The 101811-nt window shown below is 45.7% G+C and overlaps 3 protein-coding genes across 3 annotated transcripts; 2 read left to right on the top strand and 1 right to left on the bottom strand.

Annotated features, from left to right (window-relative positions):
* The first annotated feature begins 15146 nt into the window (after positions 1-15146).
* On the top strand, positions 15147-21269 carry LOC144584586 (uncharacterized). Its single transcript, XM_078380921.1, has 3 exons — positions 15147-15503; positions 18854-19071; positions 20981-21269. Exons 1-3 carry the CDS (start codon positions 15359-15361, stop codon positions 21020-21022), a joined length of 405 nt encoding a protein of 134 aa, XP_078237047.1. The 5' UTR covers positions 15147-15358; the 3' UTR covers positions 21023-21269.
* Positions 21270-22146: 877 nt separating this feature from the next.
* On the bottom strand, positions 22147-29688 carry DUOXA2 (dual oxidase maturation factor 2). Its single transcript, XM_072981727.2, has 6 exons — positions 29519-29688; positions 29000-29057; positions 28224-28358; positions 27445-27658; positions 26114-26328; positions 22147-24869 (listed from the first exon to the last, which is right to left on the bottom strand). Exons 1-6 carry the CDS (start codon positions 29663-29665, stop codon positions 24667-24669), a joined length of 972 nt encoding a protein of 323 aa, XP_072837828.2. The 5' UTR covers positions 29666-29688; the 3' UTR covers positions 22147-24666.
* A 2375-nt stretch (positions 29689-32063) lies between these two features.
* DUOX2 (dual oxidase 2) lies at positions 32064-92515 on the top strand. The gene is made up of 34 exons (XM_072981730.2): positions 32064-32506; positions 43642-43752; positions 45986-46069; positions 47223-47387; positions 51868-52055; positions 52881-53082; positions 54236-54396; positions 54810-54873; positions 56572-56668; positions 57655-57742; positions 58144-58246; positions 59125-59285; positions 61461-61627; positions 62580-62698; positions 65548-65685; positions 66335-66448; positions 67225-67427; positions 68431-68616; positions 70021-70246; positions 70652-70745; positions 71331-71506; positions 72013-72082; positions 75103-75189; positions 80003-80181; positions 81670-81900; positions 83238-83337; positions 84506-84555; positions 84666-84793; positions 85642-85795; positions 86019-86251; positions 86925-87083; positions 88145-88300; positions 88774-88902; positions 91964-92515. Exons 2-34 carry the CDS (start codon positions 43692-43694, stop codon positions 92084-92086), a joined length of 4596 nt encoding a protein of 1531 aa, XP_072837831.2. The 5' UTR covers positions 32064-32506; positions 43642-43691; the 3' UTR covers positions 92087-92515.
* Positions 92516-101811: the final 9296 nt, after the last annotated feature.

Below are 101811 nucleotides of genomic sequence, written 5' to 3'. Positions count from 1 at the left end.
CATTTGCTATTAAAATAGCATTGGCTATAATCCATGTTTTGGATCATCTTCCAAGGGAGGTGTGCAACTGATCCCCTGCGAATTTGGGGGTCCTGCTATCCTTGGGGCACACGAGAAATTGAGCCTTGCTTAGAGATTCCTGAGGAACTGACATGGTAAGATTTGAAAACTGAAAGTGGGCAGAGACACCTTTCCCCATATGGCATCCTCCCTAGATTTGGGACTACAAGGTTCATCGTCCTTGCCTGTGGTGTGCCTTGGTTGGGCATGAGGGGTGGGTGTGTGCCAACTAGGGAATGGCTGGGTTATAGTATTTTATTAGGAGCAAAGAGGCTGAAGTTGAAAAATCCTACTCTGTTTCAATGGTCCTTCAGCTCTTTCCCGCTTTTACCCCAATCAGTCCCAGGGAGGGGCTGTGAAAATAAAATGGGGAGGCAGCTGCATATCCCGCTCTGCCCTCCTTGATGACAGCCCATGTTCCGCCATTCTTAACCTTCTACATCAATGAGTTTGGTTCATATGTTAGCTTGTGTTTGTGCTATAAAAAGATAAAGGTTCCCCTTGACAATTTTTGTCCAGTCGTGTTCGACTCTAGGGGGCGGTGCTCATCCCCGTTTCCAAGCCATAGAGCCAGCGTTTTGTCCGAAGACAATCTTCCGTGGTCACATGGCCAGCGTGACTTAAACATGGAACGCCGTTACCTTCCCACCAAGGTGGTCCCTATTGATCTACTCACATTTGCATGCTTTCGAACCGCTAGGTTGGCAGGAGCTGGGACAAGCGACGGGAGCTCACTCCGTTGCGTGGATTCGATCTTATAGCTGAAGATCTACAGACCTTACAGCACAGGCTTCTGCGGTTTAGCCCACAGCGCCACCATATCCCTATATATGTATGTTTAAAAGGCAAAGTCCCTTGATTTTGAATAGAAAGAGGGTTCACCTGATTCAAAGTCGGGCATATGCAAAATCTAAGCTGATTAGAGATTAATCCTGATACGTCTTTTCCTAAATCCAACCTTTCTATGGGTTTAGATGCACTTCCCTCCTACCTTTAAACACTAGAGATGTGAACCAACCTCACATCTGTTTCTTACACCCTTTCCTTTTGTCATTTGAAGCAAACATTGCTAATTAATGCATCTGTTGCACTTTATGCAAATACCCGAATTCTATGCACAGCTCATGGCCGTGAAGAGAGGTGTTAGACGTACAAACGGCTTAAAAATAATTAGACTTTCTTTTTTAAGCAAGAAGAGTGTCTGCTCCACCTTTGTTTTCAATTTATGATGAGAAGACTGGAGCAGACTCTCCAGGCGTAGAGGCTGGTTTTTGGGAAAGGACAGAGTAAATATTCTGGCCTACCTGTCCAGCTGTCTTCATGACCTCCAGTTTCTGCCAAGCAACTTTCTATACGCTCTCCCTTGAAAGCGTTTCTCGTTGTTACGGCCATCAAGTCAGAACTGATTTAGAGAGATCCTCATAGGGCTTTCAAGGTAAGTAGAGTATTTAAGGAGTTGTTTTACCAGTTCCACCCCCAAGACGCTTCCATGGCTGAGCAGGGATTCGAACCCAGGCCTCTTCAGTCCTAGTTCATCACTCTGTCCACTACACCTTAACCGTAGGAGAGCTTGTTGTTGTGCGCCATCCAGTCACTCCCAATTTATGGTGACCCCCATGAATGAGTGATCCCTCAAATGGCCTGTCCTTACCTGCCTTGCTCAGCCCACGGCTTCCTTTAGGAATTCAATCCATTTTGTATTTGGTCTTCCTCTTTTCCTGCTGCCTTCAACCTTTCCCAGCATAATTGTCTTTTCCAGAGAATCCTGTCTTCTCATGATTGCCCCAAATAGGACAGCTTCCGTTTCAACATTAGTTCAGTTTAGCAACATTATATTCCATATTTTGCAAGGTTGAAAAATTCTATATAACACAAGTTCCATATTTCATAAGCTCCTCTTTTGGAGAGGAAATGCAGAGTGAAGTCTGTATCTCATGAGGTATTTCTATGGTGTTATTATCAGAACTAGCCACTATAGGGAGCCAGAGACTATGGGATGTATAGCATTTGCTATAATCCATGTTTTTCAGCATCCGCTTGGAACTGGTCCCTCACAGATATTGGGGTGGGGGGAGAGGATCCTCTTGTATATCAGTAAGGCACTAAACACCTGAGAGGAGTAGGATGATGTGATCAGAGGGAAATTAAATGCAGAAGTACTGATGGTAACAGATGCATTAACAAACCTACCACAGCAAATATACTGTGTACACATATCTGAAGACTATATGCCTTTGTGCAAGACTGTGGGCATGGACATTTTCTGCCATAATTCATGTGCTCGTCTTTAATGTGCCAAGGGCCCTGTTTCTGAATAAGTCATTTCCAGCAGTAGGCGGTTGCCTTCCTTTCTCCTTTCCACCCTGGAGAACTGTCTGCTGATCACTTACAACGCATTCGATCCATAACTTTGGCCCCTGGTGTTCTTTGCTAACGACACAACCAGGTTCTGTGATAAGCACGGATTAATGCACACACACACACAAAAAAAAAGTCATTGTGTTATTCTGCTTCAAGAGGCAGGGGCTCTGTCTAACTAGCTGGTTTTCTGGCTTTGCAAATCAATTTCCTGAGGGAAATCATCCAGCAAGATATGAATACCACTGTACCCTCTCAGAATCCCCATCCAGAGGATACACTGATTCTGCTACCAGACAGGACATATAACCCAGGATTTGCCAAATTGTCTAAAGCCCATTTAAGTTATGGGTTATCATCAACTTCTATTCCAGGAGAGGAAACTATCCAGTTCTCCCCACCATGTATACAGTCATTAGAATCACAGAATCATGGAGTTGGAAGGGGTCTAGATGGCCATCAACTCCAACCTGCTGCCCGATTGCAGAAATATAAATCAAAGCAGATGTGACAGGGGGTTGTCCAATTTTCTTATGAAGGCCTCCGGCGTTGGAGTGTTCCCCTCCCATAATCATTACTTCCATTGTTGTACTACTCTAAGACAGTGGTGTTACATAACAGCACTGATGTTACCTGTCTGTCATGGGTTTGGAGGGAAAGTTCCATCCTATGGAGAGTGGAAGGCGGGACATCAGGAGGAGGGGCTGTACTGTATAAATATGTGATGCCTGTGTGGTGAGAGAGAGACGCTGGGAGACTCTGGGTTGTGACGAAGCAGCAGCTGGGAAGAAGAAGCTGTTGTGGTAGTCTGTGTGTCAGACAGGGTACTACTGTGTGTCAGAGTACCAACCTGATAGGTTCAGGTGTCTGTTGGTTAGCCAGAACTGATAGGTTCAGGGTCTGTGCTTCAAGTTAAGGGTTCTGGGTGAACCAAACTGTATGCTTGTATGAGTGAGAATAAGCCACGTTACTTTATCCTATTCACCTGATTGTTTATTTTTCCCTGTGTGTATTTAAAATAAACTTTATTCTTTTTATTGTTTAAAAATCCATCCCTGGTCTGTGTGACTTCTTAAAGGGAATGGTTGGTGGCAGCTTAGTGTAACTGTGTGACATATCCCAGTAGGTCTGGGTTTGTCACATTGATTGGTGTCCAGCGTGTGGGATACGACTGGTCCAGTTGTCCAGTGGTCCAGCAAAGCCTTGGCAAGTGTGCCCAGAGCAAGGGGGGTCTAGTCAGGGACAGTCTGAGGCGCGTAGGTAATCTTCTAGGTGTACCTCACGGGGAGGTGCGCTAGTAGAAGAACGTGCCAACTGGGGAGACTTAGATTAAGGTGCTCTGAGGCAGCCTAGTTTTGGCGGGAAAAAGCTGAGGAAAAACTGCGTAGTAACAGTGAGCTAGCTTGCCAGCTGAGAGGCCCAGCAGAGGGGGGTAGGCTCTGACTCGATACTGTTGCAAGTTAGTGCTGAAGAACAGCAGCAATCTCTAGGGAGAGCTGGTTCTGAGGCAAAAAGGAAAAAAGTGGTCGTTTTATTTTGAGGCTTGACTTTTTAAAGCAGCCTGTTCTGAGGGGGGATTATGCCCTTGACTCGAAGCCAGATGGCAGAAATGAGTGATGTGAAAGACCCCCAGATTGACCAAGGTTCTGAGGATGAATTTGGCTCAGTGCAAGGTGACAGCACAGGAGAGCAGAACCCAGAACTTAGAAAATTGCTCATAGCCCAACAGCATGAACTGAGGATGAGGCAATTTGAAGTGGAGGAAAGGTTAGAGAGAGAAAAAATGGAGGAAAGGGAAAGAGAGAAACAGCGGCAATTTGAATTAGAGAGAGAGAGAGATAAAATTGCTCTGGAAAAAGAAAGAATGGCGTTTGAATTAAGAAAACTGGAACTGATGAACCAGAACAATAATAATAATAGGGATTCTGAGGGAGGCCAATTGTCTAAGGCTGACCTGAAGAAATTCCCTGTGTACCACAAGGGAGATTGTCCTGAGGTGTTCTTTTCCTTAGTGGAAAGAGCGTTTGTGGACTTCTCAGTGAGGGAAACTGAGAAGATGACCATCATGCGATCTTTAATCAGTGGTAGCCTGGCTGAGGTCTATGCCGAGATGCCTGAGGAACTGATGAAAGATTTTGCAGAGTTTAAAAAACTGGTGTTTGCCAGACATGGGATAAATGCAGAGCAGCTGAGACAAAGATTCAGGTCCCTCACAAAAAAACCAGAACAGACTTTTACCCAAGTGGGGGCCCAATTGGTGAGGCTGCTTGAGAAATGGCTATCGCAGGAAGGGACAGAGACCTATGAGCAGCTTAAAGATTTGATAGCGCTGGAACAGTTCTATTCAGTCCTGCATGGGGAATTGAAATTCCAGGTGAGGGAAAGGAAACCGAAATCTGTGGCAGCAGCCGCAGAGATCGCAGATTTTATTTCCCAAATAAGAAAGCCCTTGGGTGAGGGGAAATCTGTAGGTAAACCCAAAGAAACCTACAGCAAGTACTCTCAGGGACCAGGGAAAAGCCAGCAAGGGGGAGGGGCCCATGGTGAAGGGAAGCCCTCAGACATGAAACTAAGACCTCAGATTTTGGAGGGAAAACCAAAACAAGATGAGAGAGAATCAAAATACACCAGAAAATGTTATTTCTGTCAGGGAAAGGGTCATCTAATCTCAGATTGTGAGAAATTAAAGCAGCTAAAAGGAATGGTGCCTCAGAATTCTAGTGGGACCAAGCCAAAAGCTGTGTTCTGTGTCCAGAAAGAGCAAGGCTCAGTGTCACAGAGGGAGCCTGTTGCCATGGCTACTCAGTCTGGAACAGCTACCTCTGCTGATCAGGCTGAGGAAAATGGTCCTCTTGTGGAAGTAAAGCGCTGCTTGCTGGTGAAAACAGATTCTCAGTTGTTTGAGACAGCCGGGGTGGACGTAGGAATACTTGACCGTCAGTATAGGGGGCTGCGGGACACTTGTTCCCAGGTAACCCTGTGCCATCCAGATATAATTCCTAGGGAGTTTATAATCCCAAATGAGAGCATAAAGGTGGCAGGGATTGAGGGGCAGGTAATCTCTCTGCCAGTAGCAGAGGTACCTGTCAACTTTCAAGGCTGGAGGGGAGTTTGGAGGCTAGCGATTTCATCGACTCTGCCAGCAGCCGTGCTCGTGGGAAATGACCTGGCTGAACATGTGAAACGGGTGCTAGTGATTACACGCTCACAAGCCACCACAGGGACAGTTCAAGGGGGTAATGATGAGCCAGAGACGGAAGCAGAGGGGAGTTCAGAAGCTGTGGTGGAAACCTTAACCACAGACAGCAGATTTGGACAGGAGCAAAAGGCAGACGCCACTCTCCAAAAGTGTTTTGAACAGGTGACTGACGCCCAGCTAACACCTGAAACCCCAGTGAGATTTCTGGAGAAAAAGGGGATTTTATATAGAGAAACCCTGAGGAAGATCTCAAAAGGGGGAGATGGGATCAGAAGTCAGCTGGTGGTACCTGAAAAGTATCGCCCCATGATCTTACAAAGGGGGCACTCTGACATGTTTGCTGCGCACTTAGGAGTGAACAAAACACAGCAGAGAATCACACAGAATTTCTACTGGCCTGACATAGGGAAGCAGATCAGGGAGTTCTGTAAACAATGTGATGTGTGTCAAAGGCAGGGGAATAACCGCGACAGGACCAAAGCAAAGTTGTGCCCTTTGCCTGTGATTGACACTCCGTTCAAATGCATAGGGGTGGATATTGTGGGACCTTTGCCCAAGGCCACAAAGAGGGGGAACAGGTTCATTCTAACAATTGTGGACCATGCCACAAGGTATCCTGAAGCCATACCCTTGACTAATATTGAAACTAACACAGTGGCCGATGCTTTGGTGGGGTATATGTCCAGGATGGGATTTGCCTCAGAGATAATCACAGATTTGGGCGCATCGTTCACATCAAAGCTCATGAAACGCTTATGGCAAATCTGTGGAATTAAGCACAAGGAAACCACTGCCTATCATCCGGAAAGTAATGGGTTAACTGAGAAGTTCAATGGGACTCTAATGCGCATGATTAGGGCTTACTTGGCAGAGAATCCAAACAATTGGGACCAGAAGCTGCAATCCCTTTTGTTTGCTTATCGATCAGTGCCACAAGCCAGTACCGGGTTCAGTCCATTTGAACTTTTATTTGGGAGAAGGGTGAAAGGGCCCCTTGATTTGATCAAACAAAATTGGGAGCAGATCACCCAGGATGACCCACAAGACGTTGTGACTTACATAGACACCTTGATGAATGACCTAAGGAGAAATCTAGAGCTGGCAGCAGAAAACCTGCAAGCTCAGAAGGTCAGACAGAAAACATGGTATGACCACAAAGCTAGAGAGAGGCACTTTGACCCAGGGGAGGAAGTGCTTTGGCTTAGGCCCTGCAGAGAGAACAAACTGCAGCTCAAATGGGCAGGACCATATAGGGTCATTTCCAAGATGTCAGACCTGAACTACCTAATAGAGCAGGAGGAGAACCAAGCAAGGAGGGTGGTTCATGTGAATGCCCTAAAACCCTACTACAGAGGGGAACAGAGGGTTTTATTCGCGATAAAGGCAGCTGAGAGTGAGGAAGCTGAATTACCCTTCTGGGAGGGTAGAGGGGAAGTAAAATACAACCCAGAGGAGGTAAAGATCAGTCCGGCACTCACCCAAGAGCAGCAGCAAGAACTAAAAATGCTGCTTAGTAAATATCAACAGGTGTTTTCCAACAGGCCGGGGATAGTGAAGGGAGTGATGCATCGGATCCACACAGGGGATGCACCCCCGCAGGCAGTATCCCCATACCGAGTAACGGGACCCTATAGGGACAAGGTGCGGAAGGAGCTGGACGAGATGCTGAGGGAGAATATAATCGTCCCCTCTTCTAGTCCTTGGTCCTCTCCGATAGTCCTTGTGGACAAGCCTGATGGGAGCATTAGGTTTTGTGTTGATTACAGGAAATTAAACCGTGTAACCACTCCTGATGCCTACCCAATGCCCAGGCTAGACAACCTGATTGAAACCATAGGGGGTTGTCGATTCATCTCATCATTGGACCTGGTAAAGGGATATTGGCAATTAAGAATTGATCCCAGGGATCAAGAAAAGACTGCCTTTTGCAGCCCTTTTGGTCTCTATGAGTTTCGAGTCCTGAGCTTTGGTCTCAGAAATGCACCAGCCACATTCCAAAGGCTGATGGACCAGACCTTGGCAGGGCTCAGTGACTTTACAGTGGCCTACATTGACGACATAGGGATCTTCAGTAATACCTGGGAAGATCACCTGTTACACCTGGAGTTAGTGCTGCAGAGGTTAAGTGCAGCAGGGCTAACAGTAAAGGCCAGCAAGTGTCAGCTGGGTAGCCCAGAAATAAAATACTTGGGTCACATGGTAGGGGGAGGAGTGATAAAACCCCTGGAGGCCAAAATAGAAGCTGTTCGTGATTGGCCTAGACCCAACACCAAGAAAAAAGTCAAATCATTTCTTGGGTTGGTGGGCTACTACAGAAAGTTCATCCCGAGGTTTAGCGAGATTGCGGCTCCGCTGACCGATCTGACGAGGAAGAAGGCTGATGACCGCATCCCGTGGACCAGCGACTGTGAGGCGGCGTTCCAGAGGTTGAAGGAGGCGTTAATCAACTATCCAGTCCTGCGGGCTCCAGACTTCGACCGGGAGTTCATCATCTACACCGATGCGTCTAACAGCGGGGTAGGAGCAGTTCTGTGCCAGGAGGATGAGAATGGTGACCAACATCCAGTGTCCTACCTGAGTAGGAAACTTCAAAAAGGTGAGAGACATTTGGCAACCGTGGAGAAGGAGTGTTTGGCCATAGTCTACGCGATCCAGAAGGCCAAGCCTTACATCTGGGGAAGACATTTTATTCTGTGTACTGACCATTCACCATTGCAATGGTTAAAGACAATGAAAACCCACAATAGCAAACTTATGAGGTGGGCTTTAAACCTACAGGACTATGACTTTGAAGTGAAGGTGGTCAGAGGGTCAGTGAACTGTGTTGCTGACGCCTTATCAAGAAGACCTGAAGATTGAAGACGGCGAAAGAACATGGACTATGTGTATATAATGGTGAACAAAAAAAGTTAAAATGTACCTGTGGTTTTTTGAATTTGGTTTGTATGAATAAAGGTAAATTGATGTATTGTATATGGTAAATGTTTAAATGCCTAATTGCTATGGTTAACTTAGAGTAAGTAAGTAAGTATGGTATGTATAACTGTTGTTGTGTATTTTATTCAGGTTGTTTTTTGGTGAAAAGCACGTTAGCTTTCCCCCTACAAAACAACTTATAAAGAGGGGAGGTGTTACATAACAGCACTGATGTTACCTGTCTGTCATGGGTTTGGAGGGAAAGTTCCATCCTATGGAGAGTGGAAGGCGGGACATCAGGAGGAGGGGCTGTACTGTATAAATATGTGATGCCTGTGTGGTGAGAGAGAGACGCTGGGAGACTCTGGGTTGTGACGAAGCAGCAGCTGGGAAGAAGAAGCTGTTGTGGTAGTCTGTGTGTCAGACAGGGTACTACTGTGTGTCAGAGTACCAACCTGATAGGTTCAGGTGTCTGTTGGTTAGCCAGAACTGATAGGTTCAGGGTCTGTGCTTCAAGTTAAGGGTTCTGGGTGAACCAAACTGTATGCTTGTATGAGTGAGAATAAGCCACGTTACTTTATCCTATTCACCTGATTGTTTATTTTTCCCTGTGTGTATTTAAAATAAACTTTATTCTTTTTATTGTTTAAAAATCCATCCCTGGTCTGTGTGACTTCTTAAAGGGAATGGTTGGTGGCAGCTTAGTGTAACTGTGTGACATATCCCAGTAGGTCTGGGTTTGTCACAAGTGGTGCCTTGCTAGATGACGATAATCCATTCCACTGAAATCGCTGTTTAGTGAAATCATTGTCTAGCGAAAAGCATTTCCCCATTGGAATGCATTGAAACCTGTTTAATGCGTTCCAATGGGGAACAATTGTCGTTGTCTAGCGAAGATCAGCCATAGGAAAGCCGCTTTGCGAACCACTGATCAGCTGTTTAAATTGCTGTCTTGCGAAGCTTAGGTCCCGAAAACACCTGTTTTGCGAGCGTGGAGGGTGCTGTCAAAATTGTCGTCTAGCAAAACTTGGTTTGCAAAGCAGAGACGAAACATTGTCCAGCGAAATTCCCCCACAGGAATCACTGTTTTGCGAATCGCTATAGCGATCGCAAAAAGTCAATGTCTGGTGAAAAAACTGTCATGTGGGGTAACTGTCTAGCGAGGCACCACTGTAATTGAGACATTTTTCCTACTACTCATCCAAAATCCGGCTTCCTGTAGCTTGCACCCATTATGACGTGCCCTGCACTTTGGGATGATCAAGAACAGATCCTGCCCCTCCTCTGAATCACAGCCTTTCAAGTATTTGAAAAGTGCTATCCTATCACCCCTCGGTCTTCTTTTCTCAAGGCTAGACATGCCCAGTCCGTTCAGTCTTTCCTCCTACGGCTTGGTTTCCAGTCCCCTGGTCATCCTGGTTACCCTCCTCCAAATTTGCTCCAGTTTGCTGGCATCCTTCTTGAAGTGCAGTGCCCAGAACTGGACATAGTCCTCTCTAGATGAAGCCCAACCAGTTTTGAATAAGGGAAGAACTTCTGTTTCTTCAACCTCTGCCATGTTATTCTCTCTCTTCATCCCAACTGCTCTGTATTGACCTTAAGGAACTCCGAAAGAGTTAGCTTTTCTACATAGAAATGGTGTTCCATTGCTTTGATGATTTCTGTTGCCCTTTTCATCACCTCTTCTAGCCATCACTCCTTCTCCACTGCTTTGAAGCACACATCTTGGTCTGGCAACAGATTTCCATGCCCTACCAGGAAATGCTGAGAACTGAACTGTGGACATGCAAAGCACCTGCCTTATCGCTGTGCTATGGCCCCTCCTCTATCTGCTAGGAACTTCGGACCGAGATGGCCATCTCTGGCCACAGGACTCCCCATTCCATCACCCTTTCTGAATGACAGAATTGTGATATTTCTAAACCATGCTGTTCCCTGTAACGGTCAGGTTGTGACAGAATAGGAAGCAGAACGAAACACTGCTGTCCTATTCACAGGCTGAAATCTGGATGCAACCAATGTAGACCCATTAACTCAGCAGGGATCTGGCGAGTCAGCACCTATATAAGTCCCATTGATTCAATGATTCATTGATGCAATTCATCTACCCTACTCTGGTTGCTACTTACTGCTGGATTTCAGCCGCAAAGTCCTGCGTGGTCATGAACCAAATGGGTTGTCTACGTCCGACTAGGTGAGACCTTCTGAATGGCCAAGCTTAATTCTGATTGCAGTCCCTGGCCTTGCACAAAAGGAAACATAGAAAGTTCCTTTAATGATGAGTTAGGCCATTCATCTCAGATGGGTGGCATTTCCCAGCTGTAACTGGAAATGTCATCAGGGACGTGGTGGCGCTGCAGGCTAAACCGCAGAAGCCTCTGTGCTGCAGGGTCAGAAGACCAAGCAGTCGTAAGATCAAATCCACGTGACGGAGTGAGCGCCCGTCACTTGTCCCAGCTCCCACCAACCTAGCGGTTCAAAAGCATGCAAATGCAAGTAGATCAATAGGGACCACCTCCGTGGGAAGGTAACAGCGTTCTATGTCTAGTCGCGTTGGCCATGTGACCACGGAAGATTGTCTTCGGACAAAACGCTGGCTCTATGGCTTGGAAACGGGGATGAGCACCGCCCCCTAGAGTCGAACACGACTGGACAAAAATTGTCAAGGGGAACCTTTACCTTTACCTTTTAACTGGAAATGTCAGAGACTGAACTAGTGACCTTCTCTGGGTGAAGTGAGTGTTCCGTCTCTGAGTCCTTCCCTTGCTCCACGAAATTTACCCCATGTTGGCCACTAGAGTGGATGTATATTCATTTCTTGTTTCTTTTCATGTAACAGTGCCTCTTGTTTTCCTCCCAGGTAATCTCCCCAAGGCGCCGTGCATCTTATCAGACATGCTTTGATGCTCCCGGTAATTGCCCCTGGGAATCGGAGGCGGTCGAGCTGTCCCCTAATTGGGACCAGTTAATCCCAGTCTTTGCACATCTTCACTTGTAATCTTTGGTTGGGCTTCAGCCCTTTCCCTCCCCACCCCAAAACAGCAACAAAACTGTGAGCAGAAAAGAAAGGAAGGGAAAAAAAGCCACAGAGCCACTGGAATTTAGCCTGGGCTCTGCACGTCACAAAATCTCGGACCTAAATCCTCAAAGATTAACAAACTTCACCCTGCAGAAGGAGATGCAAGAATAAAGAATGCAAAGTTAGTTTTCAAGGTCTGTAGACATTACAGCAGCTTTTCATTCAGCTATGAAAATGTTCCTTCCTAGACGCACTGCTGCTAACCAGCAAGGTCTGAAGTCTGATGCTAAATTCAGCTGCCTGTAGAAGTTTCAGCTTGCCGATTTAGCCACTCCAGTTTCAACCCTTCCATATCTATAAACTTTTAAGTAGGGCTTCAAAAAAATTTTAAAAAATTATTTTAACATTTGTTAAGAGTCTCAGCCTGTTCCTTGTTTATTTATTCATTTTATTTTATTTAAAATAGTTTTACCCCACCTTTCTCCTTGAAAAGGACCCAAAGTGGCTTACAACATGGAAAGGCATCTGAAGAAGAAAACAAGGTGTATACAACCGGGGGGTGGGGTGGGGGTTTAACATATTTAAAATACAACATTTAGAGCTAAGAACAATGAGTGAAGAGGTATCTTGCATCATTAAAAGACAATATTACAGCTAAGAGCAAGAAGTATACAATTTTTTTGTTATTATTTTAAAATGCACCTGTCAAGAAACCAGTTTGGTTCATAAAATGGGCCCCTGTGGGAGTTTTTTAGGCTGAATATCAAGAAAAACTTCTTAACTGTTAGAGCAGTACAATAAGAGACCTCAGGAGGTGGTGAGCGCTGCAGCAGTAGAGGCATTCAAGAGAAAATTGGACCACCCTCTGTCAGATCTGCTTTGGTTTGGGTTGCTTCCTTGAGCAGGGGTTGAACCAGATGGCCTTACAGGCCCCTTCCAACTCAGCCATTCCATGATTCTATGATTCTCTTTCCTGCTACAACTCAGAAGCATATTGCAGAAGAAGAACCCCAAGTTTAGTGGCAGAGTGCCTACTTCTGTAGCGGTTTGGGGGCTGGGTGTGGCTGGACTACAACGCCCATCCTCCCTCACCTCTACATTCCTTCCCATATACAATTGGTGTGCAGGCAAAAGGTCCCATCAACTTCCAGCATCTCTGTTCACACCAGACTTCCCCAACTGAATGTCTTCCAGAAGCATTGGACTACAATGCCCATCAGCCCCTTGCTACCCTCAGGGAAGTTGGGAACTGTAGTCAACTGCCTCTGAAAGGCCTCAGTCTCTAGTATCCCTGGGAACTCATCTTAGAAAGATTCTACCTTCACCCTTGGAAAGCCGGCTTCTGCCAGACAGAGAAATACAATTGGCTTCTTCCTTTCTTTTTATTGCATCTTTATATTTGCATTACATGTTTACCTTTACATTCTACTTTTCTTCCAGTGTCACTAAGGCCCTCCTCTTCTTGACTTTGCCCTCATAAAAATCCTGAAAAATAGGTCAGCCGGACAATACAATAAGAGATGTTGTTGTGGGTTTTTCGGGCTCTTTGGCCGTGTCCTGAAGGTTGTTCTTCCTAACGTTTCGCCAGTCTCTGTGGCTGACATCTTCAGAGGACAGCACATTGATCACCATAATCACCCATCTCCTGAAAAGGACAAAAGCTGATCCTCTGCTCCCAAACAAAGTGCACCAGAGCACAGAGTGCTGTCCTCTGAAGATGCCGGCCACAGAGACTGGCGAAACGTTAGGAAGAACAACCTTCAGAACACAGCCAGAGAGCCCGAAAAACCCACAACAACCATTAGATCACGGCCATGAAAGCCTTCACAAATACAATAAGAGAGAGAGAGAGAGAGAGACGGACCCACAACCACCCTGTGATTTTTATGACTCAGTGGTGACTTAATCTCATAAAACACAGTGCAACCCTCTGACCACTACACTGCGCTGCTGTAAACTGGTACGTTCAAGTGTGCTGTAGGCCTTTCAAACCAACTACACCAGGAGGCAGAAACCAGGATATCAGGATTAGAGATGGGCAGAAACCACACAAAGGGTGGTTTGTGGTGGTTCGTGGCGACCCACAAACCATGAACAATTAGAACTTTTTTAAAAAATGAACCATGAACGGGATTGTTGTGGGGCTTTTTAAGTTTGTCTCTGGGGAGAAGGCAAACTAAATCCCCAACCCCCTCAGTCTGCCATCTGACCCCTTCCCACTGCTCCTGTGGGCTCCCGATTCGGTCCTGTCGCCACCAGCACCTCCATCGCTGCATGGGCGATCTGGCATTGTGTGGCCCCAGTCAGGTGCTGTGGGGCGCTGGGTGGCCCATTGGCAGCCCCACAACCTGCCCGTGGTCTCCTACTCTTCCTCCACCTCTGCCACTGCCAGCTTTAGAGACGGCGACCAAGGATCGCATCCAGAAGCCGGGCCCTCTGCTGCCTCCGCGCTTCTCCCTCTCCTCTCCCGGATGAGAAGCCAGGCCTGCTGGGTCTCAAGATGGTATAGGAGGAGAAGGGGGGACGATGGGGGCAAGAGGTAAGGAGGGGAAAAAAACAAACCAGGAAATTCGTTAAGTCGTTTAGAAAGTTCATGGTTTCGGTCGGTTCAGGTCCATCGGTTTGGACGAACCTAAACCAACCCGAATGGGTGAACCAGCCATTTTTTTTAACGAACGTCCTGGTTAGTCTTTCAGTTTGTGCCCATCTCTAATCAGGATTCTGCACCCGAGATGGGACTGCAAGAGAGAGGAAAGGTGAGTGGAAAAATCAGATATTGCACGCTGGGTGGATATCTGATTTTCCTTCAACATTTATTCTCAACCTGATTTTTTTAAAAAAGACACAGCTAAAGGTCTGCTCTCGCTGTCTCTGTTTTTCAAGACGAGTACTGTGAGCATCTCTGCTAGAGAACGGTGCCTCTGATGCCGCCTCCACCAGCTGTAATGAGCAAGCTGGTCCCAGGTTACGGCATCTTTCAGAAAGCCACCTCCCCCGCCTCTTCACCTGGTCCCCCTTTCTATGGCCAGATCTGGAACTGATTTCTCCCCCCCTGCACCCCAGAATCATCAAGGATCTACAGCCAGAAGCGACAATCATTCCAGATGATCATCTTTCTTATTTTTTTTACTTTCAAAAGCTGTCCCTTTTCCTCCTCCCCCTATAAAGATGCTTATTCCCCAGTGAATGTCTTTAAAGAAGAAAACCACTCATTTAGCCTCCACAGTCTTCTTACTGCTTTTGAGTTTAACATGTGAAACTGGAAGGGCTAGGAGCATTTCTGCTAAATGCAGGCGGAGAGGATTTTGTAAGCCAGTTGCTTCTTTGCTAGACTGATCAGGAAGATCAAGTTTGGGGGTTTTGTGTGTGAATCTTGAAAGGCTACTTTGACCGCCTCCCCTGATCGCCAGAGGCACCAGGGATCTGGCCAGGCTCGACGGGGGGTCTGTGCACTCTGCACGTGTTCAAAGGCACGCTTTTCCTCTCGTGTCACCCGGTGTAGGGCTGGGCCCCTGGGATGCCAAACCTCAGAGAGGCTGAAGGGAGGGCGGGGAGTCTGGTCGTCCCCTCGGTCCACAGGGTGGTCCTCTCCCTTAAGCATCCTCGATTGGGGCTCCTCAAAGTCCCCGCCCCGACGGCCAGGCTTCTTAAAGGAGGGCGAGGGGCGGAAAAAGCCGGAGAAGGCAGATCGGCGGCGATCCGGCGAAGGGATCAAGAGAGGCCAGGGGCGCCATCTAGCGGCCCGAGGAGGCAAAGCAGGGCGCCCACCGATCCGTCGAGGAACCTGGCCGCGGAGCGACGGAGCCATGGTCGGGGCAGGGTTCCCGGGTAGGATCCTGCGGGTGGCGGTCCTGGCCTCCCTCCTCTTCTCCTCCACCGTCTTCGTCTCGCCCTCGTTCGGGGGCAAGCGGGACGCACCCATCCGGCTCCGGGAAAATCTCTGGGCTACAGGTACTGCCTGCCACTGTGTCGCTTCCTCTTGGTCTGGACGGGCGCCCTGGGAGGTGGGAAGCTGCGGGAGGGTGGAGGATTCGAACCTGCCCCCTTAATCTAGCCGGTTCAATAGGGTCTCAATCCAGCGGCATGCTGGACTCTCTTGCCCCGACCGGCAGTGGTTTCAAGCAAGGGGGGTTGTCTTTTCCATGGAAGGCAGGTTCTCCTTCATTGAATACAGAACCCCATAAAAACGAAATAAGATTCTAGTCCTCATGGGTCCGGAGACGAGCCGAAACAGGGCCAAGGAGGCTCTACCAATTCAGACTCTGCATTGTTTAGGGTTGGGGGGGTTGATGCATTTTGACCCCCGGGAGGGGTTGCATGTTGCCCACCCCTATAGATTCTGCCCTGATCAGCAGCAACGGCTCTGCAAGGTTTCAGGAGAAGGGCTTTCCATGTCTCCCGGCAAGTAGAGACTGAGGAGGTGCTTCAAGCTAAAGGGACAACGCACCGACCCGCGAGGGCTGGAGTCCTTCCCCTGCGAGCAGGAGGGTCCTTTTAAGGGAGATCGCCCCCAGTCCAGCGACCCTTTCGGGCGCGATCAGAGGCGATCCTTGATCGCTGTCTTTTCTTGACCGAATTTTCCCGACTCCCTCCGAGACGTTTCTTTCAGCGACACCAACTGCTTTCAGCACCAGAGAAGGGACAGCTCCCGACAAAATGTGAGATAAAAACAATCCTGTCTACAGTAAGGAGTTTTAAGACTGACTGACTGATTTATTGATTGATTGACTGATTGATTGAAAATTCTTTTAAAGGAAACACTGCCATCAGGAAGAGAAACCCCCATTTATTATTTTCTAGCTGATGATTCTTTTAGGCATTTAAGGCTGCACATTTTGGCACACATTCGATGATACGGGATATCATTGAACAGTGACTTCCAGAGTTGTTGATAGGTACAGATGCATATCCCTGGAAGAAGCACCGATTTTCCTCACCACCACTCCAGTAAATTTCGTACTTAATTCCACAAGCACTTTAGAAAGCTGTTTTGTAACTAAAACACTGAGGAGTTTTTAAAAGTCCCTTGTATATCCATTGGCATCCTCGTATGCACAACAGGGAGGGGTTCGGTTCCACAAGGACAGCCTGTATGAGTGAAAAATGATGAAGGAAATCGAGTGGTTGGGAGGGAGGAGGATGTATGTGGCTGTTGCAAGGAGAAAGCAAAAACACTATATACAGTATCTTCAATCAAACATTCATTCATTCATTCATTTCCCCCCACCTTTCTCCTTAAAAGGACCCAAGGCAGCTTACATAATTAAAAAGGGCCATAGTTTAAATCGAAAAACAATAAGTCTACAAATACTTAAAAAGAATTAAATAAGTATTATATTAAAAATGATAAATAAAATCAATATGAAAAGCACATTTGAAAGCAACAGAGCACAACAATCCAATTTTTAAAAACCCTGCTGGGAGAAAGGTGTGTTCTCTGTACTAGAGAAATGTAAAATAGAAAAGCCAAGGTGTTTGTACAAGTTGAAGATGCCAGATGTGGGATCTGATGTGACAGAGGGTCCCGGGGAGAGTGTGTGGTTCACAGCCATGCTTTAAGAAGACCCGTCACCCCCCCCCCAAACATGTCCTTCATCCACCAATCTGCCACCCAGCAGTGGCATCTTTGGAACCAGAATTTTGGGTTGGTGGGTTAAATGAAACGAGGTTCTGGTTTTTGTAGCTGAAATGTCTCAAGGAATTTAGCAGCCTAGATCTTCTACAGATGGTTGGGATCCTGCTAGTAGTTGCATAAGATCTGTACAACTTGTGGCAGTTAATTCTGATTAATCAATGAGGTGCAGAGGTGCATCTTGAGTATGCAGATATATGCATGATTAGGCATGTGACTAAGACATGCTCTGGCACCTTATCAATTAGCCATAATTCTGGCCAACATGATTTTTCTTCTTCTTCAACTCCTTTACAGATGATGTCAAATTTGCACACTTACCATATTTTTTTTAAAAAACTAGGCTGTATACACATAGTGAATTTTGCAAAGAAATAGTTAACATTTTATCTTTAATCCTTTCTAAAGTTTAACGATCGAGTGCCTGTAATGAATAATTATTTATCAAGGACTGTAAAGGACACCCACCTGCTATTTAGCATATACTTGAATATTCTGAAATGACAAATTTTCGCAACATTCGTTATTAGCTCAGATCTAGTCATGTAAGTTACTTCTGTTTTTCTGGAATTGTCTTAACCTTTTTTCCCCTAGCTTCAATTTCTGATGCATACTAGGATTTACTCACCCCCACCCATACATACTTTATCCTACTCTTGGCAGGGCCAGACTCCTGATAGTGTTTTTAGCAAAACACCATTGGGTTTCCCCTTTGAAATTTAGGGTTTGGCTTTTGAGACTGTTCTGGCAGTTTAATTCAGTGGCCAAATTGTCATTTGATGGATGAAATGGTCATTGGATAAATGGCATTTAAAAAGACAGGTTAACCCAATCCTCTTGAAAGCATGTGGTTTTTCTCAGTAAACCATCTGTTCCCTCTCTCTGAAAGCTGACCGAGGTTGCAAGCAGAAATTCCGAGTGCAAGAAAGGATCACATCTGATCACACCGGAAAGAGTTGCTTTGCCAGGAGTGATCACTCTCAAAGTGATCCTTCTGTCCATCTGGGAACCACTCCAGATGAGCTCTCAAAGAGAATAGCCCTCCAGCTGGACCAAAAAGGTCCAGCTTGGGCACCCATTGACTGGAGTGCCATTGCCCGTTACATCGTGTGTTGGCTGGGAGATTGCTTATGGTCCACACATGTGAGCTATTTCCCTGTCCGGTTGCATCCCGAGACTGCAGATCTATCATTACCCAGGGAAATAGCTTCCACTTTGGATCACTTTGGAGCAGTCTAGGACAATCTATTCCCCAGGGACGACATGATGCAGGGGCAACAGGGATTCAGCCTGACACCAATCTGTGCCAAAAGTAGACTTTTTTGGTCCAGCTGTAGGGCTACAACATCTGGAGCAGGTGGAAGGGTCCCTTTAAGGGAGATTGCTCCCTACAAAGCAGCCCTTTCTTGCAGGATCGGAGGTGTGCCTTTCCAGCCTGCCTGGGGAAGCCGCTTCCCCAGTTACAGCCCCTCCCTGGGGAAGCCGCTTCAGCTCACCCTTGGATTTAATCCAAAGAGGAACAGATCGGACTTTAGCAACAACAGCTTAGAGAATGTGGGCTTCTTTCTCCAAGGTATTGCAAACTATGAATCAGCACCATGTGCCCTTAGCTAAGCTGAACTGGTCGTCACATCCTCCAGTTGACTCTGCACATACTATGTCGTTCCAGGGCATTTTATGGGGAAGAAAAGTACCTTGGACTCTTCCCATTTGCCACCTTTATCAGAGGAAAGAGTGGAGCCCGGCAACGTCCTGGAGGCATTCAGCCCTGCCCTCACGGACGTCTTTGAGGATGCCAAGGGCTTACTGATGAGAGAACTTCTCAAAATCATCCTTCAGCAGAGATTGTTAGAGGAGGAGCAAGGGAAGGGTGAAGCCAAAGGCCAGGTAAGTTACCTAACAATGGTGGCATGCTAAGCATAGACTTCTTTCTCATGCTCTGTTCATCTTCCATCATCATGGTGCTCCTGCTGGAAAGCTAGAGTTTTCCCAATGCAGGAGCCATACCTTCTCTCCAAAAACTTGTTTATTGCCATTGTGGTTCCAGTGGCAGAGTCTGGGGTGGGAAGGTCTTGCTCCAAGATCCATGCCAGGTGGATGTTGCTCCAGTTGCAACTGAGTTCATTGTGTTGCTTGAAAAGGGACCCAGGGGAAGGATTGCTCATTGCGAATTGTTTTGAATGAATGAAAAGCACTAGTGGAATGTTGGGGAAAGTCAATATCTTTGGTACAATAGGATCCTCTATATCCATGGGAGGATCCAAGCCCACCGCAGATGCTGGAAAACACAGATTATAGTGAACTCTATTAAAATAGAGAATGCTACACATAGCATGGTCTCTGGCTGTCCCCCCCCCCCCCAGTAGTCAGTTCTGGTAACTTCGTTGTTAAAAATATATTTCCAGGTGATGGGGTTCTTTTCATATTTTTAGACTGTGGATAAATGAATCAGTGGATATTGATCCAGCAGATAAAGGGGTTGTGCTGTAATCTCTTATGGATGGTGGATCTTGAGCAGTCCGTTGGTCAGCTTTAGCAGCCCTTCTGATAGCAGTGGTAGACCTTTTCGGCAGAGCGGCCAAAACGATGAACTCCCATTTTTTGCGCTCTTCTTTCCATCATTCACTCATACACAGATGTGCACATGAAGCTCAGGATACTAATGAATATTTCCCCAAGGTGACCAGTCAGGGGGCCTGGCCAGATACGACAGGCGGGTGTTGTAGGGGAAAGAAAATGGGCGTATGGAGTGGAGGGACTGGACAGTCATCCTTCGCTCTGCTGTACTTCTAATCAGAATCAGCTTCCCTCCCTTGGAGAATAGCAGAAATGGGGGTACCTACACCTGTTATGTGTGTGTCTCTGTGTGTCTGTGGTTAGAGCAAGAAGAAAAAGTTAGAGCCCCTTCCTTCTACCTTGTGGTGCTGAATAAGCTAAGCTCCTTTCTCCTTGCAAGCCCCCGCTTGCAAGTTAGGGCTTGCAAGAGTTAGAGTCCAACACAGCTGGAGGACACGAGGTTGAAGATGCTTGATGGCCAGAAGCTTCTTAGATAGCTTCTCACTTGGTCAGAACCTCTCTTCCTTCCCTGTGCTTTGAGTGGTAACTCTCCAAGGTCCTGACTCACCTGAGACCTATCCAGCTGCCTGCCATCCATGATCATCCATCTCCAGTGGTTCCCACCCTTGGGTCTCTAGATGTTCTTGGACCAAAACTCGGAGAAGCTTTCACCTCTAGCTGTGCTGGCCAGGATTTCTGGGCGTTGTAGTCCAAAAATACCTGGGGGGTGAAGGCTGGGAACCACTGGTCTATCTGATCTTTGTTCCTGGTCACTCCCTGGTTTAAACAGGCTCACAGCATGACTGGGGTTAGAAATTATGAACAGAAGCAACTCCCTTCTTTCAGAAGGAAGTCATCATTTGACAGGGGCGTCATCATAAGGCAGTCATTGTTTGCTCACTTGCCCAACAGATGGTCATGAACCTGATCGCTCACTACCTTCTGACCTTAAACCTTAGCCTGGCCATAGCAGTTTCATCCAAAGCTTGGGCTTTCTACATCCCACTACTCTCAAAGCCCTCCCACCGGCATGACTGCTGGCTGGAGGGTTCGAGAAGTCAAAAAGTAGGTTCTCGTGTCATCCAGACATAGGCAGGGCCAGGAGCAGATCTGGAACGAGGTGGGACCCAGACGTCCGGAGAAGTAGTACCACAGCTGCATCTCCTTCTCCAACAAAACTCAACTCACTGGGAGTCTGAACTGGTTTGTAAACCAATGTGGTGTGTCTTTTTCTTTACAGGAAACGCCTTCATTGATGGAGTTGCTGGCAAAATATATTTAAAAAGAATAATCCGAGGAAGATGTCATAGACTGTTGGGAACCAGGCAAGATCCTGGGGTCCCTTCCCAGCTGAAGGAGGAGGATGGCACAATTGAAGTGTAAGATACGAAATTTGAAATGGTGGTCCCAAAATTGATGATTTCTCTGAAGAGCCAAGGGCGGACTATATAGGAAGTCCACATTCATTCTCTGTCTTACAGTTGTTGGCAGGATGGCATTATGAATAAAACATCTGTCTTTGCACAGCTGCAAGCTGTCTTTTCATTTTGTCACTTTGTGGAGGAGGAAAATGGGCATGAGAAAGAAGGGAACCCCAAACAGGCAAGCCAAGAGAGGTATTCTGATCAGTCTGGGCTCTGCTGTAATAATAATCATCATGTCCCAGCAAGTCACTTCTGACTAATGGCGATCCTTTTCAGAGTTTTCCTGCTACAGAATACCTAAAGGTGTTTTGCCATTTCTTTCCTCTGCAGCTGGCCCAAGGCTACACGGGCTGGCTCTTCTAGGACAGTGGTCCCCAACCTTGGGCCTCCAGAGGTTCTTGAACTTCAGCGCCCAGACGTCTCGGCCAGCAGAGGTGGTGGTGAAGGCTTCTGGAAGTTGTAGTCCAAGAACATCTGGAGGCCCAAGGTTGGGGACCACTGTTCTAGGAGACCCAGCGGGAACTGAACTCCCAACCTTTGGCTCTGCAGCCAGATACCTAAACCACTGTGCTATCCAGCCTGCTACCATAGGGTTGGGTGAAGCAGACACTTCAAGCAGTTGATGCCCAGGAGTAAAGCATGGATCGCACCATGTGCACCACCATATGACCCGTTGGGTTTGCCCCTAAACTCCCCTATGCCCAGGTGCAAAAGGAGAGGCCTTTTTATCTCTACTGTTGAGATAAAAAGTCCGCTTTCCTATGTGGGATGATGGAGGTGCCCTCTTTGTCCTTGGCTTCAGGGCACAGAATGTTTGGGGCCAGACCTGTGGGTGGCGATGGTCTTCAAGATGGCCTGTTTTAAGCTGTTAATAGCCTTGACGGTGGTGTGCGGGGAACGAGGGAGGCAAAATCTCTGGGGAGGGTGTCACGGGGACTTCGCAGCAGCCCAGGCAGAATGGGCCATTATGGGAAGCTCTGGGAATAGGATAGTATCCTTCACAGGACCTGAAAGGAAACTAAAGGGCTCCAGAGGAACATCTGGAGGACTGACATTGAAGCCTGCCTATCATCATCATCTTCTACTGGAGATGGCTACCTCACCTTACAGATTAACCAGACTTCCGTTCCAAGAATCCCTGACCTTTGGCCATGCGGGGTGTGCGTGCATGTGCTCCTGGAAATTGAAGTTAAAAAAACATCTGGCATGTCAAATCATCATGATCACGTGCTGTCAAGTCAATTCGGACTTATGCTATCTGAGGGATTCTGGGAATTGTAGTTAAAACAGTAACTTTTCCAAGCTCTGATTGCTCAGAAGGGAAGACCATGAAATTCTGTTTGTGTGTTTTTTTAAAAAAAAATCATTGCACAGTGTTTTATTTATTTATTTATTTATTTATTTATTTATTTATTTATTTATTTATTTATTTATTTATTTATTTTTTATTTATACTTACTTACTTACTTACTTACTTACTTACTTACTTACTTACTTACTTACTTACTTACTTACTTACTCACAGTAATATACTATACCCATCTAGCCGAAGGCCACTCTGGCTGGTTTACAAGGCACAAACAGAACAATAATCAAATGGCATAACACATAACAAACATCCAAAAATAGACACGAGACAGATAAAAACCATTTAAAATACATTACAAAAATATATTTTAAAAAAATATGTTAGCGAGTGAACTACAACATCCAATAACACTTTGTTCACCTCCCTGGAGATGTAAAGAGAAAGAAAAGCCTTATTTGTTTCCCCAAACCCTCCACTGCTGAAGTTTTCTCTCTGAGATGTGGTGAGGATCGGACACAGGTAAGCACAAATGGGACTGAAGCCTAAAGAACGGACACTGATAAATCTAAGGTTCTACCTTACTCCATTTTTTGATGATGAGGCAGAGCGCCCCTTTCAGGGGCAGCCATGAGGAGGGACGTTCACAATGAACTACGTCTCCTCAAGACATCCTATGAACAGAAGCTGAGACTAAATCTTTGATTGCACAGGTCTATCGCTCGTGTTTCGGACTGCTGGTGGTGCAGTCCGGTTCAAGCTATTCCCCTGGTGATCACATAACCGACAGGGAATCGCACTCAAGCCCAGCCCCGATCCATGCCCAAGCTGGACCTTTTTGGTCCTACAAGATGGCTGCTACTTTCGAGGGGGGCCATGCTGGAGCGATCCCCTAGTGGATGGAAGGGTGGCTTTAAGGGAGACGACACCCAGCAAAGAGCCCCTTTCCGGGGCAATCAAACACAACTTTTCCTCATCATTCGTTTGCACCCTACATAACCAAGAAATGGGCCTTTGCACACTTGAATTCCTGAGGGCAACAAAGAAGGATGTTCTCCTGGGAGGCGAGATCAGCTGCATAATAATAATTTAAGCTGCAAGCTTAAATTATTACAGCCGATGCCTTCACGTGCCATAAAAACCCTCTACTGCATCACAGAATTGGAAGAGGAGATCCTAGGAGGTTGGGATCACCCCTCACTCTCCAGAATGCCCTTAAAAGCTCAGTTTCCCACAAAGCAAATTTGACTGACAGAACTCTAGAATATGACAGTTGTTCCTCTCACAGCAGCAATAACCTCAACAAAGCACTAGAGTTTGACCTTTGTCGACCTTATACCAGGTGCAAATATGCATCAAACTATTGCACCGTTCCATAAATATGCCCCAGTGCTCCTCGCTCAGATTTACGGGACCTTAACTGCTTTGGCATAGTAAGTTCTATTACAATTTTAAGACGCACAGCAAGATTTCAGGATACACTGGCTAGAAAACCAGAACTGGAAGCTTTAGGATGAATGGGGAGGTCTTGACGGGAGCAAAGGAGCCAGGGAAACTGAACTACCTTTTTCAACTTCGACCATTCCTTGTAGGAACACGGCAGTTGGCGCATGCACAGAAGCTCATTCAATCTTAGACCCGCAGAGATGGAAGGGATCTTATAGATCATCATGTTCAGCCTCTCTCAATGAGGCACAGCAGAGGAACCGAACTCCCCACTTCGGGCTCTGCAGCCAGATGCCTAAACCGCTGAGCTACCCAGCAGTGAATTTCTCCATTTCCGACCTGAGACGCAGCATGACGATCATCCTTTTCTGCCACTTTGCAGCCCTGGCCAGCAGGGCGCTCAGAATTCCACCCTTCTTGATAGCTCCAATTCCAATGACGCCTTCTTTTTTTAGCCTGTTCCCTTTTAGCAGAGGCTGAGTTTCTAGCAGTGCTGGTCTTTTCCCACGGCTGGTAGTCTTACAATATACAGGGGAAGGAGGGCCTTTTCATTGTTCTCCAGATTCTAGCAAAACCTTCAGGCAGAATCAGCGGCTAAAGCTTATGTTGGCTTTCAAGCCCCAGGTCCTGAGCATCCGTCCCAGAGCCAGTACCTAAAGCAACACGGAGCCGTTTTCGAGATTGAAGTCCATGTCCCTGCTAAGAAAAAGCAGGTCATGCTAGTATAGTGACCTTTCTTCTTCTTCTTCTCTAGCTCTTGACGGACAGTCTGAGATTGGGTTGGGAAGCAACGTCGTGCTCTGGAGGGAAGCGAGGGTTGACATAGATTTCACTCAACACCTTGTCTTCGTCTTCGTCTTCATCCTCGCAGAGGTCGAAGAAAGCATTCAAAAGGCTGGGGCGGGCATAGTGGAGGGTGATCACCATCCCTCCGATCAGGAAGCAGAGCAACCCTGGAAGAAAGAGAGAGATCCAGAGAAGCTGAGATCATTTGGTTAAATCGGACCGAGGAAGTAGGTCTCCTGCACCTCGGTGTTTGCTTTCCAACATTTACAATTGAGGCGGGTTGATTCCCCCTTGTCAACAGAAGAGGATTACTTAATCCCTTTGTTTACCCAGCTGTATCACGGAGCTGCACAGGAGCTGAGCCACAAAGGCATTAATGGTTCATTTTCGGAAATGGAGAACCAGAACATAGAAAGGATGTTACATAGACTCCACACAGGCCGGGATTTTGGGCATGAAACTGTGTAGATCTTGGCCCAACGAGCAGGAGGACAAGCGCGGCACAAAGGCACAAATCAACTCCCCATCCGAATCACGGAGATTTCTCAGGAATCTTTGCAACAGGGAAAGAGAAATCATGGCTCTCCCAGACCTTAGATCACAATTCCGTCCCTGCTGACCGTGAGTCACAGGGATGAGGCTGATGGGAATGAGAATATGGCTGCCACTTCCAATTTTCTTTAATTTTGTTTTTTTTCCCCCAGCCTAAGCAAGTATCCAGTGATGTTAGTTAGCAACTGAAAACCTCTGAGGACAACTCAGAATACACCTGACGTTATTCTTTTCTATGGCTCACGGCGAGCAGGTTTGCTAGGAGTTGGAGGCGAAAACCTCCCCACCCCGATGTAAGTCCAGAGCTTAGGAAGGTGGCTTGATCTAACTAGGGCTTCCAGAATTCCCCAGCCAGCCTGGTTTCTGAGAGATTCTGGGAGCTATAAACCCAAAAAGTTACTTCTGTGTCCTTTGAGAGGAAGCTGCAAGCTTAAGGCCAAGACAAAGCCCATTATCCCCGTATTGGATCGGCAAAGATTTTGCAAACCACCAGAGGTAAGAAAAGCTTCTGCTGTGACAGTCAGGCACCGTCAGCGCTTAACGAATTCACTTTTCTAATAAGGGCAATCTATAATGTGTATTCAGGCCCTTTGCTTTTTTGCAATTCCTCATAGCCTCCTACCATTGTTCTAGGCTAGGCATCCTCAGCATGGTACCCTTTAGCTATATGTTAGACTACAATGCCTATCATCCCCGGTCAGCATGACCTGCCTTCAGAAAGTAGAAAGTTGGTCCAAGGGACTCAGTGCCACTTTGAGCATTGAAAAGTGCAGCTAATTTGAGAGACCGTTTTGGGATGGGGGAACCCCACGCGCCACTTGGAGCTCCTTACAGGAAAAGCGAGGTAAAAGATCCTAACCTGCGGCGAGCGTGAGCCAGAACGATGCCCCGTAGACCGGCTGCAGGGAGGCGTCGCCAAACTGGATGACGCACGTCGGAGCGCTCCTCACCGTAGAGAAGGACAGGAGGGCAAAGATCAAGAAAGCCCCCGTGATGAGCATCATGTAGCCCCCGTACACGGGGACCGGCATGGAGAACAGCATGTTGGAGACGAGCCAGGCACAGAAAGCCACCCTGCAGGAGGAAAAGGGAAAACCTCGCCTGTTAATCACAGTTCATTGGTAGAGGTCTTTCTATGAGCCCCTGGAAAGGCCCTAAGGCCAAGTATCTAGTCCTCATGACTGTAAAGAGGGAAAAGGTCCTATTCCTCATCAGCTACTGCCAGTCCGAGCAGACAAGCCTGACCCAGAGGGACAACAAAGCCTGACTGGATGTATGGGCTTTGTTCCTTCTGAGACCTACCAATGGCCAAGTCACCACCGCTGGTCGCTTTTGAGCCACTGGAAAGCATGGGTGACACTGGAGCAGATCAATGAGGACAGTCACACAAAGCAACTGAGACCGTGCAAGTCCAGCAGTGGGGATGGAGCAGTTCTTGATTTGTGTTCTTGTCTAGAGACGTCACATGGCATCCAGGCTGATGACCGTCTTCACAGGAGATGGGGGTCAAAGTATTGCCCTGCCTTAGACGTCAATTTGGTCCCTCATGCTCTTGGCCAACCACAGAAATGGGATGCCCGTTATTCTCCCTGCAGTCTTTCTAGAGCAGGGATGGGGACCCTTCGGCTCACTGGACATTCTGGACTTCCGCTTCGAGGAGACCCACCTGACTTGCTGGTGAGGTATTCCGGGCATTGTAGTCCAAAATCCAGAAGGTCAACGGTTCCCCATTCCTCCTCTAGAGCAAAGCCCTTTCCCTAACAGTAAGAGCTGCTTGACAAGGGAAGAGCCTCTTTGAGGAGGACTCTCCTTTACTGGATGAAGGCAAGCAGAAGTTTGAACAGCCATTGGTCAGGAAAGCCCCACCTGCAAGACACCTGCACTGAGCAGCAGGTTGGACTAGATCCATTCCCCTCAACCTTTGGTCACTCAACTATTTCGGACTTCAGCTCCCTGAAACTCCAGCCAACACAGCCGGTGGTCAAGGGTTTTCTGACCGTTGAAGTCCAGATCATCTGGATGGCCAACAATTCAGGACTAGGGCCTCCTGCGGTCTCCAACATCTCTTCTAATCTAACCCCCCATGATCCTGTGAAATCACATCCTCTGCGTCCCACAGAGCCCAGTCATTCTCTTAGAATTCCTCCTCATTCCAGCCTCTGTTATGAAAAGCAGCATGGGCTCACTCACCAGAGCGTGGCCGAGGCGTAGTGGCCTGCAATCCTGTAGAAGGAATTCAAGTCACAGGGGTTGTAGGTACTGAACTTCTCCGCCACGTAGAGGATAGGATGAGGCAGACCCTGTCGCAAGCCCTTGTCATACTGTAGGTTATAATCATTGCCAAACAACCAGGGAAAGTACTCGTTGTAATTGATCGTTTCGTTGAGCTGCTCCACAGGATTTCCTACAAAGCCAAGATTCCTGGTTAACATTCAGGGGTAAAGAGCATTCAAGAAAAAGAAATAACCCAAGAGGATAGACTATTAACTCACTCGTGAGCTAGGAATCTACTGTGGTTTCTTCTCATGGTGGTTTCATGTTGGCTTATTTCCCAGTTAACATTAACCATGGTTTGTCAGTTCAGACAAGATGGCAAACCATGGTTAAACAATACCAGAGGCAGAAGACTCCAAAATCCTCCTCATGGCCTCGTTGGATGAGAAGATGGGGAAGAGAGGAAATAAGCCCATGGCATATTGTGGCTTGTTCTAGCTCATGTATGTCACACTAAACAATGGTTTGTCCATTTGTTTGACATCCCACTGTAGCTCTACAAGTTAATTAAGCCTTTGCCATCCTGGCATCTTCCACATGCTTTGGGTAACAACTCTCAGCCAGCACTGCCATTGGTTGTGCTGGTTGGAAAGATGGGAGTTGTAGTCCGACCCATCTTGAGACCACTAGATTGGGAGAGGCTGGGATATCCCAAACACAAACATGCCCCTCTCGCTTCCACCCTGCAGACTTACCAAGCAGCGTGATGTTGACTCCTGACAAACCGACCTTCAGCCCAACATCCACATGCACCAGAGCAGAGCTGAAGGACTTATAGGTGGTGTTGGCTCTCACTTGCCCACGCTCCCAGTCAGAGGTAAAGTTAACAGCTGAAAGATGGAGAAACTCTATGTGAGGGTAAGCCATGGACCCGTTGGATGGTCTTTTTTAGATAAGATCCAGATCAACCCTTTCCTAAGAAACCCCCCTTTTTTATGACTGAGAATATCTACCTATTTCTGCCTCGCTCTTCGCTGTGGACTCCCTGACTCAATTTCTTCAGAAATGTTAAGGGCATGGGTTCAGGGGTGGACAGGCAAACTCATAAATTTCCAGAAATCCTTTGGCTTTTCTGCGGGGCCGGCTCTTCCACTAGGCAAAGTGGCAGGTCTGGCAGGCCATGGCAAGGCAGGAAGTTGTCAGCGATTCACGTGTTACTGGTATATGTTTATCACTGTTTATCATTGTTTATCAAACATAAACTAGCCATAAGCGAGATTGCTTGAGGGGTTTTATGCCTCTTGGGCCAAGATAATTTGCCCGGCGTTTGATGTTGTTTTTGGTGATGTGGAGGGCGGGTGGAGGCAGCTGCTCTTCCAACCCTGGGCAGTAAAATGTCAGGAAACTGTCCTCTCGCTCTGCATCATTAGTGGCATGGACAAGGGACCATCCCCTTTTATGGCAGGCAACAGTTTGGAAATGCCTGGATGTTTCCTTAGAGTTAAGTGAGGATGGGGAGGGAGTTACTTACCGACAATCACGCCTCCGATAAAAAGGCTTATGATGACCCGAAAGAGCCAGTACAGCCTCTGTCAACGAGAGAGAAATCGGAGAGTCACCACCAGAAGGGGCAACTTAACGTTCCTCCAACACTAAATGACCCAGCTGACTTCCCGAATTTTTAACAACACAAACATAAAGCGAACTCTTTAAGACAGTGGTCCCCAACCTTGGGCCTCCAGATGTTCTTGGAGTGCCACTCCCAGAAGCCTTTTCACTGCCACCTCTGCCGGCCAGGATTTCTGGGAGCTGAAGTCCAAGAACATCTGGAGGCCCAAGGTTGGGGACCACTGCTTTAAGACATCAAATAACAAAGGGTCCTTCGGCATCTTTAGAGCTAGCAAATTTATACTTGCATAAGCTTTTGTGAACACACCACCCACTTCCTCTGATGCATGTAGCACAATGTGCAAAGTCCGAGTATACATGTCTTCACAATATACATATCTGTCCGCACAACAACCCTGCGAGGATGCTCAAGGAGACTCACCGCTCTGCCCCGAATCCCAGGCAAGATCAACAAGAAGCTGACAGCAAAGACCAAGAAGACTACGATGACGATGATGAGGCTCACATCAAACACAAAGGGTTTCCTCTCCTGGGGGTAGAAGGGATAGATGCCATTGAAGAGCGTCATGGTGGTGGAGGTGGTGAAGGATCTGCAGGACCAGAGAGGGAACAGTGAGCAAAATCATGATCTTGGCAAAATCTGCACTGTTCTCGCTGTCGGCCTTTCATGCTGATAGAGCCGCGGGATGTGAGAAGCCTGGCATGCCATCAAGTCGCCTGCAACTTATTCGTTTGTTTAGTAGATAAGTTCGTTAAGTTTTATTATACGGTCATAGACCCGAAAATTCAAAGATAGAACATAATACAAGATATATATTAAAAAGTAAGTAAGTTGTTGTAACATAGCGACAGTATAAAACTTAAGTCAGGTGGTTGTCTTATTATAACATTTCACGAATTCTTAAAACTGAGAATAAAAACTTAGCCACCGACTGTGTTATTAATTGGTTCTCTCCCGACAGCAGAAACTTCAGCTCGCCTGTGGGAGATTTACTAGTACAATTTACACATTATTGGGTAGAGAGAAAGAGGATATGTTCGTTCGAACCTGTATAAGCTGCATTCTAGAATGGTGTGTGCCGAGGCATGAATCTGTGATTCTTAACACATGAATCTCTGATTCTTCCTCACAGGGGCATATTTTTTCTCCATAGGGAATGTTATTAAAGCGCCCTTTTAACAAGGCTGAGCGTTTATTTAGTATTTGTTTTATTGATATTTGTTTTATTTCTTTATAAATAAGAGAAGGCGGCTCCCAATATTAAAAAGAACAGAGTTTAAAACACAGTAAATTAAACCTTTAAAAAAAAAAACACGATTTGCTAATTAAAATACCATTGAATAATTAAAAGCAAGTAAATAAACACTAAAAAGTATTTTAACTTTTAAAAAGGCCTTCATGGACTCAAATCGTGATTGTTAGTTTTTTTGGGGGGTTTCCTATAATTCCTTATGAGGACCCCATGAAGGAGCGATCTCTCAAAGGTTCTGTCCTCAACGGAGGGAGTCCGTCTCAACAGCATTGAGGACCGCTGGTCTTTGCACAGCTTTTTGTAACGGACCAGGTGATGTCAAATCGAGCGCATCCTGCCACCCGAGGGGTCTCCTCTAGTCAGGACCCCAACATCGTGCAAACGAGGAACCGGGAACCAAGCGCCAGAATTCCCAAGACGATGAGACGCCGAAGGTTTCCGGAGCGACTCCGGATTCAGATGGCGCGCTCCATCTGAATTGACAAGAGTTTCCAGAGAGGTAGCCGACGCCGTGTTAAAAGTCTTGTTTCGGCATATCGGCAAAATTAAAGGGGGAAAAATTAAACATTTTAAAAGGGGTGTGTGTGGAAATCTCTCAAAGCTAACAGATGCGTCTCAACGTGCGAGTTTTCCTGGATCCACGCGTGTCCGAGGAAGTGGGTTCTGATCCAGGAAAACTCCCGCGGGAAACCTTTAGGGACTGTTCCGTCTTTCTCTTTTCTCTTCTTCTCTTCCCCCCCTTTAATTTTGCCAGCATCAATTAACGGCGATGCTACTGAAATCAAAGCTTGAAAACGTTACTCTTTTTTTGGACGAAAGTTCCCAGAATCTCCCGCCGGATTTCACCCGGGAAGTCTAGACGCCCCTTTTCCAGATTCTCTTGAACGTGTAAACGCATCTTTCGAAATCAGAGAGAGGATTTGGACAGAAAACACCGCGCAGCGCAGAGAAGCGCGGAAGACCGAATAGCGGGGCCAGGAAAGCGCCTTTCCCGGCGCTAACTAGAGGCAAGCGACACCTTTTCCCTCCCTGCACGCTGGGTTTTATTTGCTATTTAAGACGACGGCAAATAAAAATAAAAATTAATTCATTAGTAGCGCTCAGGCCTGACGGCCGGGGAAACCACCAAGGGAAGAAACACCTGCTTTGTCATCCTTTTTTTTTCCCTCGCCAGGCTCCCCGCCGTCTTCCCTCCCTTTTGGACTTCCTGGAAGACTCTGCCCCGAGGAGAGCGCAGGTTTCTGCAAGAGGAAACCCCGCCGCCGGAGCTCTTCCGCGGGTAACCCCGGGGCGCTCCTTTTCCCTCCTCTCTCTCCTTCGCCCCGTTTCCATCTACCTCGCACCGTCGTGGAGACGTTTTTTTCCCAGGGGGTAAGAGCCCCGTTTTGAGAAGAAAAAGTCCCGGGACTTAAATCGACGGGGGACACACGCCATGCCGCCTCAACCGCCCCCTCTACTAGGAACGAAGAGAGACGGGAGCACTCTGTGCACGCTCAGGAAAGCGCCATCTCTCCGCCCCGTGGCAAGACTCACGAAGAGGGAAATAGCTGGCATTTTGGACGGGTCGGACCCTGATCAGCCTCATCCTGATCCCTGCCCAAGAGGGACTTTTCTTGGTTCCTGAGGCTGGGCAGGAGAGATTCCCCAGGGAGATCGCTCCCAGCGAAGGGATCCCTTCTGATGAGATCAGACGGGAAACAATAGGAATTAAGAAAGATAATTTTTTTTGCCCTGCTTTGGACCCAAATTATCAAAACTTGGAAACTGGTCCTTAAAAAAAAAGTTTACAGAACTTCAGTCTATCTAGAAGAGAATCTCGACGGGAAAAAGAAGGCAGCCTCGTCCGTCGGCGCCCGGGGACGCGCACTTACCGGCTGGGCTACCTGCACGCGACGCCGGAGGCGAGCAGCGAAGAAGACGAACGCGGGCGCCCAGCGGCGGGCGCCGTCCTTTTATAAAAGCCATCCCCGGTCGCGTGCAGGTGTCATGCAAATGAGGGCCCCCTTGGCCCCGCCCCCCCTTCCTCCTAGGCCGGCCGCGACGGGACGGGCAGCATTCCCGACAGAGGCCGGCCAGCGAGCGAGAGCGAAGCAAGCCCCACGCCAGGCGCTCCGGGTGAGTGGCCGGGGAGTTGCGGAGGTCCAAGCACGACGAAGGTGAGGAAGGGAGGGGGCGAAGAAGGGGCAAGCGGGGGGGGGGGTGCGCAGCCCTTGTCCGAGGTGGAGGACCGGGAGAGATCTCGCCGTTCAAGGAGGGGAAGGTGGGGGATCGCGGAGAAAGGGCGGCCGGCTGGCTTTCCTCTCTCCAGAGAGATCGGGAAGCAGGCATGCCTAGTGGGTGGAGGCGCCGCTGTGGGAGGCCGGGTACTCTTTCCCCCCTCCTGAAACCCCCGCCGCCGGGGGACTACAACTCCCAGGATCCCCTAGCCGCCCTGGCCGCTGGCCAAGTCGCCCGGGGAGAGGCTCCGCCGGGCCGGCCGGCGTCCAGGCGCGCAGCCAGCCTTCCGGAGCGCTGAGCCTCCCAAGGGCGGCCGTCGCGCCTCCCTGTTTTGGCTTTCATCCGTGCTCGCCAAGGAAAACAAACGTCAGGCTTCATGCGGTGCTGTTTCGCTGAAGGAGTTCTGGAGCCCTCTTCCCTGCACGTCCCTGCCACGAGATCTGAGAGTTGAATTCCCAAATCTCTGGGAAGGGGGTGGAAAGGATCCTTGAAGGGTTTGCGGGAGAGACTTTGATTATACGGTGCCCCTTACTCGCAGGATTATACGGGGAGAGAGATAACCATCCTCTTCTATTTCATCCTCCCCCTGTATTTTCCCAGTCCTTCTTCCATATCTCATGAGCCATCCATTCTGATTTATGGCGACCCTTTTTCAGGGTTTTAGAGAATAGTCAGAAGTGCTTTGCCCTTCCCTTCCTCTAGGGGCGCTCTGGGACTGTGCAGCTGTCCCAAGGCCACCCAGGCTGGGTCTAAGTACAACCTCTGGCAGGTCCACAGCCAGATACCTAAACACCTGAGCTATCCTGACTTATCAGGAGATAAGTTGGACGATTTAAAAAAAATAATTCTCAGCGTCTGTTGAATAGCTAACAACCGAGAGGGCGCATCTAGAAACAAGCGCAGAAGCCTAAGTGTGGCGAATGGACACCTCCATTATACTGGTGTTCTGTTCCTTTCTCAAGATAGATTAAGTAGGCTGTTCATAAGCCTCCACGGTGAAGTTCTCACCTGCTGGGTCTTGAAGGGTCTGATCTGGATCTCATCGTCCCAGCAATAGTGGGATTTTGAGCCACCTTTTTCTGTCTCCCTTGACTCAGACCGGGTCGGTACCGTTTGCCGCTCTGCCTTAGGCAGCAAAACTGATGATAGAAACCTAAGTTGTGTGTGAAAAGCGCCTCCCCATCTTGTGTCATGGCCATTTCCATGTGGAGTTGGTAACAGATTCCTGGCCCAAACCCTGGAGAGGCATCACCCGGTAGGGCGGACCAGCCTTCTCCAGTCTAGAAGCCTGGACTACAATTCCCAGAATCCCTGCTGCCTGTAAATGATGAGATGAAATAATGAGATCAAAATACTAGAGGCACCAACGATCGAATCAGGATAGTAAGTCCAGCTACATTAGGTCCATTGAATCAGGAAAGGTTTGATAAGTCAAAACCTATGCAAGTTCCATTGATTCAATGGGTCTCCTCTAGTTGTGACTTTGCAACTTGATTTCAGCCAGTACGAGGCGTCCTCTTACATTGTTTTAGGATGATACTAGTCTTCAGCACTTGATGTCAGGGTGGGTAACGGGGGACCTGCCAGTTCAGACTTTAGCTCCCCCTGAACCCTGGTATGCTATGGGTTGTTTCTCTACCTTGTAATATTCTTGTATATTTGGCTCTAAGTTTCATATTCTTAGGAAGGTTTTAATAATAATAATAATAATAATAATAATAATAATAATAATAATAATAATAATAATAATAATAATAATAATAATAATAATAATAATAATAATAATAATAAACAACTTCCAGTGAAGCTGGGGCCCCTCTGGAACATCGGCCAAATATCCTTTTCCTGTTAACAGGAAACTTTTGACGTGAGTAAACGGGGGGGGAAAGGCCTTAAGAATGCAAGCTGTTTCTAAGATTATAACTAATGCCCACACACCTTTTTCAAATCTTCTTGAACCCTAAAAAGTGCTTACGTGTTTTGTGTCAGGCTTGTAATTTGGGGAACCTCCTCTTCTCTTGACTGGAGAAAATTCTTTCTGACTTGATGGCTGGGAGGCAGTCATGATGTGAAGGGACAAAATGGAAATTAACCCATATGTATTCACTTTTTCTTGGCTTGTTCTAAACTTCTGTTCGTTTTGTTAAGTAGCTGGCTTTCTGTCTGTTTGCTAAGTTTGAATACATTTATTGACTACAGTGGTGCCTCGCTTAACGGTGATAATCCGTTCCAGGAAAATTGCTGTTAAGCGAAAACATCATAAAGCCAAATTTAAAAGCCCATTGAAACGCATTGAAAACCGTTCAATGCATTCCAATGGGCTAAAAACTCACCGTCCAGTGAAGATCCTCTATATGGTGGCCATTTTCAGTGCCTGTATAGCGAGGAATCCGTCCCTAAGCACAGTGGGGAGCCATTTTAAGCACCTGGTGGCCATTTTGAAAACCCGACAATCAGCTGTTTTTTATCGTCGTAAAGCAAAAATTGGTTCCCAAAGCAGGGAACCGATCATCACTAAGTGAAATTCCCCCATTTAGGTCATTGTTTTGCGGTCGCAATTGTGATCTCAAAAACATCATCGTAAAGCAGATTTGTCATAATATGGGGCAATCGTTAAGCGGGGCACGACTGTACTTTATTGCATTTTGCATTTGTCTTTTGGATTCCACTTCTCCAGGCTATAATGGTTGGTTAAAATCGTTAACAAGCCCTGTTGCTGTTATGGGCTGTCAAGTTGCTCTTGACCTACGGTGATCCCATAATAACCAAAATGTCCTTTCCTCGACAGCCCTGTAAACTCAAGCCTGTGTTTTCCTTTAGGGAGCCAGTCCATCTCGTCTTTGGTCTTCCTCTTTTCCTGCTGCCTTCAACCTTTCCCAGCATGATTGTCTCTTCTAGAGAAGCCTGCCTCCATATTTTTGCCTCCAGAGATCTTTTCTAATTCTTTCAGGGTCGCCCTCCCAAGTCTTTACTCTTCTTCTGATTTCTCCCTCTGCACTCTCCCTTTGGGATTGAGGATTGAACCAAGAGATGCAAAATATTTCACTCTTTCAATTTCTTCCTTCTCGCTGTTAAACTTTAGAATGACCTAGTGGGAAAGAACCAGAGACCACCACCATCAGATGGATCAAGGGCCTTAGGTAGCCCGCTACTGGTTTATTCATCTGGTGGTTATTTCCCTTCCACAACAAACTTTTATGAGGTTTGATTCCCACCCACCCCAACACTGCAAAAATTTCAAGATTGTCTCTATGTCTGTGTCAAGAGCATGTCTGACGGAAAACCCCAGTTGGGTAATCTATGGCAGGTGTCACAAGCCTTGTCACCTCAAAGCCAGGATTCTTTCATAAAGCACAAAGCTTTCTGGGGCTCTTGAATCCGTTCAGCTCATTGTGGGCAACTGAATAGAATACATCTGACGGAACATTCTGTATCTCTTGTGATTTTGTTGAAATACCTATGCAGTCACCTCTGAGTGACTCGTACCTGTCAATTATTTACTCAACCCAAATACATAGACTTGTGTTTTTCTAGCGTCTATTGAATCCTTTCCAGACTCTTTTGTGAAGCATGAAAATTCAGGGTGTGCTGACAAGGGTGGAAGCTCCCTCCTTTTGTAGAAGAGTCACAAGAAGTGATTAATAATAATAATCATCAACCACATTTTAGAAGTGCAGAGCTAGAAGGGACCCTATAGATCATCAAGTCTGGCTCCTGTTAAGGAGGCGGGAGAGGGGAATTGAACTCCCGGTCTTTGCCTTAAGCCACTGAGTGATCCAGCAGTTCACTCAAGGTGGTGATTTCAGAGCTTTGCTCGAAGTATAGCCGTTAGCATCTCATTCAAATATTTTCACATCAATAAAGGAAAAAACTCCATATGGGTCTGCAACAGTTTGAGATCTATCCAATAAGTAGTTTTCCTGGGGGGAAAAAGCAGATGGCCATTTAAGGTTGCGGAAACTTTCTTAATAGCTCCAAACACAAAGGGCATTTTTTTCCAGAACATTTGGAACTCTCTTCTCCCATCTGGTGCCCTCTGGATATGCTGGATGACATATAGTCATCCAACATAATGACTATAGTCTGCTTGAGGGCACTGCAAGAAGTTAAAAGCATGGGTAGACTCGATGATCCATAGGGTCCCTTCCAGCTCTATAGTTCTAAGATGATGATGATGATGATCATTATTTAAAGAAGCCGCTTTTTCTTTAGCAGGGGATCCTAAAAACAACCCAGAAAAGGCTGACCATCCTTAAGAGCCATGAAAGGCTAGATCACTGTTAAGAGGACTGGAGACGACAGAAAGACGATACAGCCTCTCGCAGCAAACGTTGGCTGCAGACTTGACTTGCGTTAAGCGTAAGCAAAGAGTTCAGTCAATGTAAAGCAAATAATGTATAGTTGCTCAGCATGCCCAGGCAATTCGGAGGGAGTAACTGTGGGTGAAAAAAAGATGACAGGTGAAAAAGAAAGATCCCAATTCAAAGATGATAAGACTCGCCCAGCAGGCTTTGTGCCAGATAACATGGGGTGGGGACTTGAATTCTTTCTAGACAAGGTTGCCAATAAGCAAGGCCAGCAGAAAATGCCAAGAATCTTAGGCTGGAGTAATATCTTCGGGGCGTTAGGGGAAAGAGTCTGCCTTTGTTCAACTAAACATTGAGGTGCAATCTCTGGAGCAGACATGGAAAAGTTGTTTTTTCTCTCTCTCTCTCTTTTAAAGATTACAGTTCCCATCATTCCCTCGCCATTGTGGGTACTCGTGATGTGAAGGGGACTTTTGGACTTGTAGTCCGCATAACTAACTTTTCCGAGCTCTGGGGCTTTGGAATGATAGTATAGTTGGAAAACTCCAGTGGTTTGCCTGTTTGTGTGTGTGTGTTTTTTCCCCTCCTGCCAAAGCAATCCCCAGTCAATATGTACCATTAGGGGGTGCTGAGATCCTGCAATCAATGGGCTGAATCGTGCTTTGTAGCAAACCTTAGAGAAGTATGTGAGTTCTATTGCCTTTAAAGACAGGAAGCTCTTCCTCTCGTTAAACCACTAGCTTCGGCTCGCCTGATTTTATTGGTAGACAAGAAATCCCTGCTTAGAGATGACAGGCGTGGAACTTAAAACCTTTTGCATCCAAAGTCAAAGGGATTCTGGCTTCCTACAGCCCTTTCCCTCAACAGAGGTTGGACGACAACTCCCATGACAAGGCTTGACAGGAAAGTCTGGATGTTACAGTTACTTGTGGAGCTCAACACTGTTTTTCTCTAACTCGAGAAGGGGGTGATCAGATTTCCCCAGACTACAATTCCTGGTAGCCCTAGTCAAGGATGTTTGGAGACCTACAGTAAAGAGCCTTTTCTCTTTCTTGCCACCTGCTTTATGCTCCTTCCTTCCTTCCTTCCTTCCTTCCTTCCTTCCTTCCTTCTTTCCTTCCTTCCTTCCTTCCTTCCTTCCTTCCTTCCTTCCTTCCTTCCTCAGCTTGTTTGTTCCTTCGTTCCTTCGTTCCTTCGTTCCTTCGTTCCTTCGTTCCTTCGTTCGTTCGTTCGTTCGTTCGTTCCTTCCTTCCTTCCTTCCTTCCTTCCTTCCTTCCTTCCTTCCTTCCTTCCTTCCTTCCTCAGCTTGTTCGTTCCTTCCTTCCTTCCTCCCATCCATCATCATCTTGCTCCTTCCTTCCTTCCACCCACCATCAGCTCCTTTCTTCCTTCCATCCATCATCAGTTCCTTCCTTCCTTCCATCCATCATCAGCTCCTTCCTTCCTTCCTTCCTTCCTTCCTTCCTTCCTTCCTTCCTTCCTTCCTTCCTTCCTTCCTTCCTTCCTTCCTTCCTTCCTTCCTTCCTTCCTCAGCTTGTTTGTTCCTTCGTTCCTTCGTTCCTTCGTTCCTTCGTTCCTTCGTTCCTTCGTTCGTTCGTTCGTTCGTTCCTTCCTTCCTTCCTTCCTTCCTTCCTTCCTTCCTTCCTTCCTTCCTTCCTTCCTTCCTTCCTTCCTTCCTCAGCTTGTTCGTTCCTTCCTTCCTTCCTCCCATCCATCATCATCTTGCTCCTTCCTTCCTTCCACCCACCATCAGCTCCTTTCTTCCTTCCATCCATCATCAGTTCCTTCCTTCCTTCCATCCATCATCAGCTCCTTCCTTCCTTCCTTCCTTCCTTCCTTCCTTCCTTCCTTCCTCAGCTTGTTTGTTCCTTCGTTCCTTCGTTCCTTCGTTCCTTCGTTCCTTCGTTCGTTCGTTCCTTCGTTCGTTCGTTTGTTCGTTCGTTCGTTCGTTCGTTCCTTCCTTCCTTCCTTCCTTCCTTCCTTCCTTCCTTCCTTCCTTCCTTCCTTCCTCAGCTTGTTCGTTCCTTCCTTCCTTCCTCCCATCCATCATCATCTTGCTCCTTCCTTCCTTCCACCCACCATCAGCTCCTTTCTTCCTTCCATCCATCATCAGTTCCTTCCTTCCTTCCATCCATCATCAGCTCCTTCCTTCCTTCCTTCCTTCCTTCCTTCCTTCCTTCCTTCCTTCCTTCCTTCCTTCCTTCCTTCCTTCCTTCCTTCCTTCCTTCCTTCCTTCCTCAGCTTGTTCGTTCCTTCGTTCCTTCGTTCCTTCGTTCCTTCGTTCCTTCGTTCGTTCGTTCGTTCGTTCGTTCGTTCCTTCCTTCCTTCCTTCCTTCCTTCCTTCCTTCCTCAGCTTGTTCGTTCCTTCCTTCCTTCCTCCCATCCATCATCATCTTGCTCCTTCCTTCCTTCCACCCACCATCAGCTCCTTTCTTCCTTCCATCCATCATCAGTTCCTTCCTTCCTTCCATCCATCATCAGCTCCTTCCTTCCTTCCTTCCTTCCTTCCTTCCTTCCTTCCTTCCTTCCTTCCTTCCTTCCTTCCTTCCTTCCTTCCTTCCTTCCTTCCTCAGCTTGTTTGTTCCTTCGTTCCTTCGTTCCTTCGTTCCTTCGTTCCTTCGTTCCTTCGTTCCTTCGTTCCTTCGTTCCTTCGTTCGTTCGTTCGTTCGTTCCTTCCTTCCTTCCTTCCTTCCTTCCTTCCTTCCTTCCTTCCTTCCTTCCTTCCTTCCTCAGCTTGTTCGTTCCTTCCTTCCTTCCTCCCATCCATCATCATCTTGCTCCTTCCTTCCTTCCACCCACCATCAGCTCCTTTCTTCCTTCCATCCATCATCAGTTCCTTCCTTCCTTCCATCCATCATCAGCTCCTTCCTTCCTTCCTTCCTTCCTTCCTTCCTTCCTTCCTTCCTTCCTTCCTTCCTTCCTTCCTTCCTTCCTTCCTTCCTCAGCTTGTTTGTTCCTTCGTTCCTTCGTTCCTTCGTTCCTTCGTTCCTTCGTTCCTTCGTTCCTTCGTTCCTTCGTTCGTTCGTTCGTTCGTTCGTTCCTTCCTTCCTTCCTTCCTTCCTTCCTTCCTTCCTTCCTTCCTTCCTTCCTTCCTTCCTTCCTTCCTTCCTTCCTTCCTTCCTCAGCTTGTTCGTTCGTTCCTTCCTTCCTCCCATCCATCATCATCTTGCTCCTTCCTTCCTTCCACCCACCATCAGCTCCTTTCTTCCTTCCATCCATCATCAGTTCCTTCCTTCCTTCCATCCATCATCAGCTCCTTCCTTCCTTCCTTCCTTCCTTCCTTCCTTCCTTCCTTCCTTCCTTCCTTCCTTCCTTCCTTCCTTCCTCAGCTTGTTTGTTCCTTCGTTCCTTCGTTCCTTCGTTCCTTCGTTCCTTCGTTCCTTCGTTCCTTCGTTCGTTCGTTCGTTCGTTCGTTCGTTCCTTCCTTCCTTCCTTCCTTCCTTCCTTCCTTCCTTCCTTCCTTCCTTCCTTCCTTCCTCAGCTTGTTCGTTCGTTCCTTCCTTCCTCCCATCCATCATCATCTTGCTCCTTCCTTCCACCCACCATCAGCTCCTTTCTTCCTTCCATCCATCATCAGTTCCTTCCTTCCTTCCACCCATCATCAGTTCCTTCCTTCCTTCCTTCCTTCCTTCCTTCCTTCCTTCCTTCCTTCCTTCCTTCCTTCCTTCCTTCCTTCCTTCCTTCCTTCCTTCCTTCCTTCCTTCCTTCCTTCCTTCCTTCCTTCCACCAATCCGTGGCATATCAGTGGAGGTTGTTAAGATCTTTGCTAGGCAGTCAACTAGTTTCCTCATTTTGTGAAGGCTGTAACACTTGGGAGTTTTTTGTTTTTGGCCATTTTGACTTTGTCCATGTATTTGTCTTGTATATTGGCCACCTTTGATAAGGGGGCTCATCCTTTCTGTATGTCCTCCTTGCTGGGAAGAACTGCTTCCCTGGTCCTTAAGGTTCATGTTTCTATCTCACCATTCTACACACACAAAATTTGTGCTCTGACCTTTATCCGTACAACAATCCTGCGAGGCAGGCTTCACTAAATCTGAGAGAATGATTGGCCCAAATGAACTCAGGGCTCATCTACAAAACTGCTGTAATCTCTGAATGTTCTAGGGCTGCTTTGCATCATTCTGGCATATTTTTGGTTGCATATTTGAACAGATGATCCTGGTACTGATGATGTCCACACATGTTTATTACTGGAGGTGCGAGGAATGCAATGAGTCACCCCCCCAGTGCCATCCACTGACACCCGCTGGGAATTACTCAGGGACATCACATCTTTCCCAACGCAGCTCACCCACCCCTTTTGTGCTGCTTTCTCCACCCTCTCCCCACGTACTTCCTTCTCTATTCCCATCCGCAATATGTAGAGGGTGTAGAGATGGACAAACCAAAAACAGCCTTAGGAGAAGGCCATTCGATGATGCACGTGCATGACGTGAGTGGGTCTGCACAGTATAACACAGGGCTAAGGTCCATGTGGCCAGATCCTGCACTGCAGCAGATCCAGGCATATCAGAATAAAAATACACCACCCCCTGGGAATGATGTAAAAAGTCCTGGAAAGTAAAATATTTTTTTGTCTTCTATTGACGCTCCTGCATCCCTTCATTGGAAGTACCTACATTAAGATGCAGTCCAGGGATCATACTTGGGACGTGGTGGCGCTGTGGGCTAAACCGCAGAAGCCTGTGCTGCAGGGTCAGAAGACCAGCAGTCATAAGATCGGATCCACGCGACGGAGTGAGCTCCCGTCGCTTATCCCAGCTCCCGCCAATCTAGCGGTTCGAAAGCATGCAAATGCAAGTAGATAAATAGGGACCACTTTGGTGGGAAGGTAACAGCATTCTGTGTCTAAGTCGCACTGGCCATGTGACCACGGAAGATTGTCTTCGGACAAACGCTGGCTCTATGGCTTGAAGAGCGGGATGAGCGCCGCCCCCCAGAGTCGGACACGACTGGACAAAAATTGTCAAGGGGAAACTTTACCTTTACCTTTACCAGGTATCACAGTTGCAAGGAAAGCAAAACAAATGCCCAGGGCGGACCAACTCTCAATGAGGGTGGCGGGCATTTCAACTTTGGTCTAGCCGCTCACGTCCTGCTAATCCAGGGGGTAGGAGAATGTGGTCCAGTTCCCCAAGGCTGGGCTCTGTTTTAGGCAGGGTCTTGCTTCAGTTCCCATGATGGAGATTCATAAGCATGGCTAAGCACAGCTTAGCTCTGGGAGAGGGCATAGAATTCCCCCAAAATAGGTCAATCTGACTGGAAATTGAGAACCTGACATCCAGGAGGCCACTGTTATTTCTTCCAAGTTGCAAATTTCTTCAGAGCTGTACATTTCTTCTAAGCTGTAAATAGCCACTCGCCTAGTTTGAGTGTGGTTCGGAAGAATCAGCTCATCTTCTTTATATTTGGCTCACACTTCTTCAGGTTTAGCTGACAAGTTACTTAAAATAACTTACCGTCTGTCCTTCAGACGGAGAGATGAAGTAAGTAAATGGCTTACTGTGTCTCTCATCAAGTCTGACACATAAACAGTTTCCTGCTGAGGTGATATCGTGTACTCAGGAGCAATTGACTGTTGGAGGAAGATTTGCAAGGGATGAAGGTGAAAAAGCCTTCTTCAAAGGTGCACAGGTCTCTAATGCTCTTTGAGGCCACCAGCGGTGCATTTGTGCTTGCGTTGTATGATGGGTCAATGAAAGCAGTTAGCAGAAAAAATGATTTCCTCAGAGAGTCCCATAGCAAGAATCATGAAGGTCCACATTTGGGCAGTGGTGGTGAGGAGGGATTATTCGGTTCCAAGAATGGCTTAGCCAGTGATCGACTAAATCAAGGAGAAGCGTTCCCCCCCCAAAAAAAAATAAGCTGTCCCAAGTCCTCATTTTGATCCCACATTGCATCACCCCTGTTCTGAAGCTTCCTCCTTTCTCTGGCGCAACAGGGCATACCTTTTCTGCTCGCCTTGATGACGGATTTTGCACAGGGCACATTTCTTGAAGAAAATGGCCCATTTCCTTGTCATTTTTGGGCCTGGAGGTTGGCAAGAGAAGGATTACTCAAGGCTACTGAACTTGGCTGACGAATCCCAGCGTCTCTTCCTTCCCCACCCTGCAGAGATAACACCGGAACAGCAAACAAGTGGAGTCTCCCGTGCAATGAATAGACGATGGGAAACCCCAGTTTTTCATCTCTCTCTCCTTCCTTCTGGCTCCGAGAGAGAGAGAGAGAGAGAGAGACCAGTTTTTCTCCTTTTCTTTCGGCTTTCTCTTCTCTCCCTGCTACCATTCCAGGTGCCCCATTCAACGTTCTATGCTCGGCGGAAGCCTGCCGTCACGCAAACACGATTCAGGTTCTTCCAGGCTGGTTTTTCCAAACTGGTGAGGGAAAGAGCTCAACAGGGCAAGATCCAGAGGTTCCTGGAGGAGCTTTTCTTGCTCGCTCCAGTGTTTTTCTTCCTGATTTCCCATGACTTTTCATCCCTCCTTTCAGCATGGTTTATTTTCACTCCCACTTTGTTCCTTGGTGGTATTTAGCACTACGATGCTTCCAACTGAAATTCATGCCTGTGGTCAGAGAATAGCGGCAGAAGAAAAGTTCCAGCAGGGAAGGAAGTATTTAAAATGTTTTTTTTAAAGGATGTCTAAGATTTCCTAGAATAAGTGATTTCCCAGAATCATCACTATTGCCAGAGGTATGCAGGCCACAGTCTACTTTGCTTCATTCAATTCATATCCAAGACCGTGATGTCCAGTTATTTATTCTAGGTTTTGCTGGGAAATCTCATCAGGAAGCATAGATCCCTTCTGCACCTGACATGAACACCTGCCATTGTCTTCTGCTTTGGGCTCTCCTGGCAACCTTATGGCGCCCTTCTGGTAAGTCAGTTCTGGGTTTTCCCCAGCCATTCAGGTATAGTATTCCATTAGTTCACTGAGAAGATGGCACTGTAATGGTATGAGAAGAATCATGTCAAATCAGGCCAAAAATTCCACGGTGTCAAGGATTCTGTTCCAACAGTGGCCAACTCGGTATCCAATGGGAAGCTTATACAAGCGGGACATGAGCCCAAGAACCTTCTGCTAGCCATTTCTCCAAGTACAGTGGTGCCTCGCTTAACGGGTGCCCCGTTTAACGACAAATCCGAATAGCGACGATTTTTTGCGATCACAAAAGCGATTGCATTGCAATGATTTAAATGGAAAAAATTGCTTTGTGATGATCGGTAAGCTGTTTCGCTTACCGATTTTCGCATAGCGATGTTTTTCCAACAGCTGATCGGCAGTTCCAAAATGGCCACTGGGTAAAAAAAATGGCCGCCCGCTATATTTCCGCACCGATTCCTCACTTACCGGGCAGTGAAAATGGCGGCTGTATGGAGGATTTTTGCTTAAAGGTGAGTTTTTTGCCCATAGGAACGCATTAAACAAGTTTTAATGCATTCCTATGGGCTTTTTTATTTCACATAGCGACGAATCCGCATAGCAACGATTTTGGCTGCACTGATTATCATCGCTATGCGGGGCACCACTGTAGTTTGCAAGGATGGGGACTCACGTCATGGGATTTGCTGTCAAGTTGGTCTTAAGATGAACTGGTGACTCAAGACTGACTTCAATATTTTTTTTCAATGACTCAGACTCACACACCCTTCCCTTTTATTCTGGAAAGAAACTATTTTTAGTAGGGACTGAGACTTGAGTTTTGGGGCTAGGGACTTGGTATCAAAGATTCGGAGTCACACCCGAAGACTTGCCAAGATCCTTGGTAACTGAAATGTAGAGTCGTGTTGCGCCTTCTTCTGAAAATTGCTTTGTGCGTGTCCTGAATCCCCTGACATTCATTGGCTGACCCCAGATTCTAGGAGCATGACGGAGACTGGGGGAAAAAAATTCCTGCCCACTCTGTACCTAATTTTATGTACTACTTCGATGTCTCAAGCTTCCTGCCTTTTTCATAAATTAAGTTGATCCAAACGTCGTATCTTTCCCTCCCTCCGGTCCCCTGTAAAATGTAAACATGGTTTTCTATAGCTAGCTCTTTCATCAGAAGGGAGGAGAACTTAGCTATCCAAGGATGAGTTCTCGGCCTCTTGGCTGTGAAAAAACAGAGCTTATAACAGTTGCTTTTTGTGATGACATCCCTTAGAATTCCCTTGGCATTAGCTGTGGGATTGTGTGTGTTGTAGTCTCAGAATGTAAGTTGCCCGAGTTTTAGGTGAAGAGCCATCAGGGAGAATCTTCTGACAATCCTCACGTGTTGGTCGATGCTCTGATAAGATGTACATTTCAATGACCCAGCGGTCTGCATCCATGATGACATTGAGCCATATACAGTATTTAACCAGATGGAGGCTTTGCTGGGTTTTGCATCCTATGGGTACCAATGAGGAGCCACCGTCACCCCGTACCTTTTAAGGCAACGTCTTGCAGGAATGCGGGGTGATCTTGTTTCAGTTCATTTTGGATAACAGCTTTCTGAAATCTTCCCAGTTCTTCATATTTAGGATGGAAAGTGTGTGAGCATTTTAAAAATCCACATACAGTAGAAACCAAAACTGGCAGGTCAAGGCCTAGGAACTTTGACTTGCCAAATGTGGATGAGGAGGAATTTTGTCCGAGTTCATTTCTGAAAAATTTACCAACCTTCACCAGCTGCCTAGAGAAAGAACAAGAGGTTTTGAGAAACTGGACTGCAGGAGAAAGTGAAACAGACAGATTTCCCTTATCCCTATCTGACCTTTATCTTTCATTTAGCTCTGCTTGAAATCAATGTAGAAGAATGTGACGCCTTAGTAGACCACTAAAAATCAAATGATGTCATGCAAGCTTTTGTGGAACAAAACCCCACTTCTTCAGGCATGTCCCAGTAAGGTGTAAGTAGAGCAGAAAAAAAATATAAATAAATGTCCCAAAAACTCATGGCCAAAGTTGCCAGATACAGTATAATCTTCCTAAGGTTTGTTTAAAGCTGGTTATAGGCAGGCTATGTACGGTGCTGTGGATGGGCAGGATAGAAATCCAATAAATAAAACATTCAACTTTAATTTAATTTAATTAAGGAATAGTTGTTTTTCCTTAATGTCTTCTTCCTGGCATGCTTTCTTCTCAGGCACCCAGGAGCATATTGACTGGGAAATCGAGCGCTTTGACGGTTGGTACAACAACCTTGTGCATCACAAACAAAACTCAGCAGGTAAGAATGGGTGAAACTGGGTTTTTAGGCCACCAACTATTCTTTCAAATGCCATTCCTATCACTAATCATTGTGTTTCCACATACTAAGTACACACACACACACACGCACACACTTTCAACCTTTCAGTCTGAAGCTTCACAGAAACCCTTGCTCAAAGGTGGAGCTGGGCTGAGGCATAGCTCCCTAAATCAGGCTTGGCATGGCTCAGAAAAAGCCAATCCTTATTTTGTTCCTTTCCTCCCAAAACTATTTCCCTCACTGGACCTGGATATGCTAGTTTTCCTCTTCCCTCCTCCTCCCTTTCTCCTTCCATGCCATGTTATTTCAGGGGCAAGCCATTAGAAAATGTAAGCTATCTTAAATTCTTCAGCAAACTTCATAAGGCAGGCAATCAATGGGATAAATTAATAAGCAAAATATCTTATATTGCCAGTTCAATGAAGAAGTGACAAAAGTGGGAAAAAGCTGGCTGGCTGGTTTGGTTGGTTGGTTGGTTGGTTGGTTGGTTGGTTGGTTGGTTGGTTGGTTGGTTGGTTGGTTGGTTGGTTGGTTGGTTGGTTGGTTGGTTGGTTGGTTGGTTGGTTGGTTGGTTGGTTGGTTGGTTGGCTGGTTGGCTGGCTGGCTGGCTGGCTGGCTGGTTGGCTGGTTGGCTGGTTGGCTGGTTGGCTGGTTGGCTGGTTGGTTGGTTGGTTGGTTGGTTGGTTGGTTGGTTGGCTGGCTGGCTGGCTGGCTGGCTGGCTGGCTGGCTGGCTGGTTGGCTGGCTGGCTGGCTGGCTGGCTGGCTGGCTGGCTGGCTGGTTGGCTGGTTGGCTGGTTGGCTGGTTGGCTGGTTGGTTGGTTGGTTGGTTGGTTGGTTGGTTGGTTGGTTGGTTGGTTGGTTGGTTGGTTGGTTGGTTGGCTGGCTGGCTGGTTGGCTGGTTGGCTGGTTGGTTGGCTGGTTGGCTGGTTGGTTGGTTGGTTGGTTGGCTGGTTGGTTGGTTGGTTGGTTCCTGGCCAGTTATAGGCCAAAAGATTTTGCCACCCGAGTCAGACTGCAAAACATCCCCGTCCAGCTCTAGTTTCTCAGGATTCCCTTTCCTGATATCACCTGGTTTTACCCATGAACTAAGATGTGCTCCTACGATTGACATTTTTATTTCCTACCCTGCAGGATCAGTTTTCTCACGGCTGCTCCCCGCTCGCTATGCTGATGGCGTGTTCCAGGCCCTGCAGGAGCCACAGGTCCCCAATGCGCGGAGGCTCAGTGACGTGGTGGCCCGGGGGCCGTCCGAACTCTCTGACCAGGGGAACAGAACGGTATTGGGGGTCTTCTTTGGTAAGCTGACATGTCCTCAGAGGCTACTGCCATCTACCCACAGCCATCCTGTCTGGCTGCATTTGAATGGTGAAACCTTGAGGTCTGGCCCCATGGGCCTGCCTGTGTTAAGCTATTCTGGGGCTCCTTTTCTTCCCAAAATTGTTTCTTACAGTGTGATCATTGTGCAGGATCATTGCGCAACTGTATGGGTGCAACGCTACAAAACAGCAGGCATAGAGGGTTGCCAGACCAAGCATTTTCCCATTTCCTGAGATTCTGGGGCCAAAACCAGAGGCCAAGGGATGGACTCTCATGATATAACAGGAGACAGTGTCTTGCATAAAGATTTCAAAATAAGGTGTCTAAGAGGGGAAGGTAGGCAAGGAGATACACCAAATTATCCTGCATTATCTTGCTACATTAACACACATACTGTATAAGTCTTGGAACCATCTGGGAGCAGGGATGTATAGGTGGCTATACAGGAATTAAATCAGCCACACAGAAAATAATAATAATAATAATAATAATAATAATAATAATAATAATAATAAGAATAAGAAGAAGAAGAAGAAGAAGAAGAAGAAGAAGAAGAAGAAGAAGAAGAAGAAGAAGAAGAAGAAGAAATAGTGTCATCAAGTCATTATTGACTGATGGAGACTCTTTTCAGGATCTTCCAGGTAGACGGATACTCCGAAGTGGTTTACCCTTCCCTTCCTCTAGGGGGCAGTCCTGGGATTGTGCAGCTGGTCCAAGGCTACCCAGGCTGGCTTTGCTCCCAAGAGGCACACAGTGGAGAATCGAACTCCCAATCTACCTAAACTCCTGAGCTATCCGGCCAGCTTGAAGATCAAAAAAGGAGCTTGTTAATTAGCACCAACCTAACACTGTCAGTGGTGTGACTCCGGTTGCACGTGCAGAGCTATACAACAGAATATTGGCCAGTTCATGGGGTGTGTGTTTTTTTTAAAATTGCACATAATTAATTACTTTAGTTACTAACCAGGTGTGTTAATAAATATAAGCACTTTGAGAATGGTTTTTCTCTTGATATTGTTTAGCTTCCGGAACTGTTCCCGCTTCCGCCACCCCATCCTATACAGGCCGAAACGAATGCATACGTATAAATAAATCTTAATAGTAAAATGCTTAGTTTCTTCTCTCAGTTATACCATTTGATAAGGCACATTGGGCAGGGATTTGTACCGATCTGTGGACCTCGTTTGATGTGTGGTGTGTGTGTTTAGTCGTTTAGTCGTGTCCGACTCTTCGTGACCCCATGGACCAGAGCACGCCAGGCCCTCCTGTCTTCTACTGCCTCCCGGAGTTGTGTCAGGTTCATGTTGGTTGCTTCGCAGACACTGTCCAGCCATCTCATCCTCGGTCGTCCCCTTCTCCTCTTGCCATCACACTTTCCCAACATCAGGGTCTTTTCCAGGGAGTCTTTTCTTCTCATTAGATGGCCAAAGTACTGGAGCCTCAGCTTCAGGATCTGTCCTTCCAGTGAGCACTCAGGGTTGATTTCCTTTACAACTGATAGGTTTGTTCTCCTTGCAGTCCAGGGGATTCTCAAGAGCCTCCTCCAGCACCACAATTCAAAGGCATCAATTCTTCGGCGGTCTGCTTTCTTTATGGTCCAGCTCTCACTTCCATACATCACGACAGGAAAAACCATAGCTTTGACTATTCGGACTTTTGTTGGCAAGGTGATGTCTCTGCTTTTCAAGATGCTGTCCAGATTTGTCATCGCTTCCTGTGTGGAAGCTTCCTTTAGTTTCGGGAGAGTGTAGTTCCTCTTCTCTTCTCATTCCTACACTTGGATTGCAAGGCCAACATCAAGGGAAATATGACATCTTGATTAGGTTTTGGATTCCTGGTGGTTTCCGACGGGTCCTCCTCTCCGTGTGCATCTCTACTCCCAATCTCAAAATTGCATTTAGCCACTGGAGCCTGTTTCTCCTTTTTCTAAGCCCTGTTTCCACCATATTTACTGTGAGATTTGAACACCTCTGAGAGCTTGAATATTGACCCTAAAATGAACGCAGGACTGATTGCTGCGTGTAACCCAAGAACCTTTAGAATGGGGAAACTGATCGTTCATCTGCATTTCATTCTCTTTACACATATCTGACCAAGTGGAGAGTCCGCAAAAGCTTACATTAAAATATAATAGTTAGTCTTTAAGGTACTGCATGTATCTATCTATCTATCTATCTATCTATCTATCTATCTATCTATCTATCTATCTATCTATCTATCTATCTATCTATCTATCTATCTATCTATCTATCTATCTATCTATCTATCTATCCATCTATCTATCTATCTATCTATCTATCTATCTATCTATCTATCTATCTATCTATCTATCTATCTATCTATCTATCTATCTATCTATCTATCTATCTATCTATCCATCCATCCATCCATCCATCCATCCATCCATCCATCCATCCATCCATCCATCCATCCATCCATTCATTCATTCATTCATTCATTCATTCATTCATTCATTCATTCATTCATTCATTCTATTTATATCCCGCCTATCTGGTCAGTTACGACCACTCTAGGCGGCTTACAACATAAAATACATGAATAAAATATAAAACGATTATTATACAATAGACACATGCTTTTGTCTCTGTTTTTGTTTTGGAGTTTCTGGATTTCTCCTGATTTCTCTCAAAGCCTGAGTCATTCAATGTACTATTACCCCTGGGAATGTGTTCAAACATGCTGCGGCTTTTGCGGAACCATTAACTCCATTTTAGTGGTGAGATAGAAAAGAGGGGGCCTAGGGCTGAAGCAGTGATTTCCTTCTGAATTGCCTGTGATTAAGGATTCTCTTGTGCCTCCCTAGGGTTAAAGGAAATCCTTTAAAAGCAGAACTTAAAAGATGTACACAAAGTCATGAGCAGATTATTGGACAGCACTAAAAACAGAACAATTGTCACAATACAGCTGGTTTTGCCTGAGGGGCTGAGTTACCTCAGCAGCTCATTCAAGGACTTGTTTTCTGTTAGTAAAAAAAAAAAAAGATGTAACTAGAGATGAGAGGATCCTTCTTGCTCTATTCTATGTCACCTTTAAATCCAAATAGTCTGCGTGCATATGAATCTGAGAATATACATATTATTTAAGTTAATAGAGAAACATACAAGGTATGTATTTCAAAATACTTCCCAATGTTTTTTTTTCTGAAAACATACATATATTTTGTTGAATCTAATCGTAGTCATGTGTTGGCTCTAGACTCATTGAAATCAGTGGGGTTTGAATTGTTGTTTTCTTTTCCATGTGTTTGTTTTTAACTTGTTGTAAACCACCCAGAATTCCACTAAGGGGGCAGTATACAAATTTAAGGACTAAATACAGTGTTCTCCTGCATAGTGACAATAATCCGTGCAGCAAAAATCACTGCAAAGCGATTTCGTCGCTATGCGAAATTAAAAAGCCCATAGGAATGCATTAAAACCCGTTTAATGAGTTCCTATGGGCAAAAAACTCACCTTTAAGCGAAAATCTTCCATACGGCGACCATTTTCGCTGCCCGGTAAGCAAGGAATCCGGGCAAAAACACAGCGGGCGGCCATTTTTTTAACCCGGTGGCCATTTTGGACCTGCCGATCAGCTGTTGGGAAATCATCACTATGTGATGATCGGTATGCAGCGTACCAATCATTGCAAAGCGATTTTTTACCATCTAAAACATTGCAATGCGATCGCTTTTGCGATCTCAAAAAATTCATCGCTATGCGGATTTGTCGTTAAACGGGGCGCCCGTTAAGCGAGGCACCACTGTAAATAGTATAAATCCCCTTGACTCCAACAGCTTTGTTATAAATATGGACTAAATTTGGATACAAGCCAAGGGCCCCAAAACCCATTTGTTAGTCCCGCAACTGGAACGCAAGCAGCGCAACAACTTTTGAATTGCCTCTCGTTAAGAAAGCACTGCAGATATTATCAGCTGTGCACTGAGTTGCACAAGTCCGTAGGCAGCCAATAAGATCTATGATGGTTTCTTAACTGGAGACAGTACACCAAACTTTCCTGGCTTACACCATACCAGAGTAAAATCACAACAGAATTTTGGTGAACATGTTTACACTAAAATAAGCCCTTTAGATTTAGGTGGGTTTATTCTATGTTTACTACAATCTGATTCGTGTGAAAATAAATATTGGTAAATGTTTGATATCTATTTTGGAGCCATGCTGGAAGAGTCAGGAAGGAAAAAAAAAAACAATTGGCAGTTACACAGTAATCCTCATTCTCACCCAGAAGGTGTGGAACAGGTTTATAACTACCCGGATTTGCAGAGATCAAAGCATCCCTGGGTATAATGTTCTTAAAGAGTGCCAGCCAGAAGTCATTAAATCCAGAAGGCAGCCTCTGCCCCTTGAATTCTTGGAACTAGATTTCATCAGTGTAGTGGCTCTTCACTTGCCCGTTGTGATTTACTCTCCCTTTTGTGTTATTGTTCCTCCCGCAGGTTTTCACATACTTGCAGAGATTTTGGAGGCTTACCAGCCTGGCTGCCCCGCTGAATTCCTCAACTTAGCAATCCCTCAAGGAGACCCGGTCTTCGACCCCTCCGGCTCAGGCGAGGTCGTCTTGCCCTTTCAGCGCATGCAGTGGTCTCCGGAAACAGGGCAAAGTCCCAATATCCCCCGTGAGCAGGTATAAGTCTCCTGGGTTGTGCCCTGTGGATGGAGTTTTGTTCTCATGGGGGTACACAGTCACACTCTCTAGCCTTAGCTTACCTCGCAGGGTTGTAAGGAAGATACTGGAAACTTCTACTTCCCAAGTTGATTTGCTGCAGTTCAGCATACAGTGGTGCCTCACTTGACGACATTAATTCGTTCCAGCTGTAGAGCAAAAACATTGTTAAGCGAAATGAAAAAAAACCATAGAAACGCATTGAAACCCCCTCAATGCATTCCAATGGGCTGAAAACTCACAATTCCAGCGAAGATCCTCCATAGGGGTGGCCGTTTCGGGTGCCTATAAAGCGCAAAAAATGGCTCCTAAAAACAGCGGGGAGCCATTTTCTTCAGCCGGTGTCCATTTTGAAAACCCGACGATCAGCTGTTTTGATCGTCATAAAGCGAAAAAATGGGCCCCGAAGCAGAGAGCCGATCATTGCTAAGTGAAAAAACCCCATTAAAACGTTGTTTTGTGATCTCAATTGCGATCGCAAAAACATCATCGTGAAGCGGATTCATCATTATACGGGGTAATCGTTAAGCGGGGCACAACTGTAGCGTCCAAACCCTGAACTTAGGTTAGTTTTAACTGTGGCTTGCTGAAACAAGCCAGGTTCTTTAACCATGTTTTGAAGTTGGCTTATTTGAAACCATTAAGAGCATAGTTTGGAAACGTTGCTTTGGGGAGACCCCAGATTCCAGAATTCCCACATCCAGGGTGGCCAACGGCTAACTGCATTTCCCCAGGTGTCAATTTCTAAGCATTGGTTAAAATTAAACACAGTTATTCCCCCAACAGATAAATGGAGTGACAGGTTGGCTGGACGGCAGTGCCATTTATGGCTCGTCGCATTCTTGGAGCGACTCCCTGAGGGATTTCTCAAACGGCAAGCTGCTGGCGGGCAAGGACCCCGGCTTTCCGAAGCAAACCCAGGCTACCAGCCTGATGTGGAAGGCTTTGGATCCAGCCACAGGACAGGGTGGACCACAGGGGATATTTGGTAAGTGAGGCTGGTGGTATGGCGTCTTTCCCATCTTGTCATTGATTCCTAAACCCCAAACTTAATTAAACCATAATAAAAAATAAAATCTGGATGAGCATAAGGCATGAATAAAGGAGCGGAAGAAAATGCAGGTGGAATTCAGTAGGAAAGGGTGAAAATATTTGCAGTGTACAAAACAGCAGACTGGGGAAAGCACAATAAACCAGAAAGGGTTATAAAATGTTATGCGCATTCTTTGTACTTTCGGACGGATGTGACAAGGAGCCATACTCTCTTCTACCGTTTCTAGCAAATACAAATATTTTATTGTTTTATGCATGTTTATGATACTTCCTCTCTGTTATTTGGAGGTAGTTTGGATAAGAAGGGACTTTTGGCTAGTCTCCAGTTGGCTTTCATTCGCTCCTGCATGTTTGACACCAAAGGACTAGACTACTTAAGTCTGCAGGCGGGCTGGGCTGTTTGCTTTGAGTGCTGCCTGACGTTATAAAAGCAGGGCTTATAAAAACAGTTTGACCTTCTCCCTCTTGCTCTCGCGGACAAGGAGATTTCAGAGTCTTGGTCTGATAGTCAGGAGCTTCCACATCGGAATTCTGAACTGGGGCCCTCGCTAGCATTTCCGAACATGTCGTTTAACTACTGTACAACATTGGGCAGCTTTTCCCAGTGGCTGTGGTGTAGTGGAATCAGGGCTGGCAGGATCAAAGCTCTATGCTTTTTTTCATTTCACTATGATGTTCCCATTCCCTTTAGATTCACAGCTTCTGTTTGGGGCAGCCGTCCTCACAGCAATTGAAGAAGAAATAGGTTTTCCTAAGGATCAGTATATCATTGCAAGCTGCCTGTGTAGTTATGGAAAGTATTAGAGTGTCATTTGGTCTTGCATGGGCAATTAAGATCCATTCATTCTACAAAAGACCCGCTCCTCATTTGTTGATATGGATGGCAACCCAATTGCCTGCATTCTTGGACTCTCCTGGGGAGGAGCTGGCTATGGGAACTCTCCTGACAAGCATCGGCTCTTTTACACCTCTTCTTACACCACTGCCTTCTTGCAAAGCACCCCCAAAACATTTTCTCATGGGTAACCTGCCCACAGAGATGTATCACATATTCTTGACCCTTCCTCTCTTCGGTTCCTTTTCTCTAGATTTTGGAAATGCCAAAGGAAATGAGAACCCGTTCCTGCAAGCCGTCAGCATCGTCTGGTTCCGCTATCACAACTACTGGGCAGAGAAGCTTGCCAATACCTCTCGGTCAGAAGAAGATATTTTCCAACATGCACGTAAACGAGTCATTGCTACTTATCAGGTGAGTCGGGCGGGGAAGAAGAGGGTTTTAAAAAACCCAAAAACAAAGCCCTCCCTAGTTTTCCACTCAGGTACTGAGGGTTGTAAGTCTTAAATCTGTGTAAACCACTCAGTGTAGTGCTTGCATTAATGGGGTGATCCATAAATGGAATGAATGAATGAATGAATGAATGAATGAATGAATGAATGAATGAATGAATGAATGAATGAATGAATGAATGAACTTATGCTTCCTTGACAGAGGCTGGATTCAGCGATTCATAGGGTCCCTTCCAGCTCTGCAGTTCTAAGATGATGATGATGATGATAATATATAAATTTAAAGGGCACTTGATCAAGACAAATTGCATTTGACTTAAGAAAGCTTCCTGCATTCCTGCGTGTCTCATGGCGGCTTCCTTTCCCCTCTTCTAGAACATTGTCCTCTATGAATGGCTGCCAACATTTCTGAGGAAGGAAAGCATCACACCGTATGAAGGTAAGGAGTGGTTTCATGGCAAAAGAGGCACCATAGCAAGGAAGCAGAGCAGCGCTGGCTGCTTAGAGCACCTCTTGCTCAGTGGAGAGGGTAAAGATGAGCACTCAAATCCATGCAACTCTGTGTTGTAAGAATGTTGAGTTTTTTGGTTAAATTCCTCTAGCTGCACAGCAGAAGTGCAGGGCAGAATAGCTTCAAGTTCCCCAGCTTATCCACCCCCTTTCACCATCAACTGGCACTTACAGTCTCACCAACTCACTCTGAGACGTCAGTAGCAGAAAGAATAAAAAAAAGTTGGGGCTCTCTTTGAATCTGAAGCAGGAAAGGAATGATTGGTTAGTGCCGGATAGATTGACAGCTGCCTCAGCCCAGAAAGATCCCTCCCAACCAAACCTACTAAAGATAGCATACAAATTTGCAAAAACAAACAAACAAACAAAAACACCACCCTCCAACACAGTGTACATGCAGTGATCACAATTTACTTGATTACTTTGTCTGAAGGAAAGAGGAGAGTAAGCAACTATTTCCTAACGGGGTGCATGCATAAGATAAAACACGTTCCTGAATCAGCAGGGCCTGGGAAAGTTACTTATTTGACCATGGGTTTGCTGGCTCGATCTTTTGGGAACTGAATTCCAGAAAGGAACTTTTCAAAGAGCGTCACTAAACACACAGCCAGGGTCGTGACAGACACTCCTCCCTTCCCCAGCATCACGGAGATGATGCTCACCCTGACTGCTGCCTCGAACGCAAATTATTTTTGGAGAGAATGGATTCAGAAGGTTACCACCAGGACTGGGCGCTTTATCGTGTGGCCCCTATTGGTTTGCTACATTAAGCCCTTCTATGAAACCTTATTGTTTCCTCTTTGTGTAGGAATCGTACAGGCTTATTATGGAATTTGTATCCAGAGTCTCTGTCTCCCATCACAGGGTGCCATTCATGAGGTTCCATTGGGGTTCCTCATCCAGGCCTTGACGACCCCTAGATCTGAGCTTCAGCCATACGGAAAGATTAAGGGCCTTTACACCGGATGAAGGAAACTCTGACAGGTCCAGGGAACAGTTTTGTTTTGGTTTTTTTATGGCCAAAAAGGTCCAAAAGAGTAGAATTTTTAACCCAGAAGTGCTTGAATACCTGCTTCTAATTTGAGTTGAGGAGGGCCTGAATTACAAAAAATAGCTGCACTGAATAGCCCTGGGACTGGATAACTTTTTTGTTTCCCTCATTTTCCTCCCTGCAACCAGAGAAGGGCAGCCTCAGTGGGTTGCGAGCAGTCTTGCTTGTACAGTGGTGCCTCGCAAGACGAACGCCTCGCCGGACGAAAAACCCGCAAGACGAAAGCGTTCTGCAGTCGTGATGGCTTCTTCTATGACCGTGCTTCACAAGACTTTTTTTTTTTTTGCAAGACCAATGCTTCACAAGATGAAAATAATTCATTCGTCTTGTGAGGTTTCCCATAGCAATGCATTGCAATGCATTCTTATGGGAAACCGCTTTTCGCAAGACGAAAATTTCGCAAGACAGTCCTACTCGCGGAACGAATTACTTTCATCTTGCAAGGCACCACTGTATAAAGCTTTGCTTTAGACCACAACCTGAGACCTTTGGTTTCAAAGGGGCTCTTGATTAGCTTATTGAGACCTGGGGTAGATGGCTCTCTATTTTCACCCTCCCTCGCTCTGTGTATTGTAGGTTACAAGCAGCATGTGGATGCCAGGATCTCTCCTGAATTCGTGGCAGCTTCAGCTCTCTTCCTGGGCACGATGGTCCCTTCCGGAGTCTACAAGAGGTGAAGAGAACATGTTCCCTTCTGTCGGCCCTCTAATGCTTCTGCTGCTCCACGAGTCAGCTGTCTATCAGTTGCTTTTTCCAGCTTGGTCCTTCAAGAAAGAGAAGTGACAGGGGTGAAAGAACAAGTAGTGGGTGCCACCACCACTGTGCCCCCCCTCCAGCCTCTCTCTGCCTAATAGTAGGGCCAATCCTGGGTCATACAACCCCATAGTCCCAAAGCAGGGACACACAAATTCTGGAGATCCAGGGGCCACATAGCCCCACAACCTATAAGGTTATACCACTGCCCCAATAGCAGTTCAAAATATGTCTTTTAGTCCAGACCCCCACCTCTCTAGTCATTTTGTCACAAGTGGAATTATCCAGGTTTCCCTCCCTTTCTGTCACATACTTTTTCATCTGTTCATCTTTTGATTTTATTCCATCTTCCCTTTTTCCCCTAATAAGCATTACTGACCCATGAAACACGTTTCACCCTGGAGACACAATTCCGTATGATTATTCCACTTTGGAGAGCAGCTCAAACCCTCTGTTTTCCTTCTTCCCATACAACTGTCTTGTATTCGTGAGATCATTTCACTCATCCAGTGACTCGCCTCACGTGTTTCAAATGCAAGCGTAGGCGATAGCATTACGGGCCACTACAGTCATCATACGATATGCAAGCTTTCATGGATAAAACACCACTTCCTCAGGCTTGTGCCAACTTAAAGTCTGAAAGTTCATGGCAAGATGGACTTCGCCAGGCGTGTCTTTCATAGATACAAGTCAGGAGAGGTTCAGAAAGCAGCGTGGTTGATGTTTTAAAGTTACAGCTGGTATAGCTGTGGATAGGATTTCACACCCCAGTTCTAGAAAAGCTTTCGTATTGCATAATGATTTTAGTAGGCTATAAAGGAATTGCCTACTCTTGCACCTGTATTTTGTATTGACCCCATAGCTCCCTTTTATTTCAATGGAATCTCACATGTCGTTTTCCTTCAGGAATTCATCTTGCAGCATCCAAAATGTGACCGTAGATGGCCGTGCTTCTCCACCACTCCGCCTGTGCAACAATTACTGGAGCCGAGGGGTAGGTGTCTCTCTTCCTTGGGATCGGGGCCATCCGAGGAGAACTAAGCCCAGACTTCCCACTAAAGGTAGAAGCTCCAGGGCTGAATAGGGGGAAACAGAGAGCAGGGAAATGCATTGAGACAGTGAGAAGAAAAGCACAGTGTATAAACTAGATTTCCATAAATCTGGCTTCTTTGCCATGCTAGGTGAGTATGGTGGAAGACGTAGCGATAGCGTAGCATGTGCGGAAGAGACGTTGCCGAGCAAGGTTGGCGTGGGCAGTTCCAAACGAGGTGGGCCAATGGGCTAGCTCAGTAAAAGGCTGCCCCCTATGCCCAGTGCTGAAGCTAGCATCAGACAAGGCTTCGCAACACATTGATGCTTCATGTCGTCCCTTGGGGTCTTTTCTGTCTCGCTCAGAATCCCAGTCTTAAAACAGCTCAAGATGTGGATGAGCTGCTGCTCGGGATGAGCTCTCAGCTTGCTGAGCAAGAAGACAACATTGTGGTGGATGATCTTCGAGGTAAGCCTCCCGTCCCTATCCCTCCCTTTCTTTAAGCAGCTATGCACGATTTGATCTCTATTTGTGGGGGCTACAAAGAGCGGTTTGCAAACCTGGTAAAGGCAGAGCTTGGCAAAATAATAATAATCACTTTTTGGACTACAGCTCCCAGAATCCCCAGCCAGCATAGGGGAGTTATAGCCCAAAAGATAAATTTTCCCCAGTTCACTAGTAAAACATTCTAAATATTCATTGGCTCTTAAGAGTCTTGGGTGTGTGTGGTTACATCCCACATGCAGTAACTTATGGGCTATGTTTGGTGTTGAGTTCTATTGTAAACATTTCTGCAGGAGACAGAAAACAGATAAAGCATGGGCAAATAAGAGGGGGGAGAAGTGGGTTGGTGAAGACTGACAGGAATATCAGCTAAAAACTCAAGAGTGGGGGAAAGTAGGGAGAAGAAATGTATATAAAAGTAAAAGAAGATAGGAGAGGAACCACATGGACAAAGCCTTCGAAGGGGCTCTTTCTATGTGAATCATTTTGCAAATGGAGCATATCTCCTGATGACCAGCCACCAGACGAAACCAAGCTGATTTTCAGGTTGGGGAGCTAAAGGAAATCCCCGTAGGATAAATAAATGAATCTAACCTCTTTAGGATACTCTGCTTTAATGACGGATGCACTGTCACGTCTGTTTTGACCTTGAGAGCAAGCAATACAGGGAAGAAAGCCCACCGCACACGAACATCTTCTCCTTTATTGACAATGTTCCTTTCTAACTGGGCATCGGTCCAAGCACATAAGATTTGTTTGCATCCAGAGGTGCCCAACGAAAGCCACGACAGGGCTGCTCCTGTCTTGCTCTACCCTGACAGCTGTTCCGTTTCGTCCTGCAGATTATTGGTATGGGACGGTGAAGTATTCCCGCATGGACTTCGTAGCCAGCTGGATTCAGCGTGGGCGGGACCTGGGGTTGCCCACCTATAACAAAGCCCGAGAATTCTTCAATCTCCAGCCTGTGAAGGACTGGCAAGGGATCCCCCAGGAGAACCAAACGGTAATTTGCCAGAGGCATTGGGGGGGCAAAAGGGGGACCAGGCGGGAGGAAGGCTTGTCAGCAGGAGGGTGAATCAATGCGCACATCTGGCTGGCTTTTTTCTAGAGACCCATAAACAAGAGGGTTGAAATGCTTCCCCCCCCCCCATTAAAGTGTCCTAACTCCTCCAGCCCGTAGGGCCACCAGGGATGTTTACCTGGACAATGTTAGGACCTGTAGTGTAAAGAATTCCAAGTTCTAGTTTTAGATCCCCATAAACCCATTTGCTGGAAAAAAAAGGCAGCCAGTTCGAGACGTGCAGCCAAGGAGGACGGCCAGATCATGGCTTGGCCCCGCAGCGCCTGTTTGGCCTGGGTAATGGAGCCAGCGTCAATCCATAGGTGTAGTTATAGAAGGGGTAGCCGTGTTAGTCTGTGCAAGCATTGTCGGTAAAAGCGAAATAGAAATTTTAAAAAAAGAGAAAAGCATGGGAGCACCTTAAAGACTAACATTTATAAATATCTTAATGTAAAAAATTATAAATGTTAGTCTTTAAGGGGCCACCAGGTGTGGGTTTTTTTAACGTTTTATTTTGCTTTTGCTTATAAGGTTCAATCCAGGGTATCTCTAGTTGCTGTGATGGATTTTGTCCTAAAGGATGATGTAGCAGGGGAAGGGAAGAGCTTTTATTTGACCCCCCCGGGAATGGATTTCTAGACAAGACTGGGCTCCGTGACTCAAATCCCTGCAGAGCTCATGGGTCCGCTTGACGATTGCTGGGTGGATCAGGCGGAGGAAAGCCGTGGATTTGATCTCAAGTTCATCAGAGGAAAGGAGGGAATAAAACAAGCATGTAAAATACAGGGGCATGATCCTGAGCCGACAGACCTTCAGTCTGGTCCAGCTACAGCCTTCAGAGGTTAAGAATTGAGTATGGCCACAGGAGAAAATACATATTCCTTTGACAATGTTGCTAAGATGGCATTTTGTGCATCCGTTTCAGGCCCAGCCCACTCCTTGGCTATGTGGGACGTTTGGATGTTTTGGAAACGGTAACACCAAAAGACAGGGGATATTGTTGTTGTAATAAGCAAATATTGCTGGCATCTGACTTTATTGACGTGGGAGTGAAGAAACAGGGTCATATTTCGAAACAACCGCGATGTCCCTAAACACCTGGGAGTGGATAGAAGTTTTGTCTGTAGAAATAAGAAAATCATGTTGGAATCTCAGGGAGGTTTTCCCATGGCCATAGAAAACAGCAAAAATCTTTCTGAAGTCTTAAATCATGGTGGTAGCTGCACCCCTCTGGAGGTTGATGGACTATAGTTCCCATGGGCCCCTGGCATACTAGCGGACTGTGAGGGTTAAGAGGCCATGCCAAACAAAACTCCCAGCTTTGTTTTCAGATTCCACCCAAGAATAAGTCATCGTTGTGTCTTCCCCTAAGTTAGAAACTAGATCTTGGGGGGGGGGGAGAACCATGGGAAGCAGTGATGGGGGGGAAAGTGGGGTTAGGCAACCTGTTGGATCCATCCTTCCAGTTCACAACAGTCCTGCACAATATGAGGGGAGCATGTAGACTAACTGTGGTTCTGTTTAGGTTTTCATTTTTTTAAGAAACTGAAAATCGTTTCTCTTGCCGCGCCTTACAGGAATCCAACAAAACGTTGGATAGATTGGAGGATTCAACAGTAGAACCTTCTGACCTTCATCATCTACTCCTTAACAGTGCTCTTGTAACTCCACTGCATCTCAAATGGTGACCGCAGAGGCCGGGGTGGCCCACATAGCCAGAACTAGCTTATAAGTTCCATTTCAGCCAGGCTGTAGTGGAGAGAAAGCTCATGGGGTCAATGAGATGGGTTGAGTTGCTCTTCAAGCTTTCCTGCCCTCTCTGAACTTCACAGAAGCGAGAGACTTTTCATAGCAACAATACTTAGTTGCTGAGGTAACCAAGTTATATTGGAAAGTATTTTGTGGTGGTCTGGTCTTCTGGAAGCAGCAAAAGCCCGGCTGAAGGCAGAAATGGAAGCTACCAGTTGTCCTTTGTGGTGTTCTGAGCTACCTATAGCCGCTTCCTTCTGCCAGAGGTCTCCTTGCGTGCATCGCTCTGGGAACTGTCATGATGAGAACAGGCACGTTGACATTTTAGCGCTGCACCACTGTGAGCCTAACCTTATTGTTTGTTCCTAGCTTCTTGAGGAAATTGCTGCCATGTACAGCAACGACACAGGGCGTCTGGAGATGCTGATTGGGGGCATGCTGGAAGCCAATGGAACCCTCTTCCACTCCATCGTTGAAGACCAGTTTCTTCGCTTACGGGATGGAGACCGTTTCTGGTTTGAAAACACCAAGAATGGGTATGAAGAATCAGTCCACTTTCTGAAAGCATTCACAGGCATTCGGCCTGTAGGGAAGATTGTCGGCCAGTTGACAAAGACAGAGGATTGTTCTTTGTCATTAGTTTCAAACACCAGAAGCTTTCTGTAATGATCTGTGCTAGTTCTTGGGTATGCTACTGTCTGGAAGAGTGATTTTTCACCTGTGGTTTCTAGGATCCCCAGGAAACCTTACCTGAGGATTTTGGGAGTTGTAGTCCAGTGTTCTTCCAGGTTTGTGAAAGGGCTTCCATTCCCAAACAGCTGTAGGAATGCGGCTGCATGTGTGAAGGCAATTCTGAGTCATGACATGAGATCGACCTTAGAACTGGTACGGTTCCCCCTGCATCTCTAAGATCAAATAGCAATGGATGGGGAAACCCTTCACTCCTGAACACCCTAGAGAGCCACAGCTATTCAAATAACCCAACCCTTCATGAAGCCGTTTCCTATATTCCAGACATCCTTCTCTTGAAGTCTTCAAAGCATCCCTCCCCACCTCTAGGTGAGGCAGGAGTCAATCCTAACTCAGCATTCCCTGGATGTGTTGGACCACAATTCTCATCCTCCCCAGCCAGAATAATCATCTGTGATGTTGAGACCTGTAATGCAACACATCAAGAGGGCAATGGTTTGGGGAGAAACTGCAGTATTACCCGACTACCTTGAAATCTTACCAACTGGAGCTCTTAGTCATATCTCAGCTCCTTTCCACATCCATGTGGCATGCAGGCCCAAGAAATTGGAAAACGTTGGGCATGAAGCAAAGCTTCCATGGCTAGGAACAGTGTTGCTTTGAAGGCAGTGATGGTTTGGGGTTTAGAGGGAGGCTCTTGTGGAAAGCCACTGTCTACCCACTGGGGAAACAGAAGTTGGGGTCGAAGTAGGCTGAGACTTTACCAACCCTTTATGCTGGCATTTCGTCCTTCCTTAGTTTATTCTCCCCTGACGAGATCGAAGAAATTCGAAATACCACATTCAGCGCTGTTCTTGCTGCGGTGACCTTCCCGGAGTCAGAAATTCACCAAGAGAACGTGTTTCGGAAAAATGATGGTGAGTGTTTTCTGCTGTACATGGCGGGACACCGTAGCTTTGTGAGAACTCCCAAAGAAGCCATTCCACAGCCTTTGCACAAATGTGTGTGAACTGGGATTTTTGGAAGACCTGACTTCCAACAACAAGAGGGGAGATGGACTGTAGCTCAATAGCAGAGCGCACCTTTCCCATGCGGAAGGACTCAAGATCAGCCCCCAGCATCCCTTAGGTAGGGAAGAACCCTGTCTAAAATCCTGGAATACATTGCTGATCAGTATGGATAATAGAAGAACCAGTGGTTTGACTTAGCCTAAGGTAGCTTCTTGTTTTTCATTATTATAAATATTTATTCCAATGAAATGGGCATCATTATGGAAGCCAATATTTTATATTAATGTTGATGGTATTTGTTTTAAATTACAGGATCAACTTCTATTTCTTGTAGGCATATGATTTTTATTGTCCATTTCTATTGTTTTGTTTTTAGTGGGTGGATGGCTGTTTTTCACCTGTGAAACTATCTAATAGCAATGTTTCATCTTACATACGTTTATATATCTTAACGCTTTGGCTGGAATCTGGTGGACCTAACCCATTGTAATGTTTGCTGACTAAAGATGCAGGAATTGGGGCTAGTTTGTCAAGAGAGACTAAGGTTTTTACTCACAGTCTGCTTTGATGGTAACACTTGGGGTCAAATTAGACAATATAGATTACATGTTGTTAGAAGCTGATAACAATTCCATAGAGCAGGGGGGTCATGTTCTTGGATCCCCAGATGTTCTTGGACTTCAGTTCCCAGAAATCCTGACCAGCACAGCTAGTGGTGAAAGCTTCTGGGGATTGCAGTTCAAGAACATCTGTGGACCCAAGGTTGGGCACCACTGCCGTAGAGCTTTGTATCTGAGCAATCCAGCTTGCCATTAAAGCCCAGTTTATCTCCCAACGACCATACACAAAACACAGCAAGCTAATTCTCAGCATGGGTTGTGTGAGAGAAGATTTGTGCTACTTTCACACTTAATGAAATTCATATTTCCAATGTTACACTATCAATGTTGAAATTTTTTTTTTGATTCCAGGGTGAAGCCGTAGATCAGCCTTTCTGTATACCGGCTTGCTTGCATTGCCCACTTCTCTTCTAATCTCCTAGAAGAGCAAAACCACCCTCTTTTATTTAGAACTAATGACAGGTTGTTGTTCCATTGAAATTAAAGACCACAGTTAGTTTGTGTTGGCTGAAATCCTGTTGCTGAACGTAGTAAATTGCAACTGGAGTGGGCATGGTGAATCAATGGGATTTGTGGAGGAGTTGACTTACCAAGTCCTCAATAATTTAATGGACCTACAGTGGTGCCTCGTATGATGATGTCAATTCGTTCCACGAAAATCGCTGTCTTACGAAAACATTGTCTTGTGAAACAAAAAAGCCCATTGAAATGCATTGAAAATGGTTCAATGCATTCCATTGGGCTGAAAACCCACTGTCCAGCGAAGATCCTCCATAGGGGCGGCCATTTTCGCTGCCTGTAAAGTGAGGAATCTGTCCTGAAAACACAGCGGGGAGCCATTTTGCACAGCGGGTGGCCATTTTAGAACTGCCAATCAGCTGTTTCTAAATCGTCATTTAGCAAAAAATCAGTTCCCGAAGTAGGGAACCGATCATCGTTAAGCGAATTTTCCCCATAGGAACATCATTTTGCGATCGCAAAAGTGATTGCAAAAACTTCATCGTCAAGCAGTTTCATCGTTTAACAAGGCAATCATTAAGCAAGGCACCACTGTACTCTAGTTGTGACTTAGTATACTAATCAAGAAAGTTTCAGTCCTTTGGGGGGGGATGTTCCACTGGAATGAGCAACTTGTAAACCTCTTGTCATCCTGCACCACAAGGTATGTTGATGTTGGCTGATGAGAGCTATAGCCCAACAACGTCTAGAGGACCACCATTACCAATCTCATATTTATTACAAACAAGCCAGGATCAAAACCACAGTTTGAAGTACTGGGATAAACTATGGTTAAAGCTAACCATCTTCTATGCTGGTTTGGACAAAATAACAAAGTGCAGTTAAGTGTTACCAGGTGAACGTTTCTCATGTTCTTCTTGTAGCTATGCTGGTGGACTGAAGGGGGAGTACAAGACTGAAACCTGATTCTTTCCCACCATGAATGATGGGTTATGTCTAAACATACCCAATATTTTACTCAACTAACCTCTTTTTGTCCAAAACTAGAATGTTTATATATACAATTTCAATGCTCCAACAGGAGAAGGCTTGAATACAAGCCATGAACCTAAGGAGTTCCAAGTTGCTTCTCCACCCGCTCTTCTCCCATACCTGCCCTGCAATGTTTGCTGCAAGACCATTTTTATGAGATTCATTCTTTCCAACTTAGCACGAGACCAGAGTTATTGATTTATATCAAGTGGTTTTATTATGTGGAGGTCCAGTGACAAGATCTCCCCAGTCCGCTATTGCGTTGTGGCAGAATTTCCAAAATTGCAACACAACGCCTTTTCTGCTTACTCACACCTTTATATATGGATCACCTGAGGCATTTCAGTTCATGAGAGATTGAGAGAAAGAGAGAGAGGAGGAGGAGGAGAAAAGCAGAATGAAAACATTAGTGTCCATACCAAGGAAATTCCATCTCTGTGAGCCAAAGCACCTGAGGGAGTCTGGCATTTAGCCCTGGGGTGAGGAGCTATTGAACCCAAAGCATTGAGAAATCTGGGTACAAATTGCAACTCCAGAGGGACTGAAAATGTGCTGATTCTTCTAACTCTAAAGACGCTTCTTCTCAGAGATGGGAGAAGGGGCCATGTTGTGTTGACATGCCTGCTGTCTTGTGTTTCTTCCCAGATACCCCGTGTCCCCTTCTCGGGCCAGTAAATCCACAAGATCTTCCTCCTTGTGAACCACTAACCGTACTCGATTACTTCCAAGGGAGCGCTGCTGGATTTGCCATCATCATTGTCATACTCGTCTGCTTGCCTCTAGGTTCGTTTTGCTCCAGGCCTTAACGGCTTCTACACTTTCCAAAGAAGTGCTGGGTTGGAGTTATGTACATATTAGGGGGTGCTGAATACCTATCCACACACCCGAAAAAGTGGACTTGTCCATGAAAGCTCACATTCAAATGCAACAGTTAGTCTTTAAGGTGCCACAGTGTTTTTGTCTTCTATCTTTTTAAAACAACAACAACACACACACAACATTAAACTTCAATCCATATTGAAACCAAGACTAAAAACAAATTTTTAACTTATTTTAAAAACATTTCAAACTCTCTATATGCAAGAAATGTAGCATCCCCTAGACCTTCACGTCTTGCTTAAAAGCCAAGCGGATGGATGGATGGAAAGACCAGAGGGAGGGAGGCCAACCTGGCTTCTCAGGGCAGGGCATTCCAACGCCTGGGAGCCACCACTGAGAAGGCCATCCTAGCCTTAACAGGCCAGGTGAACTGGCCAGGTATCAAGGAGGAGGGGCGAATGGATCCCAATGGCTGCAGGTCTTCTCCTGCAGGACTGCGATCCTTAGTAAGTGCCCCGTTGATACCAACCCTCGTCACCAGGCCCCTATAGACCATTCTAGCTGCTGGCAGCCCTCAAGGCTCTGTTTATTGCTATCGTCTCTTTCTACACAGTGAGTCTGTTCATCGCTTGGGTGGTTGCTGTTTCCCGAAGGAGATCCTTCAAAAAGCTACAGAAGAAGAACAGCCCCAGCGTCAAGGCGGAAGTCAATGCAGACGGCATCCAAGGTGGGAGACCCGAAATGGCCCTTGGCTTGTAGGGTATTGCGTCGTGCACTTGTTTGGGAGCAAACAATTCCCAGGATCTTTCCTTCTTGCCAGGCAGTGTTCGGTTGGGTTGCTTGCTCTCCCGTATCCTGCTCTGTCCTCAAGAGCTAGGATTTGAATGTTTACCCTGGATGAGAGTGTTGGCGGCTGCAGTGATTCTTCAATTGCGCTTGCTTTATTTAAAGACATACATTTCCTAGCAAGACCAACAGCAGGCTGCTTTGTGGATGCAGGATTCTCACCGTTATTTTTACCTACTCAGTTTAGAGTGTCGATTAGACAGATTTGCCCAGGATATTGACCCCATAGAAGTTAAAGCATTGAGTTCAACTTTTGGTTCCTTTTCCTACTGACCAGATGACACTAGGTTGAATGAGCTAAAGTTTATGGCTTTTTCCCCTTGGCTTCCATGCTTTCTTGGTCTCTCTGGGGGGTTCGTGGACTGTTGCAGGGGGTCCTTGTTTAGTGCTATAGGGCTTTCTATGCAGAATTCATTTCTGCGTCTAAACCTCCCAGTGGGAAGTCTTTATTTAATGGTGATGGCAGGAACCCCCAAGGCAATGCTGCAATAAGGAAATAATTTGTAACAATATTTTTCTTGGGAAGCCTAGAGAAGCAGTTTCCTGATTTTTGCAGTGCAGACCTTAATACCAGTAAGACTGGATCCCCTTCAGGGCAAACCATATCTACTTATGCTTGTTTGCCTTTGGTACTTGATACCGTTCCCTCTTTTCCAGCCTTTGAGTGGCAAGATCCCAAGACCACCAGCTCTCCCATCTACCTTCAGCTGCATGAAGAGAGGGTGATCAAAGTGTTGGACAGTAATCTGACTGTGCTTCGAAGCATCACCCTGAAAAGCCAACAGCCTGTTGAGACCATCTTGTCCAACAACAAGGGCAGAAAGACTCTGCTCTTGAAGATCCCGAAAGAATATGACCTGGTAATGCAACATGTCTAATATAAATCAACGGTTGGTTGGTTGGTTGGTTGGTTGGTTGGTTGGTTGGTTGGTTGGTTGGTTGGTTGGTTGGTTGGTTGGTTGGTTGGTTGGTTGGTTGGTTGGTTGGTTGGTTGGTTGGTTGGTTGGTTGGTTGGTTGGCTTGTTTTGTATGAAATATTTTCAAAAACAGAACTTGTAGCACTTTCTAATTTGAACATATTTTCATCCTGCTTAGAACAGATGAATTGATTTCCATTAATATTCCGTCTAACTCTGCACTACTCTCTTGTGTTCAGAATTGCTCTGTTTTAATAATAGATGGAGCTGGCTGGATGCTCAGTGAGTTAGGTATCTAGCTGCAGCGCCAAAGGTTGCCAGTTCAATTCCCCACTGTGCCTCCTGAGAGAAGAGCTAACCTGGGTAGCCTTGGACAAGTTGCACAGTTCCAAGATGCCCCCCAGAAGAAGGGGATATGAAACCACTTCTGAGTACACTTTACCCAGAAACCCCTGGAAAGGGTTGCCATAAGTCAGAATTGACTTGACAGCGCGCGTGCACGCGCGCACACACACACACACACACACACACACACACACACATACACAAATAATAGATGGAAATCCTACATTTGAAGCGAGAACTCACTTTTTGAGTGTGAATCCTTATGTAGCCAAAACAGCACCATCCTTATACAGGGAAGAATCAGCAAGCTTGGCGGAATTCAGTGGTTTACAGAAGTACAGAAAAATTGTCCATGGAAATTGGGAAGCGAGAGACAAAAAAAGCTGCATATCCCCATAGACCAGGGAATGGGCATTGATTGTTGGAAGGAAGCTAGAAATTCAGAGGTGGGAACAGCAGGGCGTTTCCTAGTTGAGGGCATGGCTGGCTCTCTTTCCCTCCATGCTCCAAGATGCAACTCATAAGCTGGTTTCTCTGCAGCATGAGTAGAAAGGGCCACAGGAAAAGTCCTCGTCTAAATGGAGATGTGTTTGCCTTGTAGGTGCTGGTGTTTAATGGAGAAGCAGAATGTAAGGACTTTCTCGGACAACTGAAAACTCACCTGGAAAGAAACAGGGTGTCTCTCCAAATCTCCGAGATGAAGGAGCAGCTCCTGCTGCAGAAGGCGGTCACCAAGAAGCAGAGAAAGGACATCTTGGAGATTTTCTTCAGACAGTCCTTTGCTAAGGTACATAGAGACATCTTTTCATGGAAGAGTGGAGAAAGGATTATGTGCAATGACCCACTGCAACAACTCCGGCCCATCCATTGTTCTGTGCCAATGAACTGTGAACAAAGAAGCCTTTGCCAGATTCTTAAATGCCGTAAAGCTATCTGGAAGACTCAAGGAGGGCCCTGCCAGATTCACAGCACAGACCTATGCTTGGTCTACTCAGGAGCAACTCTCTCTTGAGTTCAGTAGGATTTACCTCCCTGTAGTGTGTACAGCAGCCTTGCGCAATCTGATACCTTTGAAAAGTGTTGAGATGGTTTGACAGAGCGGATTGATAGCATAGGATTGCACTTTTAGAACTGATTCTACATCCATTCAAATGGCAATACAATGGTGCCCTGCTTAACGATTACCCCCCCTTGATGATGAATCCGCTTCACGACTATGTTTTTGCAATCGCAACTATGATCGCAAAATGATGTTTTAATGGGCTTTTTTTTGTTTCCCAACAATTGGTTCCTTGCTTCAGGAAACAATTCAAATGGCCGCCGGCTGCTCAAAATGGCTCCCCGCTGTTTTTAGGAGGCATTTTTCGCTGCACAGGCACCCGAAAATGGCCGCCCTATGGAGGATCTTTGCTGGACGAGCAGGTATTTTGCCCATTGGAACGCATTGAACAGTTTTCAATGTTGTTTCAATTGGCTTTTTTATTTCGCTTGATGAGGATTTCGCTCTACAGTGATTTCACTGGAACAGATTATCCTCATCAAGCGAGGCACCACTGTAAACTATTGAACTCTGTGGGAGTTCCTACTGAGTAGATCTGTACAGGGTTGCATTATTAGTATTGGTGGTTGTAGGTTTTTCGGGCTGTTTGGCCATGTTCTGAAGGTTTTTCTTCCCGGCGAAACGTTAGGAAGAAAAACCTTCAGAACACGGCCAAACAGCCTGAAAAACTTACAACAACCATCAGATCCTGGTCATGAAAGCCTGTTCTGTACTGTCTTTCCCATGTTGAAACAAGCTACACATGCAGAGGCGATCAAGGAAGAAGGTTAGGGCGAAGCTAAGGCAAGTTTTGCCCGAGGCTGTTGCTACATCAGCATTTTGAAAGAAACCTCTACCTCCATTCATGGTTATTAATATTTCCTTGTTCTGCCATTGTGAGAAGGAGCTTTTCTTTGTTGGAAATTCCTTGTGTATTCTTTCATTAAATTTCAAATAAAGACAGTGACATAAGGCTGCCTTCCATAAATGTTCCAAACCACTGAGATGGACACTAAGATGAAATAAAGGTGACCTAATATTTGCTGGGCAGGGAGAACGTTGTCCTGGTTTTGTTTAGATTGTTGCAGCTCCGTTGTAGGAGAATTCTGGAGAGCAGTTCCTGGAACCTAATGTCAATATTGCCTTTTTCAGGTTCTGGACATTGATAGATTAGATGCTGGGGAACTCGGCGTGGAGGCTTCTCAGAAAGTCAAGGAAGCACTGAAGTCGGAGCTGAGTCGGGCGGAGTTTGCGGACGCTCTGGGCCTCAAACCCCAGTCGGTCTTTGTGGAATCCATGTTTTCTCTTGCTGACAAAGACGGCAACGGATACCTTTCCTTCAGAGAGTTCATGGACATCTTGGTGGTCTTCATGAAAGGTGATTGAGTGGAAACTGACTATAGGTAGAACATCCGGAATGTAGCACTTGAGCCTGAATGTGGAGCAGAATATTAGAATATTAGAATTTTCCAGAGAACATGTTGAGGGTTTGCTCTCAGAATAACCATTAGAATTATTTATGTGGTGGTATGCATGTTTCTTTCTGTGCGTAACGCTCATACTCATGGATGGATGGATGGATGGATGGATGGATGGATGGATGGATGGATGGATGGATGGATGGATGGATGGATGGATGGATGGATGGATGGAGAGAGGGAGAGAGAGAGAGAGAGAGAGAGAGAGAGAGAGAGAGAGAGAGAGAGAGAGAGATTTCTCCATGACTGGTTCTGTTATGGGCTGTATTGATGACAGACAATCTCTCCATTTTTCTCCCGCTCAGGATCCCCTCAGGACAAGTCTAGATTGATGTTCAAAATGTACGACATTGATGGGAATGGCTTTCTTTCGAAGGAGGAATTCTTCAGGATGCTGAGGTAGCGTCAGTTGCTTTCAGAGATGGCTACATAATTCACCCCTTTCAGAAGCTCTTTAGTCTGGTTTGCTTCTAGTACATTATTTTAGGGCCACGTTCTCATAGTCTCATTATGAATGGTAAATGGCCATTTCTCCACTTGCTTGAAAATGTGATAAACAACCCCTGTTGTGTTTTGGGAGCCTTCTCCACATCCCATGAATCCATTCGCTACCCCCAAAGTACTCTGACGGTACCACTGAAAACTAGGAGTTTATCTTCAGTGTGGTAGCCCCAGGACTACTTGGGTCAACATCAGTCAAGGGGCTAACACCCCCTCCACAACCCTGTTTTTGGAGATGCTGACTGGGGTTAAGCTAGAGAACGTATTATATCACAAGGTTTTCCTCATCTGCGTCTCTTGCATTTAGCGTGCATTTTGTGATTGTCATGCTTGGGAAAGGTTTTATTTTAATGTCTTTGTTTTTTTTCCAAGTAATTGCAGAATTACAATATAAACACACCTTGGCCGTGACCCTCGGGCTCCCTCGAGCTTGGGTGAGCGACTTCCTGATGGCTAAGCTCCTCCTCTTCCCTTTGCTTTTAGATCCTTCATTGAAATTTCTAACAACTGCCTCTCGCGAGATCAGACGGAGCAAGTCATCGAGTCCTTGTTCAAGGAGGCCGGCTTCGAAGACAAGGAGGAGCTCACCTGGGAAGATTTTCACTACATGCTGCGAGACCATGACAACGAACTGCGTTGCACGCAGCTCTGCCTTAAAGGTCAGCCGAACTGAGAGCCCAAGCTAAGCCTCAGAGGGGTGCACAAGAGAGGGGGGTCCAGTGCAGAGGGGACCTCCTACGAGGCAGGTGCCCCAAGTGGCAGAGAAGTAGGGAGGGGCCGTGGCAGTGTATCGGAAGATGGAGCTGAGTATGCCATGCAGGCACCATGCAGGAGATGCTGCCACTGTTGACGTGCAAGAGGAAGTGGAGACAAGGAAGTCACCCTTGTCATCCTTCTTCCAGCTCCCAGTTTCAGACCTTCACCTACAACCTACGGCTGTTGACAAGCATGGAGAATGGGAGGGCAGACTGTGTGAGCTTGACCTTGCTGCCCTTCCTCACAAGTCCTGCTCAAGTCAATCTTTGAAACCCTGGATACTTACTGGACTAGTAGATATTTGGACTGAGCAGCTGGTCCAAAATGTCCCTCAGCTCCTTCCCTTCGCCTTCTGCCACTTCCCAAGTGCCATGAGCTTCTCGGTCACTTCCTTTTCTGTCCCCTACAGGAGCTCCTGACAAATTCAGACAAAATGCGAATAGTCGAGTCTCCTTCATAAACAAGGACAGGGGTAATGGGTAAGTAACCAGATCCTCCTCCACTCCACCCAACAATTGCTCTTCTAAGAATTAGATTATCACTGTGGTTACAGTTCCTTCGGTAAATTCCTCATTCTTACAGGAAGCAAAACAAAACCCATTGATTTTTGAAAGAGTGCTTTTCGGTGCCCTTCTGTTGCACTAAGTTCTATGAAATTGTGTCATTTCACAGTTGGGGAATGTGTCAAAGGGCACAGAAGGAATCTAGAGAAACTATGAGATCACAGTATAGCTTCCAATGGGGAAGAGAGACGATGTTTATTTATTTTATTTATTGGATTTCTATCCTGCCCATCTAGACCAAAGGTCTACTCTGGGCGGTTTACAAATTAAAAAAATAATAAAATCAAAAACATATAGATTCAAGGTGGCAAAAGTATAAGAAATTAAGATACGGCAGAAGGGAAAGCCTGCCCAAATAGCCAGGTTTTAAGTATATTCCTGAAAACACCCAGAGAGGGTGGCCTCCTTGAATTCTGTGGTTTTACATATCAGGACAAAATAAAAATCATCTGGTCCATAGCAGGTCTGAAAATTAGGTAAATACACCCTCAGATGAACAACAACACATGACATCTTAAAGCGTGCCATGATTTATTTTACAAAAACAAAGCAAAAAAATGGAGAAGCCACATATGAAAAAAATAGCACACCTTATGATTCAGTAACCTGTACAACCACATTTAGTAGCAATAACTGGAAGTAAATGTTTTGTGGATGACTTTACTACTCTTTCACATTGTTGTGAAGAAATATCGACCAACTTCTTTACAATGTTGCTTCAGTTCATTGAGGTTTGCAGGCATTTGTCTCTGCACCGTTCTTTTAAGGTCCCACCACAGCATTTCAACCGGGTCTGAATTTTGACCTGGTTGTTGCAACCACTGTGATTCTTTCCTTTTTCAGCCATTCTGTTGTAAATTTGCTGGTGTGCTTTGGGTTTTTGCATGACTCCATTTCAGCCAAACTTTAGCTGTCCAGGCAGATGGCCTCACATTTGACTCTAGATTACTTTGATATACAGTGGTGCCTCGCTTAACGAGCGCACCGTACAACGACGAATTCGCATAGCGATCCATTTTTTGGATCGCTAATGCGAAGGCATACTGACGGTTCCAATGGGCAAAACTCGCATTGCGAAGATCGGTAAGTGTTTCGCTTACCGATCTTCGCATTGCGATGTCGGGGAATCAGCTGTTCGGCGGTTCCAAAACGGCCGCCGGATGACCCAAAATGGCCGCGCGCAGCGTTTTCACGCCCTGCCCTCGCTTACCAAGGGCGCGAAAATGGCTGCCGCTATGGGGAAACATCGCAGAATGGTGAGTTTTGTGCCCATTTGGAACGCATTAAATGAAGTTTAATGCATTCAATGGGTTTCCCGTTCCATAAAGCGATGTTTCCCCATAGCGAAGATTAATCCGGAACGGATTAACCTTGCTATGGGGGCACCACTGTACAGAGGAAGTTCATGGTTGACTCAATGACTGCAAAATGCCCAGGTCCTGTGGCTACATAACAAATCATCATCCCTCCATCACTGCTCTTGACAGTTGGTATGAGGTGTTTGTGCTAATATGCTGTATTTGGTTTTTGCCGTATGTGGCACTGTGTATTATGACCGAACATTTCCACTTAGTCTCATCTGTCCAAAGAACATTATTCCAGAAATCTTGTGGTTTGTCCAGATGCAACTTTGTAAACCTAAGCCATGCTGCCATGTTCTTTTTAGAGAGAAGAGTCTTTCTCCTGGCAGCACTTCCAAACAAATCATATTTGTTCGGTCTTTTTAAAACTGTACTGTCATGAATTTTAACATTTAACATGCTAACTGAGGCCTGTAGAATCTGAGATGTAACTCTTGGGTTTTTTACAATTTCTCTGAGCATTGCACGGTCTGACCTTAGGGTGAATTTGCTTGCTTATTCGCTTCTGGGAAGGTTGGCAACTGCCTTAAATGTTTTCCACTTGTGAATAATCTTCTTCATTGTTGAACGATGGACTTTGAATTGTTTGGAAATGTCCTTATAACCCTACCCAGATTGATGGGTAGCAACTATCGCTTCTCTATAATCTTTGCTGATGTGTTTCCTCCTTGGTATTTTGTTAACACACACCTGAATGCTCCAAACCAACAAACTGCTAAAACTTTGGCTTTTATAGAGGTGGTCACACTTGCCGGTGATCAGTTACTCAAGGGCATTTGGTTAGCAGCACCTGGCTGCTTGTTGTTGTCGTTAAGTCGTGTCCAACTCTTTGTGACCCCATGGACCAGAGCACGCCAGGCCCTCCTGTCTTCCACGGCCTCCCGGAGTTTGGTCAAATTCATGTTGGTCGCTTCTTAGCTGCTACTTAGCCTCAATTCCTATGGAAGCAGTAAGGAAGTACTTTGTTTTTTACACGTGGCTTCTCTACTTTGGCTTTATTTTTGTTAAATAAATAATGACACGGTGCAATGTGTGTTGTTGTTCCTCTAAGGTTGTATTTACCTCATTTTCAGACCTGCTAAGGACCAGATGATTTTATTATGTCCTTATGACTGTATAAGAACTGTAGGTAAAATTATAAGGATAGCTTATATCCTTATAATTTGGGTTATAGTTTGGGTATCCGGCTGTAGAGACAGAGGCTGGGAGTTCAATTCCCCGCTGGGCCTCAAGAGAGAAAACCCAGCCTGGGTAGCCTTGGGCAAGCTGCACAGTCCCAAGGCACCCCAGAAAACAGAAATGGGAAACCTGAAAACCCCCGAAGAGTCAGAATTTGACTAGATGGCACATTATTATTATTATAAAAAAATTAAAACATTAAGTTAATGAGATTATTCTTGACTGGCTTACTTACTGGGTTATAGAAGGAGTCTTTGAACCTTACTGAAGTGTTGGCGCTTGATTTTTCTTCTTGAAAGCAGCGATGAAGATCAAATTACCGGATAGCCAGCTTGATTCCAATCTATTTCGTTGAGAAGTTTCTTCTCTTGAAAGTCATTATCTGTTCCCGTGCAGGTTCCTCCTACATGGAGAGACTCTGAATGGAGCTGTGACATCCGAGGAATACCAAGGGCCAGAACTGCGGAAGAGGCCGGGCAAAAAGTAAGTGCATCTCCCTACATGCTAATGTCATTCTCACACTAACCCATCTCTGAAAGTCACCAGGTAGCACGGGGATTAGTGTTGGAGTAAGGATCAGGGTGACCCACGTTTAAATATCCTTCTTAGCCAGTGGTCCCCAACCTTGGGTCTCCAGATGTTCTTGGAACGCAATGCCCGAAAGCTCACAGCCAGCAGTAAAGCTTCTGGGAGTTGCAGTTCAAGAACATCTGTGGAACCAAAGTTGGGAACCACTGAATATAATTATCTGATAGGGTACGGTCAGTCTAGACCAGTGGTTCCCAACCTTGGTTTTGCGGACATTCTTAGATTAAACTTCCAGAGGTCTTCACCAATAGCTGGATTTCTGGGAGTTGCAGTCCAAAAACGTCTGAGGACCTGAGGTTAGGAACCACTTAGCCTTTCTGTGCATGGATGACCTCAAGCTAGTTGCTATCCTTATAGCAACTGCTTATAGGACTGTGTGAAATTTATTGATGTTGTTCCCAAAGCCCCAATGACTAGGGGGACCAATGAAGTGTTTTTCCCCCCAGAGGTGAGATGTTTCAATTGCCAGGTCTCTGCACTTTGTAAGTTAAAGAATTAGTTTTTCCAATTCTTTATTTTTGACTCTGGCATCCCCTGGATTTGCAATGTCAGTGATCCAGACCTTTCTTCATTCTATGACTACCATGTCTGGTGTGTTATGTTCAAGATATCTATCAGTATGGATCTGGGAATCCTTCATGATGATGATGATGATGATTTTGCCAAGTTTTGGGTAGGCTTGTCTAGCAGTGCCTTCTAGAGTTCCATGCATTTGCATCTTTATTTACATGGGAAACGAAGGGGGGAAAAACACCCCTGTATGCAGATAGTACGTGGATTTCTGCAGCACCCACCTAATTATGTTACATTACTGGAAGAAAGCAAACTGCAGTTTGAGATTTGTGTAGACAAATAACCCCGAGGTTTATTTGCATTTTTGATATATCTTGGGTCTCTACCGGTGCCTTCAGAATCACAATAGTTCCTTATTACTGTTAAGGGCCTTCTGTCTATATATCTGCCTATGATTCAACATCATGATGAGAATTGCTTATCAGGGTGTGGCAGAATCATTTCCAATGAAAGATAGTCCTGGCGTCGTGTGTGTGTGTGTTTAGTCGTTTAGTCATGTCCGACTCTTCGTGACCCCATGGACCAGAGCACGCCAGGCCCTCCTGTCTTCTACTGCCTCCCGGAGTTGTGTCAGGTTCATGTTGGTTGCTTCGCAGACACTGTCCAGCCATCTCATCCTCGGTCGTCCCCTTCTCCTCTTGCCATCACACCTTCCTAACATCAAGGTTTTTTCCAAGGACTCTTGGCGTCGTAGACACAATTAAATTTTACATCCAACCATGGCTTCTTTCCTTGTGACCATCTTGGAGGCCAAAGGCTCTGGAAAGGGTTGAAACGTGTTAAGTGTCTCCTTGGTAGCAATGCCTCAGTAGGGTTTTGCCAAAGCGGTTAGCCTTCTTGAGGCCTCAGTTTCTCCACCCAATTCTGTGGAAAGGAAGGGAGGAGACGGTCATTTTTCTTGCCTCTTCCATCACCAGCCCCACCTGGCAATGTCCACCTCCAACAGCAGATTCAGGCAGTCACGAAGGGGCAGCCCATGTTTGTTTATTTAATCTGTAATTTTTAAAAAAGGGTTGCTTATTTGATTTCTTGTGCCAGTCTTCTGCTTCACGTTCCAAATTAAGTTGGCTTTTGATCCTGTAGAAGAGACTGGGTGGTGCTGTGAGCTAAACTGCAGAAGCCTGTGCTGCAGGGTCAGAAGACCAAGCAGTCGTAAGATCGAATCCACGCAACGGAGTGAGCGCCCGTTGCTTGTCTCAGCTCCCGTCAACTTAGCGGTTCGAAAGCATGCAAAATGCGAGTAGATAAATAGGTACCATCTCGGTGGGAAGGTAAACAGCGTTCTGTGTCTAAATCACACTGGCCATGTGACCACGGAAAGATTGTCTTCGGACAAACGCTGGCTCTATGGCTTGAAGAGCGGGATGAGCGCCGCCCCCTAGAGTCGGACACGCTGGACAAAAATTGTCAAGGGGAACCTTTACCTTTACCTTGATCCTGTAGAACCTGGCTTGTGGGAAAGAGCGTGGAAGCCCTTTGGGCTGCTTTGCCTCAGGCAGCAAAATGTTTTTGGGCAGAGTTTTGAATTTCTGGTAAAATTCCCTTTTGCTACGCAAGTAGGTGCAGAGGCCCACAGAGGTGAATAGCTGCAAGTTCCTTAAGAGTCCACCTCTTTTCTCAATAACTGATACTTACAGCCTCAATAACTCACTTTAAGGCATTTTGTAGGAGAAAGAATAAAAAATATTTCATGGCTTACAGTTGTGAACAGTTAATTTTGATTGACTGTGCATGTTGTAAAAAAAAACACCAGGCACAGTCAAAATTACTATAAAAACATTGACTGGTATTATATAACAGATACAAGTTTTAACCAAAAACCTAAGTATCTGTTAAATATCAGCGCAGCATGTATGTTGTTCCTAATATTGCAATTTTTTGTAGCTCTGATGGTGTGATTTCTGAGATCTGCAACTGTTTATAGGACTGTGTGAAATTTCTTGATGTTGTTCCCAAAGCGCCAATGACTACAGGGACCAATGAAGTGGGGGTTTTTCCCAGAGGCGAGATGTTTCAATTGCCAGGTCTCTGCACTTTGTTAGTTAAAGAATTAGTTTTTCCAATTATTGTTGTGGGTTTTTCGGGCTCTTTGGCCGTGTTCTGAAGGTCAAAGAGCCCAAAAAACCCCAACAAGCATTAGATCCCGGCCGTGAAAGCCTTCGCGAATACAGTTTTTCCAATTCTTTATTTTTGACTCTGGCATCCCCTGGATTTGTAATGTCAGTGATCCAGACCTTTCTTCATTCTCGTGTCTGGTGTGTTATGTTCAAGGTGTCTATCAGTTTGGATCTGGCAATCCCTCATGATGATGATGATGATGATGATTTTGCCAGGTTTTGGGTAGGCTTGTCTAGCAGTGCATTTGCATCTTCATTTACATGGGAAATGAAGACAAAAATAAAATTAAAAGACACCCCTGTATGCAGATAGTACGTGGATCTCTGCAGCACCCACTCAATTATGTTACATTACTGGAAGAAAGCAAACTGCAGTTTGAGATTTGTGTAGACAAATAACCCCGAGGTTTATTTGCATTTTTTGATATATCTTGGGTCTCTACCGGTGCCTTCAGAATCACAATAGTTCCTTATTACTGTTAAAGGCCTTCTGTCTATATATCTGCCCATGATTCAACATCATGATGAGAACTGCTTATCAGGGTGTGGCAGAATCATTTCCAATGAAAGATAGTCCTGGCGTCGTAGACACAGTTAAATTTTACATCGAACCACGACGTCTTTCCTTGTGACCATCTTGGAGGCCAAAGGCTCTGGAAAGGGTTGAAACGTGTTAAGTGTCTCCTTGGTAGCAATGCCTCAGTAGGGTTTTGCCAAAGCGGTTAGCCTTCTTGAGGCCTCGGTTTCTCCACCCAATTCTGTGGAAAGGAAGGGAGGAGACGGTCATTTTTCTTGCCTTTTCCATCGCCATCCCCACCTGGCGATGTCCACCTTCAACAGCAGGTTCAGGCAGTTATGAAGGGGCAGCCCAAGTTTATTTATTTAATCAGTAATTTTTTAAAAAAAGGTTGCTTATTTGATTTCTTGTGCCAGGGATAAGAAGAGATACTTACAGCCTCAATAACTCACTTTAAGGCATTTGTAGGAGGAGGAATAAAAAATATTTCACAGCTTACAATTTTGAACCTATCAACAGCAACCGACGTCCAATGGACTAAAGCGAGGGAAAGAGGACTCAACTGAGAGAGTGGGGGCTTTCTTTGAATTTCAAAAACTGGAGGAAACAAATGCTTAATGTTTTAGAGAGAGAGAGAGAGAATTACCCCAGACCAGAAAAAGTCTCTTCCAGTCAAACAAATTACAGGCAGCATGCGAGGTTGCAATAAAACAGTTTCCCATGATTCTAAACTGTGTGGGGAACTCCTGTGAATATCACAGGTTCCCTCATTACGGCTTGGGGAGGGTGATTTGCGTCGGGCGAGAACCATTTTTTTGCCCCTGTCTCTTTCCAAATGATCAACATGAAGCCAGTGTGGGCTTGCGGTTGCGACGCTTGGCTAGGCAAACCAAATCCCCACTTGCCCACGAATCTTGCCAAGAAGCCATGAGTCAACAACTGCCTTTATTTGACAGAATTGTTGTGAGGTGTAAAATGAGGTGGAGGGGTGGGAGGGCTACCTCCAGCACCTCAGAGGAAAAACAGAATTGAAATATGACACATAAATACTGTATTTTTCTGTGTATAAGACGCCCCCACTTTTCTAACCAAAATTAATAAATCTAAGTGGGGCTTAGCAAGTGAAGGGGAAAGCAGGGATCATAGCCCTGCAGGATCACTTTGATCCCTGCTTTCCCCTCCACTTGTTTTCGTTCTCTCCTCAGCTTACTTCCGTGTATAAGACGACCCTCAATTTTTAGTCTAAAGATTTTAGACAAAAGTATAGTCTTATACATGGAAAAATACAGTAAATAGAGTTGTCTCTTCCGATTGACCTGGCACCCTCCCGATGGGACAGGGCGAAAACGTCCACCCTCGTCAACTAGCATGGTGGTGTGTTTTGAGGGCCAAAAGGTGACCTGAAACGGCATTCAAATATTTTATTTTTAAACAAGAAAAACAGCTTTGTACTCTTGCTCATTCATACGCTCCCATGGACCATTTCCCCCCGTCTTTCCAGGCTTTCGTTTCCACCCGCCCACCTCTACACCGAGGCACGTCGGGAGAGGTACCAGAGGGGCCAAATTCACCAGAAGATCCAGCAGTTCAAGCGGTTCATTGAGAACTACCGCCGCCACATCATCTGCGTGATGATCTTCTCTGCCATCACAGCTGGAGTTTTTGCAGAGAGAGCATACTGTGAGTGAACTAGCCTATTTAAATGCCACCCGAGTGGGTTTTAGCGGGGCCTGAAACGCTGGCTCGCTCTGTTGGGGCCAAAAGGCCATACCTTCTCACAATGGGGATAGTTGGACCCTAGTCTCCAGGTGGGTTGACCAGTGGCCACTGCCTCCAGAGAGAATGCTATTTACGCCTCGTTCTGCAGCACAAACGAACAGTCTGACTCAAAGGACTGCCTCCTGCTGCAAGCGTATTCATTCTTAACCAGGGAAGTTTGCTGTTTTTGGCTACTGTGTTGTTGACTCAGAAATCTAGATTGATAGCTCTTAATCCCAGTTGTTGTGCAAAATGGAAACACTGAACTGGGCGCACGCACACACACACACACACACCAAAAAAAAACCCTCACACGCTCCACCCCTACTTGGTAAAGAAGAGAGGCTGTGAGGAAAACATTGCACTGAAAGCTATTTATTACGGAGTCACTTTGGGCCACTTAGAATTGTTTTATGGGGCCATGTTGTTTCTGAGGGAGTCAACACAGCTGGCCAGGCATGGAAGGCTGTTTACAATCTGAGCCGGCATAGGCCGGAGCGCCGTGTGCAATATATAATGATGGCCTTAGACAAAAGAAACCAAAAGAAAGATTAAAAAATAAAGAAGGCAAAGATGTTGTGGCATCTTAAAGACTAACTCCTATATTTGAACGGGAGCTTTCGCGGACAAGTCCACTTCCTCAGACTTGTGTGCTTACCCACAAAAGCTCAAGTTCAAATATAATCTTTAAGGTGCTGCAAAGTTTTTGCCTTCTTTATTTTTTTTAATCATTTTTTTGTTTTGGCCTCCTAGGCTGGCACAGACTAACACGGCTACCGCCTTTAACAATACAGTGGTGCCTCGCATTACGAGCACTCCGTTTTACGACGAAATCGCTTTACGTTGAAAGTTTTGCAATCGCAAAAGCAATCGCAAAATGATGTTTCCTATGGGGGAATTTCGCTTTGCGATGATCGGTTCCCTGCTTCGGGAACCGATTCTCGCAAAGCGATGATTTTCAGCCAGCTGATCGGTGGTTTCAAAATGGCCGCCGGGTAAAAAACATGGCTCCCCGCTCTTTTCTGGGACGGATTCCTCGCTGCACAGGCAGCGAAAATGGCCGTGCTATGGAGGATCTTCGCTGGATGGTGAGTTTCAAGCCCCTAGGAACACATTAATCGGGTTTTAATGCGTTTCTATGTGCTTTTCAATTTTGCATTACGACGTTTTCATTCTACAGCGATTTCGCTGGAACGAATAAACGTCATCATGCGAGGCACCACTGTACTCTTAGAACTGCAGAGCTGGAAGAGACCCTATGGATCATCAAGCCCCGTCTTTCTCAAGGAGGCACAGCGAGGAATCGAACTCCTAACCTCTGGATCGGCATCCAGAGACTTAGACTACTAAACTATACAGCCTGACCTTTGTGAGCATCTTCACAAGTAATGACTTCTGTTTTGTTCCTAGATTATGGATTTCCATCATCTTCCATGGGCATTGGAGAAACCACCTTTGTTGGCATCATTATATCTCGTGGGGCAGCAGCTAGCATCTCCTTCACGTATTCATTCATCCTCCTCACCATTTGTCGAAACTTCATTACGTTTCTGCGAGAAACGTTTCTCAACCACTACATCCCCTTCGATTCCGCTGTGGATTTTCATCGCTGGATCGCAACAGGAGCCCTGATCTTTTCAGGTAGACTATGGGGAACTCTGCTCACACTCTCGTCACCAAATGCATGCCCAGATTCATATCACTGGGGCTTATGGTCAAACTAGATGGCACGCTCAGCATGTTTTTAGAAGATGTGATCCGCCAAGTGGGAAAAGAAATCTGTTTGTCATGGTGTATTATTTTCTTCAACTGTATATGTGGCCTCTGGCATGCTTTCTTTGTGATTAGTCATTACAAGGTAAACACAGGCTTAATGTGCATATCAAATTGCAGAGGCATATATCTCTGAATAAATTCTGTAGTGGGAAAGAAAGTGAGTTAATTTATAGAAAATAATTCATTCTGTTTAATGTATAGTTTGATCCTAAGGAGAGCATAAGAAACACTCTTTTGGTGGTACCAAAGGTCATTCTAATCCAGTAAGGGGCAAATGGTGTGGCTTTCCAGTGTTGTGTTTTATCTGCAGCTCCCATTATACCTGACCATGCTTACTAGAACCGATAGGAGTTGTGGTCCCATCAATGTACAGTGACTAAATAGAATATTTTGAATGATGTACATGGGCCCAGTGCATTTCAGCGGCTTCCAAACTGGGCTGGCTGGATAGCTTAGTGGTTTAGGTATCTGGTTGAGAGTTTGATCCTCCACTGTGCCTTCAGGGAGAAGAGCCAGCCTGTGTAGCCTTGGGCCAGCTGCACAGTCCCCAGAAGAAGGGAAGGGCAAACCACTTGTGAGCATTCCCTATCTAGAAAACCATGAAAAGGGGTGACATTAGTCAGAATTGACTTGATGGGACAGGATGATGATTATAATCAACATGCCTTGTTTTGCCACTGTATTTGTGTTGGAAAGTGCTGATGTCATTCTTCCTTCTTGTTCGAGCAATTTATATTCCACCCTTCTAGACAAATGTTCTCAAGGAGGCCGGCCAGCCAACGGAAAGGTTCTGTGGTTGGGAGTTCAATTCTCCCTCAGGCCTCCTTGGCAGGGGCTGGACTTGATGAACCATAGGGTCCCTTCCAGCTCTTGCAGTTGCAAGATGATGATGATTATTATCCTAGCTCCTTTCTGGCACCATGTTTCCTATGCATTCTTAATTGTAAGTCATAATCATTAAAAGAGAACATTGCTTTTACCCGTATTTTTCGCTCCATAAGACGCACCTTTCCATAAGATGCACCAATTTTTTAGGAGAAGAAAACAGGAAAATATAACTTGTTTTCTTCGCTCCATAAGACGCACAGACTTTCCACCCCCCCCTATTTTGTGGGGGAAAAGTGCGTCTTATGGTGCGAAAAATACGGTAATTTCCCCCCCCCCCCATAAATATATTCTCTCACTGCCTTTGCTTCCGGCAGTTCTGCATACTTTGGGCCATGTCGTGAACGTCTACATCTTCTCCGTCACCCCACTCAGCATCCTGGCCTGCCTCTTCTCGCACGTCTTTGTGAATGACGGGTGAGTAGCGACGCCCTCTCCATCAGAAGGAAGAGCTCCAGAATTCAATGGAGAGAGTTGAGTTGGGTTGGGTTCCTCAAACACCTGAGTATGGGAGGAAGGACTAAGCAGTCACCTTAGACCAGGTGTGGTTTTTGAGCTGGCTTGAGCTTGCATGATGGCATGGTAAGCCCAGAGCTCCTTTTTTTTGTATTGGCACATCCAGCCCTTCTCTCCATGTTGGGTTGCTATAAGTTCAAGTGGAGTTATGGGAAACATAGGAAGCTACTCGTTCATCTAACTTGGTATTCTCAACTTTGACTGGCAGCAGGGACCCTCAAGGCCTTCAGCCAAGAGTTATAGAAACCCTAATAAGGTTTTCAAGGTAAATGAGATATTTAAGGAGTGGTTTTTCCAATTCCACACCATCAATGAGTTTCTATGACCAAGTGGGGATTTGAACCCTGGTCTCCAGAGTCCTATTCCTTTGCGCTGTCTACTACATCAACCTTGGGAATTGAACCTGGGACCTTCTGCATGCAAATCATGAGCTCTACTACTGGCCGACAACTCTTTCATGGTACGGCATCCAGTATTCTCCGGTATCCTCCCATTCAAGTGATAATGGTAATTCAGTGATCAGAAATTCCCTTACATTTCTATCAATCTTGCAGCCATACCCTTTGTGGTGTACTGGACAGAGTGACAGACTAGGGCTGACATCCTGGGTTCAAATCCTCACTTGACCCTAAAACCTCATGGGGGACCATGGAAGGGGTAAAACCACTTCTTCAGTATCTCACATACCATACGTCAGATGTGTCTTGGCAGCATCTACCATGCATAAACCCAACAGTGCATGTACATGCAACTTCTATAGCCGGTGACCTTTTGCTAGTCTCATCTTGAGAACGGACCCACTGAATGAATTGCTGAATGGTAGGTCATCCTTATTTCAATCCCATTGAATCAACGAGTCTTCTCTGGTTGGGATTACCAACTGAATGTTGATTTATGGATTGTTTGTGTTGGAAACATGCAACTTGAAATCCTGGTCACCAAAGCTGCTCATTTCTGCATGTAGTCAGTTGTGCATCTGCCTCAAATGAGAAGCTGTTTTAGCTTCATTCTGTCCGTCTCATACTTATCAAGACCTTTTGTCATGCCAGTGATTTCTTTTCTTTTCCAGGTCACAATTGCCTCCCAAATATTACTGGTGGTTTTTTGAGACTGTCCCAGGTAAGGAAACATGAAAGTTGAGAGTGCAGCAGGACCTCACCTGTGGGTCTTCTACTTGAAGATGTCCTCCACTCCCCTCTCTTTTCACCTCTCTTCGCCTTCTCTTGCAGGCATGACGGGCGTGCTGCTGTTGGTGGTCCTCGCCATCATGTACGTCTTCGCAACTCATCACTTCCGGCGAATTAGCTTCCAGGGGTTCTGGATCACTCACCATCTCTACGTGATTCTCTACATCTTGGTAACCCGACCTCTGAATTCTTCCTCTTTCCTGGTAGAATCACGATGATGTGAACAATACAGAATGCTTGAGGGTTTTTGAAGATGAGCACCTGCAGGGAGATACTGTATTGCAGACTGAACAAATGAGAAAACCTGCATTCGATGGGCGGGGGGGTGGGTGGGAATTGATATGAAGGAGTCCACTTTGTATAGTTAACTCATAATTTTTAAAAGCCAGTTAAAAACTTGGCTATTTAAGCAGGCCTTCCCTCCAGTCAGCTAAGTCTCTTTTTTTCTCTTCTTTTCTTATTCTATCCCATCTTGGTAATCCTTTCTTAAATTAATTGTCTTAATTAATATTGCAATTGTATTTTTATGATTATATATTTTTATATTGATTTATTTTATGTTGTAAGCCGCCCCGAGTAGACATGGTCTAGGGGGGCGGGGTATAAATTTAATAAATAAATAAATAAATAAAATAATTGCAACAGATGGTTTTAGGAAGTGGGTTATGAGTTTGGAATCCATTCCGCCAACATTCAGGTCCCAATTAAGAGTAGATTCATTCAATCGGTTGCTGAATGGTACATCAATGATGGCATGAATGCAACTAAGCCAATAGTCTACTCTAGGTGGAACTAACGATAGGATGCTGGCCATTGTGCTCAGATGATGATTGGAATGCAGAAAAGAAGGGTCAGTTTAATGGTGGGGCTCCATTTAGAACAGGCTGATATGTTGATGAAGACTTTCTAGTGAAAGATTTAACTCTTGGCTTAAGAACAAGTATAAAACAAGAGACTTTCTTCACCGCTCCGTGCTTGGTACACTAATGACTGAAGTACTGGGTAATGTGTCCTCCAGATCATCCTCCATGGCAGCTATGCTCTGATCCAGCAACCACGCTTCCACGTTTATTTCATCGCCCCAGCCCTGCTCTATGGAGCGGACAAGCTCATCAGCCTGAGCAGGAAGAAAGTGGAAATCGGGGTGCTGAAGGCCGAATGTCTCCCATCAGGTACAATATCTTGGGAGAGATATTCTGTGGGACGGTGGTTGTGGGAAATGTCAGGACGAGAACCTGCGCTTCAGAAATGTGCCGGCAAACCACTGGTGGTCAAATTATTCCCTCCTCAAAAATATCCGTGGCCTCTTAAAAAAACAGGTCGCTGTTTGAAATAAGTTGGCCAACGTGCGTGTTAAATTGCCAGCATTCAGAAAGTCCTTCTTTCTTGGTTCAGGTGTCACTAACCTCCAGTTCCAAAGGCCTCCAGATTTTGACTACAGATCTGGGCAATGGGTCCGGATTGCCTGCCTCTCTTTGGGGACCAACGAGTACCACCCCTTTACTCTCACCTCCGCCCCTCACGAAGACATGCTGAGCCTGCACATCCGAGCGGTTGGACCCTGGACGACCCGCCTGAGGGAGATCTACTCCCCGGAAAGCATAGCGCAAATTGGCAAATACCCAAAGGTAAGACTGCCTTGGTTTGCTCCGGCGTTATCTTTAATAGTAGTAGAAGAAAAGGAGACATAAATATGTTCGGTGGATTGATCGCTAAAGCACATGGAAGAAGACTTATACTTTCTGGTTCAAGCTGTTATATCTGCTTCTCAATACTCTTTTTTTTTTTTCAAAATATAAAAGTACAACTCCCGAACCTACAAAAAAGGGAGAAATGAGGAGGGGAGAATTTCATCTTTTCAGCTCATTCGTAATAAGAATTTCCCCCCAAAATTTGCAAAATTCTTCATACTCTTGACTTGAGAAGTTTTTTTAAAATCTCAATATGGCAGAAACCAAACCAGACAAGTGGGTTCCTCCCGGCAAATGGCTTTGTGTGTTTAATTCCTACAAGTTTGCGTTGGAATCCCTGTGCATTTCAGCCTGTTCGTATCGAATTAAAGTTGTCCGCAAGCCCCAGGCAGACGGGTGCAACATGGTCCTGTATGTGGTGGGAAGGACTGTACCACTTAAATTTGATCAGTGCAGCTAAGTGAGATTTCTTTGGATTCCTTTTTGCTCTTGAAAAACTTCCCAAATTCCCTGATCAGCTCTTCCTGATCAGGCTTTCCCATCTCTGCTTTGGGAGCAGTGAAGTCTCCTTTGTCTTCATATCACATGTACCTTTTTTTTTTTTTTGCAGCTTTACCTTGATGGACCATTTGGGGAGGGGCACCAGGAGTGGAACAAGTTTGAGGTCTCAGTGCTGGTGGGAGGAGGCATCGGGGTGACGCCGTTTGCCTCCATCCTCAAAGACCTCGTGTTCAAGTCTTCCGTCGGCTCCCGGATCCTGTGTAAAAAGGTGAGGCTGGACGGTAGATGGCCGGTCTTCTATACCTGAAGAATTATAAGGGAAAGCATAGCAGGAGGTGATGTTAGAGGGAGGGAGGAGGCCTAGGAGTAACAAGCATTGCTAATTCTTTTTGCTGATTTCATAAAATATCTCTGAAAGAACAGGGAGGCGGCTGGGTTTTCACCATCCGGTGCTAATGGACAGTGATGTCTAGCTTTAAGGTTCTACTAGTATACTTCTTGGAGTTATTAGTGGAGGATGCACAGAACCTGGAAGTAATTTGTTAAAAAAATTGTTCATTGCCCCGATTCATCAAATTTGTCAAAAAAAGGAGTTAACCTTTGTTATTTCAGTCATTAAAACAGCAGCTCTGCGAATATTTCTCATGGCGTCCATTCATTATGAGCATTTCTCTTTTTTAAAGTTTTTCTTAATTTTATTTTTAAAATATATATATTTCCATTAGGATCATTTCTACGCAATATTTTGAAGCTTAACAGTTTCTGGTTCTCTGTCTCTCTCCAAAAGCGCTCTTCTTGTTATTTCTGGGAGAAACACTATAGCTCTGTTGGAGAACATGGGCTTTACTTGTTGGGGGGGGGGAATGATTTTAATAAGAGAGATAAAATAGCAGGTGAAGAGAAATAAATTTGCCTGAAGCTATACCCAGCTTCCATCATCCCTTAATGTTGGCCATGTTATATATCACTTTATTTATCCCAAGCTATTACCAGAAGCACCCGTGGGCTTTTCTGAATCATGGGATGCTCAATATTCCCAAATTTAGGATCAGGCCAAAGTGTTTTTGCTGCCTGAGGCAAAGAACAGGAGGGGGGGCTTCCTCCCATGCTGTTTCACAGGCCAACTGGACTGGGAGGTAACTCCACCTTCAGTGTTAATCGGGGGCACTGTTCTCTGCCAATGCCCCAGAGGACAAGACGCCTCAGGACCAAGGGAGGTCCCTGAAATATCTTGAGAACTTGACCCTGGCCAAGGTGGTGGCGAAGCTGGCAGGAGTAGGTGCCCCACCAAGGGCTTCTGGCAGTGACCCATGTCTCCGTTGTTCCCAGATCTATTTCATCTGGGTGACCCGGACGCAGCGCCAGTTTGAGTGGTTGGCTGACATCATCCGCGAGGTGGAAGAGAACGACAGCCGTGATCTGGTCTCGGTGCACATCTATATCACCCAGCTGGCTGAGAAGTTTGACCTGCGTACCACTATGCTGGTAAGTCCCAAACTCATAATATTCAATGATGCAGGAAATAAAAAACCCTGGTGCAGCTTTAAGTTGAAACAACATTACTTCTCTTGCAATCTGTCGAAAAAGTTAGGTCAGACTTTTCAAGCTCTTGTCATGGAAAAAAGTTCCGAGAAACAGTCAAAAGTAGCTCACGTTTGAAAGGTCTGAAGAAGTAGCTCACTATGGCGTCCTCCTGACCTAGAAGATATTCCAAGTTTCTCCACCATTGTTCCCCTTGAAAATAGATTGCCAGTCTTCTTTACCCAAATAACTATAAGTAGGAAGGGATGTCAGAGGAAGGAAGGAGGCCCAGGAGTAACAAGCTGTCTATAGATCTAGAAAGGACACACCCAGCTATTTGTCTGCCTATCCCACACACTTCCACTCCCCTGCAGATAACTTGGGCTCTGTTCCAACATTGCTAATGGTTCCTGCTGACTTCTGACTTCTCTTTCCAGTACATCTGCGAGCGGCATTTCCAGAAAGTCCTCAACAAGAGCCTGTTCACAGGCCTGCGCTCCATCACTCACTTTGGGCGGCCGCCATTCTTCCCCTTCTTCTGCTCATTGCAAGAGGTCCATCCTGAGGTCAGTGCAACTGACAGATATAGGGTGATGTTTGTGGACTGAGTTGTGTATGATGCTTTACTGGAGGAAAAGGAATCTCATGCATGCTGGGTGGGCTTTCTAAGAGAACCTAAGAAGCTGACTTATCCCATTATAACTATTGGTCCACATTGCCCTGCGTTTTATACATTAACAATTCTTCCAGATCTTCCTCTGGTTGGTTGGTTGGTTGGTTGGTTGGTTGGTTGGTTGGTTGGTTGGTTGGTTGGTTGGTTGGCTTGTTTTGTATGAAATATTTTCAAAAGCAGAACTTGTAGCACTTTCAAATTTGGGCTGAGGAATGTCCAGGTAACCAGGATAGCTACCTAATACAGTAGAGCAGTGGTTCCCAAACTCTGATCCCCAGATGTTGGACTTACAACTCCCAGAAATCATGACCAGCACAGCGAGGCTTCTGTGAATTTTAGTCCAAGAACATCTGGTCACCCAAGGTGTTGAAGTAAGAGGCAACTGGCAATTCCAGACAGAGAGCATCTAAACTGTAAAGTTATTGCAGTTCGACTCTGCTTGAACCACCATGGCTCCATCCTATAATATTCTGGGACGGGTTGCTTAGTGAGGATCTTGGAATTTTCTGCCGGAGAGCTCTAGCACGCTTTCCCAAATGAAAGCAGGGTATATTGCCAAACTGTAATTCCGAAGACTCCATAAGATGGAGACTCCATGAGTGATAGAGCAATATCAAACTGCTATTAGTGGATCGTGTGAATGTGCTCACCTTCTCTTTATGCAGTGCAGGAGCGAAGGAATGCCACACAGCCCTTTGCCCCCAGCAGCAAACATAACTTGCCCTGGCATCTGACAAGACTGGCCAGCCCCAGTTAGTGGGAGGCTGTTCTAGAAAGAGTAGGTAGCAAAACATGATATATATTTTTTGAGCTGGATTTTCCAAACACATCCAAGATGTGTTTGGAAACACAGACGGAGCACTTGAAGACATCACGAGCTAAATTTCTTCCTCCTTGGCGAGCTCCATATTGTATTGACATACCATGTAAAAAATTAACAGCTAGAAATTTCCCACTGAATTACACTACAGTAATTTACGGGAAACGCAGCCATGGGAATCCAGCGGCGTTTGGATGTCAAGACAGCAAATATTGCACGCCCTTCCTTTATTTGCTGAGATCCCTGATTTGCATAGAAAGGTCGCAATCATAATCCCATCTAGCTGGGTATCCGTCCCATTAAATTCACTGGGCCATAATTTTATGTACACCTGTACTGAGCTATACCACCATTGTGTTTACAGCAGGGAAGGGAGCGACACCCAATATACATCTTCTGTACCTGTAAGAACAGCCTACCAACCAGACAGATGCTTTTTCTAGCATGAAGGGGGGGGGGGAAAGAGAAACATTTTAACTGCTTAATTTCCTACGTGCTCGGTTGCGTTGACATGCACTTAAGCAGACTTGGAGTGGTGGCTAAAATCGGTGGCTAAAATTCTGTTGTTTAGCATAGTAAGTCGCATTCAAGTTGGCCTCATTAAATCAGTGAGGACCTGGTGAGTCAGCTCCTCCATGAGTTCCATTGAATCAAACTGGTCTCCTCTAGTGTGACTCATTCTGTTCAACAACAGGCGTTCAGCCTGTATTTAGAAGGTGAGAGTGTATGGCTTAGATGTTACAGTGGTACCTCGCAAGACGATTACCCCGCAAAACGGTTTTTCCTATGGGGGATTTCGCTGGACAATGATTTGGTCCGTGCTTCGCAGACCGTTTTTTCGCAAGACGACGATTTTTACAGCTGATCGGTAGCTTCGCAAAATGGCTTCCCTATGGGCGATCTTCGCAAAACAGGTGTTTTCGGGACCGATGCTTCGCAAGACAGCGATTTAAACAGTTGATTGATACTTCACAAAGTGGCTTCCCTATGGGCGATTTTCGCTGGACGACGACTATTTTCCCCATTGGAATGCACTAAAGTGGTCTTTTAGACCAGATGGGCGGGGTATAAATCAAATAAATAAACAAACAAACAAACGGGTTTCAATGCATTCCAATGGGGAAATGCTTTTCGCTGGATGATGTTTTCACAAGACAGCGATTTCAATGGAACAGATTAACATCGTCTAGCGAGGCACCACTATATCTCTAGAGAATGAACTGCAGAGTTGAAAGGAACCCTACAGATCAAGTCCAGCCCCTCTCAGGGAAGCACAGTGGGGAATTGAACTGCCAACCGCTGGCCCTGCAGCCAGATCCCTAAACCACAGAGTTCGGGGTGGTAGAATGAACAGTACCACCCCTTGCATTTTTGATTGCTTCTGTCCATTAAAAAAAAGCATCGAATTCCACAGATGCAGAAATCTAGCATTGCAAGGAGTGGGCTGGGTCAGATTCTCCATCTCTAATCTGCAAGCTTTTACACAGCATGAAAATTTGGTTGCTTTTGCTCAACCGTCAGGCCCACGCTCTTGCACGGCGGAGATCTCAGTTGATATCTCCGATTAAAACAGGATATCGCCAGGGGTGGGACAACATGGGGGGGGGCTTTGCTTTAGGGCACCAAAATGCAGAGGGTGCTGAAATCCAGAAATGAAGCTGCTGGTGAGTGTCAGAAATATGAACAGCAACAGCTCCTGGCCCGATTTGTTTGCCCTTTAAAAATATTAATGGGAGGGGGGACATCACATTCTCTTCCTGCTTCTTTGAGATGGAGGGGGTTTTGACTCATGGTTCAGGGCAGAGTAGCAGGAGATGATGCCCTTTGCCCTGGGTGGTGAGTTGCAGCTCTGGACCAAAGATCTGGCTATTCAGTGAAGATGGGGTAAATATTGTGTGATTTCATATAACTGACTTTCCCTTTATACTATTTATTTTTAACATAGAGGAGCATTCAAAAATGGCAACCCATCTAAAGGAGAACTGCTCACCACTTCCGCTATATATTTAGAGCAAGGTTTTGTCTAACTGTGTTTCTAGGCATAACATGGAACAGAGAGTTTGACCAGGGGACAGGGTGTGTTTGTTTTTTCATTCTGTTGTGTTTAAAAGTCCTTCTGGCATCCTGCTTTCAGGTGAAGAAGATCGGTGTCTTCAGCTGTGGTCCGCCTGGCATGACTAAGAACGTGGAGAAAGCATGCCAGAAGATCAACAAGCACGACCAAACCTATTTTGTGCACCACTATGAGAACTTTTAGCTCTTTAGTGGACCCTGCGTGGACTTCCGTGGTGGGGAGTCAGAGGCGAGAGCCCTCAGGACTCTTCACTTGCCCATAAAGAAGCCTCAGAGGCCCCTTGGCGACCCCTGCACTAAGGGCGAAAGAACTTTGCTTCAGCATTTAGGCCCTTCCTGGAGTCAAACCTGCACAATCCTCAAACAGTCTGGTCCATCGGTGGGAGGAAAAAAGACAAAGAAAAGAGAAGAGGGATGTTCCATCTTGAACAATACAGGACCTGTGTAAACCACTTCCAGTTTGTTTTAAGGATCCAAGAATCCCTTACAAAGTTTTGCAAACAAATCCGCCGCCTGCCATTTGGGAACTTCTGGCCCCCATCCTATAAATTCTGTTTCTAAGTTGAAAGCATTTGCATCACATGACTCAGTTTGATTAAACTTGATCTAACTTGGGTTTGTTTTTTACTTTACTTGTGGGTGATGTAGGGGGTGGTTGGGATTAATATTTGATATCTTTAAGTGTTTTGTGTAAACCTCCCAAAGCAGTGGATGGATGGATGGATGGATGGATGGGTGGGTGGGTGGGTGGGTGGATGGATGGATGGATGGATGGATATTACTGTTCAAACCCTCCTACACAATACTATGCTAGACTGACCTTATTGATGTCTTTAATATTATATAAGGCTTTAGGAAAAAGCTGGACAGGTTCACAGAGGAGAGCGGGTAGCTACAAAAATTAAATCATTATTCACCAGTTTCAATATTAGCCACATTGGAAAGGAATGATCACATCATCATGACCTATGCCCATTGCAGTGGAAGGGAATCAGAGCTGTTCGACTCCACTCCATCTGAATGGAATGAATGAGTCAGAAAGATTCTGTGCAACTGCAGCATTTATCTGTCAGCAATTACAAATTAACAAACTTCAAATACAGTTTCCTAGTTTTATTGTTGCTCTGATAGCGCATCAGATCATTTACAGTAACAGAGAAGGAAATGGGTAGTTCTGCAGAAAACAGAGTTCAAGGGCTATCACTGCAGGGCTTTGCAGCTACCTGGTACCAGGGATGGGATTGGGGGAGTGTTTCAAATGATAACATTCCAAAACTGGCATGCACACCCACACCCATTGTAGGCATCTTCTGTGGCTTCTTGGAAGGCAGCCCCTTAAATCTACAAGAATCAGGAATCTGGAAGAGGTTTCTTCCGTTTGGGTAATTTTGCCAGTCTTGACTTTTCTTGTCCGCTTCCATTCCCTCATCCTCACTAACTTTTCTTGCCTGCATCCTTCTACCTCCTCCTATCTGTCGTTCCCTTGCCACTCACCTCTTTATCCAGTTAGGGCTTAACTGTCTCTAGTACCAGAAACTAGAACAGGGGAAGAACGGGAAGAACCCCTAAGAGTTAGGTTCTGACAAGCTTACTAAAAGACATGGTACCCATAAAGGCTGGCTGTGGAATTTTGGAAGCTGTAGACCAAAAATGGAGTGATATTTTCATTTTATTATCATCATTATGTGTTTGTATGTGATTACCGTAGTTGTTTCTTTTGTTATACTATTTCATATTGTCTTTTATATATATATAAAAACCACCCAAATAGTGCCCAGCACTAAGCGGGGAGTATAAATGTCTATGAAATAAATAAATGATAAATGATAAATCAATAAAAGCAAAGCATTTCTGCCTCACACATATATTTCAGTAGGAAAACTTGCTTTCACATTTAGAATTGTACCTTTGCATCAGATCGTTGGGTGCTGTTTCATCACACTACATTTGGGCTCTCTTATAGTCCTGGTATCCAGTAATGGACTTCCAAAGCTTTGAAACACCACTGCGCGTCTTGGCTAGTGAGTCTCAAAAATCTCCTAGCCAGTGTGGGAATTTCCGTAAGCCATCCTTATTCTCTACAAGAAAAAATATAACAAGGACAATGATGGTCTCGATGATCATGATCATAACCATCATGAAGATTAGGATGTCAAGCTTAAATATCAAGGCCAATCTACAGCCTAGGCCTGCTCAAGGAACAGAGACCGGGCATGCAGAGAGAGCTGTGGTGACGTGTGCTGGTCATTCCTCTCTATTGTAAAATGGGGTCATGTGTTCTGGGAAGCCTCCTCTGTGGTGCCTAAGCTTCCATGATGCCCTCAAGGGAAAGGGTGATGGTTCCCTTTCATCATGGAAGGAAGACTCAAATACCACGATCCAGTTAGCGAAGGAAGGAAGGAAGGAAGGAAGGAAGGAAGGAAGGAAGGAAGGAAGGAAGGAAGGAAGGAAGGAAGGAAGGAAGGAAGGAAGGAAGGAAGGAAGGAAGGAAGGAAGGAAGGAAAAGAGAGTGGAGGAAGTAAGAGTCAGGAAAATAGAGGACTCCCTGACCCCTCTCTCAAACCACCTGTCTTTTTGGTTCAAATTGAACACATCTTGGTCATCAGATGAGTGCCCTTTGTCCTTCAAATGAAGGAACACTGCTGATTGTGATCCTGAGCCATTACCCCTACTCAGCTGGACCATTCTTCTGTTTAGTGGCTGTTTGGTTTCTTCAATGTGAAGCTCTGCACACTGAACCACATATACAGGGCTTGAAAAATGCACTCATCCACTCATCTGTGATGAGTGGAAAATGCTGCTTGACGAGTCACAGCTCCCTCCCTGCCTGCCTCCTTCCCCTCCGCCTGTCTCTCTCTAATCCTGCAATCCTCCCCTCCCCCCTCCCATTGCAAAAGGAAAACTGCCCTTTTCTTGGAGAAGAGAGTTTGATTGGCACATAGAGACAGAGCTCTGCAAGGGAACTTAGAGTAGTCCCATGCTGGATAATATGGAGATTCCCTGCTCCCAATTTCAACCAAACGAGGACACATCCTGGGGTGGGAGGGAACCGTGGCTCCTTAAGAGACTAGGCACTTTTGCTTTCAGTGTTTTTTGGTTTGTTTGTTTGTTTTTGCTGAAAACATTCAAAAGAAAGACATTCAAAATACAAGCTTCATGACCCCACAAGCAGGCAGGTAATAAAGCAACTGCTACAGATGGCATATTAACATCTATGTCAGTATTTGATACTTTCACATGGCCAGAAATGTCCTTGGAAAGTTTTGATAAAAAGGAAGTAACCCTACTTGTATCTCATTATAAAGACCTTTTGCAACACAAGGGCAAAGAAGACATAATTCAGAAAGCCCTGGATGAATGGTATGAATTCAAAATACCTGTATGTGCAAAAGGTCTGTCATCAGTGGATTTACTGGGAAAGGCAATGAACCACCACGAGGGTAGCTTTCCTGTTCTTCTGAAGCTCCTTAAAATTGCCTCTCTTCTGCCAGTTTCTACAGTGAGCTGTGAAAGGGGTTTCAGCCAGATGAATCTGATCAAAAATTAATTCAGATCGTGTTTAGAGACTGAAAGCTTAGATGACCTTATGATGGTGAATCTAAATGGACCTCCAACTACCATAGTTTAACCCTACTAAAGCCATCGATAAATGGTACTTCCAAGCTAAAACTACCAAGGTGGACACAAGTGCAACACCTCTGACAGCAGTGCATTTTCTGCTAAGAAGACATAGGCGAATACCATGTACGTAATACAATTTATTTTGGGTTTGTACACATTGTTACGTAAAAATAAAAGTGAACAAGTGCCTAGTTTAAATTTCTTAACCTAAATTGCAAGGCTATAGTCCAGTCATGCTGACTGGTGAAACATTTGACATTCTAAAATTTTTCATTCATGAGACATTCTAAAAATTTTCAAGCCCTGCGCATATACTATATTGTTCCTGTTGTGTTCTGGTGTCCGTTCTTCTGGGTGGATTAGTCTCTGCCTTAGTGTGTTCGGGGATTAGAAGTGCAATGCATATGTGGTGTTTACCAAAAAAAATCCTTTTGAGCTTTTCAGACACACCCGCCCTGTAAGGAATGACCAGGTTATTCTGTCGGCTTTGGGTCTCAGGCTGTTCCGTGGTCCTCCTGGGTCAGGACATGGCCTCGTTAAAGGCCCATTTTGGATCTCCACAAGCCTTACGGGGTGTCTTCAGACACCTGTCTTCCTCCTTCTTGGCGACTGTGGAGGTGGGGATGTTTCTTGCTCTGCGGGTTAGCATCCCGATGACCCCTAGGTTGCGTTGGCATGGGTGATGAGAGTATTGCAACACAAACTAGGGGTCATCAGGATGCTAAACCACAGAGCAAGAAACATCCCAACCTCCACAGAAGCCAAGAAGAAGGAAGGCCGTCATGAGACACTACCTCTGTTCTCAACACTCCCAAACATTTGACTTATCTTCCCTGGCTGGTTTCTTCCTTGGTGTCGCTGCTGTCTGCCATGGCTACTTTCCAAAAGCCGCTGCTACGCCTGCCGACGCACAATAGGTTTTCATCAGCCTGCACCAGATTTTGGACAGTGGCCACGTTTGTGGTTCCCCAGCAAGGAAGGGTAATTGTTGTTGTCTAGCCAGCAGGCAGATGGGTTTGTTCAGAGTGTTTAGCTACCCCTTCCACAGATCTGTGCAGAGCTACACAGAGATCAACAAACTAATCCACTGAAGTCTTGCAAGATTAAGAAAAGTTGAAAAGCTGAGGAGAGAATTCTGGGTATTTTCACACCTGGAATTTAATTCTGTCCAACTTGGTTTGTTCTGCTCCAGTTAGCTTGCCACGCCAATAGTCAAGTGGGCCTTTACATACCTTTCACTGTGGTTCCTTTCAGCTTAATAATAACTTTTGTGGGCCTCCAATTCAATCCTGATTTATGACAACACTTGTCATAGTTTTCCAGATAAAGAATATTCAGAAATTGTTTACCATTTCCTTCTTCTGGGGTTATCTCGGGACTGTGCGGCTGGCCCAAAGCCACCCAGGCTGGCTCTACTTGCAGGAAGCACCATGCGGGAATCAGGGAAGAGGAAGTATATGTGCATTATTTTCTGATATTTTGAAAGTTTCATAGACTCGTGAAATGGATTGTTGCTTTTTGTTATATAATAACATGGACTGCAAGGAGAACAAACCTATCCATTCTAAAGGAAATCAACCCTGAGTGCTCACTGGAAGGACAGATCCTGCAGCTGAGGCTCCAATACTTTGGGAGTAGAGAAGATTCCCTGGAAAAGACCCTGATGTTGGGAAAGAGTGAAGGTAAGAGGAGAAGGGGACGACCGAGGATGAGATGGCTGGACAGTGTCTGTGAAGCAACCAACATGAATTTGACCCAACTCCGGGAGGCAGTGGAAGACAGGAGGGCCTGGCGTGCTCCGGTCCATGGTGGTCACGAAGAGTCAGACACGACTTAACGACTAAACAACAGCAAATATAGTAACAACAATGTGCCATCAAGTTAATTCTGACTTATGACAAGCCTTTGCTGAGTTTGCCAGGTAGAGAGTACTCCAGGTAGAGGTTTACCATCTTCCCTTCTTCTGGGGGGGCATCCTTGGGACTGTGCAACTGGCCCAAAGCCACCCGGGCTGGCTCTACTTGCAGGAGGCACCAAGGGGAATCGAACTCCCAACCAGATAATGAATCCCCTTAGCTATCCAGCCAGCTTAGCTCAGGGCAATCCATTGACCAAGGGGCTAAGAGGGACCCCCAAATGGTGCTCCTCACCTACCATTTCAAGGTGCCCAATACAAAGAAGCGCACCTGGTTTGGATGGGTCTTCCTGAAGTAGGACTCAATCTGTACGCAATCCATACCACTGATGCAACAGCATGGATGAGTGTAAGCCAATATCAGAAGCAGAGGGGAGAAATCCCCCTGCTTTTCTTGGTCAACCTTTGGATTTTGGCTTCAAAACTGAGGGACCGGGAAGCTCTGACTGGTCAACCTCATCAGCCAAGTTCTTTTGCATCCGAGGCACTCCATCCCCGTCTTCAGCAGTATGCATGCAATGACCAGAATGTGTTTGTCTATTTATTTATATGTCACCTTTCTCCCCATAGGGTGCAATCTTTAAAAGGTTTTTCAGAGTATATGAGACATTTAAGGGGTGGTTTTACCACTTCCACACCCCCAGGGAGCTTCCATGGTTGAGCAGGGATTCGAACCCAGGTCTGCCTGAGTCTTGGCCCTCCACTCTATCCACTACTACACCACATTGAGTATCTGATTTACATGTACATAAGTGAAGTTGAGTTACTCGCTCTGGCAAATTGCTGCTAACTAATGAGGTGCCAGGCACCTCATTAGACAGAAGGCTGTTGCATAAAGGTGTGTACATCTCATAGGGACACCTGTGCTCATTCATTAGCAGCAATTCATCACAGTGAATTACACAGTGTAAATTATGCCTGCGTAAATCACCAGCAGGATTCTGAACAGTAAGTATAGAAATCACACATGACATAACAGTCTGTTGCCTTTGCATGACCCTTAAAATCTGCAAGCCTGAGGCCTCTGTCATATTTTGCCTCAGGGCACAGCCAAAGATGACAAAGTTACTTTTTTTTTTTTTTTTTAAGACTACAGCTTCCAGATGCTCAGAGCTGATATGGCCCCTGGCCATACTGTCTATGTGATTCTGGGAGCTGTTTCCAGAAAAGTAACTTTCCCCATCTTTATGTAGGAACAGTAAATGATCGAAGACATTAAACATTTGCTTAGGGGACAACAGCTCTCCTAATCTGGGACTTAATTAATTAATTTGTATCCTTTCTAGGCTGGCCTTTCTCTCAGTGAGGGGACCCAAGCCAGTTCACACTATTAAGAACAAAAAGCACAGCAAATTGCAGATAAAAAGTAATTCAATGATGTCGATCATTAAAAATCCATTCAGTAGCTAAAAACATTTAAAACGTTAAAAATAAACTTAGTGACTTTGCCACAGTTAATAAAAGCTGACCAGGAAGCGAATCTCCAGATGTCAGCGGAAGGATAAAAGGGAGGGGGCAACTACAGAGAAGACCCTCTCTGGTGTCCTCAAGCAGTTAATAAGAGGAAAAAAAATGTTTTCTTGACCCTGGGAAGTAACATGACCTTATCTATTGGATCAAGGCAGCATCTTTGTAGCTACAGTCATGACTAAGTGAGATGTTCAGGCGGTTAAGGTGGTCAGAATCATCTTTCAGGAATCTGAGATTCCTAAATATCTTCACATCAGAGAAAGCAGAATATTGTGGGAAGAGACAAAGGAACATTCTAACGTTCCCTTTAAAATGTTAGAAAATGTGCTATCTGCAAAAACCTGAATCAGGGGACGTCTTCTTCATTATATTAATAGATCTGCAATGACCAATAATAAGGAAGTATTAGACGATTTGCATAAAGTGAATCATTCATAGTCACTAGTTGCACCTGTGTTTCTGGCATCAGTTAAGGAATCCATCGTATTCGCTAAGATTTAAAAAAATGCTTATCATTAAGCCCCGATGTCATGAGTGATAAATGAAGTAAGCAAATAAGATAAGCCTTCCCTTTTACCTCTCAGGAAATGTGAAGCGATCAACCTGGCAAGCCAGGAAATCAATACTATGAAAATAAAGCTGCTGTCAGCGATGAGGATGTTCAAAGCAAAAATGCAACTGATCAAATAACTCGCAAGAGTTATGAATTTTTTTTTTCAGCACATAACATTATTTCCACCAATCTGGACAATTCCTGTCTTTACATTCCTTTCAGCCAAAATAAAATCCCTTTCATCACAGGTGATAAAGCTTAGAATGTTGTTTTTTTAAAATATATATATATATATTTGGGTTACTCATTACTTTTTGCCAGGAAGATTACAGGAAAACTATTTTCGGCATTTATATTATTAAAATATTGTAGCGATATTGCAAATTAAAAAATTAAAATACGTTCAGGGAAATGTTCTCTGGCTCCCCATAGTGGTCGATCGTGATACTGCACCTTGAAAATACTTTTTGAAATCAAGGATCAAATGCCCTTCGCTTATAAGAATCTATGCTGGGGTTCAAACTAGCTAGAGTGACCAGGAATAACCCCCTACCATCCTAAACTCTATTCAGCTCTTCAAAATCAGGTAAAATATTCCTGTGACGTAATAAGCACTATAGTCCAACCCACCCCTCCATCACCAGGTTTCTTATGCTCTCCTATCCATGGAGAATGATGAGTTTGAAAACAGAGAGTGTCCACTATTCGTGGCCATTCTGAGCCCTGACACATGAGGAGAGACACCACTGCTAGTTCACTGATCTTCAGACCTGTTGCTCCCAACATGTGGAAGTGTGACGGAAGTGGTGACAAAGAGGGGCACTCTTTCCTGTACTTTAGAGTTTTGCTCAGTTTTGAATTCCTGAATAGTACTGGGGAGCAATGTGGGAGCTTGCATCATTAAAGTGGCTCAACGTATGTCAATCCCTCTATCTAGAGCTGGGGAGAAATTGGTTGGTATTGTCTTTTAATGAAGACTTCCAAGATTTTGCAATTTTGAAACAAGGCACAAATCAAAACTTGGTGATGCTCTGAAATGTGGATTTTCGCAAAATTCATCACCATGCTCACCAATCAAAAACAAAAGCGTGTGAAGACAGCTGGTTTGTGGGAAAGCGCGCACACGAATGTGTTTATGGGGGAAAGCAGTGTTCAAAAACGTATTTTCTCAGGCTAGCACAAACGGTACCTGTTGGGCAAAATCGTTTTATCAATTGTTCACCAATATGACAAAATCTGGCAAAGTGAGCAAATGGCAGCGCAGACTATAAAATTCAGAGGAATGGGATGTTTAGATTGGAAAATGTCTCAAAGTTCAGGGCACACAGAATTCAGGATTTGAACAACAAAGAATCCGAAATGGTACAGATCCATTGTTCTCTACCTTTGGGTATTTACTCCTGGCAGCACTGTGCTTTCATGAGTCAATGCTATTGTCGTGTTCAACAATACTAATAAAATATTTGCAGGCCATAAAGATGAAGCAGCCATAAAAAAAAACGAAACAGAAATCCTAGCTATGGAGGGAGATTCTGCGGAGTGGGGCAAGAGGCGGGTTGAGATTTTACCCGCCTTATGCAATCCTTCGAAGCATGGAATTTCCCTGCTCCCTTCTTAAAGCTCTCTTCCGCCTTGTCAAGAAACCCTGTGAGGAAAGTAAACAGGGAAGCTGAGGTTTTACAAGAATCCACCGTTGTCCGACATTAAAACAAGACCGAGGCTCACATACATTGGGCGGACTCCTTTTGAACCTTCACACGGTGACTATTTGACCCCCTAATTTGTGACTCAAATGTTCCTGGTGAGCCCTCAGGAAGAAAAACACTCTGGCTGGGGAAAGTCTGTACAGTATTTCGTTCCTGATGAGGCAGAACGTCACCTCCAGTACCTGTTTATTGTGCCAAAGGTTCGGTCCAGGGGGGGTCTGAAGGTTCAGCAAGCACTTAACTGCCGGCGAAGTGATTGCATCTTGCAGTCACAAATATTAACTTTAAAGCAAAGGGACAGGGGCCAACTTGAAGATCCCAGACCTTGTTTCCACACCTCCAAAAACAAAATCAAAACTACTCCTGTTTTTTAAAAAAAAGATGAAGGGTTTTCATGGAGGGAGGGGAATCCTACGCCCGGTTGCGCCCAAAATTTATTTTATTTTTCTAAATTGAGGTGAGGGGCTCCAGGGGTGCCCATGAACCCCCTCAAAATACGGCACAATAGACCCCCAACACCAGTCTGAGGGCACGAGGGGATTTAGAGGCATGGATTGAGGGATTGTCGGGAAGGCGGGGGTGCATGTGGCCAACGCCTGGCTTAGCAAGGAGGGCTTGCCACTTAACAAATTTGCCTTCCACAG

This window comes from Pogona vitticeps, chromosome 12 (genome assembly GCF_051106095.1).
Source record: "Pogona vitticeps strain Pit_001003342236 chromosome 12, PviZW2.1, whole genome shotgun sequence".
NCBI lineage: Eukaryota > Metazoa > Chordata > Lepidosauria > Squamata > Agamidae > Pogona > Pogona vitticeps.
This window is presented reverse-complemented; position numbering and strand designations above follow the sequence as displayed.

Excerpts from the sequence above, each read along its gene's own strand:
- LOC144584586 (XM_078380921.1), top strand. The coding sequence starts at position 15,359 with ATGGTCGGGGCAGGGTTCCCGGGTAGGATCCTGCGGGTGGCGGTCCTG. Across the intron at positions 15,504-18,853 it reads GGAAAATCTCTGGGCTACAG|GGCATTTTATGGGGAAGAAA; the intron begins GTACTGCCTGCC and ends ATGTCGTTCCAG. Across the intron at positions 19,072-20,980 it reads AGGGTGAAGCCAAAGGCCAG|GAAACGCCTTCATTGATGGA; the intron begins GTAAGTTACCTA and ends TTTTCTTTACAG.
- DUOXA2 (XM_072981727.2), bottom strand. The coding sequence starts at position 29,665 with ATGACGCTCTTCAATGGCATCTATCCCTTCTACCCCCAGGAGAGGAAA. Across the intron at positions 28,359-28,999 it reads TATCGGAGGCGTGATTGTCG|CTGTTAACTTTACCTCTGAC; the intron begins GTAAGTAACTCC and ends TCCATCTTTCAG. Across the intron at positions 24,870-26,113 it reads CTGGCTCACGCTCGCCGCAG|GGTTGCTCTGCTTCCTGATC; the intron begins GTTAGGATCTTT and ends TCTTTCTTCCAG.
- DUOX2 (XM_072981730.2), top strand. The coding sequence starts at position 43,692 with ATGAACACCTGCCATTGTCTTCTGCTTTGGGCTCTCCTGGCAACCTTA. Across the intron at positions 47,388-51,867 it reads GGTATTGGGGGTCTTCTTTG|GTTTTCACATACTTGCAGAG; the intron begins GTAAGCTGACAT and ends TTCCTCCCGCAG. Across the intron at positions 70,247-70,651 it reads CTTGGTGGTCTTCATGAAAG|GATCCCCTCAGGACAAGTCT; the intron begins GTGATTGAGTGG and ends TCTCCCGCTCAG.